General features: G+C 43.9%; 2 protein-coding genes across 4 annotated transcripts; one reads left to right on the forward strand and one right to left on the reverse strand.

Annotated features, from left to right (window-relative positions):
• The first annotated feature begins 10,441 nt into the window (after positions 1-10,441).
• On the forward strand, positions 10,442-40,028 carry CFAP36 (cilia and flagella associated protein 36). 2 transcript variants are annotated; one of them, XM_038751430.1, is made up of 10 exons: positions 10,443-10,640; positions 18,376-18,440; positions 20,122-20,223; positions 24,229-24,343; positions 26,534-26,621; positions 28,697-28,745; positions 29,971-30,085; positions 34,553-34,701; positions 37,159-37,305; positions 39,857-40,028. In XM_038751430.1, exons 1-10 carry the CDS (start codon positions 10,526-10,528, stop codon positions 39,965-39,967), a joined length of 1,056 nt encoding a protein of 351 aa, XP_038607358.1. In that variant the 5' UTR covers positions 10,443-10,525; the 3' UTR covers positions 39,968-40,028. The 2 variants fall into 2 exon arrangements, with proteins under 2 accessions (XP_038607359.1, XP_038607358.1); XM_038751431.1 differs by lacking the exons at positions 28,697-28,745; positions 29,971-30,085 and having other exon boundaries at positions 10,442-10,640.
• Positions 40,029-44,575: 4,547 nt separating this feature from the next.
• PPP4R3B (protein phosphatase 4 regulatory subunit 3B) lies at positions 44,576-101,508 on the reverse strand. 2 transcript variants are annotated; one of them, XM_038750959.1, is made up of 16 exons: positions 101,117-101,508; positions 92,113-92,168; positions 80,948-81,046; positions 74,620-75,243; positions 66,930-67,007; positions 65,435-65,551; positions 61,723-61,839; positions 57,795-57,926; positions 57,283-57,385; positions 56,244-56,285; positions 55,018-55,176; positions 54,255-54,424; positions 52,667-52,806; positions 52,049-52,212; positions 48,807-49,009; positions 44,576-44,820 (listed from the first exon to the last, which is right to left on the reverse strand). In XM_038750959.1, the coding sequence occupies exons 1-16, from the start codon at positions 101,256-101,258 to the stop codon at positions 44,725-44,727; spliced, it is 2,442 nt and encodes an 813-aa protein (XP_038606887.1). In that variant the 5' UTR covers positions 101,259-101,508; the 3' UTR covers positions 44,576-44,724. The 2 variants fall into 2 exon arrangements, with proteins under 2 accessions (XP_038606887.1, XP_038606886.1); XM_038750958.1 differs by having other exon boundaries at positions 52,049-52,233.
• Between the last annotated feature and the right edge of the window lie 19,519 nt (positions 101,509-121,027).

Consider the following 121,027-nt stretch of genomic DNA (forward strand, 5'->3'; position numbering starts at 1 on the left):
TAGTAAAGTGTTTTTCACACAGTAAACATTCAATAAATATGAATGAATGAATATTTTGTATTTCCCCACAAAGTCTTAGGGATAAGATTTGCTTGCAGGCTGATTTTATATGCCTTGCTAATTCAATGTTTTCATGGTATTTGTCAAGTGCTTACTGGGTGAGAGGCATTGTATTAAGAATTGGGGTAGATACAAGCTAATAATAATAATAATGGCATTTATTAAGCGCTTACTATGTGCAAAGCACTGTTCTAAGCTCTGGGGAGGATACAAGGTGATCAGGTTGTCCCACGTGGGCCTCACAGTCTTAATCCCCATTTTACAGATGAGGTAACTGAGGCCCAGAGAAGTGAAGTGACTTGCCCAGAGCCACACAGCTGACAATTGGCGGAGCTGGGATTTAAACAGAGTCCATGCCCCACAAAGTGCTAGTGATCTTAATCCCCCTTTAACAGATGCGGTGACTGAGGCACAGAGAAGTTAAGTGACTTGCCCAAGGTCACACAGCAGACAAGTGGCAGAGCTGGGATAGAACCCAGGCCCTTCTGACTCATTCATTCAATCATTCAATCGTATTTATTGAGCGCTGGCTGTGTGCAGAGCACTGTACTAAGCGCTTGGGAAGTACAAATTGGCAACATATAGAGACGGCTCCTAGGCCCAGGTTCTAGCCATTAGGCCACACTGCTTCTCTTGTTTTATGTTCTTCTTTTTGTTGGCCTTGCTTCTAATTTAAATTGAAATCTGGATTCCTTTCCTAAATGTCTTGCCTTTGATTTAGCCTTTTTTATATTTAGGCAGTAGCCTTTACTTCCAACAGCTGTGGCTGACTTAAATGATGAATTAAGTGGAAGCGTCAGCTTCAAACAAGCAGCCTTGCTCTGTCACTCTTCTTCAGTCTAAAAATAGTCACTTAGATCTATTTATCAAAAGACATAGCTAATGCCTCCATCCAATTAGATTAGAGATTTATAAAGATTCATTCTAACCCCTAGAGGTGCCTAAATATGATTTCAAAACTGTTCCTAAAGAAACGAGAAAACATTTGCAATCTTGTTAGAAAAGCTTAAACACAAATATGTACAACTGCTCAGTAAGGATGTGGAAGCGCTATGCAAAATATGTGGATGTTGACGTGGGTATTTTTGGAGAGCAAAAAAGCGAGATTATAGTAATTAATTCAGAAAACATCTTAGAAAAATAGCTCGACAGCTGTGAGCTTCATGCTATACATTACACCGGCGCTATTGCAGTTTTGCATCCTCAAAGCATTAATTAACCTTCAATACTTCTGACGACTTAAAACATTTCACTGTTCACTATCCAGAGAATTTAAGCTATTTGCCCAGTTTAGCAGAAGGAAATTGTACCAGATTCAAGAGTATCTATATCATTTTCTAAAAATTTGCCATTGTGCCCACTTAGGAATATTTGGCCCAAACAGCACCCTCCCCCAAAACACCCTTGATAAAGTTTCCCAGATCAATTAATCAATGGTATTTACTGAGCATTTACTGTGTGCAAAGCACTATACTAAGAACTTAGCAGACAGCCCTCTTCACAACTCTTTCATACAGGATTACTGTATGAAATCTTACCTCCTTCTTACCCCCCATCTTACCTCCTTCCCTTCCCCACAGCACCTGTATATATGTATATATGTTTGTACATATTTTTTTTTACTCTATTTATTTATTTATTTATTTTATTTGTCCATATCTATTCTATTTTATTTTGTTAGTATGTTTGGTTTTGTTCTCTGTCTCCCCCTTTTAGACTGTGAGCCCACTGTTGGGTAGGGACTGTCTCTATATGTTGCCAATTTGTACTTCCCAAGCGCTTAGTACAGTGCTCTGCACATAGTAAGCGCTCAATAAATACGATTGATGATGATGATGATGATTACTACTTGTCAATCAATGGTATTTACTGAGCGCTACTCTATGCAGAGCATTGAACTAAATCCTTGGGAGAGTACAGCAGAGTTGAAAGACAGGATGCCTGCCCACAAGGTGTTTAAAGTTTCGTGCAGGAGACAGACTTTAAAAGAAATTAAGGCAGGTACATAAATGCTGTGGGGCTGAAGATGGAGTGAATATCAACTGCTTAAAGGGTCCAGGTGGAAGAAGGCAATGGTAAACCACTTCTGAATTTTATCATGAAAACTCTATGGGTACCCAATGCCAGAATGAGGCGAAGGTAGGACGTTCAGGAGAAAGTGGGTTACTTTTACTTTTGCTCTGCACACAGTAAGCGCTCAATAAATACGATTGATGATGATGAAGTGGGTTCAGGGAGTCTCTGTGATTTGGAAAGAATTTGGCGGCAATTGACCGACCGAAAGGGTATAGATCCAAGTGTGTAGAAGATACAGAAGAGAGGATGTATGGGAGATGAGGGCTCAGTTGGTGAAGGCCGCTTAGAGAAGATGGGATTTTAATAAGGCTTTAAAGGCGGGGTGAGTTGTTTGTGCCTCTCATATAGGAAGATGGAGAGAGTTGCAGGCCAGAAGCATGATGTGGTTGAGCAGCCAGTGGTGAGGTAGATGAGATCGAGGTACAGATCCCCCCCTCTATCAATCAATCAATCAATCAATCAATCGTATTTATTGAGCGCTTACTATGTGCAGAGCACTGTACTAAGCGCTTGGGAAGTACAAATTGGCATCACATAGAGACAGTCCCTACCCAACAGTGGGCTCACAGTCTAAAAGGGGGAGACAGAGAACAGAACCAAACATACCAACAAAATAAAATAAGTAGGATAGAAATGTACAAGTAAAATATATAAATAGAGTAATAAATATGTACAACCATATATACATATATCCAGGTGCTGTGGGGAAGGGAAGGAGGTAAGACGGGGGGATGGAGAGGGGGACGAGGGGGAGAGGAAAGAAGGGGCTCAGTCTGGGAAGGCCTCCTGGAGGAGGTGAGCTCTCAGCAGGGCCTTGAAGGGCCCTCTAGACTGTGAGCTCACTGTGGACAGGGATTGTTTCTCCTTATTGCTGTACTGTACTTTCCCAAGCACTTAGTACAGTGCCCTGCACACAGTAAGCGCTCAATAAATACGACTGACTGACTGAATGAATGACAGAAGGTTGGCATCAGAGGAGTGAAGTATGGGGCTGGTTTGTGTTAGGAAATTGGCAAGGTAAGGTAGGAGGGGGCAAGGTGATCGAGAACTACTATAAGAAATGGCTGTGGACTCAAATACGCCAACACCAACCACTTAAAATCAGCGTATTTTGAATTTGTCAGGCTACTGAGGTTTCATTAGAGAGTCTTGGATCGTCTGTTAACGCAGGCCTCCTGAAACCTCATGATCAGATCTGTCAAAAATAGCCCAGCTGCTCCCGAATGTTTCAGTCAGGATCTAAGAAAGCCAGCAAACAGGGGTTTAAATCAAGGAATACGTGACATACCTCAGACTCAATTCTTTAATCGAGATGGTGCAGTTTGGGGTGGTGTGAGGAGGGTTGTCCAGTCAGGATAAATTCAGTCCCTCTGAAAAAAGAGTAACAGCCTTGGCATCAGCCAAGAAGGCTGTGACAGATGAAGCCTTCCCAAAAACACACCCAGAAGGGAAGAGACAGTCTCTCCGTGAATGTGTTTAATATTTAGACTGTGAGCCCACTGTTGGGTAGGGACTGTCTCTATATGTTGCCAACTTGTACTTCCCAAGCGCTTAGTACAGTGCTCTGCACACAGTAAGCGCTCAATAAATACGATTGATGATGATGATGACAATATGCTCCTTGGGCTAAACCCACTTTAGGCAGGGCAGCATTAGCTGCAGCTTTCTAAGGATTTTCGAGAGTTGCCCGAAGCATACATTATTGCAATCCAATCTTATGTTAATCAACTAGTAAATAACCTTAATGAGGTCTACAGAAGACCTCTAGAGTTCTTGATTCAAAGAGTCTGCTTTTATTTCTAAAGAAATAAATAGTAATTGATTTATTACTCCATCCCCCCATCTTACCTCCTTCCCTTCCCCACAGTTCCTGTATACATGTATATATGTTTGTACATATTTATTACTCTATTTATTTATTTATTTATTTATTTTACTTGTACATATCTGTTCTATTTATTTTATTTTGTTAGTATGTTTGGTTTTGTTCTCTGTCTCCCCCTTCTAGACTGTGAGCCCGCTGTTGGGCAGGGACTGTCTCTATGTGCTGCCGACTTGTACGTCCCAAGCGCTTAGTACAGTGCACTGCACACAGTAAGCGCTCAATAAATATGATTGATTGATTGACTGATTGATTAGTAAGAAAGAAAAGCTGCCCACAAAGCCAACAAATCAGTTAGATTGACGCAGTCCAGATTGCCTAATTCTGCGATCTGATCATTCGTATATGAATAATAGTTTCTTTTGTAATTTATTTTAAGTTTTAATTTTGCACGTGAGCACGGGGAAGTTATCAATTAGAAATATTTTCTCTTTCCCTTGTGAACTCATTGTGGACAGGGAATGTATGTTTTGTTGTCAGTTTCCCCCTTCTAGACTGTGAGCCCACTGTTGGGTAAGGACCGTCTCTATATGTTGCCAGCTTGTACATCCCAAGCGCTTAGTACAGTGCTCTGCACACAGTAAGCGCTTAATAAATACGATTGATTGATTGACTGTCTTTATATGTTGCCAACTTGTACTTCCCAAGCGCTTAGTACAGCTTAGCGCTTGAGAAGCAGCATGGCTCAGTGGAAAGAGCCCGGGCTTTGGAGTCAGAGGTCATGGGTTCAAATCACTTTGGGCAAGTCACTTAACTTCTCTGTGCCTCAGTTACCTCATCTGTAAAAGGGGGATTAAGACTGTGAGCCCCCCGTGGGACAGCCTGATCACCTTGTAACCTCCCCAGCGCTTAGAAGAACAGTGCTTTGCACATAGTAAGCGCTTAATAAATGCTATTATTATTATTAGTAGTAGTACAGTGCTCTGCACACAGTAAGCACTCAATAAATACGATTGAATGAATGTTGGTTAGGGTTTGTCTCTGTTGCCGAACTGTACTTTCCAAGCGCTTAGTACAGTGTTCCGCTCACAGTCAATAAATACGACTGAATGAATCTACCAACTCTGTTGTATTGTTATACTGTCCTCTCCAGAGCATTTAGTACAGTGCTCTGCACACTTAGTGCACTGCACTGCACGCTTAGTACAGTGCTCTGCACATAGTAAGCGCTCAATAAATACGATTGATTGATTGATTGATTGCACACAGTAAGCGCTCAATAAATTGGCTGAATAGAGAGTTTCTTTGAGTTGCCCCCTTCCTTCCTTTGTTCCTGGCTCAGTCATTATCTGCTACTAAAATAAAATGGGTCTTAATCGCTCTATTCAAGTCAAACTACTTCAAAGGTCGAGGGGATGGGGGAAAGGAAGTGTTGAAGCCAAAGTACACCTTGATAGAAAGTATTGCAATTTAAATAAGCATTGAAATTCAATAGTGTTAATCCCAAAGAAGTTGTTTGAACAGGGAACAGCTGTACTTGGTGACTTGGTTTTTCTTTACTTCGGTTGACATATTGGATAATAATAATAATAATAATAGTATGTATAATAATAATATAATATGTATATGTATAATAATATAATATAATATGTATATATGGTTGTACATATTTATTACTCTATTTATTTATTTATTTTACTTGTACATATCTATCCTATTTATTTTATTTTGTCGGTATGTTTGGTTTTGTTCTCTGTCTCCCCCTTTTAGACTGTGAGCCCACTGTTGCGTAGGGACTGTCTCTATGTGTTGCCAATTTGTACTTCCCAAGCGCTTAGTACAGTGCTCTGCACATAGTAAGCGCTCAATAAATACGATTGATGATGATAATAATAATAATAATAGGCATTTGTTAAGCGCTTACTATGTGTAAAGCACTGTTCTAAGCGCTGGGGAGGATACAGGCTGATCAGGTTGTCCCACGTGGGGCTCACAGTCTTAATCCCCATTTTACAGATGAGGTAACTGAGGCCCAGAGAAGTTAAGTGACTTGCCCAAGATCACACAGCAGACATGTGGCGGTTATAACGTCTCACCTTAATTCTTTGAGAACTGCTTGAGAATTCCTTGTGAGGCACAGGTTATTTTTTTATCTCCTTTTATGTGTTAAGTATCAATCACGTGTCGTTTGTCAGGTTCACGGCAGCAGAATAATAATAATTGTGGAATTTGTTAGGTGCTTACTATGTGCCAGACGCTGTTCTAAGTCCTGGAGACCTGGGGATTTATTCATTCAATAGCATTTATTGAGCACTTGGTTCATTCATTCATTCAATAATAATAATAATGGTAGCATTTATTAAGCACTTACTATGTGCAAAGCACTGTTCTAAGCGCTAGGGGAGGTTACAAGGTGATCAGGTTGTCCCCCGTGGGGCTCACAGTCTTAATCCCCATTTTACAGATGAGGTAACTGAGGCCCAGAGAAGTTAAGTGACTTGCCCAAAGTCACACAGCGGACAAGTGGCGGAGCTGGGATTTGAGCCCATGACCTCTGACTCCAAAGCCCGTTGCTCTTCCCACTGAGCCACACCGCTTCTCATATAATAATAATGGCATTTACTAAGCGCTTACTATGTGCAAAGCACTGTTCTAAGCGCTGGGGAGGTTACAAAGTGATGAGGTTGGCCCACGGGGGGGGGGCTCACAGTCTTAATCCCCATTTTACAGATGAGGTAACTGAGGCCCAGAGAAGTTAAGTGACTTGCCCAAAGTCACACAGCTGACAATAGGCAGAGCTGGGACTCAAACCCATGACCTCTGACTTCAAAGCCCGGGCTCTTTCCATTGTATTTATTGAGCGCTTACTGTGTGCAGAGCGCTGTACTAAGCGCTTGGGAAGTCCAAGTTGGCAACATCTAGAGACGGTCCCCACCCAACAACGGCCTCACAGTCTAGAAGGGGGAGACAGACAACAAAACAAAACATGTGGACAGGTGTCAAATCATCAAAATAGAGAAGCAGCGTGGTTCAGTGGAAAGAGCCCGGGCTTTGGAGTCACAGGTCATGGGTTCGAATCCCGACTCCGCCACATGTCTGCTGTGTGACCTTGGGCAAGTCACTTCACTTCTCTGAGCCTCAGTTACCTCATCTGTAAAACGGGGATTAAGACTGTGAACCCCATGTGGGGCAACTTGATCACCCTGTATTCCCCCCAGCGCTTAGAACAGTGCTTTGCACATAGTAAGCGCTTAACAAATGCCATTACTATTATGTATGTATGTATATATGTTTGTACATACTTATTACTCTATTTATTTTACCTGTACATATCTATTCTATTTATTTTATTTTGTTAATATGTTTGGTTTTGTTCTCTGTCTTCCCCTTCTAGACTGTGAGCCCACTGTTGGGTAGGGACTGTCTCTATATGTTGCCAACATCCCAAGCGCTTAGTACAGTGCTCTGCACACAGTAAGCACTCAATAAATATGAATGAATGAATAGTGAGCACTTAATACATCATTATTATTATTATGGAGACTGTGATGGAGACTGTGAGCCCCATGTGGGACAGGGACTGTATCCAACGCAGTTTGCTTGTGCCTACCCTAGCGCTTAGTAGAGAAGCAGCGTGGCTCGGTGGAAAGAGCCCGGGCTTTGGAGTCAGAGGTCATGGGTTCAAATCCCGGCTCCGCCAACTGTCAGCTGGGTGACTTTGGGCAAGTCACTTCACTTCTCTGGGCCTCAGTTCCCCCATCTGTAAAATGGGGATTAAGACTGTGAGCCCCCGGTGGGACAACCTGATCACCTTGTAACCTCCCCAGCGCTTAGAACAGTGCATTGCACATAGTAAGCACTTAATAAATGCTATCATTATGTTGAGAAGCAGCGTAGCGTTGAGAAGCAGCGTAGCTCAGTGGAAAGAGCCCGGGCTTTGGACTCAGAGGTCATGGGTTCGAGTCCCAGCTCTGCCAATTGTCAGCTGTGTGACTTTGGGCAAGTCACTTAACTCTCTTCCCATCTCTGTTGATGGCACTACCAGGCACTACCATCCTTCCCGTCTCACAAGCCCGCAACCTTGGTGTCGTCCTCGACTCCGCTCTCTCATTCACCCCTCACATCCAAGCCGTCATCAAAACCTGCCGGTCTCACCTCCGCAACATTGCCAAGATCCGCCCTTTCCTCTCCATCCCAACCGCTACCCTGCTCGGTCAAGCTCTCATCCTATCCCGCCTGGACTACTGCACCAGCCTTCTCTCTGATCTCCCATCCTCGTGTCTCTCTCCACTTCAATCCATACTTCATGCTGCTGCCTGGATTATTTTTGTCCAGAAACGCTCTGGGCATGTTACTCCCCTCCTCAAAAATCTCCAGTGGCTCCCAATCAATCTGCGCATCAGGCAGAAGCTCCTCACCCTGGGCTTCCAGGCTGTCCATCGCCTCGCCCCCTCCTACCTCCCCTCCCTTCTCTCCTTCTCCAGCCCAGCCCGCACCCTCCGCTCCTCCGCCGCTAATCTCCTCACCGTACCTCGTTCTCGCCTGTCCCACCATCGACCCCCGGCCCACATCATCCCCCGGGCCTGGAATGCCCCCAATCCCTCTGCCCATCCGCCAAGCTAGCTCTCTTCCTCCTTTCAAGGCCCTGCTGAGAGCTCACCTCCTCCAGGAGGCCTTCCCACACTGAGCCCCTTCCTTCCTCTCCCCCTCATCCCCCCTCCATCCCCTCATCCTACCTCCTTCCCTTCCCCACAGCACCTGTATATATGTATATACGTTTGTACATATTCATTACTCTATTTATTTATTTATTTTACCTGTACATAGCTATTCTATTTATTTTATTTTGTTAGTATGTTTGGTTTTGTTCTCTGTCTCCCCCTTTTGGACTGTGAGCCCACTGTTGGGTAGGGACTGTCTCTATGTGTTGCCAACCTGTACTTCCCAAGCGCTTAGTACTGTGCTCTGCACACAGTAAGCACTCAATAAATACGATTGAGTCTCTGGGCCTCAGTTACCTCATCTGTAAAATGGGGATTAAGACTGTGAGCCCCCCGTGGGACAACCTGATCACTTTGTAACCTCCAAAGCGCTCAGAACAGTGCTTTGCACATAGTAAGCGCTTAGTAAATAATAATAATCATATAATATTACATTATATTAATATTATATTATATTATTATTATTGTATTATTATTAATATCATATTATGTTATAATAATTATTATTACAGTGCCCGGAGCATAGTAAGCGCTTAATAAATGCCATTATTATTATTATTATTATTATTACAGTGCCCGGCGCATAGTAAGCGCTTAACGAATACCGTAATTATTATTATTATCGTGCCATCCTTTCTGGAGCGTCCGGGAGGAGAGGATGGGCGGGATAGGGGAGGGGTTTATTTCGAGATACCGGTTGGATCCGGTTGGAACCGACAGCCCAGCTCCCTGCCTCAGTGGGCCGGGAGATGCCCATGGCCACGCCCCCTCCTCCCGGACGCACCAATCGCCTTCCAGTGACGTCACTCAGTGGGATGGGAGAATCCGTCATCTCTGGCTTGTGGTACCCATGGCCACGCCCCCTCCTCCCGGCCGCACCAATCGCCTTCGAGTGACGTCACTCAGCGGGGCGGGAGAGTTCTCCATCCCCGACCCTAGACGCCCATGGCCACGCCCCTCCTACCGGACGCACCAATCGCCTTCGAGCGACGTCACTCAGCGGGCCGGGAGAATCCTCCACCTCCGGCCCTACATGCCCATGGCCACGCCCCTCCTCCTGGATGCACCAATCGCCTTCTAGTGACGTCACTCACTGGGCCGGGAAAAACCTCCGTCTCTGGTTTGACGCCCATGCCACGCCCCCTCCCCCAGGCCGCACCAATCGCCTTCGAGTGACGTCACTCAGTGGGCCGGGAGAATCCTCCATCTCCGACCCTACATGCCCATGGCCACGCCCCTCCTCCCGGCCGCACCAACCGCCTTCCAGTGACGTCACTCCGTGGGCCGGGAGAACCCTCCATCTCTGGTTTGTGATACCCATGGCCACGCCCCCTCCTCTCGGCCGCACCAATTGCCTTCGAGTGGCGTCACTCACTGGGCCGGGAGAATCCTCCATCTCCGGACCGAGATGCCTATGGCCACGCCCCCTCCGTCCGGCCGCACCAATCGCCTTCGAGTGACGTCACTCAGTGGGCCGGGAATGTCCTCCATCCCCAGCCCTAGGGGCCCATGGCCAGCCCCTCCTCCTGGACGCACCAATCGCCTTCGAGTGACGTCACTTGGGCCGGGAGAATCCGCCATCTCCGGCCCTACATGCCCATGGCCACGCCCCTCCTCCCGGATGCACCAATCGCCTTCCAGTGACGTCACTCGGTGGGCCGGGAGAACCCTCCATCTCTGGTTTGTGATACCCATGGCCACGCCCCCTCCCCCCGGCCGCACCAATCGCCTTCGAGTGACGTCACGCGGCGGGCCGAGGCCCCGCCCCCTCGGACGGCAGGACGAGGCCGCTCCGCGGTTGCCGTAGCAACCGTTGCCCCTCCGCCGGTTGCTGGGGACCGATGGGATGGCGGCGGCGGAGGAGGAAGAAGTGGAGTGGATAGTGGAGAGCATCGCCAGCTTCCTCCGGGGCCCGGACTGGTCCGGGCCCATCCTGGACTTCTTGGAGCAGAAGTGTGAAGGTAAAACGGGACCTTCCTCCCGTTTAGACCGTGAGCCCACTGTTGGGTAGGGACTGTCTCTAGATGTTGCCAACTTGTACTTCCCAAGCGCTTAGTACAGTGCTCTGCACATAGTAAGCGCCCAATAAATACGATTGATTGATTGATTGATTGATTCAAGGCCCTACTGAGAGCTCACCTCCTCCAGGAGGCCTTCCCACACTCAGCCCCCTCCTTCCTCTCCCCCTCCTCCCCATCTCCCCCGCCTCACCTCCTTCCCCTCCCCACAGCACCTGGATAGATGTCTATATGTTTGTACAGATTTATTACTCTATTCATTTATTTATTTTACTTGTACATATCTATTCTATTTATTTTATTGTGTTAGTATGTTTGGTTTTGGTCTCTGTCTCCCCCTTTTAGACTGTGAGCCCACTGGTGGGTAGGGACTATCTCTAGATGTTGCCAATTTGTACTTCCCAAGCGCTTAGTACAGTGCTCTGCACATAGTAAGCGCTCAATAAATACGATTGATTGATTGATTCAAGGCCCTAATGAGAGCTCACCTCCTCCAGGAGGCCTTCCCACACTCAGCCCCCTCCTTCCTCTCCCCCTCCTCATCCCCCCCGCCTCACCTCCTTCCCCTCCCCACAGCACCTGGATAGATGTCTGTATGTTTGTACAGATTTATTACTGTATTTATTTATTTCTTTATTTTACTTGTACATATCCTATTTATCTTATTTTGTTAGTATGTTTGGTTTTGTTCTCTGTCTCCCCCTTTTAGACTGTGAGCCCACTGGTGGGCAGGGACTGTCTCTAGATGTTGCCAATTTGTACTTCCCAAGCGCTTAGTACAGTGCTCTGCACATAGTAAGCGCTCAATAAATACTTTTGATGATGATGATGATTTATTACTCTATTTTATTTGTACATGTTTATTCTATTTATTTTATTTTGTTAATATGTTTTGTTTTGTTGTCTGGCTCCCCCTTCTAGACTGGGAGCCCACTGTTGGGTAGGGACCGTCTCTAGATGTTGCCAACTTGGACTTCCCAAGCGCTTAGTACAGTGCTCTGCACATAGTAAGCGCTCAATAAATACGATTGATGATGATGATGATGATTTATTACTCTATTTTATTTGTACATGTTTATTCTATTTATTTTATTTTGTTAATATGTTTTGTTGTCTGGCTCCCCCTTCTAGACCGTGAGCCCACTGTTGGGTAGGGACCGTCTCTAGATGTTGCCAACTTGGACTTCCCAAGCGCTTAGTACAGTGCTCTGCACATAGTAAGCGCTCAATAAATACGATTGATGATGATGATGATGATTTATTACTCTATTTTATTTGTACATGTTTATTCTATTTATTTTATTTTGTTAATATGTTTTGTTTTATTGTCTGTCCCCCCCTTCTAGACTGTGAGCCCACTGTTGGGTAGGAACTGTCCCTATATGTTGCCAACTTGGACTTCCCAAGCGCTTAGTACAGTGCTCTGCCCACAGTAAGCGCTCAATAAATACGATTGAACGAATGATTGAGTGAACGAACCCCTTCGGCTCTTAGAACAGTGCTGGGCACCTAGAAAGCGCCGAACAAAATACCACCATCATCGTCGTTATCATTATTAGCCTTCTGATTATTGTTATCATTATTAGAGATATTAGAGATTATCAGAGAAGCAGCATGGCTCAGTGGAAAGAGCACGGGCTGTGGGTCAGAGGTCATGGGTTCAAATCCCGGCCCCGCCAATTGTGAGCTGTGTGACTTTGGGCAAGTCACTTCACTTCTCTGGGCCTCAGTTCCCTCATCTGTAAAATGGGGATGAAGACTGTGAGCCCCCCATGAGACAACCTGATTACCTTGTAACCTCCCCAGCGCCCAGAACAGTGCTTTGCACATAGAGAAGCAGCGTGGCTCAGTGGAAAGAGCCCGGGCTTTGGAGTCAGAGGTCATGGGTTCAAAGCCTGGCCCCGCCAACTGTCAGCCGTGTGACTTTGGGCAAGTCACTTAACTTTTCTGTGCCTCAGTTCCCTCATCTGTAAAATGGGGATGAACACTGTGAGCCCCCTGTGGGACAACCTGAGCACCTTGTAACCTCCCCAGCGCTTAGAACAGTGCTTTGCACATAATAAGGGCTTAATAAATGCCATCATTATTATTATTGTAATTGGCAGATCCGGGATTTGAACCCATGACCTCTGATTCCAAAGCCCGTGCTCTTTCCACTTGTTTTGATGTGCATATATATATATATATATATATATATATATATATATATATATATAATTCTATTTAAATTGATGCCTGTTTACTTGTTTTGATGTTCATATATCTATAATTCTATTTATTTATATTGATTCCTCATTCTAGACTGTGAGCCCGTTGTGGGGGAGGGACCATCTCTCTATGTTGCCGACTTGTACTTCCCAAGCGCTTAGTACAGTGCTCGCACACAGTAAGCGCTCAATAAATACGATTGAATGAATGAATGATGCCTGTTTACCCCTTTTAATGTCTGTCTCCCCCCCTTCTAGACTGTAAACCCGGTGTGCTTAGTACAGTGCTCTGCACACAGTAAGCGCTCAATAAATACGATTGATGATGATGATGTGGGCAGGGATTGTCTCTATTGCTGAATTGTATTTTCCTAGCGCTTAGTACTGTGCCGTGCGCGTCTGCCAACTCTGTTATCACGGATTCTGCCAAGTCTGTCTCCCTCTCTGGACTGTGAACTCTTTGATGATGATGATGGTATTTGTTAAGCGCTTACTATGTGCCAAGCACTGTTCTAAGCGCTGGGGAGGATACAAGGTGATCAGGTTGTCCCACGGGGGGCTCACAGTCTTAATCCCCATTTTACAGATGAGGGAACTGAGGCACAGAGAAGTGAAGTGGCTTGCCCAAAGTCACACAGACAAGTGGCGGAGCCAGGATTTGAACCCATGACCATGAGTATTTATTACTCTGTTTATTTACTTTACTTGTACATATCTATTCTATTTATTTTATTTTGTGAATATGTTTTGTTTTGTTCTCTGACTCCCCCTTCTAGACTGTGAGCCCACTGTTGGGTAGGGACCGTCTCTGTATGTTGCCAACTTGTACTTCCCAAGCGCTTAGTATGGTGCTCTGCACACAGTAAGCGCTCAATAAATACGATTGATTGATTGATTGATTGATTGATGACCTCTGGCTCCAAAACCCGGGCTCTTTCCACTGAACCACGCTGCTTTTTGTGGGCAGGGAATGAGTTTGAAGTTGTGTTGTCCTCTCCCAAGTGCTTAGTACACAGGAAGCGCTCAATAAATAGGAGTAATAATAATAATACAGTGCTCTGCACACAGTAAGCGCTCAATAAATACGATTGAATGAATGAATAACGCTGTTTTAAGCACTTTAGCTTTAGAGCTTTAGCTTACATTACTGTTAGTTTATTACCGCCGTTCACAATGAAACGATATTGAGAGTACAAAAAAGTCTTTAGTAGTCAATATGAAAGTTAGAAAAAAAAATAAATTACTAAAATAAGAATTGCCGTCACCTCTATGTAGTGTGCAATGACTGGGAACTTTCATTTGTGGGTGGACTGAGCCTTTTGGGCTTGAATAGTCACACCATGACTCCAGTTCTTATAAAGGAGTCATCGTTTATACAGGAAGGCGGTATAAGGCACAAGGAGATTTGAAGTGAACATCTAATTTAATACTTAGTTAATAAGTGTATTTCTTCATTTATTCAGCTGTATTTATTGAGCATTTACTGTGTGCAGAGCACTGTACTAAAGACCTGGGAGTGTAAATGTAACAATAAACAGACACATTCTTCTGACAGTCTTTTAGACCGTGAGCCCACTGTTGGGTAGGGACTGTCTCTATATGTTGCCAACTTGCACTTCCCAAGCGCTTAGTACAGTGCTCTGCACACAGTAAGCGCTCAATAAATACGATTGATGATGATGATGAATAAACAGACACATTCTTCTGACAGTCTTTCAGACTGTGAGCCCACTGTTGGGTAGGGACCGTCTCTATATGTTGCCAACTTGGACTTCCCAAGCGCTTAGTACAGTGCTCTGCACACAGTAAGCGCTCAATAAATACGATTGATGATGATGATGAATAAACAGACACATTCTTCTCACAGTCTTTTAGACTGTGAGCCCACTGTTGGGTAGGGACCGTCTCTATATGTTGCCAACTTGGACTTCCCAAGCGCTTAGTACAGTGCTCTGCACACAGTAAGCGCTCAATAAATACGATTGATTGATTGACAGAACTGCGTGGCCTAATATAAAGAGCACGAGTCTGAGAATCAGAGGGCCTGGGTTCTAATTCCAGCTCTGTAATTTCCCTGCTGTATCATCTTTCTGTGCCTCAGTTTCCTCATCTGTAAAATGGGGGATTAAATAACTGTTTTTCTTTCTACTGCTTGCACACAGTAAGCGCTCAATAATCCGATTGGTTCAATGAATGAGTGAACGAACTTTCCTTGCCCACAGTGAGCTTACAATATAGAGGGCAGTAATGTATCAATCAATCAATCAATCAATTGTATTTATTGAGCGCTTACTGTGTGCAGAGCACTGTACTAAGCGCGTGGGAAGTAGATCCTTGCCCTGCAGAGAAATTTATGAAACTCTCAGTTCAGATAAAAGAAAACACATCTGTTTGGAGGAATGATCGTGCTTTACTATTTGCACCAGCAAACGAAGACCCGAGAAACTGGAAAAAGTGACAGTCTAACACATGCTTTTCGAGATTTAAAAACAGCTTTCTCTCCAACCCTCCGTATTGTTTGTTGTTGACGGAAACTTAGGCCTGACCTCATCATGTCGTGTCATTTTCGGGTTACAGCTTATTTTCTGTGATGAGTCATTTACCAAGTAGCTAAATACAGAACCTGCCTACCAGCTTTTTGACCTTTTCTGTGCTTTTCAAGAAATCACTTTTTAGGTCGTCAGTTAAGCCAGTGAGTTTTTCGCTTCGATATCTTTCTGCCAGCTTTGAAAGAAAGACATAAATGCTCATTTTTGTGAAAGCTCGCGTGTCCTTACTAGTTTCCCTGTCTTCTCTGAAGATATAGAGGTTAGAATTTATTCTGTTTGTCTCGTCCCAAATTTCCTTGAGAGCAGTATAAGAGTGAACAGCCTGGTTTGTTTGGTATTAGAATCAATTACTTAGGAAGATTCATTCATTCACTCAGTCGCATTTATTGAGCGCTTACTGTGTGCCGAGCACTGTACTAAGCGCTTGGGCAGTACAAGTCCCTACCCAACAACGGGCTCACCGTCTAGAAGAGGGAGACAGACAACAAAACATTTACGAGCTCGCTCAGTAAACAGGCCGATTTGACGGATTTATGAAAGCGTCCAGTAAATAGGCTGATTTTAGGGATTTACGAGACCGCTCAGTAAGTGGGCTGATTTTAAAAAGCTACGAAAGTGCTCAGTCATTACGGTTTTAGGGATTTCCGAGCGCTCGGTAAATAGGACGATTTGACAGTTTTCCCGAAAGCGGTCGGTAAACAGGAGGATCTTCCGGATTCAGGCGCGCTCAGTAGATAGCTGACTTTACAGATTTACGAAAGCTCTCAGGAAATAGGCTGAGTTTATGGTCTGAGAAGATGGCCTTCTCTGGTGGTCTCCAAAAGCAGGGTAGATTTTCATATCTCTGGAATAGTGTGAATAGAGAAGCAGTGTGGCCTAGTTATAGAACAGAGGCCTGGGTTCTAATTCTGCTCCTACCACTTGTCTGCTGTGTGAACGTGGGCTAGTCACTTAACGTCTCTGTGCCTCGGATACCTCAGCTGCATCTATGAGGGATGAAGGACTGTGTCCATCCTGATTAACTTGTCTACCCCAGCACTTAGAACAGTGCCTGTCATGTAGTAAGTGCTTACATATCATTTTTTTTTTAAAAAAGTACCTTCCTGAAGGTGGGACGAGTGATAACTTGTCAAGATCTCATCCACACCTTGAGTTTATGATGACGATTTATATAGTTCTAACTTTGGAAAGTAAAACACAATTTTTGTTTGTTTTTTTAAAATGGTATCTGTTAAGCACTTTGTGCCAGGCATTGTACCAAGTGCTGGGGTGGAAACAAATTAATCAGGTTGGACGCAGTCCTGGGGCTTAGGGCCTTAATACCCATTTTGCAGAGGAGGGAACCGAGGAACAGAGAAATTAAGTGATTTATCCAAGGTCACACAGCAGACAAGTGGTGGAGGCAGGATTAATAAAAATAATAATAATAATAATGATGGCATTTATTAAGCACTTACTATGTGCAAGGCACCGTTCTAAGTGCTGGGGAGGTTACAAGGGGATCAGGTTGTCCCACGGCGGGGGGGCTCACAGTCTTAATCCCCATTTTACAGATGAGGTAACTGAGGCACAGAGAAGTTAAGTGACTTGCCCAGAGTCACACAGCTGACAATTAGCGGAGCTGGGATTAGAACCCAGATCCTCTGACTCCAGGGCATTTCCTTTTGAAATGCAGATAATGCAAGCCAAATCTTCAAGATTGTTCATGGCCTCTGATGTGTGTGGAAGTCGTGCTATCAAATAGCTAATAAAAACTGACGTTTTTAATTTTTTTAATGGCGTTTATGAAGCGCTCACTAAGTGCAAAGCACTGTCCTAAGCGCTGGGTTCCACCTGAAATTTATCACACTATACTCCCCCTGTAATTTATCGTAAGATACAGCAATATATTAATTTTCCTTAGCGAATGTGTCAAACACTCTTGTGTTCACCAACAACAACTTCCACCTGTCAAAAGCAGCGTGGCTCAGTGGAAAGAGCCCGGGCTTTGGAGTCAGAGGTCATGGGTTCAAATCCCGGCTCCGCCACTTGTCAACTGTGTGACTTTGGGCAAGTCACTTCACTTCTCTGGGCCTCGGTTCCCTCATCTGGAAACTGGGGATGAAGACTGGGAGCCCCACGGGGGACGACCTGATCACCTTGTAAATTCCCCAGCGCTCAGAACAGTGCTCTGCACATAGTAAGCGCTTAATAAATGCCATTTAAAAAAAAAACGAAAACAGAAGGTCGGTTTCACTCCGCGTTTTGGCTGGAACCCATAAGTAAAATCAGAGGACGTTCTTCCTTTTTCTAAAAAAATATTCAGTCCGCATCTCTCCACTCCTCAAGAACCTGCAGTGGTTGCCCCATCCACCTCCACGTCGAACAGAGACTCCTTTCCGTGAGCTTTAAAAGCCCTCAATCACCTTGCCCCCTCCTACCTCACCTACCTCACTGTCTTCCCCCCTAGACTGTAAGCTCTCTGTGGGCAGGAGACGTGTCTACTAACTCTGTTATATTGCCCTTTCCCAAGCATTTAGCACAGTGCTGTGCACACCAAAAGCGCTCGATCAGTACCGCCGATCGACCGATTCCGGCAACATGCACCTGTCTGCGTACAACGCGTCGTGGCGTTGGGAGAAATGGTTGTACATCTGGACGTAGCTGTGGACACGGGGTGGGATACCGCGATGCTAATTTTATTTCACTTGGAGTCCACCAAGAACACAGCCCCTACACCAAAGGAGGGGAATTCCCAATTCTCCAAGGGGAATTGAGGGAAGCAGAAATAGCTGCGGGCAGCCCAAAGTGGGTGAGCCAGGGCTGTGTGTTGTGAACGTTGAAACTCCATCGGAGTTGAGTTCTTGGTACTGGACGTTGTGCGTATTGTGGACTGAATTTCACTTCCAGCTTAGGAAACTGACTTCTCCTCTCTATTTTCAGTTTTTGATGATGAAGAAGAAAGCAAGTTGACCTATACGGAGATTCATCAGGAGTACAAAGAGCTGGTGAATACTTTTCATTGACTCCTAATAGGAGTGGGTCTTACTAAAGACAAAATATGGCGTATTTAGGGGGGATTATTTTTTTAGAACTTTCTACCCTTCCTCTCCTAATATCTTAACCTTTAATTGCCCCCCCCCCCCCAAAAAGAAAACAATCCATCCTGACAAGGGTCACCAATTTCTCTCCATCTGAGGATACCCCATTAAATCCCTTTAAGTGATTCTGTATCTTGATCTCTTCTGAATTTTAAGAACAGACAGCATGGAAAAAATCCGTTGCTGTTATGGGAAAGAAGATTTCTCCCGTTGAATTCTCCCTGTGGGGTTGGGGGGAGAGTAGGTGAACACGGCCCCCGTCCCACATGGTACTCACAGTCTACTCACACAGAAGCAGCGTGGCTCAGCGGAAAGAGCCCGGGCTTGGGAGGCCGAGGTCATGGGTTCGAATCCCAGCTCCGCCACTTAGCTGCGTGACTGTGGGCAAGTCACTTCACTTCTCTGTGCCTCAGTTCCCTCATCTGGAAAATGGGGAGGAGGACTGTGAGCCCCACGTGGGACAACCTTCATCATCATCATCATCAATCGTATTTATTGAGCGCTTTACTGTGTGCAGAGCACTGTACTAAGCGCTTGGGAAGTCCAAGTTGGTAACATATAGAGACGGTCCCTACCCAGCAGCGGGCTCACAGTCTAAAAGGGGGAGACAGAGAACAAAACCAAACATACTAACAAAATAAAATAAATAGAAACCTTGATTACCTTGTATCTCCCCCAGCGCCTAAAACAGTGCTTGGCACATAGTAGGCGCTTAACAAATACCAACATTATTATTATTATCATTACTAAATGTACATGGGCAGCAGAAGAGTTGTTGCCCAACAAGAAGCAGTATGACCAAATGGAAAGAGCTGGGGCCTGGGAGTTAGATGACCTGGGTTATAATTCTGGCTATGCCACTTGTCGGCTGTGTGAACTTGGACAAGTCACTTAACTTCTCTGTGCCTCAGTTACTTCATCTGTCAACTGGGGATTAAGACGCCGAGCCCCAAGGGGGATGTGGACCGCGTCCAACCTATCTTGTATCTCCCTCCGCTCTCAGTACAGTGCTTTGCACATAGTGCTTAGCACATAGTTGAGCCCCTTCCTTCCTCTCCCCCTCGTCCCCCTCTCCATCCCCCCATCTTACCTCCCTCCCTTCCCCACAGCACCTGTATATATGAATATATGTTTGTACATATTTTTTTACTCTAATTTACTTGTACATATCTATTCTATTTATTTTATTTTGTTAGTATGTTTGGTTTTGTTCTCTGTCTCCCCCTTTTAGACTGTGAGCCCACTGTTGGGTAGGGACTGTCTCTAGATGTTGCCAATTTGTACTTCCCAAGCGCTTAGTCCAGTGCTCTGCACATAGTAAGCGCTCAATAAATACGATTGATGATGATGATGATGATAGTAAGCACTTAACAAATGCCATTAAAAAAAAGTTACACCTCCATGGTCTCTTAGAAGAGACTCCACCCTTGACTTGCTGAATATTCTCATGTTAATTGTGTCTGACCCTCTTTTTTTCTCTTATTTAATCTGACTCCCATTTTTGTGAATGCCCAGTTGACTTAATTACCAGCTTTTTCTTACGCCATATGTTTCTTATTCAGTGATAAAAGTAACCTTCCCTCTACAGGTTGAAAAGCTCTTAGAAAGTTACCTGAAAGAGATTGGAATTAATGAAGATCAATTTCAGCAGGCATGCACATCTCCCCTTGCAAAGTCGCATACAACGCAGGTATTTGCTTTTGTTTTGTTGTATCGGTATATTGTTTACATCAAAACGGCTAGGGTTTCCCTCAGACCTTTCGATCAGTCAATCAGTGTTATTTATGGAGCACTTACTATGTGCAGGGCTCTGTACTAAGCACTTGGGAGAGGACAGAGTACAGTTAGAGAAGCAGCGTGGCTCAGTGGAAAGAGCGCGGGCTTGGGAGGCAGAGGTCATGGGTTCGAATCCCACCTCCCCCACATGTCTGCTGTGTGACCTTGGGCAAGTCACTTCACTTCTCTGTGCCTCAGTTCCCTCATCTGTAGAATGGGGATTAATCATTCATTCATTCATTCATATTTATTGAGCGCTTACCGTGTGCAGAGCATTGTACTAAGCGCTTGGAAAGTACAAGTCGGCAAAGACTGATTAAGACTGTGAGCCCCACATGGGACAACCTCATCTCCTTGTGTTCCCCCCAGCGCTTAGAACAGTGCTCTGCACATAGTGAGCGCTTAACAAATACCAACATTATTATTATTACAGTGCAAGAGAATTAGCAGTCACGTCCCCTGCCCATCACTATCGACCGTAGTGGGTGAAAACGAATTCATTCGCTCATTCAGTCGTATTTATTAAGCGCTTACTGTGTGCAGAGCACTGTAGTAAGCGCTTGGGAAGTACAAGTCGGTAACCTATAGAGACGGTCCGTACCCAACGACGGGCTCACGGTGTAGAAGGGGGAGACAGACAACAAAACAAAACATGTGGACAGGTGTCAAGTCGTCAGAACAAATAGAATTAAAGCTAAATGCACATCATTAAGAAAATAAATAGAATAGTAAATATGTACAAGTAAAATAGAGTGATATACAGGTGAAAAATAGGTCCTCAGTCAATTTATTTTCCCTGGCGAATGGGCCCTAATACCTTCATGCAAAATCTCTCTGCTTATTCTTCTTTGTTTGTGCCTGACACGTGTGTGGTAGGTGGCCTGACTTGCTGATTCCAAATCCCAGTGGCAACAACTCCCTTTCCATCCAGCCAGTGAGTGAGGGTTCACTGAATGTCTCCTGCTGGGATCAGAGCACTCTGTTTAATCAGTCGAGTGCCGTGCACACAGTAAGCGCTCAATAAATACAATTGATTGATTGATTGATTGGGAAGTACAAGTCAGTAACCTATAGAGACGGTCCCTACCCAACGACGGGCTCACAGTGTACAAGGGGGAGACGGACAACGAAACAAAACATGTGGACAGGTGTCAAGTCGTCAGAACAAATAGAATTAAAGCTAAATGCACATTATTAAGAAAATAAATAGAATAGTAAATATGTACACGTAAAATAGAGTGATATCCAGGTGAAAAATAGGTCATCAGTCAATTTATTTTCCCTGGTGAATGGGCCCTAATACCTTCATGCGAAATCTCTCTGCTTATTCTTCCTTGTTTGTGCCTGACACGTATGTGGCAGGTGGCCTGACTTGCTGATTCCAAATCCCAGTGGCAACAACTCCCTTTCCATCCAGCCAGTGAGTGAGGGTTCACTGAATGTCTCCTGCTGGGATCAGAGAACTCTGTTTAATCAATGGAGTGCCGTGCACACAGTTAGCGCTCAATAAATACGATTGATTGATTGATCGATTGGGAAGTACAAGTTGGTAACCTATAGAGACGGTTCCTACCCAGTGACGGGCTCACAGTGTAGAAGGGGGAGACGGACAACGAAACAAAACATGTGGACAGGTGTCAAGTCGTCAGAACAAATAGAATTAAAGCTAAATGCACATTATTAAGAAAATAAATAGAATAGTAAATATGTACATGTAAAATAGAGTGATATCCAGGTGAAAAATAGGTTATCAGTCAATTTATTTTCCCTGGTGAATGGGCCCTAATACCTTCATGCGAAATCTCTCTGCTTATTCTTCCTTGTTTGTGCCCGACACGTGTGTGGTAGGTGGCCTGACTTGCTGATTCCAAATCCCAGTGGCAACAACTCCCTTTCCATCCAGCCAGTGAGTGAGGGTTCACTGAATGTCTCCTGCTGGGATCAGAGCACTCTGTTTAATCAATCGAGTGCTCTGCACACAGTAAGCGCTCAATAAATACGATTGATTGATTGATTGATTGATTGGGAAGTACAAGTCGGTAACCTATAGAGACGGTCCCTACCCAACGACGGGCTCACGGTGTAGAAGGGGGAGACGGACAGCAAAACAAAACATGCGGACGGGTGTCAAGTCGTCAGAACAAATGGAATTAAAGCTAAATGCGCATTATTAAGAAAATAAATAGAATAGTAAATATGTACATGTAAAATAGAGTGATATCCAGGTGAAAAATAGGTTATCAGTCAATTTATTTTCCCTGGCGAATGGGCCCTAATACCTTCATGCGAAATCTCTCCGCTTATTCTTCCTTGTTTGTGCCTGACACGTGTATGGTAGGTGGCCTGGTTTGCTGATTCCAAATCCCAGTGGCAACAACTCCCTTTCCATCCAGCCAGTGAGTGAGGGTTCACACTGAATGTCTCCTGCTGGGATCAGAGCACTCTGTTTAATCAATCGATCGTATTTATTGAGCGCTTACTGTGTGCAGGGCACTGGACTAAGCACTTGGGAGAATACCACACAGCAATATAGCAGACACATTACCTGCCCACAAGGAGCTTACGGTTTATAGGGAGAGACGGACATTAATAGAAATAAGCTGTGGGTCTGGGGATGGTGAATAAAGGGAGCAAGTCATATATATATATGTATATATGTTTGTACATATTTATTACTCTATTTATTTTACTTGTATATTTCTATTCTATTTATTTTATTTTGTTAGTATGTTTGGTTTTGTTCTCTGTTTCCCCCTTTTAGACTGTGAGCCCACTGTTGGGTAGGGACTGTCTCTATATGTTGCCAATTTGTACTTCCCAAGCGCTTAGTACAGTGCTCTGCACACAGTAAGCGCTCAATAAATACGATAGATGATGATGATGATGAAGTCATGGTGACACAGAAGGGAGCGGGAAAAGAGGAAATACTTAACATGCGGAAGAGTACATCAGCAACAAAATCAATCAATCAGTCAGTCGTATTTATTGAGCGCTTACTGTGTGCAGAGCACTGGACTAAGCGCTTGGGAAGTCCAAGTTGGCAGCATCTAGAGACGGTCCCTACCCAACAGCGGGCTCACAGTCTAGAAGGGGGAGACAGACAACAAAACATATTAACAAAATAAAATAAATAGAATAAATATGCACAAGTAAAATAGAGTAATAAATTCATACACTTATCAATCAGTCATATTTATTGAGCACTTACTGTGTGCAGAGCACTGGACTAAGCGCTTCGGAAGTACAATTTGGCAGCATCTAGAGACGGTCCCTACCCAACAGCGGGCTCACAGTCTAGAAGGGGGAGACAGAGAACAAAACATATTAACAAAATAAACTAAATAGAATAAATATGCACAAGTAAAATAGAGTAATAAATTCATACACTTATCAATCAATCATATTTATTGAGCGCTTACTGTGTGCAGAGCACTGGACTAAGCGCTTGGGAAGTCCAAGTTGGCAACATCTAGAGACGGTCCCTACCCAACAGCGGGCTCACAGTCTAGAAGGGGGAGACAGAGAACAAAACAAAACATATTAACAAAATAAAATAAATAGAATAAATATGCACAAGTAAAATAGAGTAATAAATCCATACACTTATCAATCAGTCATATTTATTGAGCGCTTACTGTGTGCAGAGCACTGTACTAAGCGCTTGGGAAGTCCAAGTTGGCAACAGATAGAGACGGTCCCTGTCAATCAATCAATCAATCACAGAAGGCTTGCAGTTTAATGGGGGAACAGGCAGACTTAGCCGATCAATCAATTATACGAGCAGAATGAAGAAAGAGCATTTAAAATGTAGTAGAGTCTAAGGAGTGATCAGTAGTAAGGGATATTGCACCGTTTTACAATAGGCATATTAAGAAATTTTTTTTCCCCTAAAGGTTGTGTTAATGCTTCTTTCCCCCAGGCCATCTTGCAACCGGTGCTGGCAGCCGAAGACTTCAGTCTATTTAAAGCCATGATGGTTCAGAAAAACATTGAAATGCAATTACAAGCCATTCGCATCATTCAAGAGAGAAATGGTAAGCTAAAATTTCAAGAGATTTTTCGAATGCTCTTTGTTCTGGGCAAATGTGCAGATGACAAGATCTCAGGGTTTTTAGTTCACAGATTAATTCTGTGAATTAATGAGGGAAGCAGCGTGGCTCAATGGAAAGAGCACGGGCTTAGGAGTCAGAGGTCATGGGTTCAAATCCCGGCTCCGCCAATTGTCAGCTGTGTGAATCTGGGCAAGTCACTTCACTTCTCTGGGCCTCAGTTCCCTCATCTGTAAAATGGGGATGGAGACTGTGAGCCCACGTGGGAAAACCTGATCACCTTGTATCCCCCCCAGCGCTTAGACCAGCGCTTTACACATAGTAAGCGCTTAACAAATGCCATCATTATTATTATTATTATCAACTGTTCTTCGTGTGGACAATAGCGACTGTTTTTTTTGTGTAAAAAAAGAAAAAATACCCACAACCTATATGGTACCAACAATCCCTTCCATATTTTTCATTCATTCATTCAATCGTATTTATTGAGCGCTTACTGTCATTATTATTATTAAATCATGTTTACTGAGCGCTTACTGGGTGCAGAGCACTGTACTAAGCGCTTGGGAAGTACAAGTTGGCAACACATAGATACGGACCCTACCCAACAGCGGGCTCACAGTCTAGAAAGGGGAGACAGACAACAAAACAAAACATATTAACAAAATAAATACAATTTTTTTGCACCATTCAGTCTTTCAATCGTATTCATTGAGCGCTTACTGTCATTATTATTATTAAATCGTGTTTATTGAGCGCTTACTGGGTGCAGAGCACTGGACTAAGCGCTTGGGAAGTCCAAGCTGGCAACGTATAGCGACGGTCCCTACCCAACAACGGGCTCACGGTCTAGAAGGGGGAGACAGACGACAAAATGAGGTTGAGGTACAGGGAATCAATTGGCAGTAGTTAGCACGGCTGTGAGACCTACTAAAATCGCGTCTTTCATCATCATCAATCGTATTTATTGAGCGCTTACTGTGTGCAGAGCACTGTACTAAGCGCTTGGGAAGTACAAATTGGCAACATATAGAGACAGTCCCTACCCAACAGTGGGCTCACAGTCTAAAAGGGGGAGACAGTGAACAAAACCAAACATACTAACAAAATAAAATAAATAGAATAGATATGTACAAGTAAAATAAATAGAGTAATAAATCTGTACAAACATATATACATATATACAGGTGCTGTGGGGAAGGGAAGGAGGTAAGATGGGGGGGATGGAGAGGGGAACGAGGGGGAGAGGAAGGAAGGGGCTCAGTGTGGGAAGGCCTCCTGGAGGAGGTGCACTCTCAGTAGGGCCTTGAAGGGAGGAAGAGAGCGAGCTTGGCGGATGGGCAGAGGGATTGGGGCCATTCCAGGCCTGGGGGAGGACATGGGCCGGGGGTCGATGGCGGGACAGGCGAGAACGAGGTACGGGGAGGAGATTAGCGGCGGAGGAGCGGAGGGTGCGGGCTGGGCTGGAGAAGGACAGAAGGGAGGGGAGGTAGGAGGGGCCAGGGGATGGATGGACAGCCTGGAAGCCCAGGGTGAGGAGTTTCTGCCTGCTGCGCAGATTGATTGGTAGCCACTGGAGAGTTTTGAGGAGGGGAGTAACATGCCCAGAGCGTTTCTGGACAAAGATAATCCGGGCAGCAGCATGAAGTATGGATTGAAGTGGCCTTCTCCCAAAGGCCTCCGCTAAGCCTTCCCTTCCCCGTCCAAGCCCTCCCTTCTTTCTGTGTCACCTATGCTTAAGGGGTCTGTTCCCCTTAAGCACTTTAAGATTCACCCGTCCCCCAGGCCCACAGCACTTCCATACATATTTATCGGCCATTTCATGTCTGTCTCCTCCTCTAGTCCTAAGAGCCTAGCGGGAAGTAAACCTGTCTACCCACTCTGTTTTATTGTACTCTCCCCGAGCATTTAGTACAGTGCGCTGACCATAGTAAATCAATTGGTTGACTGATACTATGCTCCTCGTTGTGCAGTTCAGCCCAGCAGAGGAACCACTGTGGGCAAAGTCGTAGCATCCTTGCCTTGGTGCCTGAACGTGTTCATAGTTGCCTCAGCAATAATACACGTAAAACGTCTACCTGATGTACTGTCGACCTGGAATATTAACAAATGGATATGCTTGACCTTGAGCTGTTCTTTCATAGGACCCTTTTCCCCCCCGTCGGTTTTCCGCAGGTGTATTACCGGACTGTTTGACGGATGGTTCTGATACGGTCAGTGAACTCGAACAGGAGGAAATGAAAATCCTCAGGGAAGTTCTTAGGTAATCAAGCGATCTCTGATTTAAGAACAAATTTATCCAATGACTTGGAAGTTAGGTGGTAATATGAGCTATCTAAATGACACCATTTATTCCTAAGTTTTTTGTTTTTTTTTACATGTTCAAGAATATGGGGGCTGTGAACTTGGCAAATTGTGAGCGCCTGGGGACGGTTAACTTGCTCTTTATTTTAGTAAAATAACATCAAGCCCCTTCCTTCCTCTCCCCCTCGTCCCCCTCTCCATCCCCCCATCTTACCTCCTTCCCTTCCCCACGGCACCTGTATATATGTGTATATGTTTGTACATATTTTTTACTCTATTTATTTATTTTATTTGTACATATCTATTCTACTTATTTTATTTTGTTAGTATGTTTGGTTTTGTTCTCTGTCTCCCCCTTTTAGACTGTGAGCCCACTGTTGGGTAGGGACTGTCTCTATATGTTGCCAATTTGTACTTCCCAAGCGCTTAGTACAGTGCTCTGCACATAGTAAGCGCTCAATAAATACGATTGATGATGATGATGATGCAGCGTTTAGAAAGATGTGGGGAGACTAGGTCCATTTGTTTGTGCAGTCCTGACAGCCTCTAAAGTCTTTTAGACTGTGAGCCCACTGTTGGGTAGGGACCGTCTCTATATGTTGCCAACTTGTACTTCCCAAGCGCTTAGTACAGTGCTCTGCACACAGTAAGCGCTCAATAAATACGATTGATGATGATGATGATGATGGAGGTCAGATGTTTTGCTTGCCTAGAACGGAGAGATTTTCTAGAATTGATATTTTGCCTTCAAATTTAAGACTTCTAGGGACTAATACTGGAGGCGGTGTAACTCGCCTAATGCGGAACCTTTACAGGACCTGACCTAGACTGAAGAATTATATGGGAATGAAAACTGTGAAATTGGAATTCAGAGATAACAAGGGGAGGCAACTTCTCATCGTGAAGGTGGGGGTGAACTTCATTGGGCTTTTGAAGGATGGAGGAGAGGAAAGGGGGGAAAAAGAGGCACAGTAAGGGGAAAGAGAGAGGGAGATGTACTAGAAGAGCAGGGAGTACTTGCTTCCTGCCGCCGTTTCCAGCCTCGCCACGTTAACCGACCCACAGCTGTTGCAGGTCCAGAATCCTAACATTTGCCTCCTCCCAGGGGCATTTTCTCTAGCATCACTCAATAAATACAGTTGATTTGATTAATTGCCTGAGGGGGCTGGGGTAAAGCTTGCCGCTGGCTCCAGGATCAGGAATTAGAAAGGTTTGGCCCTGCCTTACAACCCAGGGAGGGTGAGAGGAATCACGCTGGTATCAGGGCCAGGCAAGGTGCTATTGTACCGACAAGGAATAGGGAAGGGAGTGGACATCTTGACTCAATCAATCAATCAATCAATCGTATTTATTGAGCGCTTACTGTGTGCAGAGCACTGTACTAAGCGCTTGGGAAGTACGAGTTGGCAACATATAGAGACGGTCCCTACCCAACAGTGGGCTCCCAGTCTAGAAGACTCCACCTCCAGGCCCTTCCCAGTTGCCAGCCCCCCTCCCAAAATGTTGGGCCAACGATGGTTCCCTCACACCACCCTCCCTCAGAGCTGGTGCCTGGTGTATTTTTAGAAGAACCAGGTCTCGGAGCTCTCGAGCTTTTATTCATCTGCATAATATTTATTTTACTTGTACCTATCTATTCTATTTATTTTATTTTGTTAGTATGTTTGGTTTTGTTCTCTGTCTCCCCCTTTTAGACTGAGCCCGCTGTTGGGTAGGGACTGTCTCTAAGTGTTGCCAACTTGGACTTCCCAAGCGCTTAGTACAGTGCTCTGCACGCAGTAAGCGCGTATATATAGTGTATAGATCTATAATTTTATTGATCTATTTGGACACTTAGTATGTTTGATTTTGTTCCCTGTCTCCCCCTTTTAGACTGTGAGCCCACTGTTGGGTAGGGACTGTCTCTAGATGTTGCCAACTTGGACTTCCCAAGCGCTTAGGACAGTGCTCTGCACGCAGTAAGCGCTCAGTAAATACGATTGATGGATTGATTGATCTGCGCCCCTTCTTGTTTCCATTTGGATTTTGCTTCAGAAAGTCAAAGGAAGAGTATGAACAAGAAGAAGAGAGAAAACGGAAGAAGGTGGGTGCAGAGTTTTTCATGGCTTTCGTGGCAAAGAAATGAGGCCGTCCAAAGGAGCACCCAGTCCCTGTTATTAGTAATAATAGTAATAATGGCATTTGTTAAGCTCTTACTATGTGCCAAGCACTGTTCTAAGCACTGGGGGGGGATACAAGGAAATCAGGTTGTCCCACGTAGGGCTCAGTCTTAATCCCCATTTTACAGACGAGAGAACTGAGGCACAGAAAAGTTAAGCAACTTGCCCAAAGTCACACAGCTGGCAAGTGGTGGAGCCAGGATTGGAACCCAGGACCTCCCAAGCTTGTGCTCTTTCCACTGAGCCACGCTGCTTCTCTGGGACCGAGAAGTGCGGGTCCAGTTTCTGGTGGTCCTCTTTGACTTGCCTGCAGTCAATAATGAGGAGTCACAATAATAATGAGAAGAGAAGCAGCGTGGCTCAGGGGAAAGAGCCCGGGCTTTGGAGTCAGAGGTCATGGGTTCAAATCCCGGCTCCACCAATTGTCAGCTGTGTGACTTTGGGCCAGTCACCACTTCTCTGTGCCTCAGTTCCCTCATCTGCAAAATGGGGATTAAGACTGTGAGCCCCCCGTGGGACACCCTGATTACCTTGTAACCTCCCCAGTGCGTAGAACAGTGCTTTGCGCATAGTAAGCGCTTAATAAATGCCATTATTATTATTATTATTATAATGATGGTATTTGTTAAGCGCCTGTTATGTGCCAGTCACTGTTCTAAGCGCCGGATAGCTATTTGGGAAGGAGCTATTTGGGATCGAGAAGCAGCGTGGCCCAGTGGAAAGAGCCCGGGCTTGGGAGTCAGAGGTCATGGGTTCGAATCCCGGCTCCGCCGCTTGTCAGCTGTGTGACTTTGGGCAAGTCACTTCACTTCTCTGGGCCTTAGTTACCTCATCTGTAAAACGGGGATTAAGACTGTGAGCCCCATGTGGGACAATCTAATTACCTTGTATCCCTCCCAGCACTTAGAACAGTGCTTTGCCCATAGTAAGCGCTTAACAAATGCTATTATTATTATTATTATATTTCCAGCGCTTAGAACAGTGCTTTGCACCTAGTAAGCGCTTAACAAATGACATTATTATTAAGGAAGAGTAATTTGCCTCCATTGCATTCTTCTCCCGATACGTCAACAAAAAGTTCTGCCTTTGGCTTCTTGAAGAAGTGGTCGAATGTAGATTAAAAGGCTCGTTATTTTTGTTATCGTTAAGGACGGCTTGTTGAAGCCCTCGGAGGGTAAAGCGGGGTGTTCGGGGTTCTCGGCTGAGCCCGCAAGATCTAAAGCGGCCCCAGAAGACATTCAGGACTCTGCCTCTTCACCCTCAGGTAACGGACTGCCGTTTGTTATATGCTCCGCTAGACTAATCATGGATACAGAGCACATAAGTGGGCTTTCTCTTTCCATCATCGTCATCATCAATCGTATTTATTGAGCGCTTACTATGTGCAGAGCACCGGACTAAGCGCTTGGGAAGTCCAAATTGGCAACATCTAGAGACAGTCCCTATCCAGCAGTGGGCTCCCAGTCTAAAAGTCTTGCCACCAGAAAATCATCATCATCAATCGTATTTATTGAGCGCTTACTATGTGCAGAGCACTGGACTAAGCGCTTGGGAAGTACCAATTGGCAACGTATAGAGACAGTCTATTTATTTATTTATTTATTTTATTTGTACATATCTATTCTATTTATTTTATTTTGTTAGTATGTTTGGTTTTGTTCTCTGTCTCCCCCTTGTAGACTGTGAGCCCACTGTTGGGTAGGGACTGTCTCTATATGTTGCCAATTTGGACTTCCCAAGCGCTTAGTACAGTGCTCTGCACATAGTAAGCGCTCAATAAATACGATTGATGATGATGACAGTCCCTACCCAGCAGTGGGCTCCCAGTCTAAAAGTCTTTCCACCAAAAAATCATCATCATCAATCGTATTTATTGAGCGCTTACTATGTGCAGAGCACTGGACTTGAGCGCTTGGGAAGTACAAATTGGCAACATCTAGAGACAGTCCCTACCCAGCAGTGGGCTCACAGTCTAAAAGTCTTTCCACCAGAAAATCATCATCATCAATCGTATTTATTGAGCGCTTACTATGTGCAGAGCACCGGACTAAGCGCTTGGGAAGTACCAATTGGCAACGTATAGAGACAGTCTATTTATTTATTTATTTATTTTATCTGTACATATCTATTCTATTTATTTTATTTTGTTAGTATGTTTGGTTTTGTTCTCTGTCTCCCCCTTGTAGACTGTGAGCCCACTGTTGGGTAGGGACTGTCTCTATATGTTGCCAATTTGGACTTCCCAAGCGCTTAGTACAGTGCTCTGCACATAGTAAGCGCTCAATAAATACGATTGATGATGATGACAGTCCCTACCCAGCAGTGGGCTCCCAGTCTAAAAGTCTTTCCACCAAAAAATCATCATCATCAATCGTATTTATTGAGCGCTTACTATGTGCAGAGCACTGGACTTGAGCGCTTGGGAAGTACAAATTGGCAACATCTAGAGACAGTCCCTACCCAGCAGTGGGCTCACAGTCTAAAAGTCTTTCCACCAGAAAATCATCATCATCAATCGTATTTATTGAGCGCTTACTATGTGCAGAGCACCGGACTAAGCGCTTGGGAAGTACCAATTGGCAACGTATAGAGACAGTCTATTTATTTATTTATTTATTTTATCTGTACATATCTATTCTATTTATTTTATTTTGTTAGTATGTTTGGTTTTGTTCTCTGTCTCCCCCTTGTAGACTGTGAGCCCACTGTTGGGTAGGGACTGTCTCTAGATGTTGCCAATTTGGACTTCCCAAGCGCTTAGTACAGTGCTCTGCACATAGTAAGCGCTCAATAAATACGATTGATGATGATGACAGTCCCTACCCAGCAGTGGGCTCCCAGTCTAAAAGTCTTTCCACCAAAAAATCATCATCATCAATCGTATTTATTGAGCGCTTACTATGTGCAGAGCACCGGACTAAGCGCTTGGGAAGTACAAATTGGCAACGTATAGAGGCAGTCCCTACCCAGCAGTGGGCTCACAGTCTAAAAGTCTTTCCACCAAAAAATCATCATCATCAATCGTATTTATTGAGCGCTTACTATGTGCAGAGCACCGGACTAAGCGCTTGGGAAGTACAAATTGGCAACGTATAGAGACAGTCTATTTATTTATTTATTTATTTTATTTGTACATATCTATTCTATTTATTTTATTTTGTTAGTATGTTTGGTTTTGTTCTCTGTCTCCCCCTTGTAGACTGTGAGCCCACTGTTGGGTAGGGACTGTCTCTAGATGTTGCCAATTTGGACTTCCCAAGCGCTTAGTACAGTGCTCTGCACATAGTAAGCGCTCAATAAATACGATTGATGATGATGACAGTCCCTACCCAGCAGTGGGCTCCCAGTCTAAAAGTCTTTCCACCAAAAAATCATCATCATCAATCGTATTTATTGAGCGCTTACTATGTGCAGAGCACCGGACTAAGCGCTTACAAATTGGCAACGTATAGAGACAGTCCCTACCCAGCAGTGGGCTCCCAGTCTAAAAGTCTTTCCACCAAAAAACATCATCATCAATCGTATTTGTTGAGCGCTTACTATGTGCAGAGCACCGGACTAAGCGCTTGGGAAGTACAAATTGGCAACGTATAGAGGCAGTCCCTACCCAGCAGTGGGCTCATGGTCTAAAAGTCTTTCCACCAAAAAATCATCATCATCAATCGTATTTACTGAGCGCTTACTGTGTGCAGAGCACCGGACTAAGCGCTTGGGAAGTACAAATTGGCAACGTATAGAGACAGTCCCTACCCAACAGTGGGCTCCCGGTCTAAAAGTCTTTCCACCAAAAAATCATCATCATCAATCGTATTTATTGAGCGCTTACTATGTGCAGAGCACCGGACTAAGCGCTTGGGAATTACAAATTGGCAACGTATAGAGGCAGTCCCTACCCAGCAGTGGGCTCACAGTCTAAAAGTCTTTCCACCAAAAAATCATCATCATCAATCGTATTTATTGAGCGCTTACTATGTGCAGAGCACTGGACTAAGCGCTTGGGAAGCACAAATTGGCAACGTACAGAGGCAGTCCCTACCCAACAGTGGGCTCACAGTGTAAAAGGGGGGGAAAGGACTTAAAAGTTGGTAAGTTGGTAAGAGGGTTTCCACCACTTAGTGCTAGCTGAGCCGTTCACGGGGACCGGGGAGGAACTTTCTGGGGTCCGGCCTTCGGCGGGGGCCGTTGGTGCTCACTGGCAGCCTGGGTGCTTGTGGAGAGGGATCTGGGGCCTTTGTTTGATCCATTTGCAGCTGTAAAATATAATTCCTCACCACAGCAATACCCTAAACATTAGGCACACTCCCTCCGACCCTCTAATGCCCCCCTGATTTGAGGGATGGGCTTCCCCTGTCCGGATGGATTTATTTGGATTCCAACTGGAATGGAGGGGGCTTCTTCTCCACTTTTTTCCCCCACATTCACCCTCCCTTGTGCATCTATGCCCTCGGCTCCTTGACTGTTTATTTACAAGCAGCAGCATGGCCCAGTGGAAAGAGCCCGGGCTTTAGAGTCAGAGGTCAGGGGTTCAAATCCCGGCTCTGCCACTTGTCAGCTGTGTGACTGTGGGCAAGTCACTTCACTTCTCTGGGCCTCAGTTCCCTCATCTGGAAAATGGGGATGAAGACTGTGAGCCCCCCGTGGGACAACCTGATCACCTTGTAACCTCCCCAGCGCTTAGAACAGTGCTGTGCACATAGTAAGCGCTTAATAAAATGCCATTATTATTATTATTATTACTGCTACTATTTATTTATTTATTTTACTTGTACCTATCTATTCGATTTTGTTAGTATGTTTGGTTTTGTTCTCCATCTCCCCCTTCTAGACTGTGAGCTCACTGTTGGGTAGGGACTGTCTCTAGATGTTGCCAGTTTGGACTTCCCAAGCGCTTAGTACAGTGCTCTGCACACAGTAAGCGCTCAATAAATACGATTGATTGATTGATTTTATTTATTTATTTAACTTGTACCTATCTATTCTATTGATTTTATTTTGTTAGTATGTTTGGTTTTGTTGTCTGTCTCCCCCTTCTAGACTGTGAGCCCACTGTTGGGTAGGGACCGTCTCTAGATGTTGCCAACTTGGACTTCCCAAGCGCTCTGCACACAGTAAGCGCTCAATAAATACGATTGAGATTGATTGATTGTACTTCCCAAGCGCTCTGCACACAGTAAGCGCTCAATAAATACGATTGATTGATTGATTGTACTTCCCAAGCGCTCTGCACACAGTAAGCGCTCAATAAATATGATTGATTGATTGTACTTCCCAAGCGCTCTGCACACAGTAAGTGCTCAATACGATTGATTGATTGATTGTACTTCCCAAGCGCTCTGCACACAGTAAGCGCTCAATACGATTGATTGATTGATTGTACTTCCCAAGCGCTCTGCACACAGTAAGCGCTCAATAAATACGATTGAGATTGATTGATTGTACTTCCCAAGCGCTCTGCACACAGTAAGCGCTCAATAAATACGATTGATTGATTGATTGTACTTCCCAAGCGCTCTGCACCCAGTAAGCGCTCAATAAATACGATTGATTGATTGATTGTACTTCCCAAGCGCTCTGCACCCAGTAAGCGCTCAATAAATATGATTGATTGATTGATTGATTGACTATATATCCTCCCTTCCAGGTAGGGAGTAATACCTCTTTTAACTATTCTAACGTCCACGTAGTCTGACTGTTCACACTCCCGTTTCCGACTGCTTTCAATCCAACCTAGAGGGAAAAGCCCACTTTCCCAGTGGGTCGGAGCAGCGTTTACCCCGGAGGCTGAAGAGCCCCCTTCAGACGTCACCTCCTCAGAAGCCGGAGGAAGAGAGCGGCCAAAAGACAGCCCGACTTCAAGGCGCCCAAGGGGGACCGCTCACCGTAAGGCACCTCACCTCAACTCCTCCCCCTGGGCTTCCAGGCCGTCCATCCATCCCCTGGCCCCCTCCTACCTCCCCTCCCTTCTCTCCTTCTCCTGCCCAGCCCGCACCCTCCGCTCCTCCGCTGCTAATCTCCTCACCGTACCTCGTTCTCGCCCGTCCCGCCGTCGACCCCCGGCCCACGTCCTCCCCCGGGCCTGGAATGCCCCCATTCCCTCTGCCCATCCGCCAAGCTAGCTCTCTTCCTCCCTTCCAGGCCCTACTGAGAGCTCACCTCCTCCAGGAGGCCTTCCCACACTCAGCCCCTTCCTTCCTCTCCATCCCCCCCATCTTACCTCCTTCCCTTCCCCACAGCACCTGTATATATGTATATATGTTTGTACAGATTTATTACTCTATTTATTTTACTTGTGCATATCTATTCTATTTATTTTATTTTGTTAATATGTTTGGTCTTGTTCTCTGTCTCCCCCTTTTAGACTGTGAGCCCACTGCTGGGTAGGGACCGTCTCTATATGTTGCCAACTTGGACTTCCCAAACGCCTAGTATAGTGCTCTGCACACAGGAAGCGCTCAATAAATACGATTGATTGATTGAGGGCGATGGTCTGGCGGATGTGCAGGTGGAGTTTCACGCCAAGGCAGGACTTGGGTGAGGGCTCAGCAACGAGGTGACGACGTTGAAGTACAGCGACTAGGTTGCCAGGAGAAGAGCAAACTGCGTTGGCTGGGTTGTAGATAAGCAGGGTTCAATCAATCAATCAATCGTATTTATTGAGCGCTTACTGTGTGCAGAGCACTGGACTAAGCGCTTGGGAAGTCCAAGTTGGCAACATCTAGAGACAGTCCCTACCCAACAGCGGGCTCACAGTCTAAAAGGGGGAGACAGACAACAAAACCAAACATATTAACAAAATAAAATAAATAGAATAGATATGTACAAGTAAAATAAATAAATAAATACAGTAATAAGGTTAAATAGGAGAGGGAGAGTTTGGCATGGGTGAGAATTGTCTGTTGCACTCTTAGGGCTAGGTTACTTTTGCCACATAATAATAATAATAATAATAATAATAATAATAGCATTTGTTAAGCGCTTACTGTGTGCGAAGCACTGTTCTATGTGCTGGGGGGGACACAAGGTGATCAAGATGTCCCACGTGGGACTCTCAGTCTTCATCCCCATTTGACAGATGAGGTCACTGAGGCTCAGAGAAGTGAAGCGACTTGCCCAAGGTCACACAGCAGACATTCATTCATTCATTCATTCATTCAATTGTATTTATTGAGCGCTTACTGTGTGCAGAGCACTGTAGTAAGCACTTGGGAAGTGCAAGTTGGCAACATAGAGAGACGGTCCCTACCCAGCAACGGGCTCACAGTCTAGAAGGGGGAGACAGACAACAAAACCAAACATATTAACAAAATAAAATAGATAGAATAGTAAATGTATGCACAAGTTAGAGTAATAAATCTGTCCAAACATCTTGACACAGGTGTCAAGTCATCAAAATAGAGAATCAATCAATCAATCAATTGTATTTATTGAGCACTTACTGTGTGCGGAGCACTGGACTAAGCGCTTGGGAAGTACAAGTTGGCATCATAGAGAGACGGTCCCTACCCAGCAACGGGCTCACAGTCTAGAAGGGGGAGACAGACAAGAAAACAAAACATATTAACAAAATAAAATAAATAGAATAGTAAATGTATGCACAAGTTAGAGTAATAAATCTGTCCAAACATCTTGACACAGGTGTCAAGTCATCAAAATAGAGAATCAATCAATCAATCAATCGTATTTATTGAGCACTTACTGTGTGCGGAGCACTGTACTAAGCGCTTGGGAAGTACAAGTTGGCAACATAGAGAGACGGTCCCTACCCAACAGTGGGCTCACAGTCTAGAAGGGGGAGACAGACTACAAAACCAAACATATTAACAAAATAAAATAAATAGAATAGTAAAAGTATGCACAAGTTATATAGGGTAATAAATCTGTCCAAACATCTATACAGGTGCTGTGGGGAGGGGAAGGAGGTAGGGCGGGGGGGGATGGGGAGGGGGAGAGGAAGGAGGGGGCTCAGTCTTGTATCTACCCCAGTGCTTAGTACAGTGCCCGACATATAGTGAGTGCTTAACAAATACCATAAAAAAAGGCGCTGTGCGTACACTAAGCGCTCAATAAGTACCATCACTCGATTGGGTTCAAAGGCCATCATCATCAATCGTATTTATTGAGCGCTTCCTATGTGCAGAGCACTGGACTAAGCGCTTGGGAAGTCCAAATTGGCAACATCTAGAGACAGTCCCTACCCGGCAGTGGGCTCACAGTCTCAAAGGGGGAGGCTCGTTGTACCCGTCAGACCGAACCATCGGCTCTGGGTGCGAGTCCGGCCTGCCCGGCCACCCGGCCCTAACGTTCCTCTTCCATATTTGCAACCTGCGGGTATCCCAGACTTTATCAGGGCTCGGCATGGAGGAGCTCCGCCGGCGAGAAGACTACCTGAAGCAAAAGAGAGACCAGTTGATGGCTCTGAAAAAGGACGCCGGGAACAAGCAGCCGGGCCCCGCCGAAGACAAAGAAAAACCCCGTCATGGCGAGGTAAATGGACAGAGCTCCCGCTAGGATTCACCTTCTATTTTCTAGGCAACTTCACCCCTCTGGCCTTCCCCACTGCCTGCTTGCTGAACAGCTGTCATATCTGTTCTGTTGATTTTATTTTGTTAGCATGTTTGGTTCTGTTCTCCGTCCCCCCCTTTTAGACTGGGAGCCCGCTGTTGGGTAGGGACCGTCTCTAGATGTTGCCAGTTTGGACTTCCCAAGCGCTTAGTCCAGCGCTCTGCACATAGTAAGCGCTCAATAAATACGATTGATGATGATGATGATGATGTGAGCCCACTGTTGGGTAGGGACCGTCTCTAGATGTTGCCAACTTGGGACTTCCCAAGCGCTCTGCACACCGTAAGCGCTCAATAAATACGATTGATTGATTGATTGATTGACCTCTCTTCGCCATCACTGCTTTCCCAGTCTAATTTCTCGTAACCCAGATCATTTCCTTGGGGCTTAATTTGATCCTCCTCTCCCCCTCATCCCCTTCTCCATCCCCCCCATCTTACCTCATCATCATCAGTCGTATTTATTGAGCGCTTACTATGTGCTGAGCACTGTACTAAGCGCTTGGGAAGTACAAACTGGCAACATAAAATTGGCAACAAATTGGCTTACCTCCTTCCCTTCCCCACAGCACCTGTATATATGTCTATATGTTTGTACATATTTATTACTCGATTTATTTATTTATTTTACTTGTACATATTTATTACTCGATTTATTTATTTATTTTACTTGTACCTATCTATTCTATTTATTTTATTTTGTTAGGATGTTTGGTTTTGTTCTCTGTCCCCCTTTTAGACTGTGAGCCCACTGTTGGGCAGGGGCCGTCTCTATATGTTGCCAATTTGTCCTTCCCAAGCGCTTAGTCCAGTGCTCTGCACACAGTAAGGGCTCAATAAATACGATTGATTGATTGATTGACTGTCTCTATATGTTGCCAACTTGGACTTCCCAAGCGCTTAGTACAGTGCTCTGCACACAATAAATACGATTGATTGATTGATTGATTGACTGTCTCTATATGTTGCCAACTTGGACTTCCCAAGCGCTTAGTCCATTGCTCTGCACACAGTAAGCACTCAATGAATACAACTGATTGATTGATTGACTGTCTCTATATGTCGCCAACTTGGACTTCCCAAGCGCTTAGTCCAGTGCTCTGCACACAGTAAGCGCTCAATAAATACGATTGGTTGATTGATTGACCTCTCTCCGCCATCACTGCTTTCCCAATCTAATTTCTCGTAACCCGGATCGTTTCCTTTGGGCTTAATTTGCTTCTCTTTACCCGTGGCCCACCCTCCTTCGGTTCCTTTAGGCCTCTCCCCAAGGGGCGAGGCACCCTTGTCGAATTTCTGGTCCGCCTTACGGACTTGTCCCCCGTCTCCCCTCGGCCTAGGGTGGCCGGAGTCCAGGTCTCGATAACGGGTCAGCTTTTTCGCCCCACTTTTAATCTTCCACCTCCCGAAGGTTCCCGAGCCCTCCGCAGAAGCCTGACCGTCGAGTAAGTTCCCTCCGTCGGCTTTTTGGGCTGGGAACTCTTGTCTCGCCTCTTGACTCCAAATAGGCCCCAGTTCTCAAAATTAAAAGTTGGGACCCCCCTGCTTCTCACCCTGTTGGGGCAGGGCGGGCCTTTTCCACCCCTCTCTCAGTTTTTTTTGCCCCCTGAATTCTTTGGTCTGATCACGGTCCACACAGGACGGCCACCATATGTAGATATGTTTGTACATCATCATCATCAATCGTATTTATTGAGCGCTTACTATGTGCAGAGCACTGGACTAAGCGCTTGGGAAGTACAAATTGGCAACATCTAGAGACAGTCCCTACCCAACAGTGGGCTCACAGTCTAAAAGGGGGAGACAGAGACCAAACATACTAACAAAATAAAATAAATAGGATATGTACAAATAAATTAAATAAATAAATAGAGTCAAAAAATATGTACAAACATATATACATATATACAGGTGCTGTGGGGAAGGGAGGGAGGTAAGATGGGGGGATGGAGAGGGGGGCGAGGGGGAGAGGAAGGAAGGGGCTCAGTCTGGGAAGGCCTCCTGGAGGAGGTGAGCTCTCAGCAGGGCCTTATTTATTTATTTATTATTTACTTATTTATTGTACATATTTATTACTCTATTTATTTAACTTGTATATATCTATTCTATTTATTTTATTTTGTTAGTATGTTTGGTTTTGTTCTCCGTCTCCCCCTTTTAGACTGTGAGCCCACCGTTGGGTAGGGACTGTCTCTATATGTTGCCAACTTGGACTTCCCAAGCGCTTAGTACAGTGCTCTGCACACAGTAAGCGCTCAATAAATACGATTGATGATGATGATGATGATGACCATGGCCCGGTCAGTCAGGTGACTCCCCCCCCGACCCGGATTTTGAGCAAACAAGACACAACTTGGGGAAATCTCACCATCTCCAGCTTCACTCTCCGGTGCGCTTGCGCGGCGGGGCCGGACTACCCATCTGAACTTCATCCATTCTTTAGTTTGATCAGAGGCCTTGTGCTTGTTTTCCAGGACGCCGTCAAGAAACCAGAAATGACAGCAGAGGAAAGACAGACCTTGTTAAAGAGGAGGCTGCTGGCCGAGAAACTGAAGGAAGAAGTGATCAACAAAAGTGAGGGGTAAATTTGGAAAAGAACACAGGCAGAAGTTCGAACTCCTTTAAAAATAAATTATTCACCCCATCGATGGTGCCGGTTGGTTTTGAACAGAAATAACTTTCCTCGGGGAGAGCAGAGTGGTTAACCCTGAATTTAGAGCCGATCCCCACATTGCTCCCTCTCCCTCCCCTCTCCATTTGCTTTAACAAAGCAACTCCGTGGAAACGTTACCCACTAATAACACGAAGTCACCCCTGATGACACTTCAGAGCCCATTGCTGGGTAGGGACCGCCTCTATATGTTGCCGACTTGGACTTCCCAAGTGCTTAGTACAGTGCTCTGCACACAGTAAGCGCTCAATAAATACAACTGAATGAATAAGAATAAGAATAATAATGGCATTTATTAAGCGCTTACTATGTGCAAAGCACTGTTCTAAGCGCTGGGGAGGTTACAAGGTGATCAGGTTGTCCCACGTGGGGCTCACCCCATTTTACAGATGAGGTAACTGAGGCCCAGAGAAGTGAAGTGGCTTGCCCAAAGTCACACAGCTGACAATTGGCAATGGCTCCCCCAAATAAGCAGGAAGCTGCAGTAGCACTAATTAAAAAAATAATAATAATAATAATAATGGCATTTATTAAGCGCTACTATGTGCAAAGCACTGTTCTAAGCACTGGGAAGGATACAAGGTGATCAGGTTGTCCCTCATGGGGCTCACAGTCTTAATCCCCATTTTACAGATGAGGTAACTGAGGCACAGAGAAATTCCAAGCCCCATAATGGGGGTCTCTTTCCTTCTCATTGTAATCAGGAAAACATGGCCCCAATATTTAAACAAACCTCACGTGTAAATACCGAGGCTGGTTGTTGGTTTAGCGATTACCGTCATTGCTGTTTTTTCTCCCCTTCCGCGCTTCCAGAGAGGCAGGTTTCCCATCTTCAAAGCACTAACGTGGGAACCATGGAAAGCACACGCGGGGTAGCCTTGTGGAAAAAGCACAGGCCGAGGATGTGGCTTCTAATCCCGGCTCCACCGCTTGCTAGCTGTGTGGCCTCGGGCAAGTCGCTTCACCTCTCTGTGCCCGTTACCTCCTCGGTACAATGGAGATTAAATAAATCCTCCTCCCTCTGACTTCGCCTGTGAGCCCTAGGTGGGACAGGGATCGTGTCATCATCATCATCATCAATCGTATTTATTGAGCGCTTACTATGTGCAGAGCACTGTACTAAGCGCTTGGGCAGTACAAATTGGCAACATATAGAGACAGTCCCTACCCAACCGTGGGCTCCCAGTCTAAAAGGGGGAGACAGAGAACAAAACCAAACATACTAATGAAATAAAATAAATAGAATAGATACGTACAAGTAAAATAGAGTAATAAATATGTACAACCATATATACAGGTGTCCAAACCTGATCCCCGGCGCCTTTTAGTAAGCGCTTACCACTTATCATTCCGCCCCCCCAAAAATCCAGACTCCAATTCCTGAGCATACTGAACGCTTAGTATCAATCAGAAATCCAAACCAACGGTACTCGAGTGCTTGTGCCCAGAGCACTGTACTAGGCGCTTGGGAGAGGACACTACAAAGTGAGCTCGTTGTGGGCAGGAATGTGTGTTTGTTATATTGTGCTCTCCCAAGTGCGAAGTACAGTGCTTTGCACACGGTAAGCGCCCAATTGAATATTTAGACTGTGAGCCCACTGTTGGGTAGGGACTGTCTCTATATGTTGCCAATTTGTACTTCCCAAGCGCTTAGTACAGTGCTCTGCACATAGTAAGCGCTCAGTAAATACGATTGAGGATGATGAACAGTTGGTAGACGGATGCCCAGATGTTACTCCGTGCCTCCATCTTCTCAGCCCTACTATTGACTCATGTGAAAACCAATCAATCAATCAATCAATCGTATTTATTGAGCGCTTACTATGTGCAGAGCACTGTACTAAGCGCTTGGGAAGTACAAATTGGCATCATAGAGACAGTCCCTACCCAACAGTGGGCTCACAGTCTAAAAGGGGGAGACAGAGAACAGAACCAAACATACCAACAAAATAAAACGGGCGATGAACACACACAAATCAGTCTGTATTTCAGGTAACTTTTTATTAAAATAGTATTTATAACCGATACATGTTGGCAGACGGAATTAAAAAAAAAAAAAAACCTAGAAGGGCCCCAGGCATTTGAACGTGGGCTTTCTCTTGCTTCTGTCAATCCGGTCAGGGCAAGGAACAAGTGGAGGAGCTACGGACTCAAGTCCGCCCGAGGGAGGTGACTCTCCGACTCCGAGAAAATCCAAAATCCAAAGGATTTTAAAAAGGCGTCGGGGTGGGCGCGACACGGCGATTCGGGGGACGTTCGCGTTTCCGCTCTAGGAGGAGGCTCCCGTGGTGGCGTGAGCGCTCTCCGAGCTCACGGCAGTTCTTCGGAAAGGAAAGGGAAGAGCGTGTTGGACGGAATGCGAAGACGACGCTCGGTCGGTACCAGAACTTCCTCTTCGGCTGGGCTCGTCGACACCGCGAGGCGCTCAGCCTTTAGAGGGGAAAGAGGCCGACGTCCTCCTCCGGCGCGGGGAGGTCATCTAGCTTTCGGGACGAAAGAGGAAGGGCCGCGGTGGAGCGCCGTACACGAGTGGCCGTGCGCTGGGGACGGCGGGGGGGGGGGAAGAGTCTAATTGAGTCACCTTCTGTTGGGCGGAGGGTCCCTTCAAAGCCCTTGGTCGCGAGGGTGAGGGGGCAGCCCCGTTCCCGAATGCCTGGAGCCCGACGACGGGGACGAAGGTACCGGATTTCCCACCCGCTGTCGTTCATCAGTCGGAACGCCGGACTCATCACGACGGTACCTCGCGCCGGCTTCCTGGGCGGCAGGAACGCTTGCGCTCCGGCGGCGAGAGGACCTGGTGGTGCGGAATCCCCGTCAAGCCTCGTGAATCGCTTTATTGGCTCATTAAAGACACTCTGAAAGTGGCCGCATCTCAAAACGGAGTTAACTCACCAGGTACGACAAACCAAACCGAAGCAGTGATTGTGGAATTACAAGGGTCACATTTTAATTCCTGAATTTTACAGTTCGGCGTTAATATCACCACGTGTATACAAATGGTGTAAAACAAGTACAGTGGTATTTTTAATACAAAATAAACTTCTGTTTTATGGAAAAAACTATACTTCATATCTACACAGACAGCCCATCTTTTCCAAACAATAGCTAAAATGAAAATTAACTACAAAAATCTCCAGAACAGGGAAACTGCTTCAGTTTAAACTATTCCAGGAAAAAATGGACCCAATAACACGTTACGAGGGCGACCTAGATGTGGTGGACTGCAGCTGGTTTTGTCATTTTTTTTTCGAGCTTCGATCGTTGCTAAACACGTTACTTGTGGTTTGGGGGTCACTCTTCTGCCTTCGGCATGATCTCGGATCAGAGATGGGCAAACTAACATTAAAATATTTACACTTGACTCGCTGCTCTTTGAAAATAAAACCTCTCGACGGTTTGCCTCGGTGAATCTTTTTCTCTTTTTTTTTTTTTTGCTCTCGGACAGGTACATGGAATGTGCTTTTACTCTTTAAAAAAAGAAGCAGCTCTCGTAGTACGACCTTGCTGAGAAAAGGCTCGTGCGCTGCGTGCTGATCTGTCTTGAATTCAGCCGGGGGTTTTTTGGTACTTCCGTCTTGGTCCGGAATGACTCGGGGGTGGGTGTGAGGGCGGGAGAAAAGGAAGGGGTGGTTAAACGCCACTTTACTTCAGGCAGGGCTATTTAAAAAAAGAACAAAAACCCGGTGTTTTCTTTTTGGTGAGCGTTTGTTAGTGTTTCCCATCGGTCAGTGACGCGTTTTAAACCGGCAAGGTGAATGTACGTCTGCCGCTCGGGAGCGAGCGGAAGGGGACGTGAGGCGAGCAGTGTCTTCCGTTGACGCTTGCCGTTCTGTGCGGCTTGGAGACCCTGCGCTAAGCCACGGCCATTTCTGGAGGATCCCCGTGTCGGAAGCGACCGACCCTCGGCTTCAGCACCTCGGGAAGTGCTGGTTTAAAAAGGGGAAAAAAAAAAAAAGCAGTTAACGTGTCCGTTTTGGATCTAGCTGTCTGCAAAGTACCCGCGCCGACCCCAGCCGGGCCGAGAAGAGAGGGCACCTCCTTCGGAGCACCCGGCGGGGCGGGTGGGGGCCCCCGGGCCTCGGTGATCTGGATAAGATGGTCCCAAAGGGTGGAACCGGGCGGTTCGCGCCTTAGCACAGTCCGGTTTCCCCTCCGTTTCGTTTTTAAAAGAGGCAACGGGGTAAAAAGAACACCATGGCCAGCACCGTTACAAAAGGAAGATTACTGGGTTTGCAGTCGAAGCTCCGCGACGGTTTCGAGGTCGGACGTGCTCCGGCGGGGGGGGGGACCCTGCGCTATTAAGATGGTTTTTAAACTGACTTTTTCCCTCCCCAGCCCTCCCGAAACCTGAGACTTTCCTTGCTGAGAGGCTGTCCTCCAGGTTCTGATTCCCAACCCCCCCCCCCACCCCGTTTTGGGGACAGCCTCGATGGCGGCCTCCTCGATGACCAGGAAGAGCTGAAGTTCCCTGGAAGCCTGGCGTTGACAGAACTAAACCCTTCCAGCTGGTACACTGAGTGTGTCTTTTGCAACTCCTCGTATATTATCGTCTATGTTCAAGGGAGAAAAGCTTTCTGATTCAGACTTTTTAGCTCATCGAACGGTTGCAGCATTTTTTTTTTTCTTTCGTGAGACCCCCCTGTTACGAGCGTTCCCCCCCCGCAGAAGTCTCTATGAGCCAAGACGCGGTCTTTTCCTTGGGGACGTCTCTTCCTCCTCTTCTTCCTCTTCGTCGTCTGGATAATCCACTAGGCCCACGAGGCTTCCCTGCCGACACACACAGAAATCCCCGTCAGAGCGACGCAGCTTGGAGGGAAGGATGGGAAGGACGGGGAGGGAGAGGAGGCCGAGCTCGGGAGCCGCTAGCCCCCTCCGCTCCCTCTGGAAGCCTCCGGGAGGGGCAGGGGGTGGATCCAGTTGGCCAAAATAATGTCGGTATTTGTTAAGCGCTTACTATGTGCCAAGCACTGATCTAAGCGCTGGGGTAGATACAAGTAATTAGGCTGTCCCCCGTATGGCTCACGGTCTTCATCCCCATTTTACAGACGAGGTAACTCAGGCCCAGAGAGTAATAATAATAATAATAATGACATTTGTTAAGCGCTTACTATGTGCCAAGCACTGATCTAAGCGCTTGGGTAGATACAAGTAATTAGGCTGTCCCCCGCATGGCTCAAGGTCTTCGTCCCCATTTTACAGACGAGGTAACTCAGGCCCAGAGAGTAATAATAATAATAATGACATTTGTTAAGCGCTTACTGTGTGCCAAGCACTGATCTAAGCGCTGGGGCAGATACAAGTAATTAGGCTGTCCCCCGCACGGCTCACGGTCTTCGTCCCCATTTTACAGATGATGTAACTGAGGCCCAGAGAGTAATGATAATAATAATGACATTTGTTAAGCGCTTACTATGTGCCAAGCACTGATCTAAGCGCTGGGGTAGATACAAGTAATTAGGCTGTCCCCCGCACGGCTCATGGTCTTCATCCCCATTTTACAGACGAGGTAACTGAGGCCCAGAGAGTAATAATAATAACACTGACATTTGTTAAGCGCTTACTATGTGCCAAGCACTGATCTAAGCGCTGGGGTAGATACAAGTAATTAGGCTGTCCCCTGCACGGCTCACGGTCTTCATCCCCATTTTACAGATGACGTAACTGAGGCCCAGAGAGTGATAATAATAATAATAATGACATTTGTTAAGCACTTACTATGCACCAAGAATTGTTCTAAGCGCTGGGGTAGATACCTGTATATATGTTTGTGCATATTTATTACTCTATTTTACTTGTATACATCTATTCTATTTATTTTATTTTGTTAATATGTTTTGTTCTCTGTCTCCCCCTTCTAGACTGTGAGCCCACTGTTGGGTAGGGACCGTCTATGTTGCCAACTTGGACTTCCCAAGCGCTTAGTGCAGTGCTCTGCACACAGTAAGTGCTCAATAAATACGACTGATTGATTGATACAAGGTAATCAGGTTGTCCCACATGAGGCTCTCAGTATCAATCCCCATTTGACAGATGAGGTAACTGAGGCCCAGAGAAGTCAAGTGACTTGCCCAAAGTCACACAGCTGACAAGTGGCGGAGCCGGGATCAGAACCCATGACCTTCCTTCCTCTCCCCCTCGTCCTCCTCTCCATCCCCCCATCTTACCTCCTTCCCTTCCCCACAGCACCTGTATATATGTATATATGTTTGTAAATATTTATTACTCTATTTATTTATTTATTTTATTTGTACATATCTATTCTATTTATTTTATTTTGTTAGTATGTTTGGTTTTGTTTTCTGTCTCCCCCTTTTAGACTGTGAGCCCACTGTTGGGTAGGGACTGTCTCTATATGTTGCCAATTTGTACTTCCCAAGCGCTTAGTACAGTGCTCTGCACATAGTAAGCGCTCAATAAATACGATTGATGATGATGATGATGACCTCTAGCTCCCAAGCCCGGGCTCTTTCCACCGAGCCAGGCCGCTTCTCACTGAAGTGACTTGCCCGAAGTCACGCAGCTGACAAGCGACAGAGCCGGGATTAGAACCCATGACCTCTGACTCTCAAGCCCGGGCTCTCCATCCCCCTCATCTTACCTCCTTCCCTTCCCCACAGCACCTGTATATATGTTTGTACATATTTATTACTCTATTTTACTTGTACATATCTATTCTATTTATTTGATTTTGTTAGTATGTTTGGTTTTGTTCTCCGTCTCCCCCTTTTAGACTGTGAGCCCGCTGTCGGGTAGGGACTGTCTCTAGATGTTGTCAACTTGGACTTCCCAAGCGCCTTAGTCCAGTGCTCTGCACACAGTAAGTGCTCAATAAATACGACTGATTGATTGATTGATCTATTGTATTTATTTTATTTTGTTAGTATGTTTGGTTTTGTTCTCCGTCTCCCCCCTTTTAGACTGTGAGCCCGCTGTTGGGTAGGGACTGTCTCTATGTGTTGCCAACTTGGACTTCCCAAGCGCTTAGTGCAGTGCTCTGCACACAGTAAGCGCTCAATAAATACGATTGATTGATTGATTGATTCCCACTGAGCCATGCCGCTTCTCGTGGATATGGGGAGGGTAAGGGTCCTAACACCAAGCTGGAGCAGACTATGGCGAGCAAGGGGCAGCGGAGCATCGAGCCCGGACTTCTGCAGCTCCTCCAGCCCCGCAAAGCACGGTGCCTTTGGGGTTGCCAGCGCTGCCGCAGCCCCAGGGTTGCTCTTGGGGCTGACACTGGACTAGACGACATCCTGGAGCCGATTTATTTATTTTACTTGTACATATCTACTCTATTTTATTTTGTTAGTATGTTTGGTTTGGTTCTCTGTCTCCCCCTTTTAGACTGTGAGCCCACTGTTGGGCAGCAACTGTCTCTAGATGTTGCCAATTTGTACTTCCCAAGCGCTTAGTACAGTGCTCTGCACACAGTAAGCGCTCAATAAATACGATTGATGATGATGATGATGCCATCTGAGGGGGCCTGATGGCAACTGCCCCAGGCTGCACCTCTACGGGTAGAAAAAGCCATTTTACGCTGAGGTTCAAAGCGGGCAGTTAGACTGGGGCTGTTGCTGAGTTCAGGGTTAGCGAACGTAGTTCAGAGTGGCTAACCCTCCCAATTTCCTTGGAAAATCATGGAAAAGTCTCTGTACTGACACCCCACTTCGATGACAGGGAAATTTACTGACAACCTCGCAAAATGCGCTGGAAAACTACTACTCTGCTCGGGAAGTAGGAGTATCACCGAGGCAGTTAGATGGACTAGCATCTGCAAAAAGATTGGCAGCTTCAGGGAATATGAATTAATGGCTGAGTTCTAGCCCTTATTGGTTTAGAAGGCTAATCACATCTGATCTTCTGATATATGTTGCCAACTTGTACTTCCCAAGCGCTTAGTACAGTGCTCCGCACACAGGAAGCGCTCAATAAATACGATTGATTGATCTTCTCACACCGTAAGCTCCTTGTGGGCAAGGGATCTGCCTACCAAGTCTGTTTTGTTGTTGTACTCTCCCAAGAGCTTGGTACAGAGCTCTGAACGCAGTAATCACTCGATAAAAAAGATGAATTGACCAAAGAAAAGTGTTCTAATTCTGGTTTGTTTTTTTTTTTAATGGCATTTATTAAGCGCTCACTATGTGCAAAGCACTGTTCTAAGCACTGCTTGCCTGCTGTGTGGCCTTGGGCCTCAGTTTACGCTTCTGTACAATGATTAAATATCTGTTCTCCCTCCTACTTAGATTGTGAGCCCCAATATATGACAGGGATTGTGCACGTGACCCGATAACCTTGCATCACCCCCACCCCCAGTACAGGGCACAAAGTAAGCACTTAATGCACGCCATAATTATTATTCTCATAATAATGACATTTGTGAAGCGCTTACTATGCGCAAAGCACCGTTCTAAGCGCTGGGGGATACAAGGGGATCAGCTTGTCCCATGTGGGGCTCACAGTCTTAATCCCCATTTTCCAGATGAGGGAACTGAGGCTCAGAGAAGTGACTTGCCCAAGGTCACACAGCAGACCGGTGGTGGAGCCAGGATGAGAACTCATTCCTCTATTACTATCGTTGGACTCTGCCTACTTGGAGAAACACTATCATTTCTCCATTATTATTAAGAATTATTTCTAAGCGGGCAGAGTCCGTGTATTTCAGACGGTCACCTCAGCCCCCTCAGAGTCCAAAGTGCTCTGCACAGTGCTCGCTCGTTTCATACGATCGACGGACGGACAGACAGATGGCTCACCTTGGTGGCTGTAACCGATGCCGTCAAGTTGGTGTTTTTGGAAGAAGAGCCGTTGGGACTTGCTGGTGGGGTCTGGGCGGTGACGGATTTACTGTTTGTACTATTGGCTCCGTTTGCAGCACTGGCCGAATGCGAAAAAGTGAATTTAAAGCCTCCCGTGGATGTCCTTTTGGGGAGGTTCTCTTTGTCTTCACTTTCTTTCGCTGAGGGGAAAGCGAGATTTTGAACACCCGTCAGTGAATGTTTTGAAAAAGAAAACCGTTTGGTTTTTTTTTTTTACAGTTGTTGATCCTTCTTCATCACGGCCGTCTCCATTCATTCATTCATTCGATCGTACTTATTGAGCGCTAACTGTGTGCAGAGCACTGTACTAAGCGCTTGGGAAGTACAAGTCGGCAACATAGGGAGACGGTCCCTCCCCCACAACGAGCTCACAGTCTAGAAGGAGGACTCAATATAAATAAATAGAATTACGGATACATGAACATCAAAACAAGTAAACAGGCATCAATATAAACAGAATTATATATGTATGCACATCAAAACAAGTGGCAAGAGCACGGGCTTTGGAATCAGAGGTCATGGGTTCAAATCCCGGATCCGCCAATTACAATAATAATAATAATAATAATGATGATGGCATTTATTAAGCGCTTACTATGTGCAAAGCACCGTTCTAAGCGCTGGGGAAGTTACAAGGTGATCAGGTTGTCATCATCATCATCATCAATCGTATTTATTGAGCGCTTACTATGTGCAGAGCACTGTACTAAGCGCTTGGGAAGTACAAATAGGTTGTCCCACGGGGGGGCTCACAGTCTTAATCCCCATTTTCCAGATGAGGCAACTGAGGCCCAGAGAAGTTAAGTGACTTGCCCAAGGTCACACGGCTGACAATTGGCAGAGCCGGGATTTGAACCCATGAACTCTGACTCCAAAGCCACTTTGGAATGGCTTGCCACTGGGCCACGCTGCTTCTCAACGGTCAGCTTTGTGGCTTCGGGCAAGTCGCTTAACTTCTCTGGGCCTCGGTTTCCTCATCTGGAAAACGAGGGATCAAGACTGTGAGCCCCCCGGGGGGCAACCCGTCCAGTAGAGTGCTCTGCGCACAGTAGGCTCTCTCCACTGGCAGGCTGCTTCCACTGGCCCCCAGGCAACGTCCGAATCATTTGAAGCGAGTGGAAGCCAAGAAGCCACAGAAACCACTGGCAGAGGCGGATGGAGGCAGGAGGACAGGAGAGGAGGAAAGGAGCTATTGGGTGTCGACTTGAGGAGGCCAGGGCAGCACAAAGCTTGTGTACGGGAAAACCTCACAGAGGTGCGAATTCAAAAGGAAGAGTGAACTCACGTCAGCAATCAATCGTATTTATGGAGCGCTTACTGTGTGCAGAGCACTGTACTAAGCGCTCGGGAAGTACAAGTTGGCAACATATAGAGACAGCCCCTACCCAGTGGGTGCCAGCTTGTAACATGGGAAAATATGGGGTTCTATGGCTCCTCCAAAGTGATTTCCCTGACTTATCTCTCATTTCCCCACCCTATTCTCTTTCCCTTCTGCACTGCTTCCGCCCTTTGGTCTGTGCCCTTTGAGCACTTTGTTACCCTGCCCCCAGGATTTATATTCTGCCGTTCCCCTTATCTGTAACTGATTTTTAAGTCTGTCTCCGCCACTGGTGTGTCTACTGCAGTCCTAGCACTTGGAACACTGCTCTGCACGCAGTAAGCAACTAATAAATACCACTGATTGATCTACTGACTGATGCTCGGGCCATGGTAGCCCGGGAATGCTGACTTGAGCTCTAGCAGTTGCCGGGTATCCGAATCAAGTTGCTTTTGGATATTTTCTATGGACTTAAGGGCCTCTTTAAAAGTTGTGCACACTGCGGGTTTGAACTCTTAAGGGCTCACGCAGCGCCTGAAGGAAATTCACCTTTGAGTCTCTCAACCCATCCTTCCGATACTGAAATGGGTCTCTCGATGCTCGGATACTGAACGCAAACCCGAGCTGGGATTTATAGGCTAAATTTCGGAGGCAGAGCCACGGATGCCAAGTTGTGGAAAGTTGTCCTGGGAGTTAAAATAAAAAAAAAAGGTCTCGGGATTCTGTGCGGGGCTTGACAAGGCAACCCTACTCTGGTGTCACAGAAAAGCCACTAATTACTCTGGACACCTGAGTGGAAGGTTGTCTTCTGGAACAAATCAAGTAGTCTTTACTTGGAAAGGCTTCAAGATAGATTTGTCCGGATCACACCACGTTAAGGGATTTGGAAGATGGATACAGTACTCCTGCGTGGGACCTGGCCTAGAAATCTGAGACCTCATCCATTTCATCTCAAGGACCACGATGACTCCTCGTTTCTGGTCTGAACTACGGCCCGAGGAGGTCTATAATAATAATAATAATAATAATAATAACGTTGGCATTTGTTAAGTGCTTACTATGTGCAAAGCACTGTTCTAAGCGCTGGGGGGGATACAAAGCGATCAGGTTGTCCCATGTGGGGTTCACAGTCTTAATCCCCATTTTACAGATGAGGTAACTGAGGCTCAGAGAAGTTAAGTGACTTGCCCATGGTCACACAGCAGACATGTGGCGGAGTCAGGATTCGAACCCATGACCTCTGACTCCAAAGCCCGTGCTCTTTCCACTGAGCCGCGCTGCGGCTGTGGCTACTGGTCCCAGGGGCCTTGCTGTCAGTCTTTACCTGCAGATGTAGCCCGGAGAGGACTTTGGGCACCCTTTGGAGGAAGAGAGGCTGTTTGCTTTCCCACATAGAGGAAGCAGCGTGGCCTAATGGAAAGAGCAAGCGCCTGGGAATCGGAAGCCCTGGGTTCTACTCCTGGCTCTGCCTCCTGCCTGCTGTGTGAACTTGGGAAAATCCCTTCACTTCTCTGGGCCTCAGTTACCTCATCTGTGAAATAGGGATTAAGACCGTGAGCCCTATGTGGGACAGGGACTGTGTCCAACCTGATTACCTAGCATCTACCCCAAAACTTTGTACAATGTCTGGTAAGCACTTAAATACCATAAAAAAAAAAAGGTATGGCCTGCTTGCTCCAGAAAAAATGATTCAGTGGGGAAAATGACTGGTATGATTAGGAATGAGGGTGGTGGTTTCCCCTCTCCAATGCTATTTCCATCTCAGAGATGCACAGAACTGGTCCATGCGTGGAAAAGTCGGAGACCTTTTATTAAAGAACTGGGGTGCCGCCCTGCAACAAGACAATAACGTGCCTAGTACCTTTTTTAGTTTCCATAAACTTTTCGTAACTATCTGGGAAATCATCCTCTGGCTTGGATTTTTCCACCGGTGGTACAACGGCTTCACCTTCCTCCTCCTCGTCTTCGTTGAACCACATCTCTTCATCCTCTTCCAACGCTCTCGCGTCTCTGCGAAATCTGTTGCTACGCAATATAGACGGTACACTGTAAGAGATATATCACAGGGTCTCAAGTTCTGTTGCCGGCAGAGCGAGGCAGAAGTAATCATAAATGTGGAACCATGAGGAGTTGCAATAGTCTGGGTCGAAATTTCGGGGCTCATTGGTAATTCCACATTGATGAAGACAACAAGTAACGTAGCCCAGAAATACATCCGGGTTTTCGAACTGCACTGAATACCCTGGAGACATACAGGGCGGTTGTTGTCAGGGTCCAAAATAGGATCGCTCTCTGCAAACTCGATTCCGTGGAAAAAGAGCAAGAACTCCTCGCCCGCTCCTATCTCCCACCAGTCAAAATGACAAAGAAAGTGTGGGAATGGGAAATCCTGGGGGAACTTCTAGGAATACCCAAAATAGAGATCAACTGGGGATCTGACTTTGTTTCGGGTTTGAATTTCAATACATATAAACAATACCTGTTCAGTTTCTGATTTTGTCTGTCTTTTTCTTGTTCATATTTAGTCTTCAATCCTTTGAATGTCTGAACATATTCAATCGATTCAAGTGCCTTATAAAAGTTTTCAACTATATGTGCAGTAAGGGACTTGATATCTTCCTGTATAAGCATAAAATAATATTGACATCTCTTATAAATAGTGCAATATAAGCATATTTTTTTTCCAGAAAAGATGTGCCACAATGCTCCACACAAACATGGAACTCAAGCCTGTGGAGCGCTTTTAAATTTTATTTGTTCACCCTATGAGAACATCTGCAGGCAAAAGGATCTTTTTTTGGAGATTTCATTGCTTAGTCCTTTATTCATTTCCATCCTCTACTCTTAACATCTTCTTCCTGAACAACTAAGGGCATGGACAAAACCTTATTTACAAAGAATGTCGTTGTTGTGAATGGACAGACTATGGAATTAATTATTTACGTAGACCGCCATGTGGGATTTGATACATTATTTTCGTTAAGGAAAAAAGGAGCCTTGGGGTAATAACTACTTCGCAGAGACAACTCCTCCTGAATTCCATTTTATGCTTTGAAAGAACAAACATAGAAAAACCCAGGACAACAGGACAAAGCCTGCACCCCAAAATGTGAGAAAAGAAAGGATTTGAGAATTTAGTAGCCATTAGTTGGAGACAGGAAGTACCCAGAACATTTCTCAGAAGACAATCCAGAAGTCCATTTAAAAAATTTGTTTTTTTTTTCCAAACACAAATTTCATGTGGCATCTGAATTACAACGTGAGCTAAGAGACAAGCTGGTGGCCCAGAACGTGGGACCTAGAGAGCAGTGGCCATTTCTGCAGGGAATGCATCTGTTTATTGATGTACTGTACTCTCCCAAGTGCTTGGACTCTAAACACATAAGCGCTCAATAAATACAACTGAATGGGGTGAGGGGCAACAGGAAAGGCCCCTGGCAGTGCCTAGTTTGGCCTGTGATAACCGGGAGAGGCTTCCCAACTTCTTGTCCCAAATCACTACAAAAGGACACAACTTCAGAAAGACTAAAATTACCGTAGCAGTGAAAAGTTTTCAAGGAAAAGAATTCAGACTGAGAGCAAAACTGCTTTCCCTGTCATGTCCTTAATGATGACATGCAGGTTTAGAGTCCAAAATTCCTTATTTGTTTTCAGCAGCAAAAATAGCCCCCCAGCACTTGAATATAATCTCTAATACAGACCACCTTAATTCAAGACTGGCTACAACTTGGCAATTTCCAAATATGACATTGGGACGGTGGCAACTGGACAGCAAAGAACACTTAACACTGATCAGATGCCTGTTGATCCCATTTGATGAGAAGGTGAAAATTACTCTATATTTTACTATGCTCAAATGCTGTTCATATACTGATATTTCGACCAACCAGAAAATAGATAATTCTGATTCAGAGATGAAAACAAACTACACTCATGGGAATGGAAGACTAAGAAAGAGTTTGGGCTGTGCCATCAACAAAGGCCTATGTTTTTTTTTAACTACTATATCCCAACCCAGCCCAAATCTGGCTCTGAAATCTTTTACTTGAAAAAAGATGCAGGCTTACCACTCGTATGAATTCAAATAGTTCAATTACAGCTGAATTCAGCAGATTGTACCGAGTTCCATTATCAAGAAGGGCATTTATAACTGGCTCAAAAAGATTTCCCTTGGTGATATACCGGTTATAAAACTCATCCTTTAGACCAATTATCCTCCTCATGAAGCGAAGGGCACCTATTTTAAAAAGACAAACAAAGACCTCAAAAAACCAAACTGGTGTTCTTACTTTATCGGGTCAAAACACATTGGGGACCCCACCCAAATTTCCTGAATCCTCTAGCCAAAAAATGGACTTTTCGGTAATTGGCAGTGAAAAGGGGCAGGAACGGAACCGTGGGAGAAAGAAATGGTGAGTTCTTGGCTGGGCCCTGGAGGGGAAAATCTATGATTAATCATATTAAAGATCACTGACTTGTTAGCCGGCTAACGCGGGAGGGATTTGGGCCCCAAACAAGTTCCTCCACAAGACAATTCCCTTCCAAAACCACATCCCATGAAGAAACTATTCACATGGGCTTGAACTGTGGAGCCTGTTGAAAAAACCCAGCATAGTCCCAAAAATGTTTAAACCACCTGGTCATTTTGAACAACAGTAAAGGATCCACTATAGCACAATGAAACCTGTGCTTAAAGGAAATATTGACAACAACGGCAACTGCCACAATTATTTTTTTTTCAAAATTGTATTCAATGCTAAGGAAATCTGTTTAAAAGAAAAAACTAGATTTTTTTTCCATCCATGTCATCACAGATTGACCGCTACTTACACAAGGCCAGAAAAGTGTGCTTCGAATTCATCAGGACCAAGACTCGTCTTAGCAAATCCTTGTTCATGATATAATTTTTGATGTGATATGTGTGATGTTCCACACAAAATGTTAGTAGCTCCAAAATTAAGGCAAGCAGCTGCGCTGTTTGATAGTTATCTACAAAAAAAAAGAACACGAATTAGCCACATGAAAATATCCTGTTTTGTCTACACCTAAATAATTCTTATAAGTTAATAATGAATCTTTCAACAAAATATTTCAGCTAGTAATTACAGTGCAGATTTACGACTGGTTAATGTCTTTTGTCTGAATTTTAATACCCGTCAAACAGGTTGTGATTTTCTGCCTGTGAGTAGGCGGACGCAAAGCCCTCCTAAAGTGATACCTTTTCTCCCCCTCACGTTGTTTATATGAATCATTCAGAACCATTCCCGTTTTTACAGAAAATTCATTCTAATCGTTTTACAGAAAATCAGAAAATTCATAACAAAAACTGAAGCCTACATATGGTCCGTATGCTCCTTACAAGGATCGCAACTACCGACTGCTACACTGTACTTTCCCAAGCACTTAGTACAGTGCGTGGCACACCGTAAGTATTCAATAAGTACCACTGGCTTATATAAAGGCAAGGAAAATGAGACACTGAGTTACTTTATTCAGATATACTTACACTATGATTAAATCCTTATTCTTCCTACTATTTGCTGTCTTCTCCCTACGTCCTCCCCACCCCAATTAGACTGCACACTCTTCAAGGGTGGGAAATGTGTCTTGCTTCTGTTGTTCTTTACCACCCTCTTAGTACAATGTTTCACTGAGCAGGTGCTCAATAAATACCACTGACGAATGGAGTGACAGTAGTGTGGTTTAGCAGGAGGACAGAAGGGAGTCAGAAGACTTGTGTTCTAACCCCAGCCTGCCGTGTAATCTTGCATAAATCACTTAATCGCTCCCTCCTGGCATCAGTTTCCCTGACTGAAAAAGGGCTGAAAATATATTTATTCTCCCTACCACTGAGACCGTGAGCCCCAGGTAAGACAGGACCTGTTTCTCATTACCTTGCATTTAATCCCACTGTTTATACGGAGAGCAAGTATTTAATAAGCTTGACAACACTTTAGGAGGAAGGAGAAACTTAAAGAAAGAGAAGAATCTATTAGCTCCCGTCATCATGTGAAAAGATACCTTTGTAGAATTTAAAAATGTGAACAAATACTTACCAGGGCAAATTGTGTTATTCTTGTTGGATCCAACTAGTGCATCTAGTAAAAAAAAAAGTAAAATCCAGGGTAGATCTTAGTGAGAAACAGTCTAATCATTTAAGGAATACTAAAAAAAAAAAGTGAACGGGGGAATACAAGAAGCAGTGTGGCCTAGTGGAAAGAGTACAGGCCTGAGAGTCAGAGGACGTGGGTTCTAATCCCGGCTCTGCCATCATCATCATCATCAATCGTATTTATTGAGTGCTTACTATGTGCAGAGCACTGCACTAAGTGCTTGGGAAGTACAAATTGGCAACATATAGAGACAGTCCCTACCCACCAGTGGGCTCACAGTCTAAAAAGGGGGGGACAGAGAACAAAACCAAACATACTAACAAAATAAAATAAATAGAATAGATATGTACAAGCAAAATAAATAAATAAATTAATAGGGTAATAAATATGCACACACATATGTTGTGACCTTGGGCAAGTCACTTTACTCCTCGATGCCTCAGTTACCTCATCTGCAAAATTGGGAGTAAGACCACGAGCATGACGCGGGACATGGACTGTGTCCCCCCTGACTACTTTGTATCTACCCATTTACCCCAGCGCTTACTATAGTGCCTGACACATAGGAAGCACTTGGCTAATACCATTAAAAAAAAGAGTGCCTTCAATCTGGTAAATATTGTACTGCTTTAAATTCCTGCAATTCTGCACCATTAAGGTTTTCTCTCTTCTTCTCCTCAGTGCTTAGCGCTGGAGTCTTGGGAGAAAGGTCACCTAATTCCCTGTCTCTCCCCAGAGCCTTCCTGTAGTTCCTCTCTCTTCCCAAACTCCAGCCACCAAACCACTCTACATCCACTCTATGGGGAAAATTTCAAGCTGAGGTTTCAAATCTGCCACTGTGGTTTCCCTGCCTCTTAACGGGACTGGCAAATGGGTGCTACGGAATCTTACATTATAAACCAAACCAGACTGTTCCACTGACTTTTGCTTCCAGAAGACAAAGCACCAGCTGCCAAAAACAAAGCCAGACAGGTAACCTTACCTTTTTCGCTTTTGTCTTCCGAAGTGTTAGCCAAAAGTGGGGCCGTGAGAACATGCATGCAATGGTTGTAGAAGAAATTCAGGAATTCACTTTTTTCGGTTTTCTGAAACATAAAAATACAAATTCCGGCATAAATGTTTACGAAGCAGTGGGGGTCGGGAGTCCGTATACCACATATTGCACCAGGTGGTGTTGTTACAAAAGTGTAGAAGGATTTTTAGGGGCATGCTACAGCATTTTAAAAAAACTTGCCGTTTAACATTGGATTATGTGGGTGAATTACACTGAAGAGGTTCTGACTATAGATTTATGGCACATGTATTTGAGGAAAAGATTTCATTTATGCAATAATTTAGAAGTACACTTCTTCCACTTTTAAAGGTTCTGTACATATCAGACTTTAAGGCTCCTTTTTATTCGGCTAATCTTCAGGTGGCTACCAAAGACACGGGGCCACACATGGACATATCTGGGTAAAAAAAAGGATTCCTTCCGTCCTGGCGTTTTCTTACATTAGCTGTAGCCAGCATGTTCTCTGGGTCAATCAGCGTCCGTAAGAGTCCCATTAACTGGACGGCTCCTCCTAGCTCAGGATCGGTGTCACAGATCATTTGTTCAATAACTACATTGATAAGAAGGATATCCTAGAAGAAAACTTGTTACAGTTAGATTGAAGTATCTGATACAATTAAAATAAAACCATTCATTCATTCAGTCGTATTTACTGAGCACTTACTGTGTGCAGAGCACTGAACTAAGCGCTTGGAAAGTACAATTCAGCAACAGAGACAATCCCTGCCCACACCGGACTTACAGTCTGGGGTGGGGGCACGGACAGACATCAAAACAAGTAAACAGGCATCAATATAAATAAATAGAATTCTAGATATTTTCACATCAAAACAAGTAAACAGGTAATAATATCAATAGAATTACAGATATGTACATATGTACACAAGTGCTGTGGGGTGGGGAGAAACATTTTTAAAAATTAGATATTTTTCATTTTATATCTCCCTTCTACTTTTTACAGTTTGGCAAATACATTTTAGAAATGAATTTTTAATACAACACACACAACAGTGTACCATCAAAGCTGTAAAGTGAAAAACAGAATCATCTTTAGGCAATTCTTGCTCTCTCAAGGTAGTAATTCTAGTAGATCACAATCTAGGTTTTGGCCGTAGGCCAGTGGAGAGGGGAAGGCAAGCTTAACCTCAACAATAGGGAGAATATTACACTAGAAAACCCAGCTTAGCAAAAGAATAAGCAAAAAAAAATGTTACCTCACATTAAAGGACTGAGCAAAAATAATATTAAAACAATGGGGTGCTAATCTTATAGACATGTTTTCTACAATTTATCAATCATTCAATGGTATTTATTGAGTGCTTATTACAGGCAGAGCCTTGTACTAAGTGCCTGGGAGAGTACAATACAACAGAGCTGGCAGATATGTTCCCAGCCCACAACATGCTTACAGTCTACAGTCACAAAAAAAAAAAAGAGGTTACAAGGATTCAACCTCTTTCTGGTTTGCATCACCTTCCCTACACGAGGTCGTTAAAACACGGGAGGATATTTGGTCAGATCATCAATCGTATTTATTGAGCGCTTACTGTGTGCAGAGCAAGATGAAAGAGTTAAAAAAGCTGCAACGTCTATCGACTTTAGTTTGGAGAATTCTCGCACTAACGTTGCGGAGGACAGGGAAAATCTCAGTTTGGAGGGTTGCTTTTTTCAATCCTAATTATCTAGGAACCCTGGGTTCAGTTTCCCCAGGCTGTCTTCAAAACAGCTTCAATAATAAATGTAACAGCAAACTGTTCAAGAGCAAGCTAGTTTTTACAAATAACTTCTTACATTAACCAAAACAGTAATAATTATTATGATTGTGATAGTTTTTAAGCATTTACTAAGCAGTGAGGTAGAAACAAAATAATCAGGCTGTACACCAGCCCAGCTCATAATCTAAGGGAGAGGAAGAATGGGTATTGAATTCCCATTTTATAGATGGCAAAACTAGGGCACAGAAGTTAAGAGACTTGCCCAAGGTCACACCGCACATAAGTGACATAACTGGAATTAGAGCCTACCCCCTGCTCTTTCCACTAGGCCACACTATCCACTAAACCTCAGTCAGAACAGTCAGTGAGAAAATGAATCTGGGGGACAGAGGAGAGGCCGCTGGCTGAGGTTTCCTTATTAATTCAGAGAGAGGGATTTTGAAGTAAAATTAGCTGCTTATTGAATCCAGAATCAAGCCCTGTTTTGAATTAGGAGAAGGAAAAAAATAATAATAATACAAAAAAATAATTTCCACACTTGGCCTTTGGCCCACATGAATCTGTTGCTGTTCGTTTTCAGGAATCAATAGTTCGGAATAGATCAGGTCACTAAACATATGAAACGTAGGCTTCACAGTTTTCTGTTTCTGAAGACTGTGATGTACTTCAAATATATAATGCCAATCAACATGCATTTGTGCTGACTTCTAACCAATTAAGGTCAAGTGGAATTATGTCTTTATGTTTTATTCAAACAAATTATTTCATCAGATATGCAGGCAGGCACCAGTTGAGTTGGGGTGGGGAGGGTAGTACCTTAAAACCTTCTTATCCCAAGCAATAGATGCCCAGGGATAAGTGGACAAAACAGAAAGACACCATCATTGACAGCTGATAGCCCTGACCTTCAGCATGGACAGTACCCGCAAAACAAAGGATTTAGGGCTCAGCCTCTAGAAGGTAAGCTCATTGTGAGCAGGAAATGTGTCTGTTTATTGCTAATAATATACTCTCCTAGCACAGCCTAGTAGAGAGCTCTGCACACAGTAAGCGCTCAATAAATATGCCCTCCCTCTGCCCATCCGCCAAGCTAGCTCTCTTCCTCCCTTCAAGGCCCTACTGAGAGCTCACCTCCTCCAGGAAGCCTTCCCAGACTGAGCTCCTTCCTTCCTCTCCCCCTCGTCCCCCTCTCCATCCCCCCCTTCTTACCTCTTTCCCTTCCCCACAGCACCTGTCTATATGTATATATGCTTGTACATATTTATTACTCTATTTATTTATTTTACTTGTACATATCTATTCTATTTATTTTATTTTGTTACTATGTTTGGTTTTGTTCTCTGTCTCCCCCTTTTAGATTGTGAACCCACTGTTGGGTAGGGACTGTCTCTATATGTTGCCAACTTGTACTTCCCAAGCACTTAGTACGGTGCTCTGCACACAGTAAGCGCTCAATAAATACGATTGATGATGATGATGATGAATACAACTGAATGAATGAATGCATCAGATCAGCGGTATCTGAGCACTTACTGGTGGCAGAGCACTAAGTGCTTAGAAGGGTACAATTCAACAAAAGTGGTAGACAGTTCACGGTCTAGAGGGGAAGACAGACACAAAAGAAGGGCCAAACTGTGGTTTGTGTACCATGGGTGGCTCTTTGGTTGCTGTGCAGATTGCACAGAGATGTGCTTTTATTATTATTTTGTCATCGGAGGTAGGCTGGCACGCTCCAACCCTTCCAGAGAAGGGCCTAGTGGGAAGAGCATGGGAGTCAGAAGTCACAGGCTCTAATCCCGGCTCTGCCGCTTGTCTGCCGTGTGACCTTAGGCAAGTCACTTAACTTCTCTGGGCCTCAGTTACCTCATCTGTAAAATGGGGATTGAAACTGTGAACCCCAAGTGGGACAGGGACTGTGTCCAACCTGACTGCGTTGGATCTACCCCGGTGCTTAGAACAGTGCTTGGCACATAGTAAGCGCTTAACAGATACCAGAATTATTGTTATTATTATTACTCCACTGGCAGGGCCAGCCCCACTGGGCTCCAGCCCCTGCTCCCACCCTGTTTTTACTTGCTCACCGCCTTCCCCTGAAAAAGGAACACCAGCCTTCTGAAACACCACCCCTAAGACCCCTACTTTCCAGAATGCCTGCTCAAAGTTCCAGCCATATTATAGCTTAGGTTTGTCTATTTTCAGAAGAAAAGAAAGGGGGGGGGGGTGGAGAAAATGTCTCTCAGAGTCAAACATTAACCTCTTTGTCTTCAACTGGGAGAATTAAAGAGCTAAATGGGTGGGCAGACTACAATATTTTAGCTATGCTGCCACTCACATTGTCGGCACACTTCATAATGGTTTGAAATTCCAATGATTAGGATAGAATTTGAAACAGATGCGTTAGGGTGACAGCTAGAAATCTGAATTGATTGTGATCTATTTACCCCTGGAGAATGCCGATTGCAAATGTGTTCTTTACAATAAAGTTGAAGACTCACAGTTAATTTCCCTACATTTTATGGAGCCTTTTTCACATCACAATTAATAGAAGAACTTTCACCTAAAAAAAATGGGACCATGGGCATCCTTTCCATTCCTGTAATTTGCATGTACAAAAGCTATGGATAATCAACATTATGACAGCGTTCTTACTTACATCATCACTCTGCTGGGCTTCTTGCATTACAAATTCCCGAACCATAGATGGACTGAACTCTACTAGATAAGAAAATATATCTGTAGCAGCAGACCTGACTTGCAAATCATCCATGCCCTGATAAAAAATAAAATCAGATTGTCATCGACTGTTTAAGACAGGAAAACACGACAGTAAAAATGTCTCATACGGTATTGGGGGTGGGTGTTCTGCATATTTCTTTTCTATGCATCATCATGCTATTCCCCTCAGGTCCCCGCTCACTCTCTGAATTCAGACTTTCACGTTCAGCCCTTGAGCTGGAACCCACATTTTGAATGTAGCTTCCTCCCCTTTTCTCCCGTACTTCACACATATTGAAACTCTCGAGTGGCTCTAGCAAAATGTAGCTTTGACAGCTTCCTGCCCTCAATCAGTCTCTCATCACAACAGAAAGGCACTGAAATGGTCAGGAAATGAACTCACTTTCACAACGACGTTCTAACGCTAATGGAGAAACAAACGAAAAGTGTAAGGATTCTCTCTCAAACACAAAAGATTTTGACCCTAGTTCACTCTTCAATCACAGCCTAATTTTTCTTTTCCCTCTGACAGCTGATGTCTGATTTGACTTTGATCCACTCTACCACAAAGGAAACTCTCTAAGATGTCCAATGACTTTCATTCTCCCCTAACTTCACTGCTGCATTCAGACCTGCTTTTAATAATAATAATAATAATAATAATAGTATTTGTTAAGCACTTACTATGTGCCAAGAACTGTTCTAAGCACTGGGGTAGAGATAAGGTAACCAGGTTGTCCCACGTGGGGCTCACAGTCTTAACCCCCATTTTACAGATGAGGTAACAGGCACAGAGAAGTGAAGTGACTTGCCCATAGTCACACATCTGACAAGTGGCGGAGCTGGGATTAGAACCCACGACCTCAGACTCCCAAGCCACTATGCCATGCTTTTGACCTGATCCTCCCAGACATACTCTCCAGTCTTAGTTTCAGAGACCAGTGTCCTTCCCTGGTCCTCCACCTCTCTCACTGTTTCTTCCGGATCTCTTTGGGCGACTCCTTCTCCTAATCCTGACCTCCTAACTCCTGGGACTTGATCCTGAGCAATGTCTCCAATTTTCTCCAAGATTTTTATCATTTGAACAGAAGACTTTACCACCTTTAAGCATACAACGCCCAGATTTACAACTCCAATCCCGACCTTTGTCTTACTCTTTAGCCTAGACCCTATTTCTCTTGGTCTGCAGAAAACCTCCATGTCCAGACACAGATAAAGATAAACAAAGTGAAGGCTCAGCTCATTTTTTGCTCCATAAAAGGCTCCTCTCGGCTCATTTTCCCTTCGCTGCTGGGGATACAATATTTCCAGTCCTTAGCCTCACAACGTGAGTGCGTACGAAGAGCCAAAGGGATTAAGAAGTCAATTAGCAGCAGATCCAACTTCTTCTGCCCTAGCAATGCACAAAACTAGCCTAACCTTCTGAACCAAAGACTTGGTCTAGGCCTGTTTATTATCTCCTTGCCAGTCTTTCTGCCTCTGGGTCTCCTCTTGCTTCTCTTCCACTTCCTCCTTTAATCAATCTTAAACCCCGCCAGCAAAATCGCCTTCTATATAAGCATGCCTCTGGACTGGTCACTACCCCTTTAAGTCCCCATCGCACCTAGTGCATCGCCTCCAAACTCCTTAACCACCTGGCCTTAAGACCAAACAATCAGTACTATTTATTGAGCATCCTCTGCATGGAGAGCACTGTACTGAACACTAGTGAGAGTACAATAAGAGGCAGGACTGGGTGTAAGGAGACCTGGGTCAAGTTAGTTCTCTGTGTCTCAGCTTCACCATATGTAAAATGGGGATAAAATACCTGTTCTCCTTCCCGCTTCAACTGTGAGCACTGGGCGGGACATGGAGTGTGGTCAATCGGATAATCTAGTATTTACCCCATCATTTAGCACAGCGCTTGGTATATCATAAAATGCTTCATAAATAACATCATCGGAAAACACCACCGCTGCCTAAAATAGCACTTTATATATGCACCCCAACCAGTGGGAGAACTATGCCCGAGTGCTTAATTGCCTGTTTTAGCCTAACTTCCTCTTATCCACCTGATACAGCTGAGCACTGGAAAGAAAAAGAGGGAAACCTGACGGCTACATTCCCACCCATATATGCAGCCTCATCACCTGAAGTGAGGAAGCACAAGGCTTAGTCCTCCGGCTGTTTACAGCAGCCCTCTAGACTGTAAGCTTGTTCTGGGCAGGGAACGTGTGTTATATCGTTGCGTTGCACTCTCCCAAGTGCTTAGTACAGTGCCCTGCACAGGGTAAGCGCTCAATAAATAGGACTGATTGATTGAGTCGGGACCTCTAGATGGTCAGCCAACTCAACTCGGTAGTTATTTTTTGACAGAAAGAAATCCAGTGGAGGGTCACAGGGCCCCTCCTGGGCATTTGCCTGCTCTGTAGTGGCTGGAGGAACTGCACTATCACCGTACCTCGTTCTCAACTGTCCCGCCATCGACCCCCGGCCCTCGTCCTCCCCTGGGCCTGGAATGCCCCCAATCCCTCTGCCCATTCGCCAAGCTAGCTCTCTTCCTCCCTTCAAGGCCCTACTGAGAGCTCACCTCCTCCAGGAGGCCTTCCCAGACTGAGCCCGTTCCTTCCTCTCCCCCTCGTCCCCCTCTCCATCCCCCCATCTTACCTCCTTCCCTTCCCCACAGCACCTGTATATATGTATATAGGTTTGTACATATTTATTACTCTATTTATTTTACTTGTACATATCTATTCTATTTATTTTATTTTGTTAGTATGTTTGGCTTTGTTCTCTGTCTCCCCATTTTAGACTGTGAGCCCACTGTTGGGTAGGGACCGTCTCTATATGTTGCCAATTTGTACTTCCCAAGCGCTTAGTACAGTGCTCTGCACATAGTAAGCGCTCAATAAATACGACTGATGATAGAGTTCTATCCCTGCCGCCAGTCTGCATACCTCCTGCCTTCAGTTACACAAACTTCCTCGCTGTTTTTCCTCAGTTGCTCTTCCATCTCAGCCATCCTTCACGTAAGAGCTCCCCTCCTGCGCCGCCAAGCCAGTTCCACTCCGTCCTTTAAAACCCCCTTTCCCTCAATTACGAAGCACTTAAACCTAACACCTCATTTCCAAAGACCACGTTTCCCTTGTGGCATAAATGCGCCTAAGTGGTCACATCTGTCTGTACAGCTGCGAGCTTATGTATTTATGTACTGACGCAGATGTGTGATTCTCATCTTCCTATTTAGACGGATGTCTTGGAAGCAAGAAAATGCATTTCATTGACTACGCTAAAAAAAAAATCACAGTTTATGTAATCTTCTGAAAATGTGAGCTTTCGAGTTTACTAAAATTTCAATTGGAATATATCTAAAGGCATGCTTTCGCCCCCAAATCTGCTATTAAGAAAATTGGGAAATTCCACTGTGTAGTTCTAAATATGAACTATTTTTATAGGCTGATAAAGTCATAATAGCCCTAAAAAAGCAGGATGCCGTAGTCCCAATTCTAGAGGGGACTGCTCCTCTCCACCTTGCCCTCCCAACATACCACCCTGCCTAGGGTTAGCAAAACCCACCTATCGGGATAGACAGAGGAAGAGCTCCACTAAAACCTGCCCTCACGGTTATACGATTTCTCTGTTAGAATTTCACAACAAAAGGATATACTTACCATTACAATTTCAAGAGCAGGAAGAATTCCTAACTTTGCCAAAGTTTTGAAAAATGCATCCCTGTTCTGAGGTTGTAATGTCTGAGAAAATGCACAGAACTCCTTGAAAAAATTAACCTGTGATTTAGAAAAGAATATTAATAATGCAACAATTATGAAAGTATACTCTTATTCCCATTAAACTGGACACTTAATAGAACGCATATCCTGTGCAAATTTACATCATTACAGTTGGTTAATATCCTAAGGACATTATTGTACACATTCATTCATAAAAAATGTACACTGCAACATTAAAGAGAGAATTAAAATAGTGAGCTTCGATATGAGCAAAAAGAACCAAAGTTTCCATTCTGTAGGGGATTTTTTCCCCCCACACTAACAGCAACTGTTAATTCACTTTCTCACTGTATGCCTTTACTCTCAAAGGCATTTCTTCAACGATCTAAAAATCAAAACAAAATGCCCAGAAACATTTCATATAAAATGAAAGCATCATTTCCAGATGATAATTCACCTCCATTCTCTCCTAAAATGGCATGCACGCAAATTAACAAACCAAACACCTTACAGCATAATTATCTGGAGTTAACCAAGAATCATAGCCAAAAATGGTACAATCATTTGATAAATAGGGTACAGGATTTTAATCATAATCCATCTTGGATTCCCCTCAAATCCATTACTCACGGGACTAAGCAAATATATTAATTGAAACGTACGTACATTTTTTTGTCCTAAAATACACAATGTTTACACAAAAGCATACTTAAAAACAATGACTCTCATTGTTCTTATACAGTGTGTGTTTTCATTAAGCATTTTGAGACACAACATACTATTGGGGAAACAGGGAGAGTTCTTTTGACAATTCTTGTCTATCTGGACAAAATACAGAATATCAGAAGCAATGAGTCATCAACATCATAACCCCCATGTTACTAAAAGTTACTGCCTGGTTCATACGCTACATAAAATCGGTCACTTAGTCCTAAATAGATAAATATTTCTTGAGGTGTCTGAGTCGGTCTGCTCATTTTATGCCACTTATTTAAACATAATATATTAATAACCTTTATTAATAATACTAATGGTACTTGCTAAGTGCTTACTACGTGCCCAGCACTGGTTTAAGTACCGGTCTAAGCGCTGGGGTAGATACAAATTAATCAGGTTGGACACAGTCCCTGTCCCACATGGGGCTTACAATCTTAATCCCCATTTTACAGATGAGGTAACTGAGGCCCAGAGAAGTGAAGTGACTTGCCCAAGGTCACACAGCAGACTTGTGGCGGAGCCGGGATTAGAACTCAGGTCCTTCTGACTCCCATGCCTGTGCTCTCTCCACTAAGCCATGCTGCTTCCAAGAGGAATGCAATTATTTTATCTGATCTTATCTGATTCCTGAATGAGAGCTAGGACTATATTCCTTATAAAAATCTACATAGATAGATCTTAAATTCAGCTCTTTTCCACTTCGGAAGGAATAACTTACCAGTTCACGCCGTTTGTCGTCATCTGTAGCTTCATCTGTTAACTGTGCAAAAACTTCAGACAAAAATTTCTCATCTTCCTGCATAGTAAATAACAATTACTATAATATATTGTGAAAGGCATTAAGGAATTACACTTAATACACCTTTATCTCTGTGGCAGAAACCAATGGCTCAGCATTGACAGTTGGAAGATAAATGGGCATATTCATTATAAATTAGAAGAAAAAATAGTGGATTTGACACTCTTGGGTATTTTCAGATACAACTCCATACCAATTAATAAAACGTCAGGCCCCGGAATTTTAGTGCTGTGAAAAATATCCTGCAAGTTCAAGATGTTCTTTCAAGAATCCGAGCCTTAACTTGACACATAAAAATAAATAATGATAGAAGCATGAAACATCACAAGTTAGAGAAACAGGCACTCGGGGGAGTGTAGAATGGATTTCAAAGACCACGAGTCCTTGTCGCCTCTAATCATCATCAATCGTATTTATTGAGCGCTTACTGTGTGCAGAGCACTGTACTAAGCGCTTGGGAAGTACAAGTTGGCAACATAATGGCAAACTACTCACTGTACCTCGAGCTTGTCTATGTCACCGCGGATCTCTCCCCCACATCCTGCCTCTGGCCTCGAACACCTGCCCTAGTCATATCCCACAGACAGCCCATGCTCTATCCGCTAGGCCATGTTGCTTCTAAGCTCTTCCCCCTCTGCCTTCTGCAGTTCTCTTCTTTCTGCCTAGAATTCCTCAACAACAACTCTCTCCTCGACCCCCTCCAGTCTGGCTTCCGTCCCCTTCATTCCACGGAAACTGCGCTCTCAAAGGTCACCAATGACCTCCTGCTTGCCAAATCCAACGGCTCATACTCTGTCCTAATCCTCCTCGACCTCTCAGCTGCCTTTGACACTGTGGACCACCCCCTTCTCCTCAACACGTTATCTGACCTTGGCTTCACAGACTCCGTCCTCTCCTGGTTCTCCTCTTACCTCTCCGGTCGTTCTTTCTCAGTCTCTTTTGCAGGCTCCTCCTCCCCCTCCCATCCTCTTACTGTGGGGGTTCCCCAAGGTTCAGTGCTTGGTCCCCTTCTGTTCTCAATCTACACTCACTCCGTTGGTGACCTCATTCGCTCCCACGGCTTCAACTATCACCTCTACGCTGATGACACCCAGATCTACATCTCTGCCCCTGCTCTCTCCCCCTCCCTCCAGGCTCGCATCTCCTCCTGCCTTCAGGACATCTCCATCTGGATGTCCGCCCGCCACCTAAAGCTCAACATGTCGAAGACTGAGCTCCTTGTCTTCCCTCCCAAACCTTGTCCTCTCCCTGACTTTCCCATCTCTGTCGACGGCACTACCATCCTTCCCGTCTCACAAGCCCGCAACCTTGGTGTCATCCTCGACTCCGCTCTCTCATTCACCCCTCACATCCAAGCCGTCACCAAAACCTGCCGGTCTCAGCTCCGCAACATTGCCAAGATCCGCCCTTTCCTCTCCATCCAAACCGCTACCCTGCTAATTCAAGCTCTCATCCTATCCCGTCTGGACTACTGCACTAGCCTTCTCTCTGATCTCCCATCCTCGTGTCTCTCTCCACTTCAATCCATACTTCATGCTGCTGCCCGGATTATCTTTGTCCAGAAACGCTCTGGACATATCACTCCCCTCCTCAAAAACCTCCAATGGCTACCGATCAATCTGCGCATCAGGCAGAAACTCCTCACCCTGGGCTTCAAGGCTGTCCATCACCTCGCCCCCTCCTACCTCACCTCCCTTCTCTCCTTCTACTGCCCAGCCCGCACCCTCCGCTCCTCCACCACTAATCTCCTCACTGTACCTCGCTCTCGCCTGTCCCGCCATCGACCCCCGGCCCACGTCATCCCCCGGGCCTGGAATGCCCTCCCTCTGCCCATCCGCCAAGCTAGCTCTCTTCCTCCCTTCAAGGCCCTGCTGAGAGCTCACCTCCTCCAGGAGGCCTTCCCAGATTGAGCCCCTTCTTTCCTCTCCCCCTCGTCCCCCTCTCCATCCCCCCGCCTTACCGCCTTCCCCTCCCCACAGCACCTGTATATATGTATATATGGTTGTACATATTTATTACTCTGTTTATTTATTTATTTATTTATTTTACTTGTACATTTCTATCCTACTTATTTTATTTTGTTGGTATGTTTGGTTCTGTTCTCTGTCTCCCCCTTTTAGACTGTGAGCCCACTATCGGGTAGGGACTGTCTCTATGTGATGCCAATTTGTACTTCCCAAGCGCTTAGTACAGTGCTCTGCACATAGTAAGCGCTCAATAAATACGATTGATTGATTGATTGATTGATTGATTTCTTTAATGACATTTATTAAGCGCTTACTACATGCAAAGCACTGTTCTAAGCGCTGGGGAGGTTACAAGGTGATGAGGTTGTCCCATAGGGGGCTCACAGTCTTCATCCCCATTTTACAGATGAGGTCACTGGGGCCCAGAGAAATGAAGTGACTTGCCCAAGGTCAGAGAGCTGACAAGTGGCGGAGCTGGGATTTGAACCCATGACCTCTGACTCCAAATCCTGGGCTCCTTCCACTGAGCCATGCTGCTTCTCTGTCACTCAACGGTAAGCGCTCAATCCATATCATTACTTGATCGAAGCTCTCTGCCAGCATTCTTTAATTTCTGTAAACGGCATTTGTTAAGCGCTTACTACATGCCCCACCCACCTTCAAAGAGAAACTCTGAAGATTACCAAGAAAGTTTTGGAGCTATGGTGGGAAAGAACCCCAAAGCTGAAATGCCACAAATATTACACCTAGCTCTGTCCTGTGATGAGGAAGAATATCACAGGACAGGGAGCGGGGAGAAGGAATAATTGTGCCACTCCCCCTTTCACTGCTCCCGTATCTCCTACCACCAGAAAAGGATATTAAACAGAGCCTGGGGAAAAGTGTGTTAGATGGAGGAACCCAGCCCTCTTTGTAGACAACACAATGCGCATTGGAGGTTCTGCTATCTGCACCAATCACTGGTATTTACTGAGCACTTCTGTCCTGTTCTAAGCCCTTAGGAGAGTACAGTACAATAGAGTAGGTAGATACAATCCCTGCCCACAATGAGCTTACAGACTAGAGGGGGAGACAGACATTAAAATAAATTGCAGAGAGAGAGCACGGCCTGGGAGCCAGAAGGTCATGCGTTCTAATCCCAGCTCCGCCACTTGTCTGCTGTGTGACCTTGAGCAAGTTGCTTCTCTGTGCCTCAGTTATCTCATCTGTAAAAAGGGGATTGCGACTGAGCACCCCACACTGGGCAGGGACTGTGTCCAATCCGATTTGCTTGTATCCGCTCCAGTGCCTAGAACAGTGTCTTGCTCGTAGTGAGTGCTTAATAAATACCATTATTATTATATGCAAATAAGTGCTGCGGGGCTGAAGAAAGGGTGAATATCTAGACTGTAAATTCATTTTAGACTGTGAGCCCACTGTTGGGTACGGACTGTCTCCATATGTTGCCAATTTATACTTCCCAAGCGCTTAGTACAGTGCTCTGCACATAGTAAGCACTCAATAAATACAACTGATGATGATGATGATTGTGGGCAGGAAATGTCTGTTATATTGTACTCACCCAAGTGCTTAGTACAGTGCTCTGCACACAGTTAGTGCTCAACAGAATTGCACCTGGGTCTGTACCCATTACACCAATCAAGGCAGCAGTGTGGCTAGTCTAAAGAGCACGGGCTTTGGAGTCAGAGGTCAGGGGTTCAAATCCCGGCTCCGCCAATTGTCAGCTGTGTGACTTTGGTTAAGTCACTTAGCTTCTCTGTGCCTCAGTTACCTCTTCTGGAAAATGGGGATTAAGACCGTGAGCCCCCCGTGGGACAACCTGATCACCTTGTAACCTCTCCAGCGCTTAGAACAGTGCTTTGCACACAGTAAGTGCTTAATAAATGCCATCATCATCAAAGTCTACACAGCCAGCCTGCAACATTTCCTTCAAATGCCTTAAAGACACATGGTGAGGAAGAGAACAGGCAGTGACACAAGCAGGGCTGGCTCAATGAAGTGCCCACTTGAAGCAGGCAAATCAATCAATCAATCATATTTATTGAGTGCTTACTGTGTGCAGAGCACTGTACTAAGAGCTTGGGAAGTACAAGTTGGCAACATAGAGAGACAGTCCTTACCCAACAGTGGGCTCACAGTCTAAAAGGGGGAGACAGAGAACAAAACCAAACATACTAACAAAATAAAATAAATAGGATAGATATGTACAAGTAAAATAAATAAATAAATAGAGTAATAAATATGTACAAATATATATTCATATACACAGGTGCTGTGGGGAAGGGAAGGAGGTAAGATGGGGGAATGGAGAGGGAGACGAGGGGCAGAGGAAGGAAGGGGCTCAGTCTGGAAAGGCCTCCTGGAGGAGGTGAGCTAACAAAGCTAAGAAGAAGCTAACAAAGTACAGTGTTTTGCTCAGTAAGCACTCAATAAATGCCACAGATTGACTGGTTAAGTGGATGAAAGCCTGAGTAGGCATCTATATAGGAAGATCCTCTATGGGTCTGAGGGCCTCACCAATCAACTCTGTTCCTGAGTTTCAGGGGCAGGTAAAATGCTGAGTGATGGTGTGCGAAGGTTGCTTTAAAAAAAAATTAAAATAAAAAATTAAAATAAGAAGATTTAAGAAACTGGATTATCATAAAAAGCTCTAGGCAACAGATGGCTATTTTTCTAGAACACAAAATTAAACATGCTTTCCTGTTATCCAAATGGAGAACGAGATATTAGGATCTACCGATGATAATCTTTAAAGAAAAACCCCACCCCCAATAATACAGTCACAGCTCCAACAATTCCTACCTCAAGTCGGAAAAGTGGATTTCATCAGCAGTACAATAAAAGCCAATAACGCCTCACCAGACAGTACACTAAGAAATACCGGCAAAGCCAGCTTTTTAAAACTATTTTAAAACACATCTTTGGACATTTCCAACGTCATCACATTCTATTTACAGTTATCAAGAAGGCATGCAAAATTATTCAAGTAGATTTCTTTCCTAGTAGTGCCCCCACGCACTTCCCAATGCTGAAGGCTCGACATCACAGGGCACAAAGAAACATCAACCTCTACGTCTAGAGCTTGGATCTATGGAAGATACAAGAGCTCCGTGCTCTGGACAACTGCTAGTGAGTACCATACTGTACTTGTAAATTAAAATTTAAGGAGTGGATTCCTGAAACCTGAGTATCAAACCATCCAATCTGCTTATTTAGGCCACCTGGTAAGTTTTCTGTGATCTTTTTTCATTCAACAGGAAGTCATCCTTTAAATCAAACTCTATGAGATGTGGATGCTGTTCCCAAAGTCAGTTACCCTTTACACAGAAAACAGGTTTTCAAATTCTCTCGTACATTTATCTTGGAAACAATTAAACAGAGAAGATACACTACAGTTTTTCCTCAGCTTCTTCCAACAAAGTAGATGATAGACTTATAAAATGGAAGAGGTTCCCAATCCTCATAAGAAAGTTGTACGTCTGATATCTTGGATTTACGTGCTGGTCTCGGGTTCTTCAATAAAGACATCTGAAACAATCTCCTCTAAAGCCCCAAATCACCCCTTAAAATAAGTTTGGATGTTTAAGGAACAACAAACACATTAGGGGGTGCCCTAATATTTCCAGTTCTCCCCTAATCTGCTCAACATTGCTCTTTCCAAATCCTCTTCTATGGCTCCATTGAAGACCCTCCTAAACAATTACTGGATGCGGTGTGGCCCCTGCATTCAATTACAAACCGTCAACCAATTTCACTATGTTTTCTTTAGAAGCCTAAGGCTGAGCTGGTATTGAGAAGGGTTTTTTTTTTGTCATTGGGTTTTTTATTTTTAAAAACACTTGTTATGCACATTCTATGAGCCAGGCACTGTACTAAGCACTAGGGTAGATACAACCTAATCAGGTCAGACACAGTCAATGTCCCACGTGGGGCTCAGAGTATTAATCCCCATTTTCCAGATGAGGTAACTGACACCCAGAGAAGTGAAATGATCTACCCAACATCATACGGTAGACAAGTGGTAGAGCTGGGATTAGAACCGGGTCCTTCTGACTTCCAAGCCCGTGCTCTATTCACTTGACCACAGTGCTTCTCAATTTTCCCACATAATCAAGATACTGTTTAGCCATTCTTTCCCTTATCTTTTATGATATTTGTTAAGTTTTTACTATATGCCAGGCACTCTTCTAAATGCTGGGGTAGACACAAGGTAATCAGATTGGACACAGTCTCTGTCCCACATAGGGCTCACAGATTTACTCCCCATTTTACAGATGCGGTAACTGAGGTCCAGAAGAGTGTAAGTGACTTGTCCAAGGTCACACAGCAGACAAGTGGTGGAGCCAGCATTAGAACCTAGGTCCTTCGGATTCCCAAGTCTATCCGACTAGTCCACGCTGCTGCTTCTTCTCCCTATGGTGAGCTATAGTTAGTTCCCATGCAATAAGTTCTCAAAATTACAGAAAGCTGAAGGCATAATAAGGTTCAAGTGGAGGGTCTTCAAAGACCACTAAGGTTCTGACTAATTAGGAAATTTAAGGCCAACTGCCCGAGGTTAGATGGGTCCAAAGAAGGTAGTTAAATAAGGAAAAATAGTTCATTCCAAGAGGCCGTCCCAATGATGGAAAATGGATACGGTACAACATTTGAGAGAGGACTATTTGAGAGGATCCTCTTTTGGAACAGTAACTATGGATCTACTAATAGTCTCCCTGCCTCATCTTTTCAGAATTTCATATGGAGATATTCCTCATATTTGCTCATGAAATTCAAATAAAACTGTCCTCAAATTTTACTTGAAGAAACTCAAATCCAAACATTTTCAAAAAACACATTTAGCTCTCAGGAAGATCATCGTGCTTGGAATTTTAAAAGGTCTTTGAGGCAGCTGAGCCAAATTCTAAGAAGTTCCTTCTCTAGCTTCTCTAGGCCTGGGCGAGCCTAAGCTTTTTATCTCTAGATAAAATGAGACAAAAAGCAGTCATAAGCAATTATTCTGTCTGAACATAACCTTTAGAGAAAGGAGTAAAATCTAACATGAAAACATGGCAGCCTGGATTGTGGCAGAGAAAGCCTAAAGTCAGAATGCAGGCACTCAGCTTCAGGCCATAGGAAACACTCCTAACGAGCAGCTCTTCCCCAAAACGCAAGTCTGGATGCCAGCGGACCCTTTAAAACTACTTCAAGAGGCTTACAATTGAAATCATGAAAACCCACCACATAAAGGAATTCTCAAAAATCACGCCTGTTGTTTATTCAGGACTCAAAAATCTGACAAGACCAGTAAGAATAAAAACCAAAACACAAAAAACCTGTAACCCTCCCCAACCTAAAACTGAAAATGGTGTACTGTAATTTCACATTTATCCCATCCTTCAAAGCAGCCATGGCACCGCAGGACTGATTAAAATCAAAAGAGTTCATAGAAACTAAAATCAGATGTCTCAAACGGAGTTAACATTGGCTAATTAAAAGAATAGAAAGTGGCATAACTAGAATAAAAAAACACTTACTGAAATGGTTGAAATAGGTCATTACATTACATGTAATTTAACAGAGAACAAAAGACGTTACATTTGTTCATCAGAGTTATAACGAAGTCACAAAACAGAATTCTAAAATACCTTCTTAGGCTCACTTACCTGCAACATGCTGACAATTTCAACTTTGTTGAAGAAAATAAAGGAAGTTAGGGTAGAAAGAAAATTCTCTTCAAAAACAGATGGCGTTGGCAAGATGATATCCTGAATGTATTGTACCCTGTAAGTCTGGTGGATCTTTTGCCTAAGTTCAGAGTCTGTTATAGGAATAACCTCCTTAAATTTTGCTGTTTTGGTCAAAAATTCCCTGTGTCTTTTGGGCTGAGCCAAAGCAGGGTCATACTCGAGGCATCCCACGACATCCATGATACACTCATCAGAAAACATCACCTCAAATAGAGTTGCTTTATTTAGGAACAAGATCCCTCTAATAATTTCATACAAATGATGCAAGCCTTCAGTGTTCTCTAGGTTCTCACAAACTTGGAAAAGCTGCAGTAGTTTTTTAATGTAGCCTTCGTTTTCCAAGGCCAGTGCCAACTTTTCTCTTCGGATGGGTGAGGAGAGAACGGAGGTAACTAGGTCAGCAATCTCTTCAAGTTTGTTGAGTTCACATGTAGGAAGGTCAATCAAATGACTGGTTTCAGGCATTTCTTCGAAGCGTTCTTCTTCTGACTCATCGATGAGGTCCTGGGTGACTTCCACTGAGGGGTCCTTACCCTGAACCTAAAAATAGGACAAGCACATTTTGTTACTTCCTAGTGCTGGAGACTATAAACAGAAAACAAGAACTAAATTCAAAACTCCTGTACAAGGAAGACTCTACAAAGATTAGAGGCTGTTGAAAAGGTGGGGTTGAACTGACAGTAATAACCCTGAAATAAATTCGCTAATTAATTTGTGGTTTGATCCCTATCATCACACCTCTCTCAATTTCTCAATAAGAAGGAGAATATCTTCTTTGTGGTTATTAGGCAGAGGGTTCTCCATTAGTTTAGGTTTAACTGAGAATCACAGAGTTATTTAATCTCTTGCTAAAATACCATGTCTTTACTTGAAAGCTGCCTCTGTAACGTTTCTAGTCTTCTATGTGGGAACAACATTGTCATCCTACCTCTAAGTAATTCTACGCCGGCAGAGATTAGATATTCATTTATAATAATTCTGGTCAAAAAACAATGAAAATATAGGGAAAGCAGAACTTTGGTTTCGATTCTCACCAACGGGTTGAGAAAGGAGGTTCTTGACCAAATCACTGGTTAGTATAGAACGGTGCTCGGCACACAGTAAACACATAATAGATACCACTGATTGACTGAGGTAGATCAAGCCTAAAATGCAGCCTAGAGGGTGGCCCCCAGTGTACAAGAACCAAGTCTGGTTCTAGTTCTATTCACTACCTTTCTTGAAAACCTGGGCAAAGGAATTGAAAATATGCTAATTAATGTGAGGTTGCTAAAAGTCTTGGAATACAAAAAAAATTTTTCAAAGTGACCCTTAGAAATTAGGAACAGGATTACAAAAACATACACCATGACTACGGAAAAGGAAAACACTGCCTGAGCACCAGAGCAGAAAAATATCAAGAAGTCATAGTTTTTCTCAATTTGAAATAAACTGTTCATTAAAAATACCAATATATACTCAGTTATAGTAACAGGAGTAAGAAAGTCTCCCCCTCTAGACTGTAAGTTCATTGTGGGCAGGGAATGCGACTGTTTTTTATATAAGCAGTCAATAAATACGACTGAATTTGAAATTAGTTTTTTTATAACACCCTCTTCTCTGCACTGGCCAGACTCTTACTAGAGTATTGTGCTTGGAATTGGCCCTTGTACTTTTAAAAGGAATTGAAGACATCCAAATGGGTCTGTAAGAGTAACAAAAATGATTGAAGGAATAGAAAACAGGTATTAAAGAAGGACAGTTAAAACTGGAATTATTTAGCCCAAGGAGAGAACTAAGAAGTTATAAAGAGGAACCTAGCTGCCTGCTTAATTTCCTGCACCCTTAGAAAATCTAATAAATAGAAATGGTCTTAAATTAAAGAAGTTATTTTGATTGTGAATTATAACCTCGATGCCAGGCTGATAATTACTGGAACAAAGAAACAATGAAATGGAGAAGTTGTGCTTTTTCCCCATCCTTGAATATTCTTAAAACTAAAATAAATTGCATATTAAAGTTAAGTGCTCAAAATAATTGACATATTTAGATTTTAGAACAGTAACTCAGCAATCAAGTAGACTAAGAACTAAAAAAAGACTTCAAATTTAAGCACCTGCTCAGACAAGAGTTTGCACATTACACAGCTTATTACACACAATATAGGGAAACCACAAAGCAAAATTTATATTCAGCAACACAGCATGAAATGAGCAAGCAGAAAGATTGGAGGTGTGGGGTAAGGGGAGAGAGAACAGGTGGGAGACCAAAAAAGGATCCACTCTCCTAAATATTAGCTGTATGTGAACTCTAGTCTACTGAGTCATTTAATTTGAACTGATCAAAATGAAAGTGAAACCTTTCTGTTCACAAACACAGACCTTCTGCAGTTTTTTCATACATCAGACTATAATGGAACACACAAACTGAAGGACTCACAAAGCACAAGGACATTTTCATGACACCTTTAAATTGTAGAAGAAACAGGAATGTAAAAAGCAGTTCTCACACCAATTTTTTAAACAGGCATTTCACCATTGTTCTTTCAACATCTACCAGCTTTCTGTTATGGCTAGTTATTAACTTCAATATTAGTTTTCTGAGAAATGTCTTGAAAATAATTTAAACAAGGAAGCCATTCTTTTCTCATCTTGCAGATTCCACAATGACTACTGACTGCTTGCTAATTCTGTTTTACTGTACTCTCCCGACGGCTAGGTACAGTGCTCTGCACATAGTAAGTGCTCAATATAACTGATTGATAGCTGACTTCTCTTCATGTTATACAATGGAAAGAAAATTAAAAAAGTTAAGTCAACTGAATGACCATTTCACTTTTCAGATACCTACAGGGGATCTCAGTAGACACTCACACATCAGTAAAAAATCCCTGACTAGCTTAAAAATTTGCTACTCCTTGTTGTCATTTTAGCCAGACTAACCTGTTTGCTCACATTGTCCTGCCACTAAAGCATTCCACATTATTCCACCTGCCTGGAATGACCTCAAATGAGTGCCTTGTTTCTTACCACTCTTAGAAGGCAACACTGACCTTTTATTCTTCCCTTAACCCCTCTCTGTGCAGTACTGTGAGCACTAGGATTAGTCAATACTGCTGGATACTGACACTAAGGTGATGAAACGATCCAAACTTACCCAACATTTCGTGCCAGGAAAAATTAACGGCATTATCACACTTTCTCACGCATCAATCTGGGCCTAAAATGTCCTCAGGGTTTCACAAGCATGTCAAATTCGGCCCATTACAATGAACACATACAAGGAGGCAAGCACTTGTCTTTTCTTTGGAGCATACAGTCAAAATTTAAATTGACTTTTCTAGAGATTAAAGGCTACGGTATACACTGGTCACCCAATTCTAAACTATGTCTTGCTGAACTAATGGAAATACTGACATGAGCATTAATAACTCCAAACTAGGATAAACTAAAATTAAATCCAAAGTATTTCAGCTAGGACAGCTATTAACTTTGAAATGTAGAATACATATGCATATAGATTTGTGTATCATACTAACACCAGCTAGCATTTTGTAGCATCCAAGGTAACTAAAATGCAATCACAGAAGATGTAATAAATACCCACTAATGGTGGGATAAAATGCAACCAAATACTTTATAGTTCAGAGGAATTTCACTAATACTACACTTCCAAATTCAAGAAGAAAACAGAAAAGTCAGAGATGTTCATCAAATCAATTATCTTCAAATTGTTTAATGTATGGTTTACTTTATGAAATATTTCAAAAGGTACTTGTAGCAGATTTTGTTGAAGTAATGACACCTCATGTGATATGAAAACCCGTTGCAGCTCTTCCCTATTAAATCTTTGACAAGACTACAAAAATGAAGTATTCTTCCTTTTAGGCAAAAATGATCAGTTTTAAGATGAGAACTGGAAATTGGTAAAATTTACTTGGAAATTAGTAAAACCTTACCTCAGATAGGTAACAAATAGCCTGTAATAAAATTATGTTTCATTATGACTTCGAAACCTCTGACCAGCCTTTTTATGCTAATATTTGCTCACAAGAAACAAAATCATTTTTGCAAGATCAATCAACAATTGTACATAGGACTTGGGAGAGTACAATACAACAGATTTGGCAGACACATTCCCTGCCCACAAGTATTAAACAACTTCTTGCCGCCAATCAAAATATAATACAAGATGCCATATTTAAACAAACCTCTTTAAAAAAAATCCATTAAAGAAACTAGATTTTATACACTAGCAAGTTTTCAGTTCGCAAAATAATCCAATGACTGCTAAAATTGTGTAAGCTCAAACAATTGCTCATTTAGTTTTTATTTATATTTTGTATTTATCATCCTTGTCTTTTATGTTTTACTACTTCATCTTTCCTTATGTATCCACTCCTATTCATAAATTGTGTACCTTACGGAAGCCAGTGACCATATGTAATTATCACCCATGTATTCTTTTCCAACACTCTGTACAGTGCTTGGCACATGGTAAGGTTCATAATAATGAAGATGCTTGTTAAATGGTTACCACGTGACAAGCTGTCCAAGACAATCAGATCGGACACAGTCCCTGTGTCACACAGGACTCACAGTTTAAGACATGAGGAAAACAGGTACTTTACTCTTCCCATTTGACAGAGGAGAAAACTGAAGTACAGAGGGGATGAGTGACTTGCTACTGGTCACACAGCAGGCAAGTGGTGGAGTTAGGATTAAAATCTGGTTTTTTGGACTTCTAGTCCTGTGCTCTTTCCACCAGGTCAGGCTGCCTCTGCTTAATAAATACTATTACCATTATTACACTGTGTTCTACAGCATGACCAAAAGGACTACTGTTTACTACTGCCTTATATTTGAATGGGGAATGCAGAAATGAAAGCAAAAATTAAACGAACTTTCTGTTTACCTATGGCTAACTTGCCAAAGATTTCAAAAGGTGCTTTCTGAATTTATAGAAAGTACAGGATATTTACACTTAAGATCCAAGAAGCTACAAAAGAACCAAAAAGCTGGAACTGGATATTTCCCAATTTAACTTATTCTGAAATGGAGAAATTCAGTTAATAGATGAATTGGCTAGGACAAGGGGACATAGCTGATGTCCACCAGTCCACCCTGGAGAAGAAAGGGCAAGGAGTGATCCCAGATCAGCAATTACTGCCGTTCCCATTTTTACACCCCAGAAGGTAACTTCGGTATCTGTGGGCAAAGGAGAAGTGGAATTTCTGGAGCAGGGAAAGAATGTTAGACACTTGTCAAAGTTGTGTCCACCTGGCAGGGGGCTATATTTCACTGACAAAGCTTGATACTTCAACTGATGTTTTTCCATCAATGGAGGGAGAGGGCTAACTAAAAGGAAAACAGTATCCTAACTATTGGGAGCCTTATGGTAGCGGTCAGAGAAAAGTAGCGTTTTTCCATTGTATTTTATTATTGGGGTCAGTTGGTACTAAAGCAGGAATCAGGAACGCTTTCTCCAAAATAGTTATAAACTTGTACAGGAAACTTCGATCTGCTAAATCAACTATAGAATGTGTCTGTCTGTTATTGTATTGTACTCTCCCAAGTGTTTAGTACAGTGCTTTGCACACAGTAAGTGCTCAGTAAATATGATTGAGTGAATGAACTGAACAAATCATTTGTTCTTCTGAAAATCTGTTCTACCGAAACTGGTTTAGTTTAAGAAGACATATATGCACACTCTCTCCTCTTGCCTGCTTTAAAGATGACTTTCTGCATCAGCCAAGGAAGCCTTTTAAGGACTGAATGGCACACACTTTTATCATTATCAGTACTGCATGATAGCGCTGAATTTGAACAATCAACCACTCGGTGTGCGGCTGGAAATCTAAGCGATTACTTCAGCAAAGGCCTCAGCAGCCTCCAGGCAATGAAGTCACTGAAAAAGGTGCCAGGAGAGTAACTGAATCCGCAAGCTCAGATACAGAGAAAAGTATACATTTGTACATGTAGATACATATATATGAAAACCAGAAGATACATAAAAATGAAAACCACACTGCTAGGAAACAACTGTTATATTGGCAACCACAAAACAGATGCTACATTAGAATTTGCTGATCATGCAAATAAAAACATTGAGCAGATAAAGCCCAAACAACACTTCAAGCTATGCAGTAGCAAGTGCTAGCTAACCACAAGATTTGAATGTTGACACCTAAAATCATTCAAGACAGGAAAGAAACATCATTATAGAAAACCCAACAGGATTACTATTAATAAAACCAAAATTATACCTGGCAAATTTTTTCCCAGATCTCATCACAGCCAGCTTTTTCTTGAAAACTCAGGGCCAGATCATAATTCTCAGCTTCTGACCAAACAATCAGTGTATCCTGTTTGAAAACAGAAAGATAATTATTTCTAAATCGCAATGCCCTGGATGGTGTGCTGAGTCATACTGGGGTAAGTCAAATAAAGAATAACTAGATAATTTTTTTTGCACCAGAAAATCTGAACATTTGTGGTGTTTTGAATTCACTCATGCAGAGGATATTAAAGATTGCCCGACATTTTGTAATTCTTCTAAGAGCAAAAGTAATGCAAAATAGAAAGGCAAAATGAAGAAAACTAATTTCGAACAAATGAAATCGCAAAATATGCAAGAACTAATGCATTTTTAACACATGCTTTAAGACCATTTTGTATCTCACACTGTCTTTTTGAGGGAGCTTCCATTTTTAGAAGTTATCCATGTTCAGCTTAATACGATTAAAATTTAAGTTCTAAAATATACACATAAATTAAACGAAACTCTTTTCCTAGAGTTGTCCTTTGGTTCATACATGTTGCTGCGGATGGTATGACTGATGAGAGTGGGGGTGTTTTAGAGAAAATCTCGTGCAAGCTGCGCGTGAAACCACAAAAGTGCTGCTGTGCCTGATCTGATTATCTGGTATCTACCCCAGCACCCAGTCGGTGCTTGGCACATAGTAAGCACTTAACAAATATCACAATGATTATTTTATGGCTCCGTGCTATTCAGATGAGTATTGCTCAGACCTTGATGGTTAAAAGGGGAAGGGATGTCATATTGCCAGCACACTAGACAGTCGAATATTTTTTGCATACTGGCAATGGCTTGTGCTGAGCCCTCCCCAGTCCCATCAAGCTGACAGGGAGAACAAGAGCCGTCTCCGGTCACAGAAGAGAATATCCTGAGATTTCAATCCATAGAATCTCAGAGCTTACTGCGTGTTGCACTTTGGGAAAGTACACTCCAATAGAGTTGGTGAAGAAGATCCCTGCACACGAGGAGCTTACAGTCAAGAGCAGCAGAAACCACAACTCCTGGGTCCTCACTACCCATTTGCGTGCTATCATTATAAGTATGATACTCAGAGAGGTTTAGTGAAGGTTATGGTGGGAGGAGGACTTTTACACTTCCTTGTAAAATCCAGAGTAAACAAAAAACAAAACGATGAACGATAGTAGCAACCAAAAAAACCCCACATTGTTGTCTTCCATAAAACTAGATCAATCAATCGTATTTATTGAGCGCTTACTGTGTGCACAGCACTGTACTAAGCGCTTGGGAAGTACAAGTTGGCAACATATAGAGACAGTCCCTACCCAACAGTGGGCTCACAGTCTAAAAGGGGGAGACAGAGAACAAAACCAAACATACTAACAAAATAAAATAAACAGAATAGATATGTACAAGTAAAATAAATAAATAGAGTAATAAATATGTACAAACATATATACAGGTGCTGTGGGGAAGGGAAGGAGGTAGATGACCAGAGCCAAAAAACAGTAGGGATATCAGAGTAGGACAAACCCAAGCACTGGTGATTGCTTGAAGGAGCAGCACACCATCTCCAATCAAAGGAAACCATCGAAGTTATTGGATTGAGCCCTTCCTTTGTGTGCACAACACTCTACTAAGTCCTTGGGAGAATATATTAAAGTTGACAGGTAGGATCCCTGCCCTGAAGGGGCTTACAATCGATTCTTATTACCACACTTCTAACTCTGGGCAGATTTGGAAGGTTTGGGTCTAGCAACTGTCTGACTGCACAACCATCCTCCTATGACAGCTCTCCAAGGGGAAAAGATTGCTCTGAAACAAGGACATCTACATAGATTGTGTCTCCAAGAGCCAACCTTCATCAACCTTCATCATGAGAAGCAGCGTGGTTCAGTGGAAGGAGCACAGGCTTTGGAGGCAGAGGTCAGGGGTTCAAGTCGCGGCTCCACCAATTGTCAGCTGTGTGACTTTGGGCAAGTCACTTCACTTCTCTGTGCCTCAGTTACCTCATCTGTAAAATGGGGGTGAAGACTGTGAGCCCCACGTGGGACAACCTGATCATCTTGTAACCTCCCCAGCGCTTAGAACAGTGCTTTGCACATATTAAGCGCTTAATAAATGCCATTATTATTATTATTATTGTCATCAATCTGTCCACTCTCACCTAGGGCTCTATTATTGACTCCATACCTGCTCAGACCATGTGCTACGAGTGATGTCAGTTTCTAGATGAAAGTAGATGCTTTCTCTAGACGAAACTAGAGAGTTTTAGATGTACTCTCATCATCACAGTTCCTCCCTGTTAGAAGGGGTACATTATGTAAGTGACACTTAGAACTGAGTAGGGTGGAAAAAGTTAAAAAACCCACAGACTGAACCACATAAACCAGGAAGTCGAGAGTAGGGGAACCATGATTTCCCAGAAGCATCTTTTCTAGAGGTACACATAAAAAACAGAAGTGGCTGAGCCGGCTTGCAACCTTCTCTTGCTACATCTTCCCTAATTAAATGCACTATATAAAAGATTTTCAAACGAATTAGCACGAGATGTATGACTGGAAGTACTATAAAAAATTAACTCAATGGACATGTGTACCCGAGGCAAGGTTTATTTTTGGAATGGATTTTTTTTGTGAGTAAAATTTCCATTTCTGGCCAAAACCCACCTGGGGCGGTCTATCCCTTGGTACCAAACCTCCATTTGCTATGAAAACAGGCTAACGCATCCTCAGACGTAAGCCCAGGGTTTAGGCTTTTGACTGAATTTCCTAAATCAGGCTAGGAAACCTGATTCCCGGTGGAAAATGCACAGTCCAATCCAATAACTGAAAGGCCCCTTCCATTACAACTGTTCTTTCAGTTCAGTCCCCTCCCTAGTGAAAAATGATAAAAATACAACCACCTCCTTTTTGGATAACCAAAAATAATCTATTTTTAATTACTCTAGGGCATTACTAGCCTAAATGACCCTACCATTCCCCTGAGACATTGTGGGGCTAGCCAAAGTCCAGGCAAGACAACAGTGAGGTGAGAGGAGAGATGCAGAGGCTCCTAGCATTCCCTTTCAGCTGTCAAGCAAACAGCCTACGGCACTAGTCAGGACACGAGAGCCCACAATCTTAAGCCTCACAACCAAAATTCCACATCTGCAGAGACCACGCTGAAGTATTATGACAAAATAAGCTTGTTGCCAATTCCAATTTGGTTACACTGAAAACAAAACAGGATGTTCCTCGAAGAAACAGGACTGAGGATTGTTTTTTAAACAGACATTAATTTTGTCTAGCTCAAATACACCCAATGTCGACAGCTGCACTGTAAACTAATTAATCGAATTTTGGCTTCGGCTAAGCTAAATCATCTTTGAAACTTTTCAAAGATGTTTGTTTTCAGTACAAATGAAAAATATTCCACCCTTCACCGTCCAATCCAATAACTGAAAGGCCCCTTCCATTACAACTGTTCTTTCAGTTCAGTCCCCTCCCTAGTGAAAAATGATAAAAATACAACCACCTCCTTTTTGGATAACCGAAAATAATCTATTCTTAATTACTCTAGGGCACTACATATCTGACACTACTTTTTTATTAGAAACATAGACAAATGTTTAGCAAATTTGGACTTTTGAAATTATACCTAGAAAATTGAAATACTGTACTTTCAATTTGGTTCAGAAAACTGGATGCTGATGTTCCCATTTTTACATCACTGGCTTAACCTGGCAAAGAATAACAGTGATGCAAGAATCATTGCTAGTTAGTGAATGTTTTAACAACTAATGTTGGAGGAATTGGTGATCTTTTCTTATATGTGCAGTTATCAGAACCTGCGTGGCTGACAGCCTTGACAGGTCAATCATTCACTGGGCTAGTGTGGGAAAACATCAGTTGAGTACTCCCTGAACCGGGAACTGCCGGCTCTCATATCTTTGCCGAGCTACGCTTCTGCCTTTCGTAGATGGAGGACCAAGAGGAAGTGAAATCGGCTGGCTGCAGTCATGAACAAACCCAGGAAGCGAGAGACCAAAGGCTGGTCAAAAAAATCCCTTCTCTTTGGCTCCAGCCAGAGGAGGCTGGAAAAGATCCAGAAACAGAGGCCGAGACAAGAGCTCATCCTATAATTTGACCGGGTCGCCAACCAGTTTTGAAGACATACTGCTGCTAATGATGGTTGTGGAAGAGCTGATACTGATTTAAATTTAAATCACTGAATAAAATGAAGTCATTTTCGTAAGAGTAACCAGTCTTACTACCACCTATGACTAGCTGTGTGAGTGAAGGCAAATTAATTCAAGTCCCTGGCCCTCAAGTCTTTCCATATGTAAAAATGAGGGAAACGTTACTTGCCTCATCGTCCACCCCTTTTACCAACCTTCCAGTAATCACGAAAGACACCTCAAACATTATCTAGTCCAACCCAAAACACGTAGTCTAACTACATAAGCATCTGTTTAGGCAGGTTTACCTGCACAACTCAAAAAGACGTTGGTCCTCTCAAGAATCTTTTCAGGGCTTACGGCCTTTTCTATTCTTCTCTTTGCCTCACAGATCCTCCCTGGAGCAAGTAATTTGAGCTCATATCCGTAAGACTTACTCTTAACAGGCCTAGGTGTGTCGTGTTTTGAGAATCTTATGAAAAAGTGCCTATAAAAATCCTTGATGCTAATAATACCCTCGTGTAACGGTGCCTCACGTGACAAAGGGAGGTGTGGGGAGGTGGGAAGGGCATGTGGCGGAGACGGTGATGATTGAAGTGGCAACTTTGGGGGCAGAGAAATCAAAGGTCCGCCAGCCTTTCCCCCTGTTTCCCTAAAACACGTCTTCGGGCCGCCGGCTGTCCCAAACCAGACTCCTCTGGGACTGCTTTCCCAGGCCCTTCAAGGTGGGGAGGAAAGTACCAGGACCCAAAGTTGGTTAGGAACACTGGATATATGCAGGAATTTCTAATAGTTGAGCAATATCTTTAAGTTACATAAAAAAACCCAGAAAATCTCACAAATTTGACAATCATTAATTTAAGCCAAAATCCCTGTGAACTAGACAGGCAACAACATCAGGGAACTTTGCCCTCTCTCTTCCACTGGGATTTCTTTAGAAAATTATTAGCTTTAAAAACAGCTTGGATTTCTAACCAGGGCTACTATATACACACATAAGCATAGAGGTAGCACTTACAGCTTCAATAATGAAACTAACTTCTTCTGCATAGTATTTTAACAGGTGGAATTAATAATAATGATGGTATTTATTAAGCACTTACTGTGTGTAAAGCACTGTTCTAGCCTTGCTGTTAAAAGGGGGAAAAAAAACCGACCTTCAACTTGATTTCAGCTAAGACTGTGAACCTCTTCACACGCTCTTGTGAAAAAGGAAGTGGTCTATGAGAAGTCACTGTGGAGCAGTCCAGAGGTGCTATTCAGAATAGGGAAATTGCAATTTAGAAACTCTTGGGTTAAGAACTCTTTTGCAAAAGACAACCAGTTCTTTGATAACACGGGGGTCCCGTTCCTGAAGAATCCCACATTTTGGAAACTCACGTCGCAGACTGATGCTACTGAAGCACTCCCACTCGATGGTGATTCCCAACTTTCAAATTTGCAGGCAGTGGTTCCAGATAATGTGTGGTAAGACTTGTTTGCCACCCAGTAGGGACCCAACGTTTCAGGGAGCGGGGTGCTTCAGAGAGGCACAGCAAGCTCCCACTCTCACCTTCCTGCCCCACATTTCTACCCAGTCTGCCCTTTGGGATGCTCCCGCTTAGTACAGTGCTCTGCACACAGTAAGCGCTCAATAAATACGATTGATGATGATTGATGATGACCAGCCCAAGCACCCTGGTGTTCGTCTCCTGTAGCCCCACTCAATGCAGGCCATTCTGGGCCTTCTTCCTGAAACTGGGTTTCGCAGGGAGGGATTTTTAGCCTTCCCAAAATCTCTCCCAGAGACCATCTGAGGCATCAACTTCCTGATGACGCCTGCTCTACCTGAACCCTGTTCCTTTTCATTCCTGGGGCTACAGACTGTGGGTTGCCTTCTCCAAGCTTCCCCAGCTGTTAGCATGTTTTTTTTTTTTCCCCTTGGGTGTTGTGTGTTAAGTTTCAGGGTCCTTAGGATCACGTTCTAGATTATTTATTCACCTTCTTTATATGTTTGCTTCCCTCCCATACCTACGTCACCGTCAGTCTGGGCAATCTAGGGCTGCAAACATGTGCGCAGTGGTTTCCTCCAAACCCGCACTGTGTTCTTGGTATCCAGACAGATGTGCAGAGTGGGAAGGGCAATCGCTAATTCTCCAATGGCGGTCTGCCCAAAATGCTTAAGGAAAACAGCAGTTCATGGAAGAAATGACTGCAGTAGATAGTATAATGTTCATTATGTCCCTCAAAGTTTTTTTCTTTTCTTTTGGCAAAGTTTGCAAACCCAACAAAAATGCAAACAAACATGACAGGCCACTCCTCCTAGCTGGGCTAGAGAGGATCCTGCCCAGACTGAGCCCCTTTTTCCTCTACTCCTCCGCATCCCCCCGGCCCTACCTCCTTCCCCTCCCCACAGCACCTTTATATATGTTTGTACAGATTTATTACTCTATTTATTTTACTTGTACATATTTACTATTCTATTTATTTTGTTAATGATGTGCATCTAGCTTTATTTCTATTTATTCTGATGACTTGACATCTGTCCACATGTTTTGTTTTGTTGTCTGTCTCCCCCTTCTAGACCCTGAGCCCGCTGTTGGGTAGGGACCGTTTCTATATGTTGCCAACCTGTACTTCCCAAGCGCTTAGTACAGTGCTCTGCACACAGTAAGTGCTCAATAAATATGACTGAATGAATGAATAGCACACAGTTAAATGGTCTCATACAGTAATAGCTCTACAAGATGAGCTAAAGAAACTGCACTACAGGGCTTCCAGGAAATTTAGTACTTTCACAACATTTTGATACCAAGTTCAATGAATGTCCATTCTTACAGTAATGATGATATGCATTTTAAGCTTATCCAAATTTTAAATAAAATAGTAAGTCAACAATCTCATACTGAGCCTCAATTCCTAATATAGTCTATTACGAAAGGCACACCCAGTTTAAAGCAAAAACAGAAACAAACAAATCACTCCACGTACACAGACCCTTCATTCACATAACAAGGACAAAGCTTTTCTGTATTCTACTTGGACAGCAGAGTTTTCTGGTAAAAAATGCTTTCGATATGTTCTTAACCAGAAGCAAACAATTGTGCAAAAAGCATTTTAAGATGGAGATCCATAATCAAGATTCCACTACAGAGGTTACTACAAGAAAAAAATCAATTTACACACCATTTGGGTACAACCCATCACTGCTAGTCATAATTAAAATGAGTAGACCACAGAGCAGTAGTCTCTTACCAGAAATATCATTAAAATTACAGGGTATGACAGAATTTTCTCTGAACCTGGCTGGTGGCTCTTAGCATCAGTGCTTTTCAGATTTCATTTTTTTAAAACTACGGCTACAATAATGATAATAATAATAATAATTATGGTATTTGTTAAGCGCTTACTATATGCTAGGCACTGTACTAACCACTGGGGTGGATATCACAGACTATCTTCTAGACTGTGAGCCCGTTGTTGGGTAGGGATTGTCTCTGTTGCCGAATTGCACTTTCCAGGTGCTTAGTACAGAGCTCTGCATACAGTAAGCGCTCAATAAATGTGATTGAATCCATTAATGAATATAAGCAAATCGGGTTTTCCTGATCCACGCGGGGCTCACAGTCTCAATCCGTATTTTACAGATGAGGTAACTGAGGCACAGAAAAGTGAGGTGATTTGCCCAAGGTGACACAGCAGACAAGTGGCAGAGTTGGAACTAGAACCCATGACCTTCTGACGCTCAGGCCCGAGCTCTAGCCACTACGCAATGTGTCTGTATATTGTTACATTGTTCTCTCCCAAGCTTAGTACAGTACTTTGACCATGATAAGCGCTCAATGAATACGACTGAATGAACTATACCGTCCCTGAAATTGGTATCTGTCATTAGCCTGGGCCAACTGGGAAGCTTCGGATCGTCCGAGTGGCCAAGTTTGCTGCTTCTTAACTGCTCCTTCCTAGCCGGCAGATCAATCAGTGGTATTTACTGAGTGCTTGCTGTGTGCAGGGCACTGTTTTCATAGTGGCCAGCGAAGACTCCTAGGGCCTGAAGTTGCAGCCACCCCTCCCTCTGCTTAGCCAGGCTGATGCTTCATCCCCTTTGTCACACGCCTCCCAACAGAGCACATCCTATCTCTGCGGCAGCAGCAGAGAAGGGCAAGAGATGCGGACAGGGGCAGAGGCAGGATGTGGGAGGAAAAGGGGGTCGTGGGGAACCGAGTTACCCTTCTATTCCCATCTGCCCAAAGCTAGTGCTTGAATTCTTGCTGCCTTTGGTGGTTTTGGGGTTGGGGGAGGTGGCGTGTTTTTGTTTTAGGCTAGGTTTCAGAGGAGAGCAAGCTGCATAGCCAAGGCAGAGGGCAGGTTGTTTTCAGATTCTGGGGTGTCACCTAGCAGATAGTTAGGAAGGCAGTTTTGAGGCCATCTTCCTGCCCTAGGTAACTTACCTCGAATCTGGATCACCTGGGTGGGGTGTGTACCTGAGGCTCAGAAATAATAATAATAATAATAATATTAATGACGGCATTTGTTAAGCGTTTACTATGTGCAAAGCACTGTTCTAAGCGCTGGGGAAGATACAAGGTGATCAGGTTGTCCTCACAGTTTTAATCCCCATTTTACAGATGAGGTAACTGAGGCACAGAGAAGTTAAGTGACTTGCCCAAAGTCACCCAGCTGACAAGCAGCAGAGCTGAGATTAGAACCCATGACCTCTGACTCCCAAGCCCGGGCTTTTTCCACTGAGCCACGCCTGCTTAGCCACCTCCCAACCCCGACCAGCAGAAATAAATTGCTGAAATAAAACGATTTTTGCTCGAGGCAATGGAGATCACTGTGGGCTTGGCTTAGGGATATAAAAGATCCCAAACAAAAAAAATGTCTGAAGATTATCTCCCGTATCACTTGCCCATTATACATAAACTAAATAATAATCTAGTAATGATCACTCAGGAACATCCGATGCTGTGTGATAAATGATATAAATTAGAAACAAACTAGCTAGAGCCAGACTGGGTACTGAATGTAAACTATTATCTCCTAAATTTTGACTTTTCTGTCCATAACAACGCTGTTTGAAGGAACCCATAACCAACTAACTACAATACATTAAGGTCTTCCATAACACGTGTTTTCACTTCACTTTGGTATAGAATATTGTTTGAGAACTAGGCAATGTTCTACCGACAACGTACATCATCTGGGAAGAATGCAATGCAATGTCAGAAGAAACAGATGTGAACGTGTGTGGTACCGTGGGCGCGGGGGTGGGGGGGAACGACACACATACGATAACACATTTTTCCTTCAAGTGCGGGGCATCAAGAATGCAACCTTCACATTACAGGAGAACGAAGTATATAACGAAATATCAGTTACCAATTCAATCCATCAATGACTTATTCAGAACATGACAGCAAAACCCTGTATGACAGGGCTTGGAAGTAGACAATAAGAAGCAACGCACATGTTACCTACCCTCAAAAACCTTACAAACAGGGAAGACAATGATTTTATAAATGCTGGGAAGAGGAAGAACAACATATCACACTATTGTACTCTGTCACCAAGAGACACAACTGATCATCTTACACACAAAATTTTGTTTATGTCTACACTATAAGTTCCCTCTAGACTATAAGCTTATTGTGGGTAGGGAGCATGTCTCCCAAACTCTTAGTACAACACTATGTATGCTCAATAAATACCCCTCCCTTAGTACAACAATGTTGGTTAAACAATAGTCATTTTTTATCTATAAGGACTCTTGAGAACCATTTCAATCTTACACGTGTACCTACACACTTAGGAAATGAGTTTCACCACTTCAGAAAATTAATGTTTATATATTGCCGATCTAGTGGGAAACAGAGCTGGTTTTTTTACTTCACTGGGAAAAGTTAAAATTGGCTGAGGAGCAAAAGAATCTCCAACTATTTTACAGCATTAGTGAAAACTGCAGCTGGATTACAACAGCTAATGAGAGTTGTTCTTTGGAAGAAAAAATTACTTTCACTATTAACAAGTACCACCATCTATTTAATTTCGTTCCTTTAATTTAGATGTAGCCTCTGTACTGTGAATTTCATAGGCACTCAACTGTTGCTTAGCACAGTGCTCTGCACATAGTAAGGGCTCAATAAATACGACTGAATGAATGAATGTTGCTAATCATCCAAATGCTCAGAATTTGTGTCAAAACTTGACATCAATACAGCATTGGCCAAGTAAAAAGCCCTGAGACATTTTCTGGGACATTTTGCGTGCATTTTTTCTAAACAGACCAGATAATAATAATGATGGCATTTGTTCAGCGCTTGCTATGTGCAATAACATGACATTTAATATGAAAAAGTTACAAGGAGCTGCTTTAAAAAGCATCTCTTATTTACAACTCTAAAAATACTATCAAAAAACAAAAACCCAGACCTTAAAAATTTATCTTGCCAATATTTTTCCTTGAGTCAGGGAAATCGGGGCTCTAAACAAGCCCTTGATGTTTTAAGACTGTTTTAAGACTTTTAGACTGTGAGCCCACCGTTGGGTAGGGATTGTCTCTATATGTTGCCAACTTGTACTTCCCAAGTGCTTAGTACAGTGCTCTGCACACAGTAAGCGCTCAATAAATACGACTGATTGATTAACGAAATCCCCTTTGAATTTTCTTTCATTCAGTTTTCTATTAAACAAGATTCATAACGAGAAACATATCAGTTACCTTACAAGGCGCACACCTATAATCAAAACAAAAACTCTGAAAACAATTCAGTACTTTCTACAACGAATCCACAGTGGCTTCCCCCACCACCATCATAAAATTATTGCCCATACTAAAATGCTTCGCCATCCACAATTTGGAAACAGACTTGTAACCTGCTAGAGAACAGGATCCATAAATCTGTTTACCAAACAGGCTGTCGTCAGGAAAGCTGCCTGATCCCAGTGACGGATTAATACCTTAATGCCTTGATCACAGTGTAATCTCTCAAATGAAGTGCAGAGAAACTACTTGCCTGTTGTTTTTGATACGCAGTATTTGGATTTATCTTTGACTCCAACAGTAGGGAACCTGAAAAGCGACAAGAAGGGGAAGTTTAAAATTTCGTTTTTTCAAACAAACCAAGCAAACACAAAGTTGAAAACCCCCCAGAAAAAAAAAAAATTCACAAAGCTTCAGCCAACTGGACAGCTGTTTTGATACAACGAAATATGTTCCAGTTCACGTTCTCTCTCCGAACAAGAGAACACATTTGATTTTGAACACACTTCTCTTTTCCTCATACGACCCTTTACCTCCATCTCAGGCTACCGTTCAAAAACGAGCCAGCAAAGACAGAACACTAAAGGACCATTAAAAGCAGCCACAACAAAATTTAAAAAATAATCTGAATGATTCAATATGCTGTCAAGTTTTTACCTGGTGAGTATTTTATTGCATTTTAGAATAATTACAAATACATGCATACAAAACATCCCAGTAAAGTCAATGAATAACAGTTCAAGATACAGAAACAATCTCGTTTCAGTGCATAGCATTGATTGACCCAAGTCTCACATTCACAATGAACAAAACGTGACACGGCATACGGGCGTAAGTTACTGATCATTTCAAATTAAAAAAAAGGAGAGTACAGAGGGGAAGTGGGTCAAGAAGAAAAACGCTAAATGGTAAAATTTGATTTTCCCAGTCTTTACGCTGGAGAGGTTTCTCTTGGCTGAAGAGGGGTGTGATCAAAAGCAAAAGGCACCCTATTACTGGTCGATACTTTGTCTAAACACTTCACAGACGGGATTTAATTTATAAATCAATGAACAGGTGGACAACCAACAAACTTGCCCACCCCTTTCTCCCAGCGGCTTCCACAAAGGCTTCCCTAGACCTCCCCCAGTCCGATTTCCGCTTGTGTGGTTGTGTGTGAGTGTGTATCATGGCAACAGCCTGCAGTAACCCACATCAGGCTCCAGAAGGTGGCTTTTGGATCCCTCCCAGCACCTGTCGGTGGTGGCAATGTGGCAAAGGCCGGGGATGGAGAGAGCAAGCATCCACTCGCACGGAAAATTAAAAAGTTTCACCAGACACCTCCCCATCCCTGAAACGGGGCCGGAAAAGGAAAGAGGCTCCCTGTCCTCAAAGAAGAAACGCCTCTCTCAAGCCACCCAAAAAACGTGGCCCTTGGGAGTCACAGGACGTGGGTTCTAATCCCAGCTCCACCGTTCGTCCGCTGTGTGACCTTGGGCAAGTCGCTTCACTTCTCTGGGCCTCGGTGACCTCATCCGTAAAAGGGGGGGGAGAGGGGAGAATTAAGACTGTGATGCCCACGTGGGACAACCTGTTTAGCTTGGATCTGCCCCAGTTCTTAGAACGGTGCTTGGCATCTAGTAAGCGCTTGTCCTATACTTCCCAAGCGCTTAGTCCAGTGCTCTGCACACAGTAAGCGCTCAATAAAGATGACTAAATTAATACTGTTATTATGGGGGCGGGGGGAGAGAAAGGGAGCGATGAGCCAGGAGGGAGGGGGTCGCAGATAAATAGCTGCTAATGGGGAGTAAACGAACAGGAGATGCTTTCCCTATAGAGAACTGGAAAGAGGTCGGGTTTGGGAGCCAGAGGTCGTGGGTTCTAATCCCTGTGAGCCCGTTGTTGGGTAGGGACCGTCTCTATATGTTGCCGACTTGTACTTCCCAAGTGCTTGGTACAGTGCTCTGCATACAGTAAGCGCTCAATGAATGAATGAATGAAAGTAAGCGCTTAGTACAGTGCTCTTCACTCAGTAAGCGCTCAATAAATACGATTGAATGAATGAACATGTCTGCTGCGTGACCTTGGGCAAGTCACTTCTCTGAGCCCCTCGTCTGGAAAATGGGGATGAAGACTGGGAGCCCCACGTGGGAAAAACTGATCAGCTTGTGGCCCTCTCCCCCCAGTGCTTAGAACAGTGCTGGGCACAGAGTAAGCGCTTAACAGATGTCATTAATAATAATAATGTTGGTATTTGTTAAGCGCTTACTATGTGCCAAGCACTGTTCTAAACGCTGGGATAGATACAAAGTAATCAGATTATCCCACGTGGGGCTCACAGTCTTCATCCCCATTTTCCAGATGAGGGAACTGAGGCCCAGAGAAGTGACTTGCCCAAAGTCACACAGCTGACAAGTGGCAGAGCCGAGATTAGAACCCACGACCTCTGGCTCCCCAGCCCGGGCTCTTTCCACTAAGCCACGCTGTTGTTATTCCCGCGGGGTGGGAGCGGAGGGGCTCGCCCGAGTGCTTAGGGCAGGGCTGCACGCACGGGAATAATAATAATAATAATGATGGTATTTGTTAAGCGCTTACTATGTGCAAAACACTGTTCTAAGTGCCAGGGAGGTTGTAAGGTGATCGGGCTGTCCCACGGGAGGCTCACAGTCTTCATCCCCATTTTACAGATGAGGTAACTGAGGCCCAGAGAAATGGCTCTGTGGAAGGAGCACGGGCTTTAGAGTCAGGGGTCATGGGTTCGAATCCCAGCTCCGCCAATTGTCAGCTGTGTGGCTTCTTTGGGCAAGTCACTTAACTTCTCTGTGCCTCAGTTCCCTCATCTGTAAAATGGGGATTAAGACTGTGAGCCCCCCGTGGGACAACCTGATCTCCTTGTAACCTCCCCAGAGCTTAGAACAGTGCTTTGCACATAGTAAGCGCTTAATAAATGCCATTATTATTATTATTATTATCATTATTATTATTATTAAAGAGCCTGGGCTTTGGAGTCACAAGTCAGGGGTTCAAATCCCGGCTCCGCCAACTATCAGCTGTGTGACTGTGGGCAAGTCACTTCACTTCTCTGGGCCTCAGTTCCCTCATCTGGAAAATGGGGATGAAGACTGTGAGCCCCCCGTGGGACAACCTCAACACCCTGTAACCTCCCCAGCGCGTAGAACAGTGCTTTGGACATAGTAAGCGCTTAATAAATGCCATTATTATTATTAAGCAGCATGGCTCAGTGGCAAGAGCCCGAGCTTGGGAGTCAGAGGTCCTGGGTTCAAATCCCGACTACACCACATGCCTGCTGTGTGACCTTGGACAAGTCATTCATTCATTCACTCAATCATGTTTATTGAGCGCTTCCTGTGTGCAGAGCACTGTATTTACTCATTCAATCGTATTTATTGAGCGCTTACTGTGTGCAGAGCACTGTATTAAGCGCTTGGGAAGCCCAAGTTGGCAACATATAGAGACGGTTCCTACCCAACAATGGGGGTAAGCGCTCAATAAATACGATTGAATGAATGAATGAACATAGGGACGGTCCCTACCCAACAGCAGGCTCACTTCTCTGACCCTCAGTTCCCTCATCTGGAAAATGGGGATGAAGACTGTGAGCCCCACATGGGACAACCTGATCCTCCCCGGTGTTCAGAACAGTGCTTGGCGCATAGTAAGCGCTTAACAAATGCCGTCATTAATAATAATAATAATAATGATGGCATTTGTTAAGCGCTTACTATGTGCAGAGCACTGTTCTAAGCACTGGGCGGGGGGGATACAAGGTGATTAAGTGGTCCCACATGGGGCTCATAGTCTTAATCCCCATTTTACAGATGAGGGAGCTGAGGCTCAGAGAAGTGAAGTGACTTGCCCAAGGTCACACAGCAGATGTGCGGCAGAGCCGGGATTCAAACCCATGACAGATGACTCCAAAGCCCGTGCTCTTTCATTCATTCATTCAATCGTATTTATTGAGCACTTACTGTGTGCAGAGCACTGTACTAGGCGCTTGGGAAGTCCAAGTTGGCAACATATAGAGATGGTCCCTACCCAACAGTGGGCTCACAGTCTAGAAGGGGGAGACAGAGAACACAACAAAACATATTAACAAAACAAAATAAATAGAATAAGTATGTACAAGTAAAACAGAGTAATAAATACGTACAAACATATATACACCTCCTCCAGTAGGCCTTCCCAGACTGAGCCCCCTCCTTCCTCTCCCCCTCTCCATCCCCCCAGCCTTATCTCCTTCCCCTCCCCACAGCACCTGTATATATGTTTGCACGGATTTATTACTCTATTTATTGATTTATTCTATTTGTACATATTTATTCTATTTATTTCATTTTGTTAATATGTTTTGTTTTGTTGTCTGTCTCCCCCTTCTAGACTATGAGCCCACTGTTGGGTAGGGACCGTCTCTAGACGTTGCCAACTTGTACTTCCCAAGCGCTTAGTACAGTGCTCTGCACACAGTAAGCGCTCAATAAATACGATTGATGATGATGACGATGATGTTGCCAACTTGGACTTCCCAAGCGCTTAGTACAGTGCTCGGCACACAGTAAGCACTCAATAAATACGATTGAATATATACAGGTGCTGTGGGGAGGGGAAGGAGGGAAGGCTGGGGGGGGATGCGAAGCAGTGTTGCTCAGTGGAAAGAGCCCGGGCTTTGGAGTCAGAAGTCACGGGTTCAAATCCCAACTCCGCCAACTGTCAGCTGTGTGACTTTGGGCAAGCCACTTCACTTCTCGGGGCTTCAGTTCCCTCACCTGTAAAATGGGGATTAAAACTGTGAGCCCCCCGTGGGACAACCTGATCACCTCGTAACCACCCCGGCGCTTAGAACAGCTCTTGGCACATAGTAAGCACTTAATAAATGCCATCATAATTATTATTATAAGTCACTTCGCTTCTCTGTGCCTTGGTTACCTCAACTGTAAAATGGGGATGAAGATTGTGATCCCCCCGTGGGACCGCCTGATCACCTTGTAACTTCCCCAACGCTTAGAACAGCGCTTTGTACATAGTAAGCACTTAATAAATACTATTATTATTATTATTACAAGTCACTTCACTTCTCTGTACCTCAGTTACCTCATCAATAAAATGGGGATGAAGACTGTGAGACCCCCGTGGGACCACCTGATCACCTTGTAACTTCCCCAGCGCTTAGAACAGTGCTTGGCACATAGTAAGTGCTTAATAAACGCCATTATTATTATTATTATAAGTCATCTTTATCATTATTATTCATTTTTCTGTGCCTCAGTTACCTCATCTATAAAATGGGGATGAAAACTGTGAGCCCCCTGTGGGACCACCTGATCACCTTGTAACCTCCCCAGTGCTTAGCACACAGTAAGCGCTTAATAAATACCATCATCATCATCATTATTATTATTATAAGTCATCATCATTATTATTCACTTCTCTGTGCCTCAGTTACCTCATCTGTAAAATGGGGATGAAGACTGTGAGCCCCCCGTGGGATCACCTGATCACCTTGTAACCTCCCCAGAGCTTAGCACATAGTAAGCGCTTAATAAATGCCATTATTATTATGTCATCATTATCACTATTATTCACTTCTCTGTGCCTCAGTTACCTCATCTATAAAATGGGGATGAAGACTGTGAGCCCCCTGTGAGACCACCTCATCACCTTGTAACCTCCCTAGTGCTTAGAACAGGCCTTGGCACTTGGTAAGCGCTTAATGTCATCACTATCATTATTATTCACTTCTCCATCATTATTATTATAAATCACTTCACTTCTCTGGGCCTCACTGACCTCATCTATAAAATGGGGATGAAGACCGTGAGCCCCCTGTGGGACCCACTGATCATTACCTCATCTGTAAAATGAGGATGAAGACTGTGAGCCCCCCATGGGACCATCTCATCACCTCGTAATCTCCCCGGCACTTAGAACAGTGCTTGGCACATAGTAAGCGCTTAATAAATGCCACTGATGTTATTATTATTATAAGTCATCATTATCATTATTACTCACTTTTCTATGCCTCAATTACCTCACCTATAAAACGGGGCTGAAGACTGTGAGCCCCCTGTGGGACCACCTCATCACCTCGTAATCACCCCAGCGCTTAAAACAGCGCTTGGCACATAGTAAGTGCTTAATAAATGCCATTATTATTATTATTATTATCATTATAAGTCATCATCATCACTATTATTCACTTTTCTGTGCCTCAGTTACCTCACCAAAAACGGGCCTGAGGACTGTGAGCCCCCTGTGGGACCACCTCATCACCTCGTAACCTCCCCAGCGCTTGGCACCTAGAAAGCGCCTAATAAATGCCATTATTATTATTATAACTCATCATTATCATTATCACTCACTTTTCTGTGCCTCAGTTACCTCACCTATAAAACGGGGCTGAAGACTGTGAGCCCCCTGTAGGACCACCTCCTCACCTCTTAATCTCCCCAGCGCTTGACACCTAGTAAGCACTTAATAAATACCATTATTATTATTATTATTATAAGCCATCATTATCATTATCATTCACTTTTCTGTGCTTCAGTTACCTCACCTATAAAACGGGGCTGAAGACTGTGAGCCCCCTGTGGGACCACCTCATCACCTCGTAACCTCCCCAGCGCTTGGCACATAGTAAGCGCTTAATAAATGCCATTATTATTATTATAACTCATCATTATCATTATTATTCACTTTTCTGTGCCTCAGTTACCTCACCTAAAAACAGGGCTGAAGACTGTGAGCCCCCCGTGGGACCACCTCATCATTACCTCATCTGTAAAATGGGGGTGAAGACTGTGGGACGACCTGCTCACCTTGTAACCTCCCCAGCGCTTAGAACAGCACTTGGCACATAGTAAGCAATTAATAAATGCCACTATTATTATTATAAGCCATCATTATTATTATTATTCACTTCTCTGTGCCTCAGTTACCTCACCTATAAAACGGGGCTGAAGACTGTGAGCCCCCTGTGGGGCCACCTCATCACCTTGTAACCTCCCCAGCGCTTGGCACATAGTAAGCGCTTAATAAATGCCATTATTATTATTATTATGTCATCACTATCATTATTATTCACTTTTCTGTGCCTCAGTTACCTCACCTAAAAACGGGGCTGAAGACTGTGAGCCCCCCGTGGGACCACCTCATCATTACCTCATCTGTAAAATGGGGGTGAAGACTGTGGGACGACCTGCTCACCTTGTAACCTCCCCAGCGCTTAGAACAGCACTTGGCACATAGTAAGCGCTTAATAAATGCCATTACTATTATTATTATAAGTCATCATTATCATTATTACTCACTTTTCTGTGCCTCAGTTACCTCACCTAAAAACGGGGCTGAAGACTGTGAGCCCCCTGTGGGACCACCTCATCACCTCCCCAGCGCTTGGCATATAGTAAGCGCTTAATAAATGCCATTATTATTATTATAACTCATCATTATCATTATTACTCACTTTTCTGTGCCTCAGTTACCTCACCTAAAATCGGTGCTGAAGACTGTGAGCCCCCTGTGGGACCACCTCATCACCTCCCCAGCGCTTGGCACATAGTAAGCGCTTCATAAATGCCATTATTATTATTATTATGTCATCATTATCATTATCATTCACTTTTCTGTGCCTCAGTTACCTCACCTAAAAACGGGAATGAAGACTGTGAGCCCCCTGTGGGACCGCCTCATCACCTCGTAACCTCCCCAGCGCTTGGCACATAGTAAGCGCTTAATAAATGCCATTATTATTATTATTATTATGTCATCATTATCATTCACTATTCTGTGCCTCACTTACCTCACGTATAAAACGGGGCTGAAGACTGTGAGCCCCCTGTGGGCCCACCTCATCACCTCGTAACCTCCCCAGCGCTTGGCACATAATAAGCGCTTAATAAATGCCATTATTATTATTATAAGCCATCATTATCATTATTATTCACTTTCCCGTGCCTCAGTTACCTCACCTATAAAACGGGGCTGAAGACTGTGAGTCCCCTGTGGGACCACCTCATCACCTCCCCAGCACTTGGCACATAGTAAGCGCTTAATAAATGCCATTATTATTATTATAACTCATCATCATTATTAATCACTTCTCTGTGCCTCAGTTACCTCACCTATAAAACGGGGCTGAAGACTGTGAGCCCCCTGTGGGACCACCTCATCACCTCGTAAGCCTCCCGGCGCTTAGAACAGCGCTTGGCACATAGTAAGCGCTTAATAAATGCCATTATTATTATTATTATGTCATCATTATCATTATTTTTCACTTTTCTGTGCCTCAGTTACCTCATCTAAAAACGGTGCTGAAGACTGTGAGCCCCCTGTGGGACCACCTCATCACCTCCCCAGCGCTTGGCACATAGTAAGCGCTTAATAAATGCCACTATTATTATTATAACTCATCATTATCATTACTACTCACTTTTCTGTGCCTCAGTTACCTCACCTAAAAACGGGGCTGAAGACTGTGAGCCCCCTGTGGGACCACCTCATCACCTCATAACCTCCCCAGCGCTTGGCACATAAAAAGCGCTTAATAATAATAATAATAATGGCATTTATAAGTCATCATTATCATCATTAATCACTTCTCTGTGCCTCAGTTACCTCACCTATAAAACGGGCTGAAGACTGCGAGCCCCCTGTGAGGCCACCTCATCACCTCGTAACCTCCCCAGCGCTTGGCACCTAGTAAGCGCTTAATAAATGCCATTATTATTATTATTATGTCATCACTATCATTATTTTTCACTTTTCTGTGCCTCAGTTACCTCACCTATAAAACGGGGCTGAAGACTGTGAGCCCCCTGTGGGCCCACCTCCTCACCTCTTAATCTCCCCAGCGCTTGACACATAGTAAGCACTTAATAAATGCCATTATTATTATTATAACTCATCATTATCATTACTACTCACTATTCTGTGCCTCAGTTACCTCACCTAAAAACGGGGCTGAAGACTGTGAGCCCCCTGTGGGCCCACCTCATCACCTCGTAACCTCCCCAGCGCTTGGCACCTAGAAAGCGCTTAATAAATGCCATTATTATTATTATAAGTCATCATTATCATTATCAATCACTTCTCTGTGCCTCAGTTACCTCACCCATAAAACGGGGCTGAAGACTGCGAGCCCCCCGTGGGCCCACCTCCTCACCTCGTAACCTCCCCGGCGCTTAGCACCTAGTAAGCTCTTCCTCAACGCTGTCCACGAATCAATCAAATAAAAAAAAGAAGGGGATTATGGCGGGCCTTACCGTCGGCCTCGGCCCTGACGAGGAGGGACATCCCCTTGAGCCTCTCCACGTAGGTGGAGGAGACGTGGCCGGTGCCCCTGTCGTCCCACTGTCGGTCCTCGTTGAGGGTGTACACCTTCACCCGCCGCCGCGTATCCGACATGATGATGCCGCCGCCGCCCCGCCTCAGCTGGGGCCTCCTCGCTCACGCCCGGCGGACGACGACGACGCCGACGGCTCCGAGGAGGCCCCCGGCCACCATGGCTCCGGGGAGCGGGAGACGACGGCCCCGTCCGCCCCCGGCCTTCGCTCCGTCCCGTCCCCTCAGCCGCTACAGGTCCGCCATCTTGTAACCCGATTCTCTCTCTCCCTTTCTCTTCCTCCTCCCGCGGGCTGCACGGGCGGCGCCGGCAGGGGCTACGGCGGCCGGCGAGGCCCCGCGCGCGCCGCTCCCCGAACGGGCGGCGCCCGCCAGCTCTCGCGAGAGTTCCGGGAGGGGGGTGGTGTTCGGGGCCCGCGCGATCTCGCGAGAGTTCCGGGAAGGGGGGGGGCGGTGCCCCGAGAGATCTCGCGAGAGTTGCGAAGGGGGCGGTGCTGACGCTGCGTTTTACCTCAGGCCGCCTCCCTCATTCAGTCGTACTTATTGAGCGCTCACTGTGTGCAGGGCACTGTACTAAGCGCTTGGGAACTACAAATTGGCAACATAGTCATTCATTCGTATTAATTCATTCATTCAATCGTATTTATTGAGCGCTTACTGTGTGCAGAGCACTGTACTAAGCGCTTGGGATGTACAAGTTGGCAACATATTCATTCATTCAGTCGTACTTATTGAGCGCTCACTGTGTGCAGAGCACTGTACTAAGCGCTTGGGAAGTACAAGTTGGCAACATATTCATTCATATTCATTCATTCAATCGTATTTATTGAGCGCTGACTGCAGAGCACTGTACTAAGCGCTTGGGAAGTACAAGTTGGCAACATTAATTCCTTCAATAGTATTTCTTGAGCAATTACTGTGTGCAGAGCACTGTACTAAGCGCTTGGAAAGTACAAGTTGGCAACATATTCATTTGTATTCATTCAATCGTGTTTATTCAGCGGTGACTGTGTGCAGAGCACTGTACTAAGCGCTTGGGAAGTACAAGTTGGCAACATTCATTCATATTTATTCATTCATTCAATCGTATTTATTGAGCGCTGACTGCAGAGCACTGTACTAAGCGCTTGGGATGTACAAGTTGGCAACATTAATTCCTTCAATAGTATTTCTTGAGCAATTACTGTGTGCAGAGCACTGTACTAAGCGCTTGGAAAGTACAAGTTGGAAATATATTCATTTGTATTCATTCAATCGTGTTTATTCAGCGCTGACTGTGTGCAGAGCACTGTACTAAGCGCTTGGGAAGTACAAGTTGGCAACATATTCATTTGTATTCATTCATTCAATCGTATTTATTGAGCGCTGACTGTGCAGAGCACTGTACTAAGCGCTTGGGATGTACAAGTTGGCAACATATTCATTCATTCAGTCATATTTCTTGGGCACTTACTGTGTGCAGAGCACTGTACTAAGCGCTTGGGATGTACAAGTTGGCAACATATTCATTCCTTCAATCGTATTTATTGAGTGCTTACTGTGTGCAGAGCACTGTACTAAGCGCTTGGAAAGTACAAGTTGGCAACATATTCATTTGTATTCATTCAATCGTGTTTATTCAGCGCTGACTGTGTGCAGAGCACTGTACTAAGCGCTTGGGAAATACAAGTTGGCAACATATTCATTCATATTCATTCATTCAATCGTATTTATTGAGCGCTGACTGTGCAGAGCACTGTACCAAGCGCTTGGGAAGTACAAGTTGGCAACATATTCATTCATATTTATTCAGTCATTCAATCGTATTTATTGAGCGCTGACTGTGCAGAGTACTGTACTAAGCGCTTGGGATGTACAAGTTGGCAACATATTCATTCACTCCAATCGTATTTCTTGAGCGCTTACTGTGTGCAGAGCACTGTACTAAGCGCTTGGAAAGTACAAGTTGGCAACATATTCATTCATTTGTATTCATTCATTCATTCAATCGTGTTTATTCAGCGCTGACTGTGTCCAGAGCACTGTACTAAGCGCTTGGGATGTACAAGTTGGCAACATATTCATTCAATCGTATTTATTGAGCGCTTACTGTGTGCAGAACACTGTACTAAGCGCTTGGAAAGTACAAGTTGGCAACATATTCATTCATTTGTATTCATTCAATCGTGTTTATTCAGCGCTGTCTGTGTGCAGAGCATTGTACTAAGCACTTGGGAAGTACAAGTTGGCAACATATTCATTCATATTTATTCATTCATTCATTCAATCGTATTTATTGAGCAGTGACGGTGCAGAGCACTATACTAAGCGCTTGGGATGTACAAGTTGGCAACATATTCATTCATTCAGTCGTATTTATTGAGCAATTACTGTGTGCAGAGCACTGTACTAAGCGCTTGGAAAGTACAAGTTGGCAACATATTCATTTGTATTCATTCAATCGTGTTTATTCAGCGCTGACTGTGGGCAGAGCACTGTACTAAGCGCTTGGGAAGTACAAGTTGGCAACATATTCATTCGTATTTATTCATTCATTCAATCGTATTTATTGAGCGCTGACTGTGCAGAGCACTGTACTAAGCGCTTGGGATGTACAAGTTGGCAACATATTCATTCATTCATTCAATCGTATTGAGCGCTGTCTGTGTGCAGAGCACTGTACTAAGCGCTTGGAAAGTACAAGTTGGCAACATATTCATTCATTTGTATTCATTCATTCATTCAATCGTGCTTATTCAGCGCTGACTGTGTCCAGAGCACTGTACTAAGCGCTTGGGATGTACAAGTTGGCAACATATTCATTCATTCATTCAATCGTATTTCTTGAGCGCTTACTGTGTGCAGAGCACTGTACTAAGTGCTTGGAAAGTACAAGTTGGCAACATATTCATTCATTTGTATTCATTCATTCAATCGTGTTTATTCAGCGCTGACTGTGTGCAGAGCACTGTACTAAGCGCTTGGGAAGTACAAGTTGGCAACATTCATTCATTCGTATTCATTCATTCAATCGTATTGAGCGCTTACTATGTGCAGAGCACTGTACTAAGCGCTTGGGAAGTACAAGTTGACAGCATTCATTCATTCATACGTGTTTATTCATTCATTTATTCAATCGTATTTATTGAGCACTTACTGTGTGCAGAGCACTGTACTAAGCGCTTGGGAACTACAAGCTGGCAATACATTCATTCAATCGTATTTATTGAGCGCTGACTGCAGAGCACTGTACTAAGTGCTTGGGAAGTACAAGTTGGCAACATATTCATTCATTCATTCAATCGTATTCATTCATTCAATCGTATTGAGTGCTGACTATGTGCAGAGCACTGTACTAAGCGCTTGGGAAGTACAAGTTGGCAACATGTTCATTCATTCATTCAATCGTATTGCGCTCTGACTGTGTGCAGAGCACTGTACTAAGCCCTTGGGAAGTACAAGTTGGCAACATATTCATTCAATTGAATTTATTGAGCACTGACTGCAGAGCACTGTACTAAGCGCTTGGGAAGTACAAGTTGGCAACATATTCATTCAATCATATTTATTGAGCGCTTACTGTGTGCAGAGCACTGTACTAAGCACTTGGGAAGTACAAGTTGGCAACATATAGAGACGGTCCCTACCCAACAGCGGGCTCACAGTCTAGAAGGGGGAGACAGAGAATAAAACAAAACATATTAACAAAATAAAATAAGTAGAATAAATATGTACAAGTAAAATAGAGTAATAAATCCGTACAAACATATATACATACATACAGGTGCTGCGGGGAGGGGAAGGAGGTAAGGCAAGGGGGAGGAGGGGGAGAGGAAGGAGGGGGCTCAGTGTGGGAAGGCCTCTTGGAGGAGGTGAGCTCTCAGTAGGGCTTTGAAGGGAGGAAGAGGGCTAGCTGTCAAATCGCTTTGGGCCTGGAGAGATTTTATACTGTTGCCCTTCCCTTTTGATTCCTCCGAAAAGCGATTTGAGGACCAAAGGCGTTTTCGTTATCTTCTTCCCCTTCCTCTTTCGCTGGCCCCAGAGACCCAATGTTAGCCCTTTCGTGGGGCAGGCCGGAAAGACATGTCCCTGCATTTTCCCTTTTGGCTACCTCGGCTCTTGCCCACCAAGAGACCCAACGTTAGCCCTTTTCATTCATTCATTCACTCAATCATATTTATTGAGCGCTTACCGTGTGCAGAGCACTGTACTAAGCGCTTGGGAAGGACAAGTTGGCAGCATCTAGAGACGGTCCCTACCCAACAGCGGGCTCACAGTCTAGAAGGGGGAGACAGACAACAAAACAAAACATATTAACAAAATAAAATAAATAGAATAAATATGTACAAGTAAAATAGATAGAGTAATAAATCCGTACAAACATATATACATATATACAGGTGCTGTGGGGAGGGGAAGGAGGTAAGGTGGGGGGGATGAGGAGGGGGAGAGGAAGGAGGGGGCTCTGGATTTCTAACCAAGGCTACTATATACACACATATACTATATGCATATACTGCATATACTGCATATAATATACTATATATACTATATACTATATGCAGAAGAAGTTATTTTCATTGTTGAAGTTGTATGTGCTACCTCTATGCTTGTGTATATATATATATATATATATACTGAGCGCTTACTGAGCGCTTACTGTGTGCAGAGCACTGTACTAAGCGCTTGGAAGTACAAGCAGATGAGATAGATATATATATAGATATAGATATAGATATATATATACACAAGCATAGAGGTAGCACTTACAACTTCAACAATGAAAATAACTTCTTCTGCATAGTATTTTAACAGGTAGAAATAGACTTGCTGTTAAAACATTAGCCCTTTTGAGGGGCAGGCCGGAAAGACGCGTCACTGCATTTTCCCTTTCGGCTACCTCGGCTCTTGCCCACCAAGAGATTTATCCATAGCTTGCCAAGAGATTTATCCATAGCTTGCCAAGAGATTTATCCATAGCCTGCCAAGAGATTTATCCATAGCCTGCCAAGAGATTTATCCATAGCTTGCCAAGAGATTTATCCATAGCTTACCAAACGATTTTTACCTCAGGGCATCATTCTAGCTGGTGTCATGAAAACAAAAACGAACCAACAGGCATATCAACGTCTCTATATGTTGCCGACTTGTACTTCCCAAGCGCTTAGTACAGTGCTCTGCACACAATAAGCGCTCAATAAATACGATTGAATGAATGAAAGTGCAGAAAAAAAATATCAAGTGTCTCCTAACCCGTACTTGGCCCTGAGGAAGAGAAGCCCAACTTTTGAGTTCACGGCGTCTTTTGAATAATAGTGACTTATTCGGGGCAGCTCAGTAGGGTATACCCAAACCAAAACACGTAACATAACATACGTGTTTCCTCCAATAACTAGTCATTTACATTCAGTAGGGGTCCGTTTTTGCCAACAATAAGCACTCAATAAATAGCCACTGATTGTCAGGGGAGGAAAGAAGAGCGCCTGCTCAGTACCCGAGTAAAAAATATACTGCTGAAATTGAGACTTAACTGAAGAATGGCTTTTTTATTGTACTTATTATGTGTGAAATGGTGGAGTAGGTATAAGAGAATCAGCTCAGACACAGTTCCTGTCTCCGGGTTCTCATTCTAAAAGTTCCATCTCTAAGGGCATGTAGCAGTTCATGACTCATGAAAACCACATTTAGTTATGTTTCCAGGTTCGGTGTTAGTTTGCCGCACTGATGTCCATCAGAAAGTGCCTTTGCTATTGAAAACTTATTCAGGAAGAATGGGAACCAGAGATATCTCTCACTGGGCTTTTTTAAATGGTGTTAAAGCGCTTACTCTGTGCCAAGCAGACACTGTACTGAGCAGTGGAGTAGATAATCAGGTTGGACAGTATCCATGTCCACATAGGACTCACAGTCTTAATCCCCATTTTACAGATGAGGGAGCTGAGGCTCAGAGAAGTGACTTGCCCAAAGTCACACAGCTGACAATTGGCGGAGCCGGGATTCGAACCCCTGACCTACGACTCCAAGGCCCATCATCATCATCATCAATCGTATTTATTGAGCGCTTACCATGTGCAGAGCACTGTACTAAGCGCTTGGGAAGTACAAATTGGCAACGTATAGAGACGGTCCCTACCCAACAGTGGGCTCACAGTCTAAAAGGGGGAGACAGAGAACAAAACCAAACATACTAACAAAATAAAATAAATAGAATAGATATGGACAAGTAAAATAAATAAATAAATAAAGTAAAATAAATAAATAAAGTAAAATGCTCTTTCCACTGAGCCACGATCAAACGAGGCATTTGTTCTAGTTGATTCCATTATTTTCTTTGCTGTAAAGATGCCCTTAATCCCATCCAAAAAAACCCTACTGATCTGTGACCTACTAAAATGCTTTTCCAATCCATCGATATGTAAGAATCCTCAACTCCACAGAGCCAAGACTGATTTGATTGACCACAGAAGGCCTCATCCACCTTTCCAAGACTGGAAAACAGGTTTTCTGATTCCCACAGCAGTGCTCATTCCCCTGAACCAATTATCAATCAGTTGTACTTAGCGCTTACCATGTGCAGGGCACTATCAATCAATCAATCAATCATATTTATTGAGCACTTACTGTGGGCAGAGCACTGTGCCAAGCACCGGCAATAGCAGGTGTCCTTTCAAATAATACAGCCTCTATGCATTCTGAATTCTAGACTTGGAGCTCCATGTGGATAGGGAATGTGTCTTCCAACTCGACAGAATTGTTCCCTCCGAAGCACTTAGTACAGAACTCAGCCTACAGCAAGCACTTAATGAATACCACTGATTGATTGATTGATATTGATTGAAAGAACCCTAGCAGACCAACTCCAGTACAGCAATCAATAACGGGGTGGTTCATTTTAAGTAAACGCTTTGGGTGGCAGGAAAAAATGTTGAAAGTATTGGCTTCCAGCCTTATGGCAAAGCACAGCCTTTTTACATAAATGTGGCACAGAACATATTGTTGGGCACATATTCACTTTCTATATATGCCCACATAAATGAACAGCAAAACCATATGCAGTGCCACCTTTAACCATGCACAATTATAAAAATACACATCTTAAAATATTACAGCTAGCCTCACCTTTTTTTTAAAAGTCTTTTAAAAAATGGTATTTGTTAAACACTTTTGTGGCTCTTTGTTCGGAGAAGTGTTGTCTAGAATGATGTATTTAAAAATATTTTCAGCTTCTCATCAATTAATCAACTGTATTTATTGAGCTCTTACTAGTACTAAGAGCCTGGGAGAGTACAACAGGATTAGCAGATACGTTCCCTGCCCATAACGAGCTTACATTCTAGAGGGACTTACAGTCTTAACAATAAATAATATCTTGGAAGCATCCACATGCCTAAATCATGCGCTGCATTCTCGTCCAAAATCGAGTTAAGAATAATTCACTGACAATCTGATCTGGTGAATAAGTATCTGCTCCCTGTTTGCTGTTTAGAAAAAAGGCAACTTGAATCAAAGACATATTTAAATTTAGTCCTAGTCAAAGAGTTAACTATTCGTTAAACATTTACCATGCGCTTAAGCAATGCATATCTGGAAACCAATTGTTTTTACAGATTTGTGCCACAGTCTGGGGTTTTTTTTTTGTCATAGACCTTGGCTTCAGCGATCCACAAAACTGTGGTAAATGATAATCTTGTAGTTTCCAGCATCAATTTAAAATGTTCTACATTTTTCTTTAAAACTGCCTCTGTTGTATAGGTGCATAGAATGAAAGAAAATGTCATTTTGAAGTCTCCACCTAATCTCTATTATACATTTCATTCGAAAGTTCATGACATGTTGGAATAAGATTAATTGGGTACTTAATGAAATGGGAATTTCTAGAATGATCCCGGGCCCCAGGGGTTTGAAATCACTTTTGGCTTAAATGTTCATTTGGGCAAGATAATTCATCTTACATAGACGTAGAATCTGTCAGTGCAACTCGTGCTGATGCAATTATTTTACCTTGAAAGGCCTCTCTTTTTTTGAGGGCTAATGTGTTTAATTCCAGAGCTCCCTATAATGAGACCAATCCGCTGCAGTTATGGTCGTTCTTGTAGCAGACAGAGGAAGAAGCACCTTGAAAGATAGTTTCTCTTCCTCAAAAATGGATTGCCACTTGCCTATTATAGAATTATGCTTTACCTTCTGTGTTGCACTAGCCATCTGACAATACCGTACCTTTATTTTCTCTTCTTATTAGTCTTCTTGAAGATCTGACCATAGTGAGACCCGATTTATCCTGGAGCTCCAAAGCCTGGGAGAGGAAGAAACAATGGTCTTGAATTGGTTGAGAAGCAGCGTAGCTTAGTGGAAAAAACCCGGGCTTGGGAGTCAGAGGTCATGGGTTCTAATCCTACTCTGCCACTCGTCTGCTGTGTGACCTTGGGCAAGTCACTCTGTGCCTCAGTTCGTTCACCTGTAAAATGGGGATGAAGACTGTGAGCCCCACGTGGGACAACCTGATTACCTTGTATCTACCTCAGGCACATAGTAAGCACTTAACAAGTACCATAATTATTATTACTCTTATTATTAATTATAGTTAACTATGGGTTATTAGAAGGGTGATGGAGCACGACTGCCCTTATTTCCAGTGGTCTCAAAAAAGAAGAAATGAGTTCAAATTTCCTCATAATAAGACTACCGATTGCAAGCAAAGAGAGGCACAAGTTTTAAAATTTAGACCACCGGGCAAGTCTAAAGGAAGAGCCCTCACTTTGAGGATGGTGTGCCCAAATATACCATTTCTAAGAAAATGTGGGGCTGAAAAGGAAGTTAAATAGGTGGGGGAGGGACTTGCTTTTATGAGTTCCTGCTTCCTGTCCTTGTTGGGTGGAGCATCTTGAGCGGAATTTATGGCCTTGATTGGCAAGGCTTGTGAGAAACCAGAAAAGAGTTAACAAATCAGGTAGTGACAATTCCTCTCCTGAAATCATTCAAGTGTATATATTTAAGTCTCAATCCTGCATGGTATCTGAGAACAGGGATTCCAACTTCAACAGTTAGTTTTAAACTTTTCACTTCATCTAAGAGTTTCACCATCCTCTCCCAGAGCTACTGTAACAAAACAGGCTGATTTGCATTTCACTTCTTCTACCTCCAGTTTGGTGGAAGTGCTAATAAACTCTGAAAGGGTCAGAGGGCAGGAAGCAGAAGGGACAAAGCACTCGGGTATTCCACAAACCCTGAAGAGTTTGTTGTCGCATAAATGACAATCTGGGAGAGTGTAGTTTCAATACAACAAGAAAACATCATAAATCACTGTCACCGTGCTCTTCCCAAACAGTGTCTTATGAAATTGCTTCTTCTGAATCCTTGTCAGTGAGAAATAGGGGATTAAGTTCTAAAGGTCTCAGTTTTATTTTATAGTCAGGTATCTCTAGGCAGGTGTAACCCTCACCATAGCGCTAGTGGCCATATCTTTATTTTTTATTGCTTCTTCCTGTGGGTAATTTATTTTAGTGTGTTTCTCCCATTGGATTGTTAAATTCTTAGAAGGCAGGGATCATGACTATGAATCCTATTGTACTTTCCCATGACTTTGTACGATGCACTGCAGAGTAAGCCCTCAGTAAATACTATTGATTGATTGATGATAAATAATGGATATATATATATATATATCTGCACACAGTAAGCGCTCAATAAATACGATTGATGATGATGATGATATATACATATATATGTATATATATATATAAATAATGGTATTTGTTAAGCACTTGCTTTGTGCCAAGCACTGTTCTAAGCACTGGGGTAGATACAAGGAAATCAGGTTGTCCCACGTGGGGCTCACAGTCTTAATCCCCATTTTACAGATGAGGTAACTGAGGCCCAGAGAAGTTAAGTGATTTGCCCAAAATCTCAGAGCTAATAAGTGGCGGAGCCGGGATTAGAACCCATTACCTCTGACTCCAAAGCCCATGCCCTTTCCACTAAGCCACGCTGCAAGGATATAAAAGGATATAAAAGGATACACAATTTTGCTCACTTACCATAGCTCGCGTTTCTCTATCTCAAATTTTCACTATCCTCAACTTTTTCAACTCTCAGAGAATCAAAGAAAGGCTTGCTTAAACCACAGCCCGTGAAGAGAGTTATTAGGAAACACTTGTTTGATTTCTTCTTAGTAACATCAATCAGTGCTGCATTTTAGATAACATAAGCCTACCTGCTTCCAATTTTGTCTGTGTCTTTATGTTTCAAGCACACGTTGAAAACTTTTAACTCCATTTTATGGATGAGGGAACTGAGGCACAGAGAAGTTACGTGACTTGAAGGTCACACAGCAGGCAAGGGGCAGAACCAGGATTAGAACTCAGGTTTCCTGAATCCCAGGAAACCTGTGCTCTTTCCACTGGGCCATACAGAGCTCATGATCTGTAAGATGAAATCTGCAAAGGTAATTAGGAAGAATTAGTGACAGACCCCCCCACCCACAAGAGTGCCAACTTCACAGAGATGAGGGGGACCATGGCTTCTCCCCTCTCTCCTTCTCTCTCCCCCAGAAATTGCCACCATGGGCAAGGCAATTTTGGGCAGGGTGGGCAGCTGGGGTTGGCCCAGCCATTAAGACCTGGTTTAGGACTAGCAGAAAGTGAAGCTATCAAACTGGCATTTTCCTTTCTTTAATTTTTTTTTACAGTATTTGTTAAGCACTATGTGCCAGGCACTGTACTAAGCACCGGGGTAGATACAAGATAAACAGGTTGGACCCAGTCCATCTCCTATATGGGGCTCACAGTCTTTAATCTCCATTTTATAGATGAAGGAACTGAGTCCCAGAGTAGTTCATTCATTCATTCAATCGTATTTATTAAGCGCTTACTGTGTGCAGAGTACTGTACTAAGCGCTTGGGAAGTACAAGTAGGCGACATATAGAGATGGTCCCTACCCAACAACGGGCTCACAGTCTAGAAGAGATGAGGAAGACTACGTGAATTTTGGAGTGAAGGAATCAGAAAAGCCATCAAGCTTAGAAGCAGGATTCGACAACCCGGAAGCAGGACTTTTCCCAAATGGGGCTGGGGAGCGGCAAGCTTCTGGGATACCTCTTTACCCTCCCCTTAATGATGCCCTGAAAGATGTCACCAGTTCCCAGAAAAATCCCCTCGGGAACTCGCTCTCTGGTGCTCTCTGGTACCTTGGAAGTTGGGAAGACTTTTGGATATTAAGGATGGGAGTTAATTGATAGGTAATTGACTTAACCAAGGTCACACAGCAGGCTCAGGCTGGGCTATCACCTACTTGGAGGCCCTGGTGGGGTCCTGCCCATCTCTCCAGCCCCTTCTCCCACCCCAATCTGGCTCTGGTCTCCCCTTCCCATAGCTAGACCCCAAGGCGAGGATGAGAACTTCTCTTGGTTCGGTCTGGCCCGGGAGCTGAGTGTGAGTATTCAAAACCCGGGCCTGTCCCTGGAGCCTGGCCAGGGTGAGAAAGTCCCGGTCAATGTAGGAAAGCCCCTGATTCAGCCTGGGAGCAGGGAGATTTAGCCCCTGATTGCAGCCTGGAAACAGGGAGAACCAGCCCCTCATTATGGCTCCGAAGACTGAGTACTTCCGGAGGTGGGAATGGGCTACTGGGTCAGTGGGGTTAATCTTTTTTCTTTTTTTTAAATGATACTGTTAAGCGCTTGCTACGTGCCAAGGTGTGCCTATGTGCCAAGGTAATCAGGAGGGACGCAGCCCCTATCCCACTTGGGACTCACCGTCTCCTATCGCCATTTTACAGATGAGGGAATTCACACAGCAGCAAGTGGTGGAGCCGGGATTAGAACCCAGGTCTTTCTGAATCCCAGGCCCTCTAGGTCACGCTGCTTCTGTGAGGCTTTTGTGCCCCACCTCAGTCCCTGGGGGGTTGGGTGTTTCTGTCCCCCTGCTATTTCTAGGGCTGGAGTGGCAGCTTCTTTTCCCCGTTCTTGTTTCTGGCTGGGCTGCATACAAAAGATCTCCGCTTTACTCCTGAGATGCCTTGCTGCCTAACCACGCTCCTCTTGCCTTCCCTGGCAGTAAGTCCCCACTAGTGGTGTGAGGGGCTCGTTTAAGCCTCCCCTACTTCGGCATTTTAACTCAATTTGATTTTGTTAGCTTAATACTCCACTACCAGCTTCATTGTTTATATGTATATATATACACATATGGTTACATATGTATGTATATATATATATGATTACATATGTATATATACATATGGTTACATGTACATATACATGGTTATATGGTTATATGTATATGTATATACATATATGTATATATGTTTACATATTTATTACTCTATTTTACTTGTACATATTCTATTTATTTTATTTTGTTAATATGTTTTGTTTTGTTCTCTGTCTCCCCCTTCTAGACTGTGAGCCCGCTGTTGGGTAGGGACTGTCTCTATATGTTGCCAACTTGGACTTCCCAAGTGCTTAGTACAGTGCTCTGCACACAGTAAGTACTCAATAAATCCGATTGATTGATGGATATATACATATGGTTACACATATATATATATATATATATACATATGGTTACATGTACATATACATGGTTATATGGTTATATGTACATATATACATATATATGTATATATGTTTACATATTTATTACTCTATTTATTTTACTTATACATATTCTTTTTATTTTGTTAATATGTTTTGTTTTGTTCTCTGTCTCCCCCTTCTAGACTGTGAGCCCACTGTTGGGTAGGGGCCGTCTCTATATGTTGCCAACTTGTACTTCCCACGCGCTTAGTACAGTGCTCTGCACACAGTAAGCGCTCAATAAATACAATTGATTGATTTATATATATATAATATGGTTACATATATATACACATATGGTTACACATACATATACATGGTTATATGGTTATATGTACATATATACACATATATATGTATATATGTTTGTACGTATTTATTACTCTATTTATTTTACTTGTACATATTCTATTTATTTTATTTTGTTAATATGTTTTGTTTTGTTGTCTGTCTCCCCCTTCTAGACTGTAAGCCCACGGTTGGGTAGGGACCGTCTCTATATGTTGCCAACTTGTACTTCCCAAGCGCTTAGTACAGTGCTCTGCACACAGTAAGTGCTCAATAAATACGATTGATTGATATATATATATATATATATATATACACACATATGGTTACATATATATACACATATGGTTACATGTACATATACATGGTTATATGGTTATACGTACATATATACGTATATATGTATATATGTTTGTATGTATTTATTACTCTATTTACTTTACTTGTACATATTCTATTTATTTTATTTTGTTAATATGTTTTGTTTTGTTCTCTGTCTCCCCCTTCTACACCGTGAGCCACTGTTGGGTAGGGACCGTCTCTAAATGTTGCCAACTTGTACTTCCCAAGCGCTTAGTACAGTGCTCTGCACACCGTAAGCGCTCAATAAGTACGACTGAATGAACGATTGAATTGTTGCAGCAGTGCCCTGACAGCCCAGCTCTATTTAATTTAGAAATAGGGTAATCATTCATTGTACTCCTCTGACTGGACATGCAGAAGTTGTGGGAGCTAAATACTTTCTCTCCCCACCCTTCCCTGCAGGGAAAATAGTCCATGAAGCTGAAGGCAAACAAGAAAAAACAAAGGGCTGGTTAAATCTGAGCGTTAGAACAAGTCTGGGGTGAATATACTGGGTGAAACAAAGGACCATGAATGTAATCTGTTCTGTGGGGTTGGAAGAAAGAGCCCTGGGGTCAGAATGGGAGTCCCCGCTCCGCCACTTCTCTGCTGTGTGACCTTGGGGAAGTCACTTCACTTCCCTGTGCCTCAGTTACCTCATCTGTAAAATGCAGATTAAGACAGTCATCCTTATTTAATCATAACTGTGGTATTTGTTAAGGGCTTACTATGTGGCAGGCACTGTGATAAGCACTGAGGTAGATACAGGGTAATCGGATTGGACACAGTCCCTGTCCCACGTAGGGCTCACAGTCTTAATTCCCATTTTACAGATGAGAAAGCTGAGGCGCAAAGTTGTGATTTACCCCTTAATCCCCATTTTACAGAGGAGAAAGCTGAGGTGCAAAGTTAAGTGACTTCCCCAAGGTCACACAGCAGACGAGTGGTGGAGTCAGGATTTCCCCCAGTCTTTTAGACTGTGAGCCCACTGTTGGGTAGGTACTGTCTCTATATGTTGCCAACTTGTACTTCCCAAGCGCTTAGTACAGTGCTCTGCACACAGTAAGCGCTCAATAAATACGATTGATTGATTAGAACCCAGGCCCGTGCTCTTTCCACTAGGCCACACTGCTTCCATGGGACAGGGACTGCGTCCTGCCTGATTATCTTGTATCTACCTCAACCCTTAATACAGTGCCTGACGCATAATAAGTGCTTAACAAATACCCTAAAAATGCAGGAGAAGCAGCAATTTGAGCCAGGAATTTTGCCTGATTCCACTACTTTTCTAGCTTTTTTTTTGGCCTGGGGGAGGTCGGGAGAGATGGTAAAACTGAATGGAGGAAGAGAGGGGGCCCAGCTGGGAATACAAGCATGGGCTCTGGGAGGTGTGACTGAAAGTTTATTCTGTTTATTTATTTATTTTACTTGTACATATCTATTCTATTTATTTTATTTTGTTAGTATGTTTGGTTTTGTTCTCTGTCTCCCCCTTTTAGACTGTGAGCCCACTGTTGGGTAGGGACTGTCTCTAGATGTTGCCAATTTGTACTTCCCAGGCGCTTAGTACAGTGCTCTGCACATAGTAAGCGCTCAATAAATACGATTGATGATGATGATGATGAAAGGGACAGATTCCAGAAGGGTCCAGGAGTTCCAGAAGAAGAGTAATAGCATGGGTCCAGGCAGTATCTTCTTTTTAGATGTCTTTTTAGACATCTTTTTAGATGTCACAGTCTTTTTAGACTGTGAGCCCAGTGTTGGGTAAGGACTGTCTCTATATGTTGCCGACTTGTACTTCCCAAGCTCTTAGTACAGTGCTCTGCACACAGTAAGTGCTCAATAAATACGATTGATTGATCTTCTGTGGCACAATCCCCCTTGCCTCGGTTGCTCTTCTGTGTCCCAGCCTTCTAATTGAGAGGAGAACGTGTGGCAGGTGGTGATGCCCGTCTTGGTTGGAAGGACAGCCATAGTGCTGGGGGAACTCTGGGTGCTATAATAATAATAATGATGGCATTTGTTAAGCGCTTACTATGTGCAGAGCACTGTTCTAAGCGCTGGGGGGGATACAAGGTGATCAAGTTGTCCTACGTAGGGCTCACAGTCTTAATCCCCATTTTACAGATGAGGTAACTGAGGCTCAGAGAAGTGAAGTGACTTGCCCCAGGTCACACAGCAGACATGAGGCGGAGGGGGGATTCGAACCCGTGACCTCTGACTCCAAAGCCCGGGCTCTTTCCACTGAGCCATGCTGCTTCTCTAATAATAATAGCATTTATTAAGCACTTACTATGTGCAAAGCACTGTTCTAAGCACTGGGGAGGTCACAAGGTGATCAGGTTGTCCCACAGGGGGCTCACAGTCTTAAGCCCCATTTTACAGAGGAGGTAACTGAGGCACAAAGAAGTGACTTGCCCAAAGTCACACTGCTGACAATTGGCGGAGCTGGGATTTGAACCCATGGCCTCTGACTCCAAAGCCCAGGCTCTTTGTCCAGAAACGCTCTGGGCATATCACTCCCCTCCTCAAAACTCTCCAGTGGCTCCCAATCAATCTGCGCATCAGGCAGAAACTCCTCACCCTGGGCTTCAAGTCTGTCCATCCCCTGGCCCCCTCCTACCTCACCTCCCTTCTGTCCTTCTCCAGCCCAGCCCGCACCCTCCGCTCCTCCACCGCTAATCTCCTCACTGTACCTTGTTCTCGCCTGTCCCGCCATCGACCCCCGGCCCATGTCATCCCCCGGGCCTGGAATGCCCTGCTCCCTCTGCCCCTCCGCCAAGCTAGCTCTCTTCCTCCCTTCAAGGCCCTGCTGAGAGCTCACCTCCTCCAGGAGGCCTTCCCAGACTGAGCCCCTTCCTTCCTCTCCCCCTCGTCCCCCTCTCCATCCCCCCATCTTACCTCCTTCCCTTCCCCACAGCACCTGTATATATGTATATATGGTTGTACATATTTATTACTCTATTTATTTATTTATTTTACTTGTACATTTCTATCCTATTTATTTTATTTTGTTGGTATGTTTGGTTCTGTTCTCTGTCTCCCCCTTTTAGACTGTGAGCCCACTGTTGGGTAGGGACTGTCTCTATGTGTTGCCAATTTGTACTTCCCAAGCGCTTAGTACAGTGCTCTGCACATAGTAAGCGCTCAATAAATACGATTGATTGATTGATTGATTGATTTCCACTGAGCCACGCTGCTTCTCTGACGATTCTCACCCTCAGCCATGACTAAGAGTTAAGATGAGGAAGCTTCTCCTGCTTGTCTTCTCTGCTTGCTGTGCTTCACGGGGTGAGTCCAGAGATGGGGTAATGAAGGCGTCACGAGGCCAGATTCCCCGCCCGTAGAGTTGCAGAAAGCAGAAACTGGAGGGAGTTTCGCTCCCCTTTCTCGGAATTCCCCCCAGACCTCCAGAAGATGGTCCCCATACCTTATCCCTGAGATAATAATAATAATAATGGCATTTATTAAGCGCTTACTATGTGCACTGTTCTAAGCACTGGGAGGCTACAAGATTATCAGGTTGTCCCTCATGGGGCTCACAGTCTCAGTCCCCATTTTACCGCTGAGGTAACTGAGGCACAGAGAATCAATCAATCAATCAATCAATCAATCGTATTTATTGAGCGCTTACTATGTGCAGAGCACTGGACTAAGCGCTTGGGAAGTACAAATTGGCAACACATAGAGACAGTCCCTAACCAACAGTGGGCTCACAGTCTAAAAGGGGGAGACAGAGAACAGAACCAAACATACCAACAAAATAAAATAAATAGGATAGAAATGTATAAGTACAATAAATAAATAGAGTAATAAATATGTACAACCATATATACATATGCTGTGGGGAAGGGAAGGGAAGGAGGTAAGATGGGGGGATGGAGAGGGGGACGAGGGGGAGAGTTAGGAAGGGGCTCAGTCTGGGAAGGCCTCCTAAAGTGAAGAGAAGTGGCTTGCCCAAAGTCACACAGCTGACAATCGGCGGAGCCAGGATTCGAACCCATGACCTCTGACTCCAAAGCCCGGGCTCTTTCCTACTGAGCCACGCTGCTTCACTGAGATGTGTTCAGTTGGTCTGAGTAGAAGAGATGAAGAGCAGCAAAGAGAGAAAACAGGAGGGAAAGCAAAAAACTAGAAAATCCTGCTAGTTAGCAAACTCCTCGGAGGCAGAGATGGTATCTACCTACTGTAGTGTACTCTCCTAAATGTTTAGTAGTGTTTCACACATATGTAAGCGCTTAATATACCATTGATTGGTTTATTGGTTGAAAAGTATGGGAGGGAGGGAGGAGCGGCCAAATAGAGCCCCCAAAAGAACGAAATGAAGCTAGGAATGACAGGCAGGTATCATTTTTAGACTGTGAGCCCACTGTTGGGTGGGGACTGTCTCTATATGTTGCCAACTTGTACTTCCCAAGCGCTTAGTACAGTGCTCTGCACACAGTAAGCGCTCAATAAATACGATTGATTGATGGATGGATTGATTTGGGCAGGAATGGCATCATCCACTTGCCTTGTGTCCCAATCTCATGTGCATCCTGTTTTTTCACAACTCTTATGCAGGTCACATGTTTAGCCCACATGGAGTCCAAAGTGCATCCTGAACAATTTATTCCATTCATTCATTCAATCGTATTTATTGAGTGCTTACTGCAGAACACTGTACTAAGCGCTTGGGGAATTTCATTACAACAACAGTGACATCCCCTGCCCATAACGTGCTCACAGTCTACAGGGGGTAGTAGCAGCAGAGCTGATTTTAGGGTGAAGCTGGTGGTTCTGGGCAGACTGTGGAGTGGAAAGAGCGCAGGCTTGGGAGTCAGAGGTCGTGGGTTCGAATCCCGCCTCCCCCACACGTCTGCTGTGTGACCTTGGGCAAGTCACTTCACTTCTCTGTGCCTCATCTGTAAAATGGGGATTAAGACTGTGAGCCCCACATGGGACAACCTCATCTCCTTGTGTTCCCCCCAGCGCTTAGAACAGTGCTTTGCACACAGTAAGCGCTTAACAAATACCAACATTATTATTATTATTATTGGGTAGGCCTCCTCTCCCTCTTCCAGACTGTAAACTCATTATGGTGAGGAAATGTATCTCAACAACCCTTGCCAGATTGCACTCTCCCAAATGCTTAGTACAGGACTCGGCACACGCTTAAGCATTCAATAAATACTATTGATTGATGTACAGATTATCAGGAAACAGGCCGCAGAACAGGATCCAAGGAAAATGAAACAGGGCACACAAAAATGGAAGAAAGGAGAGGACAAAAACAGCTTGAGGAGGCATTTGAGAAGTCCAAGAGATTGCGGGAAGAATGAGCATGGAAACTGCTAAGAGAAAGGGTGAATGAGAATGGCCTTTGAGAAACTGGAGATAGGAAAGAGGACTTCTGGGTTTATCAAGGGTGGGGAGGATGGAGGAGTTTTCTGAATTTTAGAACAATTCGTTAGTCCTCAGGCTATCTGAATTTTGATAATCAGTAACGGAGGTGGGGCTTTTGGGGAGGGAAGCAACTCAGGGATGTAGCTTGTAGTTCAAAACTTTCCTGCTGTAACTCATATCCTGGGATTCCTGCCCAATGGCCTGGTTTATTAGAACTCTTGGTTATTAGTTTTTCCCCCAGGGGGAAAAAAAAACCACACATATTGACGTGCGCTCAATAGATCAAAGCAAACATGTTCGAGTAAAGTTAAATTGCTGCTCTTCACGCCAAATATTCCAGATTGCCCATGCTATTACACAAAGGCCAGATTCTAATCTTAGTTGTACCAAGAAAGATGCTGAGCCTTGGGGAGAAAGAGTCATAATAATCAAGTTTCAGCAGTTCTAAAGACCGTGTTCCCAGGGTGACCTTTGAGACTTTGTTTTCTTTCTCCGTTCATGGTCCCCCGCACCCCATTTCAGGTCATCGTCTTTGATATCCTGTTGACATCCAGAACTCTCCCATACCCTGCCCAGCCATCTTCCTTTCCCTGGTGCTACTGGCGTTATGTTTATTACAGGAGCAGGGTGATACGGTGCTCAAAAGGCACAGAGATTCGTTAAACACCCCCAAAATACCCTGGAAATACCCTAATTTAGTAACCGTGGAAGTCTGTGCTTCACCCTCAGTAATCTGAGGATCTAGCAGCTGTCACCAATTAGTTCAGAAAATGTCCACATTTAGAGTTTTAACAAAGTTTGCCAGCTTGTGGTCTTCAGGAAAGCTACGATGCTTAAAGCATTTCTTTTCAGATACGACATTAAAATAGAAATCATCTTATAGTTTGCTCAACCTGCCCCGTAAGCGTTTTGTTAAACCGGACAGTCCTACAGCCTGCTTATTACTGTATTTTTTTGAATAAGCTAGAGAATGATTCACCCGAGGTTACAGGGCATATCAACCATTACATCATCATCATCCAGCATACCTCAGTACTGATTAAAAGGTTTATTCATTAACTTCACTTCGCGCAGGCCACTAGGGAATTATTCATTAAACTACTACTTGAATACTTGAGTGGATCAAAAGAACTAATTGCTTGGAAGTGTCCGGTCCCTATTGTTTCCAGCAGAAGGCTGATTATTAGTCAAAGGTTCAGATGACCAAATGAATCTGTTTGCCTTCTCCGGGAGGGGCCTGTGTATTGTAGGTTGGTTTTTCAAGTTCCCCTC

The sequence above is a fragment of the Tachyglossus aculeatus genome, chromosome 9 (genome assembly GCF_015852505.1).
Source record: "Tachyglossus aculeatus isolate mTacAcu1 chromosome 9, mTacAcu1.pri, whole genome shotgun sequence".
Lineage (NCBI taxonomy): Eukaryota > Metazoa > Chordata > Mammalia > Monotremata > Tachyglossidae > Tachyglossus > Tachyglossus aculeatus.

Excerpts from the sequence above, each read along its gene's own strand:
- PPP4R3B (XM_038750958.1), bottom strand. The coding sequence starts at position 101,258 with ATGTCGGATACGCGGCGGCGGGTGAAGGTGTACACCCTCAACGAGGAC. Across the intron at positions 52,234-52,666 it reads CAAAATCAGAAACTGAACAG|TGTACCGTCTATATTGCGTA; the intron begins GTATTGTTTATA and ends TATCTCTTACAG. Across the intron at positions 44,821-48,806 it reads CATCGGTTACAGCCACCAAG|GGAAGCCTCGTGGGCCTAGT; the intron begins GTGAGCCATCTG and ends GTGTGTCGGCAG.
- CFAP36 (XM_038751430.1), top strand. The coding sequence starts at position 10,526 with ATGGCGGCGGCGGAGGAGGAAGAAGTGGAGTGGATAGTGGAGAGCATC. Across the intron at positions 18,441-20,121 it reads ATCAGGAGTACAAAGAGCTG|GTTGAAAAGCTCTTAGAAAG; the intron begins GTGAATACTTTT and ends TTCCCTCTACAG. Across the intron at positions 37,306-39,856 it reads AAAAACCCCGTCATGGCGAG|GACGCCGTCAAGAAACCAGA; the intron begins GTAAATGGACAG and ends CTTGTTTTCCAG.